We start from the raw sequence: 144,179 nt of genomic DNA on the forward strand, positions 1-144,179 counted from the left end.
TACCTGTTGTAGTTTCCGCTTTTCCTTCTTTCTTTACCTGACAGTATTATTTTTCTTCTAAATCTATAAAGATAGCAGATGGTTTTTATAATAAACTTAGCATCGTGTTTTTTAGTATGTGTTTATGTGAATAACTTAAGCCTCTTTTTTTTTTTCATTTTTTGTACTGATACTAGGGCTTGAACATTGGGGCTTGGGTGCTGTCGCTTATCTTTTTCTCTGAAGGCGGGCACTTTGCCACTTGAGCCACAGTTCCACTTTCAGCTTTCTGTTGGTTAATTGAAGATAAGGGTCTTATAGAGTTTTGGGTTGTTTGTTTGTTTGGGCTGGTTTCAAACCTCCATCTTCAAATCTCAGCCTCTTGAGTAGCTAGGATTATAGGCATGAACCACCAGTGCCTAGTTTAAGTCCTTTCTTTAGAGGACAGGGATTTTGCTTGATTTACCTAAGAACTGAGAATGTGATAAGTACTTAGTAAATATTTGAGTAGATGATGTGATGATCCTTTCTATGCTTCAACTTAACTAGGTTTTAACATTCAAAAATGTAATTTAAAAAACTCAATCCAGGTGTTGCTGTGAAAATATTTGGTATATGTAATTGCTATGGGATTGTTCGAGATGATGTTGTCGGTACTTAATGGCTAAATAACTTACTAACAAAACCCAACATCTGCAGAAGAAGTTCTGCAGCATCACCTAACTCCTGCTGGAGTATTCAGCCTACCCCAGTCCTGGAGGCCTCAGACCTGCCTAGGCTGGGGCTTGGCCTTGTCAGTCCTCACAGTTACATGGACTAACTCTTTGAAATAAATCTCTGCACATAGGTGGTTATGTTAGTGGTCATCTTTCTCCAATGAACACTGATAAAGATGGAGAGTTAACTTGAATATAATATAACCTCCATGCCTAGAATTGAGCCTGACATAAAACAGAGTTTCAATACATACTTTGTGAATTAATTAAAGAATAAAAATAACTTTATATTATGCTGGGCACCTGTGGTTCACACCTATAGACTTGGCTATTCAGGAGGCTGAGATCTGAAGATTGCACCAGCACAAGCAGATAATTTTTTTTTTTTTTTTGCCAGTCCTGAGGCTTGAACTCAGGGCCTGAGCACTGGCTCTGGTTTCTTTTTGCTTATGGATAGCACTCTACCACTTGAGCCACAGTACCATTTCCAGCTTTTTCTGTTGATGTGGTGCTGAGGAATGGAACCCAGGGCTGCATGCATGCTAGGTAAGCACTCTACCACTAAACTACATTCCCAGCCCCAAAGCAGATACATCTTTAAAAGTCTTATCTCCAATTAATCAGTAAGAAGCCAGAAGTGGAATTGTAGCTCAAGTGGTATAACACATCAGCTATCAGTGAAAAAGCCAAGTGAGAGTTAAGGCCCTTAGTTCAAGACCCACTACTGTCACAAAGAAAAAAAACACAAAAATACTCTATTTGCTGGTTATTTGTTAAGCCTTTTGAAATATTTGGTTATTTACAATTTTGAAGCATATAAGCTACTTATAACTTACAGTCTTTGGCTCACTTGTGGATGCATATGGAAGAAAGCAAAACAAAGAACAACAAAATAGGGCTTAGATGTGGCTTGGTGGTAGAGTGCTTGCCTTGCATGCACGAAGCCCTGGGTTCGATTTCTCAGCACCACATATACAGAAAAAGCCAGAAGTAGCTTTGTGGCTCAAGAGGTAGAGTGCTAGCCTTGAGAAAAAAGAGGCCAGGAACAGTGCCCAGGCCCTGAGTTCAAGCCCCAGGACTGGGAAAGGAAGGAAGGAAGGAAGGAAGGAAGGAAGGAAGGAAGGAAGGAAGGAAGGAAGGAAGGAAGGAAGGAAGGAAGGAAGGAAGGGAGGGAGGGAAGAAGGGAGGGAGGAAGGGAAAGAAGGAAGGAAGGAAGGGAAGGAAGGAAGGAAGGGAGGAAGGAAGGGAGGGAGGGAGGGAGGGAGGGAGGGAGGGAGGGAGAGAAGGAAGGAAGAAAGGAAGGAAGGAAGGAAGGAAGGAAGGAAGGAAGGAAGGAAGGAAGGAAGGAAGGAAGGGGGACAACAAAATAAAAAATATTACTCAGCACTCTGTTCCTTTAACAAGTCATACTGCTCTTCCTACATCATCTTCCTCTGTAAAATTAAAGTCTTGGTGTTATCAGATTTAGGGTTCCTTCCTCTCTTGTTTGATACATATAATTTTAGCTTAGCACTTACTTTGGTTATTGTATGTTGAATATTACTTATTACATGCTGCATATTTCTTTACTGATCAGACTATCATCAATTACTAGGTTTAGAAAGTTTCTTCTTAAAATGCTCACCTGCAGCTTTGATTTCTAGAACCAGACTTTCTCCATGGCTTTGTCATAAAGCAATATAGTCTACTTAAATAATTTTATGAAATTATAATCCCTTGTGCCCCAATGTTTTATAAGCCTGGTTTGTTTGCCTATCAAACATGTACTTTTAGGGCCAGAAAAGTATTTCATGATTGATTTTAAAGTATCCTGTCAACATTTTTCTGCTCTCTTCCTATGGGAAGAAAAGTATCTGAAGGTTACCATACCTCCTGGGCCCAGCGAGTCTCTATGGCCCAGAGGCCATATATCCAGGCCCGAGGGCTAAACTGCTGAGTGAATTTTAATAGCTGGCTGTCTTCATTTTCAACCAGCAGAACAGGAGAGGCAATAACACAAGATGTGCCAAGGAGGAGGCCTCAAAGCACTTATAGATCCTCTTCTTTTCGATTTCAGACTAATTCAGAGTAAAGATTCTAGCTACTCAGGAGGTTGAGATCTGAGGATAACAGTTCTAAGTCAGTAGGGTAGGAAAGTCTGTAAGACTCTTATCTCCAATTAACCACCAAAAAGCTGGAAGCGGAGATGTGGCTCAAGTGGTAGAGCGCCAGCCTTGAGTAGGAAGCCTAAGGAATAGTGCTTAGGCTGTGAGTTCAAACACACACACACACACACACACACACACACACACACACACACGGTGCAAGGATGGACCAGGGGAAAATAAACAAAATGCTTTAGAATTTCGAGGGCGCAAGATTGCTTATTTGTCTTTTCATTTTAGAGCTACAGTGTCCGAATGTCATGCTGGAGAGATGACAACTTGTTCTGCTCAATTTACGGAGTAGGAAAAGGAGATTCAGAGAAGAGAAGCCTGATTGTCTTATCACAGAACCAATGAATGGCCAAGACAAGAACAGCATGGAAGTTTCCTGACTTCTTTTGTTTCAATTTGTTGATTCATATTGTACATCTCAGGCCATACTACCTTTCAAAACATTTAAGACAAATTTTAATAAAATGTAACATACTCATAAAATGATCAGAATTAGACTTACAACTATAACTTCTATTCTTAATTTCCTCCTTTGTTTTTGATATCCCTCTTTCTTTCTACCACTAAACCACCCAAGAAATATTGAGAGAAATAAAGCACAGGAGACTTGAAAGTGGCTTGGTTTGTTGGTTCTGTTTGGAAAGGACTAATAGATGTCTCTGATTAGAAGCATGGTCCATACAGTGTATTTATTGCTGTGTAATAATGTTTTCAGGGGGTAAAAGAATGTCAGCATTTTCTCAAATTCCTCTTGCCAGGTTTCACAATGTGGAATTTAAAATGAGTTTTGGACTAGAACTCACCACACCAGATCTTAGATGAGAGGAAACAGCCTTATTCAGATATTCATATACTGCACTGGGCCTTGGTGGGCATGGGAGCAGGCCAAGATTTTCAATAAACTTGCTACTGTGCAGAGGTTAGTAACTCCTTTTTGACAAGGTCTGGGAAACAACATAGATATCACTATGACTCCCATGTCAGTACTATACATCTGCTTTAAAAGAAAAAGCTTCCATCATAAAGCCTATGAATAAATTAATGTGGAAAAGAACAAACCTTTCTTATCTCTTTCCTGAGAGTGAGCTTTGAACCAGACTTGGGGGATGGGCTATGTACCTGATATTATTATTATTATTGTTGTTGTTGTTGTTACTATTACTACTTTTTCTTCCTCTTCTTCTCCTCCTTGAACTCATGGCCTGGGCAACATGCCTAAGTTTTTCTTTTCACTCAAAGGCTGGCACTCTACCCCTTGAGCTATCGTTCTACTTCTGACATCTTCCTGGTTTAAGTGGATAACAATTTCCTGGACTTTTCTGCCTGGCCTGCCTTTGAACTATGATCCGCAGAATAGCTAGAACTACAGGCTTGAGTCATCAGCACCTGGCTAGAACTTCTTTTTACAAGGCAGAAGGAAAGAATTAGCATTGAGTAATAAGAAAGTCATACAAGGAAATATATATATTTGGATCCTCTCCTCTCAAAAAAGAAAGATACAATTGCTGGTCTTGGGTCTTGCCTAAAATAGATGTAAAATATTTTGTATTTGGCACAGAACAGAGATGTGTCCTGGGGGTAGATCCTTATGAAAACTAGTTCTCTCTTGTTCTGTGTGCTTTAGATAGATACTAGAGTTGGAGCTTCTCAGATCCAAAAGGCACTCCAGTCAGAGGTCCTTCCCAACCAGCAACCTACCCCATCGTGCCCTGGTGGATGCCTAGCACAGCTCCACCTCCTGCAATAGGAAGTTTACTAGTTCATAGGGCAGCATATTCACTGCAGAGCAGCTATTATTGTTAAAAAAAATGCTTCAGTATCCTGTGCTTCATTTCTAAAGCCTCTATTTTTGTACCTACTTCCCATTTGTCCTGGTTCTGGCCTATGAGCCACACAGAAAAAAAAAAGTCTAAAATAATTTCCCCTTAATGAATTAATTGATTATATCAAAACAGGCCACTTTCCCCATGACACATGATTCAGTGTCTAAGATAAAACAGGATATAGTACAGTATGGAGGACATGGGCTGGGTCTTCAGTAAGTTTAGAAGTTAGAAGAAGATGGAACAGTTGACAAGGGACTGGTTGATTATAAAGGCCTCAGTTTCTACTATGGGAAGATAGAGCAAAGACATTCATCTCCTGATTGCATGTGTAGAGATAGTTATAACTGCCTGCAGTTAATCACTTTGTCTTTACTTCTCTTATGGTAGCAATAGAGCTAAATGGCTTCTTGCTCCTCTTCTTTCATTCTCTCTCTCTCTCTCGTGTGTGTGTGTGTGTGTGTGTGTGTGTGTGTGTGTGTGTGTGTGTGTGTGTATGTACTGGGCCTGGCTTTGTGATCCTCAAATCTTAGCCTTCTGAGTAGCTAGAATTACCAGTGTGAGCTGCCAACACCGGTTTAACTGGGTTCTTCTGAGAAAAGAAAGAACTGAACCTTGGGATTTTAAAAAAGTTATTTGTCATAAGCTTGATTAAACCCATGACCTGTGCTTAGATTTTAAGGTAGGGAAAAGAGGAGTAAAAGCTTTGTTTGCAATGATGGAGTCTGAATCAAGCTTTAAGATCAGATAGTACTTGTAACTTGCTAGGTCCAGTGTTCTGAAACTCTGAACTACAAGAGATTATATTGATGATTTCCTGCATGCTTGGTGTTTGCTAGCTGAGCCAGTGATGTTTGATGGGAAGAACATGGATCATACATCAGAAGATTTGTATTAGGGGGACTGAATCTTCCACCTTGTTCCTTCATCTACTTTTTCATATATCACATATCGGTCCACATCCTGAGATAGAAACTAGTGATACAATTGTGATCAAGACAGTTACCGCTCACATGAAGTGAAGCACACCTCTATGAGGGAGGCAGGTAAGAGGTCAGGCAGCTCCAGAGAAGATAAAGAAAATAGGGATAAAAGTCCAAAGGCAGTGAGTGTAGAGGAGTTTATAGTGACCTGACTTGGAAGTCTGGACATGGAGAAAGGCCAGGAAAAGTCACTTGCAGGAACTAGCTGATGGATGATAATTACTGCCTGGTGACCTCACCAAAATCACCATCCCTTTAGGCCTTGGTTTCTTATCTCTAAAATGGGAATCATATTAATACTCTGGAATGACCTACTTTAGCTGGAGGGTGTGAGGAACTGATTAATGAATTTTTATTCAACAGTGCTTTATGGAGCTGAAAAGTGCTTTATCGTTGTAAGGGATGTTAATAAGTGTTATCAGATATTGTTATCTCCCTCACTAGGGTTCATTTTCTTTTTTTCTATATGTATAGATCCCATTCCCCCACCCCCCACCCCATTATTGCAGGAACAGAGATTGTGGTGGAAAGAACTATACTGCAGTAGTTTTCTTCATGACTAGTCTCTCCCGGCCCTTAGAGTAATAAAGCTAGAGGGCTGGAGGACAGGATGACACAAGGTCTGAATTCAGACCATGGGCACATCTTGGTGTGAGTGTAGTTTACTGGAAGCCCACCTTGTTAGAAGCAGATAGTCTGAGTGCAAAAACTTATCTACACTGTTGAGGAGAAAGGACTTTATTTCATCATAGGCAAAACTGCCCAACTGGGCCTAAACAGAGTCATATCTGAGGATTCTGCTTGTTCAGTCAAGAGATTAAGCCAGGCACCAGTGTGGCTCATTCCTGTAATCCCAGCTACTCTGAGGATTACAGGTCTAAGATAACTTAGGCAGGAAAGTCCATGAAATTCTTATCTGCAGATAACTGCCAAAAAGCCAGAAGCAGAGCTGTAGTTCAAGCAGTAGGGCATGGTTCTTGAGTGAAAATGCTTAAGGGAGAGTATGAGGCCCTGAATTCAAGCAGTAGTGCCAGAAACAGACAGAGAAACAGAGACAAAGAAACAGGGAGACGAGAGAGAGAGAGAGAGAGAGAGAGAGAGAGAGAGAGAGAGAGAGAGAGAGAGAGAGAGAGAGATGATTTAGAGGTAGACCTAATCATCAATCTATTGCCTGTAAAAAGGAATCAGTCATCCAAATGCCAGCAATTCTGGTTTGCACTACAGGTGGAGACTGACATTTCAAATGTGGTAAGTGTATTTGCTTAAAGGGCCACTCTTCCTTTCTGGTTTGTTTGTTTTTAGGCAGGTCTTGGGGTTTGAACTCAGGGACTGGACTGTTCCTGAGCTTCCTTTGCTCAAGGCTAGTGCTCTACTAGCTCTGAATTTTTGGTTTGTTGGAGATAAGAGTCTCACAGACTTTCCCGCCTGAGCTGGCTTTGAACTGTGTTCCTTAGATCCCAATTTCCTGAGTAGCTAGGATTACAAGTGTGAGCCACCTGTGTTCAGCTTTCTTTCTTACTTTAAATAATAATTCTGGTATGACTCCTTGATGTGTTCCATGTTCCTCTGGCAATATGGAACACAATAAACACTGGCTAAATTTGAAGTTAGTACAAAAGTAGAAACAGTGCCACCCCTACTAACCATTTAGGCAAGCCTCCTTTCCCTTTCTGTGCTCTAATCTACTCTCTATAAGATAAAGTAATATCACTAATCAAGAAACATTGTACTCATAAACAGATGTGTTGACTTGAGCCTCCTTTGCACAACTATTAAAACAAAAGAAAAAGAAAAGAAAGATGGTAGGTAGAATTTATCTTCCCAAATTCTCCTACCACCAACATCCTAAGTCTGTGGTGTTCGTTTCTCTGTCAAATGGGCATGTATTACATTATACAGTACAAACTTCATTATGACATTTCCATACATGCACAAATGTACTCTGATCATATTATCCCTTAAGAAAACCCAAACTATAACCCATTCAGAATGGTTATCATCAGGAAAACAAGCAACAAATGCTAGTGAGCATGAGTATAGGAGTCATCTCTTATTAACTGAAGGTAGATATGTAAATTAACCCAGCCACAATGAAAAACAGAATGCCGGTTCCTCAGAAAAGTTAAGAATAAAGCTCATATATGCTCCAGCTATAACACTTGTGAGTGTATACCCCAAGAATCTGTCAGATTACTAGAGTGATAACTATATACCCAGGTTAATATAGGTATTATACAAAAGAGCCAAATTACAGAATCAGCCTAGGTATCCACATAGATAAAGACAGTGTGTCATACTCACCTCAGAAAGAGAATTAAATTATGTTTTTAATGCTGCTGTTTTGCTGGAAAACTGATGGAAGCGTAGATCATCATGGTAAGTGAAATAAACCAATCCCACAAAGACAAATATCTCATTTGTGGAACTAGGGGCAAACAAAAACCCAAACCAAATCAAGCCAAGGGCATGCCTGACTGTTTCCAGCCTACATTTTCAAATCATTAGAAATGCAAGCTGCTTGAATTACTTACACTTTTATTGAAATTCCAGCTGTCCAAGGAGACCAGATTTTATAGCTTGGGTTGCTATTTACATCTTTGTTAGGCCAGAGAAACTTTGTTTAAAATTATATTTTGTTAGTCCATCATGTGGGTATGGAGTTTGCTATTTTTAATTCATGCTCTGCACAGCCCAGTTATTTGTGGCAGAGAGCTTGCTATGGAATTTCAGAGCTGTATTTATAAACAAACAACGACAGAGAAGCAAGATGGAGATTTTTTCACATGATGCTCATAAAATCTAGGAGTGGAGATCAGGTGAGCAAGTTCAACTTCCTTCTGCATGGTAGAGGAGTTCCACTGGTCAGTTTTGCTGCCAAAGGAGTAAGTTATTGAAAGGTTCAAACACTCTTTTTTTTGGGGGGGGGGGCAGTCCTGGGACTTGGACTCAGGGCCTGAGCACTGTCCCTGGCTTCTTCCTGCTCAAGGCTAGCACTCTGCCACCTGAGCCACAGCGCCCCTTCTGGCCGTTTTCCATATATGTGGTGCTGGGGAATTGAACGGAGAGCTTCATGTGTAGGAGGCAAGCGCTCTTGCCACTAAGCCATATTCCCAGCCCTCAAACACTCTTTTTTTTTTTTTTTTTTTTTTTGGCCAGTCCTGGGCCTTGGACTCAGGGCCTGAGCACTGTCCCTGGCTTCTTCCCGCTCAAGGCTAGCACTCTGCCACTTGAGCCACAGCGCCGCTTCTGGCCGTTTTCTGTATATGTGGTGCTGGGGAATCGAACCTAGGGCCTCGTGTATCCGAGGCAGGCACTCTTGCCACTAGGCTATATCCCCAGCCCTCAAACACTCTTGAACATCTAATAATTGTTGTCTTTCCATATATAGGAGAGTTTGTGTGGGGGAGATATATGCGCATAGAACCATGTAATTAGACTTAAGCAGAAACATCTGCATTATAACAACTCTGAAGTGATGTTGGAAAACCCTAGGTAACTTTTCCTGAGACGTGGAACTGTAAAAAAACAACAACAAAAAAAACTCAGCTAAAGGTTCACTTTTTGGACCTTGTGATAGGGTATTCATTCATCCATTCATTTATTCAAACCTACTAATGAAAGTCATGAGATTGGCCAGAAACTCTATAAATATGGTATTTACAATGATGATAGAATTCCATAGTCTTTTAGAGTCCAGAGGTTTAAAAGTCTTCTAAAAGATGACAGGTGCATTCACACCTGTAATCCTAGCTACTCACAAAGCTGCGATCTGAGGATCCCAGTTTAAAGCTAGCCCAGTTAAGGAAGTATGTGAGATTCTTATCTTCAATTAACTAGCAAAATGCCAGAAGTGGAGCTGTTGGGTCAAATGGTAGAGCACTAGCCTTGATTGAAAAAGCTAAGGGACAGTACCCAGATCCTGAGTTCAAACCCTAGTGCATGTGTGCACATATTCACACACACACACACACACACACACACACACAAGATTAATCAGGGAATGTGATTCCTGATTCTCTTTTCCTGTTTCTCCAATTTAACAAGGAATATTTACACCATCTTATTACAGTTCTCTAAGAGCCTACAATAGGTGTTTACTGTTCAGCTGCATTCTGTAAATAAATAGGCTCATTGAGGGTCAGTGATTCACAGAATTCTGATCTGGCTGACATAGAACAGACAAAGAGAAACAACAGATACCATTCACTGACTCAGCCATTCAAAACCATGGGGTGCGGTGGGGGGAGGGACCCAGAGCTAAGCCAGAATCAGAGGAATTTTTGCTACTTGTTGTATCTCAAGGACTCCAAATATCACAGAAAAAGGCAGAAATGAGAGAGAGAAATGTTTCATCCATATTTTGGAAATGACAGAATGTTTTGTTTTTTCTTTTCTTTTTTTTGTGTGGTGCTTGGGATAGAACCCAGAGATTCACTATGTTATTTGACTGCTCCAGCCCCAACCTAAAGTATTATTTCTGTCTGAACTTCATAGTTTGGAGGTAGATTAGAAAATCATTCTGGTTTCTGGAGTAACTTTGGTTTAGCTGCTTAGCCTCAGATGCCTGCCTGATTGTGATATTGATGTTACTCAGACACCTCTATGACATTGATTCATGGGAGCTGACAGGTAGGTGCTGGAGTTCCACCCACTCTCATGGCTCCTGCTACACCAGCTTATGTGAAGCTACAGCATTGCAGCAAGGCTGCAAAAGCCCTGGCCCCTTCAGTCCACCAATATCCATCTCGTCAAGTATTTTCATAGTAAGTGGGTGAGAAAACATTTTCCCCTCCCTCTCCTGTTTTCTTTTTGTTGTTGTTGTTTTGCCAGTCCTGGGGCTTGAACTCAGAGCCTGAACACTGTCCTGGCTTCTTTTTGCTCAAGGCTAGCACTCCACCACTTGAGCCACAGCGCCACTTCTGGCTTTTTCTATATACGTGGTGCTGAGGAATCGAACCCAGGGCTTCATGTATACGAGGCGAGCAGTTTACCACTAGGCCATATTCCCAGCCCTCTCCTGGGGTTTTGAACTCAGGACCTTGTTGCTAGGCAAGCACTCTGCACTCTACCACTTGAAAGCTATACTCTAGTTTTTTGTTTTTTTCTTCCCAAATAGGTTCTCGTCATTCTTTGTACCTGGATGGGCCACAGACTACCATCCTTGTTTCTACTGCCCGTGTAGAACCTCTGGGACCTGAGTTTAAATCCTAGGACAAGATGTAGATCTCATTCTCAAGAATCTCATAGTCTGAGACTTGAATTAACAATGACCCAGTGAGAGCCAGGTGCCTGCTGCTCACACAAGTAATTCGAGCTACATAGTAGGCTGGGATCTGAGAATCATAGTTCAAAGCCTTTCTGGGCAGAAAAGTCCATGGCTCTCTTATCTCCAATTAACCAGAAAAAAAAAAAACTGGAGGTGGAACACTAGCCTTTAGTGGAAAAAGTAGTAGAGCACCAGCCTTGAGCAGAAAAAGCCCTGAGTTCAAGCTCCAATACACCCATACTTAAAAAATGACAGATTGAGGTCCAAATTTACCTGTGTCACATGAAATTTTCTGGGTGGAGGTTGCAACCTGTTGGCTTAGAGAAGCTTTGAGAAGAAAAGACAGGTATGGAATTGGCTTTGGTGTGAAGTGGAGAGTAAAGAAGAAAGAAATTCCAAGGGGGGATGGTGGCTGTGAGGGATCACCCAGGCAACTCAGTGGAGAAAGCATTAAGTTCATAACAACAATAGAAGCTAATACAGTTAACCTATGTGAAGTACTTAGCATGCCACTTCTGATGCTGTTTGCTTGACAAGCTTTTTTTTCCTCATGTAATTCTTGAAACAACCCAGAGATAGTTATTATGAGTGTTCTGATTTTCCAAGAGCCTAGCTGTCCTTGCAGGTCTAACAAAACAACATGTGCATTTGGCTATGAGAACCCAGGTAAGAAAATTAAAAGGCCTTGGATTCAAATAAAGGATTATGGGAGAGAGAAGAGAATCATTTTGGAGAAAGGAAGATGCTAACCTTTTTTTATAAGAGCCATTTGTGGTGGCTTAAGTGTCCAAGTCACACAAACACGAAACCCACCTTGGAGATACTATGGGTTTAGAGGACTAGTGCTGCAGTTGAATTTGCATGCCTTGCCAGGAAAGCCTCATTCCATTTCAGGAGCCACATCCTTTGGTTGATGGCATTCTACCAGGAATCTGCCATTCTCTCTGGCCAACAGTGATTGCTCAAATTCTGTTAGTGGAATGAGGGAATTCTCCTGTCTCCATTCGACCTTATTGGGACCTGGGGACAATTCTTTCCCCTCCCCCACTCCATGGCGTCAGTTTCCCTGTCAGGTTGGACCACACCAACTCATTCTATGTTAACTCTAATGTCATTATCCAGGAAATTAACTACATGGGGCAAAGGAAGGGATACTTTATAAGCTAAAGGGGGCGTTATAGGAAGCATTGGATGGGCACCCCTTTCGGATACGCTGGATACTATCATTCTTGGCAAGCTATGCCTAAAAGAGCAGATGTTGCTTCTTGTTCCAGAAGGCAGTTCTCTTCCGAATCCCGAAGACATCAGAGTTCTTGGGATGAGGGTGAAAACGCGCCCTCGCCTGAGACACCGCCCTGAAGATCCGCCTGGGAAGACTCCTTTCTCCTTGGAGGCGCTTGCAAGCCCTGCCTGCGCCCCCCCACCCCGCCCCCGAAAGGCGGGGAGGTGGTGAGGTGAGTGTGGAGGTGGAGAAGGAGTACGTCTGCGCCTAGCGCTTCAGCCCCGCCACAGATTGGCAAGTGATAAGGCTGGTACAGGCGCACAGACCCCTGTCATTGATTTATTTTTCCTTTCCACCGGGTGTGCTGTCCCTTTAAATGCGGACGCTGGGCGCTAGCTCCGTAACCCGGGAGCCGGCAGCTTGTTGATTTCAGAGCTGGTGTATTTCACATTGTTTCCACTTCACTTTCCTTGCCCCGGGGGAGGCTCCGGTCGGGCCCAGACGGTCGCGGTCGCCTCTGCCCAGCGGGGGCGCGCGGGGAGGACCCCGACCCGCAGCCTCCGGGCGGGCGCGGGGCCGGGAGGAGCGGGTGTCGGGGCCACACGCGCACCGTCGCCGCAGTCGGGCTCCCAGCCGGAGCCCCGAGCGCCCGGGGCGCGCGCGGGGCCGGGATCGCGCGTCTGCCCGGACGCCAGGCGCCCGCCCACGGGCCGGGGCCGAGCCCGAGCCCCGGCGCCGGTGGGTGGAGGAGGCCCGGGGGGCGGGGTGGGGGGCGGGGGTGGGTGCCGCCGCCGCCGCCGCCGCCGCGGAGCTGCTGCTCGGCGCGTTTTGCATGAAGATGGCGGCTCCCACCGCCAGCAAGGCAGCCTCCCTGGGCTGTAACAACAAGCCTGCCTTCCCGGAGCTGGATTTCAGGTCGGGAGCTCGGGTGGAGGAATTGAACAAACTCATCCAAGAATTCACCAAACACGATCAGCGGGAATACGACGATCAGAGAGCGCTGGAGATCCACACAGCCAAGGATTTCATCTTTTCCATGCTGGGTAAGGAGCATTTAAAAAAAAAATTTAAAAAGGGGGGGAGGGGGAGGTGTTGCCTGCGTGCGTGTGCCGGGTCCGGGGTGATGGGGAGCGGAGTGGACGCGCCGGCCGCCCGCCCTCCCGCGCCGACCGCTCTCCTCCGCGGCTGCTCCGCCAGCGCCGGGCGCCTCGGGGCGTTACGGCTCGGTTCCGCCCTGTCCCTTCTTTTTCCGCGGCCAGCCCCTTCTACATACCCTTCCCTGCCCAGCACTTTGCGCCGGGCTCCCCTCTCCTTTCCCCTTCGCTCGCTCTTTTGTTAAATCTCCCCACCTCCAACCCGACTGGCAGGTGGGGTGGTGGCGGGGCGGAGGGGGGGCATGTCTTGACTGTTGCGGGGAGCCCCAGGGCCAGGTGAGGAGACCCGCGGGCGCCTCTCCGTTGAAGGATGTGAAAAGCTCCCGAGGTTCAGACCTGTACCCCTGTCTGGGGAGAGATAGATGGGGGTGGGGGTGGGGGTGGACTCCTTCCTTTTCCTGAGCTTCTGAGACCCAGGCAGTCAGCTTCAAGGGACTCAGTCTGGGCACTGGAAGCGACTAGTTGCTTCTCCGCTTCCTGCGGCGCGGCGCTGTCACGCCGAGCCCCCGGTGGCCAAACTTGTGGGGTGTTCCTGGAGTAACCCGCCCAAGTAGTCAGGGCGCCGCGAGTTCCTGCAACTTTGATTTGCCAAATGGACTTCCCTTTGAAGCATTTCCGGTGCTTCTCCCGGGGAGGGGGGGGGGCCGCGGGAGGTTGTGGCCACTGAGGTCCGAATTTCTAAGTCCCTGCCCAGGGAGGATCCGACGTGGGGCTGTGGACGCCCCGGGGCACCAGCCCCTTTTCGCTTTGTGATTGTCCCAGTTTCGGGCCCGCAGAGGTGCTCACTGTTCCCAGTCCCGGGGCGCTGGGTTTAGAAACGGTGTTCCCCTAACTCGTATCTTCCAGCCCCTCACCTCCTGGTCCTGAGCGATCAATGAATGCCAGGGCAAGACAGAGGACACAGAATCCTTCTTACGGTCCTGCGGTTGGGGGTTAGGGCCACTGAGTTGTAGAACGGGCGTCCACTTCTGTTTGCCCCCCCCCCCCCACCCCACGATGAGGGTTTCTGCTTCACGGGGAGCGGGGGATCGTGGCTGCCCTGAGGTCCGTGCCCCCCCCCCCCCGCGGCTTACATTCTGCGGGGATCGGGACTGGAGGGTAGCGGCACTCTGGCGCGTGGGTCTGAGGATGCTCTGCACACAACAGAGCCTCGGCCAATTTTCCAGGTAGTGGAAATTTTGATTGGCAAAAGCTTTTAGACCATAGAGGAAGGAAGACAGAGCCTTTGCTTTTTGCTCCCCGCCACCCCCCTTTCCATCTACTTGGCTTGCAGAAGCCAGCTGTCTGTGGCTGGTTCTCTCCCGGGTCCCCCCCCCCCCCGCCCCCGCTTTAGTCTCTCTAGGTTTTCCTCAGCCCCACAGCCCAAGTGAGGAGTTAATACATATTGAATGTGCTCCACTGGTAGTGTTAAGGACTTGGTAAGTTGGATGGAACCCGTTAAAACTCAGGGCAGGTTTTAATCTTTGATATACAGCCCCCAAGTGTTTTCTAGATTTTGTATGGAGTGGAAGACATTTTTTTAAAAATACGAGATATTTGGCTTTTGGACTACTTAGATGAATATTATATTTGGTTTAAATTCATAACCTGGTGGAGTGAGCTTTTACAGGGGAAGCTTAAAATGCTTGCAAAGCTTCTGCTTCTGAAAACCAACCAGTGATTGTAAGGAAGGTGGAGGCACAGGAGGAAAGCTCAAGGCAGTTATTTAAGTTGCTTAACCATGGCCTTTTTCTTTGGCATAAATAACAGAAGTCTGTCATTGTGTTATTTACTGGACATCCCCCCTCCCCATTTTCATATCTTGTCCTAGGTCCTTCAGGAGAAGTGGTGGGTGGATCACAACCCTTCAGCGTAGTCAAGAATTAGATAATGGGAAATGATGGGAAGAAAGAAATTCCTGGCCCATTAGGGACTTCTACACTCATCCTTCCTCTGACAAACTGAATTTGCAAAGTCTTTTATCCGATTAAAAAGGGAGACTTATCCTAGGGTCCTTAATTTATGCCTGTGTTTAATGTTATGAGTGACATTTTGTTGATAGGTAAGTTAGTGTTCCTTCCCTTCTTTTTAATTCAGCTGACCTTGCTAGGGAAGTCTTTCTTCCTCCAGGGAATTGTGCATTTCCACCTGCAGAAGAGAAAATTCAGGAGTGTCATTTAAGCTCTTTGCCCCTGTGGACACTAGAAGGCAGATGGCAGAATGAGCTTGCCTGTGTGTGGTGCTGCATGCATTTCCGAGTCCCTTTTGCTTTCCTTTAATGAGGTTCTGGCTGCACCAGACAAGTGAAGGCTTGAGGACAGCAGTAGTCCCTGTGTGGATTTACTTTCGCTAAAGCAGATTTATGTTTGGCTTAAGAAACAAAGTCTCGCGCGCGCGCGCGTGTGTGTGTGTGTGTGTGTGTGTGTGTGTGTACTTTGTATCACTAGCCACGGTCTTGAATAGTTCATGAATATGCAAATGAGGTACCTTAATGACCCTCAGCTTGTTAAGGTGTCACTTGGGAGGCTGCAGACTCCCATTTTTAGGAGTTGAGAGAGTATAGCTCTCTTGGCTTTGTTTTCTGCCTCTGAGTGAACCTGAGGATTGTCAGTAGCTTAAAAACATTATCCCCATCTCAAAGCACAAAATGGCCAAGGAATTTGGTACAGGACTCTTTAATGTGCTGTCTCAGGCAGTTGAGAGATGTAAGCCACTATCTGTCAAAGATTGTTAGGCCTTCATTTTCTCAGATCTCTTCATTTTATCCAGTTTGATGCAGTGTCACAAAGAAGAGCAAAGCAATGGTAGACAGTTGTCAGTGACCAAGACACCCCGCTGTTCTGTCAAAGCAGGACTCTGCATGACTGGATGGTTGATCTCAGTCTGCTAGTGGTCAGTGGGTCTCTGTAATCTGGCTCCATGCTCTCTCTGTATGTACACTTTGGTTCCTTTGGAAGCAAGTGTTAGCTGGGAATCATCTAGACTGACTCCTTATTTTTACACCTTGGTCTTTTGGGAGAATGATTGCTTTTATTATCTAGTTAATATTTGAGGGCCCAGATTGTGTGAGAGGCTCTCACTGCATAATAAACATCATTTATCAAAATTCAGGGAAATTGCCAGAGTTCATTAATGTTTTAATAATATTTGGTATTTGCATAATGCCTCTACCTGCTCTTTTGTTGTCTTCATTCTCTGGTGAGGTTGGTTGGAGACTGGTTGTGCTGCTGTTGAACATAATGCAGAGGGAGGGGTCAACAGGAGCTGGAAGGGCAGGAAAAAGAAAAGCAGCCACCTAATGCACTACCACATGGTTGGAGTAGTCATCATTTGCTGACCACCTTATCTAAGTGAGAGACTTCACATAGACTTTTTTCTGTGTCTGTCTGTCTATCTTAGTTCTGGTCATGGGCATTTAACTTGGGGCCTTGGCACTATCACAAAGCTTCTTTGGCTTCAGGATAACATTCTATTTCAGCTATAGCTCTAATTCCAGCCTTTTCTGGTTAATTGGAGATAGGAGTCTCACAGACTTTTCCCCAGGCTGGCTTTGAACCATAATCCTCAGCTCTCAGCCTCCTGAGTAGCTAGGATGCCAGGTGTAAGCCACAGGCACCTGGAAGATTTTGGTTACTCTATGTTACAATAGTTTTATTAGCTTTGTATTGCTTTTCTGTTACATAGATGAAGATGCTGACAATTAAAGGAGCTAAGAAAACCAGGTTAAATAGCTGATAAATGCTAGCAGTATTACTAAAACTCAAGTCTACCATACTCTAAGTAAGACATGTTCCTGTTCTATACAAGACTATTGAGAATTCATACATAAAATCCAGAGAAAGATTTTTTCTCACATCCTCCTCCCCCTCCCCCTCCCCCTCCCCCTCCCCCTCCCCCTCCTCCTCCTCCTCCTCCTCCTCCTCCTCCTCCTCCTCCTCCTCCTCCTCCTCCTCTTCCTCCTCCTCCTCCTCCTCTTCCTCCTCCTCCTCCTCCTTCTTAATTACACCTATCAAGATTTCTTTCTGATTTTGGCTAGTAGTGGCATCTGAAGTGATTTCTGACATAAGGGCAGGTCAAGTGTTTCATTCCATAATAAGATCACCTATTTCAAATATTTGGTTGAGAAACTCATGATCATTGTAATGTAGTGTTGAATTCTGTAGTTCTAGTCCTAGACTGCCTTGTGTTGAGAGTATGGTCTTAGTTATTTTTGTGTGTGTGTATGTGTGTGTGTTTTTGGCTTTTTAATCTGTTAAATATGGATAACAATAATTCATCATTTCACGGTTATAACTGGAAGTGAAATTATTCTGCTAACCCAAAAGGAATGCATACATCATTTTATTATTTATGTAGGGAAATGTGCTTTATTAGAAAACCTAGTGAACTTCAGCTGGAATTTTCTCTGCAGCCTGACATCTGAAAGAACTGTGGAATACAATTAGCAGCCATCTATAAGGATTTTGGCTGTGGCTGTAGAGGTCATGATTAAGTCCTACATGCAGTGCCATTTGTTGTTAAGCTCATACTATGTGTGATTGTGTGCTAGCTGCTTGACACAAAACCAGTAGCCTATGTAATCATCTGCCAACTTTAAGTCTGTGTATAAGCCAACCTATTTGGAAGATGAACTGGCTATCCTTTTAAAGAAGCAAGCAAGCTTCATAGAGGTCAAGTATTTATACGTAGATCATACAAAGCAGGAGTTTAGACTCAGGAGTTTTTGACTCATGTAAACTCAAGCATTTATAACTTAAAAGTTCATCTCCCTTTCAGTGCCTACTATCAGTTTCTATGAGTCTCAATTCACTTGAGAGGCCCTACTCTCTGGGAACTACTCCATTCCTAGTCTGAGATCAGAGGTAGGATTTCTTGGCCTGTCTCTGCTCTTCTGTCTCTTTTTCCTCCTGTACTCAACAGATGCTTGATGAATGTAATAGTGCTTGACAAGCAGTATGGAGAATTCCAAGGATTAAACAGTTAGCAGGCACTTTGAGAAATTCCCATAGATATTTGGACAGCCTTCCACTCTTATTCAATCATCAAGAGAATGATTTATTGGCTAATGCCTTTCCCCAGGTTAATTAATAAACAGCATCTCACTTCAAAGTTCGAAGCTTCTGTGGTATTTTACGATGCTCCTGGTTTAACCATGTTTATAGGTGTTTTCTACATCTCTAGATTAGACCATTTTGGTATGTGGTTGTAAGTGTGTGTGTGTGTGCATGTGCGTTCACACACACCTTACTGGTGCTTAAACTCAGGAATAGGGTGCTTTCCTTTAGCTTTTTCACTCAACTCTGGTGTTCTACTGCTTGAGCCACACCTCTACTCTTGCTTTTTGGTAGTTAATTTGAGATAAGTGTCTCAGATTTTGGACCTAGATCCTCAGATCTCAGCCTCCTGAGTATTTAGGAGTAATAGCAGTAGTCGGGCATGAGCCATAGGCCCTGTAGGCCATTTTGAAGCCTTGACTTTTGCATGATTGCGTGCTATGTTTTCTTAATGAACTCATTCAGTGATATTTATGGTGAATTTTTGCTTTGTAGGCTTCCAACTGCTTGTTGGGTTCTGTAGAGTTTTACTCATTGCACTTGTATAAATTCTAAAATGATATCTGAAGTTTGTTTCTTCACTGAATACATTCATTATGTACCTGCAAAGCGTGTGTGGGGTAACCCCTGAACATTTGTTTTTGCACCAACAATTCTCCCTCCCTGGTTCTGAGTAGATGCTGGCCCTTCGTCCTTAACAGCAGAGCTGGGAGACTGGCACTAGTCTGTGTCTTCTCACGATTCTTTGTGGTGCCACTCTCCTACATAATGGGGTGCTTGTGATTAAACCCCTTTCATATTCAGACATGTTAAATTTCCTCTTGTCAAACTGAGAACCTGTGGCTGAATGTGGGCCCTTTTGATTCTCCTGAGAGCTTTGGAACAATTCAGAATCTCTGATCGCATTTCTTACCTATTGATTCAGAATCCCTAGAGATCCCTGAACTAGCTGTTCAATACTCCAGGCTGCGTGTTTGAGGCCTGCTGCTGTGCCCTCCCTGTACATCCAGTAGATCCGCTTCCGAGCACCATGCATGTGATCCTGACTGACCTTTGAGACTGGAACTACTAAAATAGTACTCAAGTTCTTCACCTGAGTCGGAGACCAGGACAAGAGTGTGATTGAGATAGGAGTCTTCACTCTGTCAGAGGATGTGATATCAAGGTTTTACTTCATTGTATCTTATAATCATTACTTATAACCCTTGGCGGTTAAGAATTGTGGGGAATCGTATGATTGGAAACATCTGAGAATTTGTACAAGTTTACTAGCAACGAGATATCATAGCTGAAATCTAACAAGATTGGGCCAATGAAAAACCCTTGCTTTCAACAAGAACAATATTCTTTGCTCAGAAGCATCGGGACATAGATTCTAGCTTTGACTTCTCTAGTTACTTGCTGTGTGGCTTTGGATAAGCCACTTGAAAGACTGAGCCTCACAACTATTAAAAAAAATAACAACAACAGTATAAAAGACTTAGCCTCAGTGTTTTAATCAATAAAAATATAGAAATTGGTGTTAATAGTTATACTTACATTTTGTGTTTAAGGCTATTCAGTTCTGAATGTCCTCTGAACTGTTTTGTTCAGGATGAGTATATGTGTGTGTGTGTGTGGGGGGGTATTTCTGAAATCGGCTTTTTATATCTCTTTTGTATTATCTAGTATATGTATAAACCCGAATAAGTCTCCTAACCCTGGTTGGACTTCTTGTAGCCTGTTATGCAGTGTCTGAAAAATACCAGGCAAAAGTAAAATCCCTCCTCTATTTTAATCACTTAATATTTGGATGCTATGATTATATACCTGCTTACACCCAGTACACTTACACCCATACTGTTGTGTCACACACAGGTCCTGTGGCAGATGGACTATTTTCATATATTGATCAATGTGCTGTCATTTGTTACATTTGAAAAACAGAGCTCTAACTTTGCACCTGTGGATTGATGAAATTCTTACCTGCTTTTGTACTCATTTCATTTTATTCCCAAAGCAGGAACCATTCTGAAACCTAGACCACATTATATGAATTCATATTTAGGGTGATTTGGGGCTCTTACATGGGTGACTTTGAGGGTTTTGCCTGCCTTTCACTGTCATCCTCTTTGCAGGTTGCATTTCTCCTGTTCTCCCTTGGCTTAGGCTGTTCTCTTTACGTTTCCTATCTCAGTTTCATGAAGCTAGTTAACATCAGAATTTATGAACTTCAATGGGGCAGAAGGACATTTTTACTTTTCTTAGCCTCTAAAGCATTTCCTTCCAGTATAAATGTCAATAACAAGCCATAGTGCTAATAGTTCTTATGTTTTTGTTGCCAGTAAACAAACAAACAAACATTTCCATTTTGTATTATAGTTGTTGTAGCGATTTCAAAATATCATCTGACCTGCTAGATTTTATTATTAGATAGGGTTAATAGAGAATCTTGAGTGTAACATGGTAGTTTAGACTCTATAATCCCATCTATTTGGGAGACAGAGATTGGGGAGGATTGTGATTTGAGGCCAGCCCAGAATGAGAAAGACCCCATCTCAATCAATAAGCTGCCTAGGAGATTCTAGCTAGGAAGTTCACCATCCGAGGACAGCACCTATGCAATTCAAATGTGCCTTGCAATTCAATTGTCGGGGTCTCAGCCCCCAGCGCTCTCCCGGCCTGTGAGAGAGATGGGGAAGCTGAGACCCCGACACACCTAGACAAAAACTGAGACCCTCTCCAAACAATAAGCAAGGCAAAAAGGGGGGCTGAAAGCATGGTTCAAGTAGATTGTGCCACCCATTCATCAAGCTCAAGCCCAAGTTCAAATCAGAACCAAGTTCAAATAGGATACAATCACAAATTTACTTTTAAAGCAAATTATGTATTTTAGTACTGATTTAATCCTTGAAATTCCATGTAATGTTATCTTCATTTTAGATAGATTATTCTTTGCAAGGGTTCCTAGAATAGACCAGCCTGTCAGAAAGATCCTGTCCTAGGTAGCTTCAGTTTCTACAGATGGCCTTGCCTCCCTGGCCTGTGCTTTTGTTTCTTCTCTCAGCTCAAAGGCCACTTCACTCATGAGCCCTTCCTTTGTCTCTCCAAGGGGGAAAAATATTTTACCTTCCCTCTGAATTCTCTAATATTTCGTTTCATTTTATGACCCTTAGCACTTTTTTTTAAAAAAAATGCCATAGTAGGTTAAAGAATCCTGGCTTATTTATATTTTCCACACAGAGTGGAGTCATGTAGAGAATAGACTAAGTACTCACCAAATGTGATTTGGATTTTTTTTTTTTTTTTTTGCCAGTCCTGGGGCTTGAACTCTGGGCCAGGGTGCTATTCCTAGGTTCCTTTTGCCCAAGACTAGCATTCTACCATTTGAGCCATAGTACTGCTTCCAGCTTTTTCTGTGACTAATTGGAGATAAAAGTGTAATGGACTTTTCTGCAGGGGCTGACATTGAACTGTGATCCTCAGATCTCAGCCTCCTGAGTAGCTAGGATTACAAGCGTGAGCCACCAGCACCTGGATTTGTGTCTTTCTTTAGAGATTTTCTTTGTGAACCTTTTTATTTCAGGCTGTTTTTCTCTGCAGAGAGAGAGAGAGAGAGAGAGAGAGAGAGAGAGAGAGAGAGAGAGAGAGAGAGAGAGAATGAGCATGCGCGCATGTGTGTGCTGGTTTTAGAGCTTGAACTCAGGACCTGGGAGCTATCTCATAGCTTCTTTGCCCAAGTCTGGTGCTCTGTCACTTAAACCACAGCCCCATGTCTTAGTTTTTGGTGGTTACTTGGAGGTGAGCATCTCACCAACTTTTTTGCCTGGGCTGGCTTTGAACCTTGACCGTCAGATCTCAGTCTCCTGAGTAGCATGGATTATAGGCATGAACCACTGTCACCTGGCTTTGTTTTAATGTAGTCTTCTTTTCATATGCATATTGCCATCTGACCTCCCATAGCAATTCTGGGAGGTAAATATTATTGTTGTGTCTGTTTTGGTAGAAGAGGAATTGGTACTAGAGAAGTCTAGTAATTTACTCAAGGTTGCAGATGGTTGAGGTGGCCCTTTAACATACACTCCTAATTTTTCCTATTTTACAAATTCTTTCAACTTCTTTGACCCTGTTGGAGGGAGTAGAATGAGGACCAGAGCTCTGCACTGAGTTGGGAAGGCATGAACAAGCCACTAGCTCACAGGTCTCCATGTGCCTGTGCCTGTTTCTGTATTCAACTTGTAAGCACTTCTCTATGCTGCTCCAAGATCACGCGTTTAGCAGCTGCAGCTGTTCTTAATAGCAGCTGCTTGTGCGGATTGTGTTGTGATTAATAAAGGCAGCTCAACAGTTTGTTCTTTCAACTGTGCCCTTGGTGTGCACAGCCCGCTTTTACGCAGGCTCCGTGTCTGATTTGGAGCATGAGCCTGTGGCATATGGTGCCCGAGGGGCTTGTAGCTCTGTTGTGAGAATTGGTAGCCCACCTAGATGGGCTAGGCATGTCCAAGGCCATGTGGGGACTGTCAGGTGAGGTCAGTGATGGAGTGGGTGGCTCTGAATTGCAGCTGGTCCTCAGTGGCAAATAGGTAACACAGGAATGACCCATGGGCTAGCCACTGGTCCTTAGCACCTGCCAGTTGTTTCACCACTGTAGTGATCCTCAGACTTCAGTGTGTTTCAGTCCCTGGCCTGTTAACCAGATATTCTTTTTTTTTAATTCTGTAGGTCTGAGAGGGGGCCTGGGAATTTGCATTTCTACCATGTGTTCAGATGATCCAACTGTTGCTGCTTCAAAGACCACATTTTGCGAACCAGTACTGATTCCAGGGCTGGAAGAATTAGAAATATTTTGGATTTTAATGAGAAATTTCCAGCTTTGTAGACATCATAAAGAAACATAGAGTTTGAAACATTAGTTTAGATATCACCGTGATTGTCAGAGTAATCACCTCTGATTTGAACAGTGTAGAGAAATCCTTGTGCTGTTTGTTCTGAAAACAGGCTCAGAGAAGGTCAGAGAGAGGTTCATCTAAGAGCATCCAGTCAGTTTGGGGCAGAACCATAACTAGATCCTGTGTGTGTGTGTGTGTGTGTGTGTGTGTGTGTGCGCGCTCCCATATGTCCTAGCCATATTATTTTTCAAATAAACTTTTGCAAAGAAAAACTAGCTGTGTAACATTTAAACTAATGATTACCACACTAAATATTTCATGTGGTGCAGGAACTATTTCATACCTTACCTTTTTTTAATTTAAATTAGTTCCTAACAACACCATGTAGAAGATAATGCTATCCTAATTATGTAGATGAGAAAAAAAGAATCACAGTGGTTAAAATTTTTCCAGAAGTCACAGAGCTACTAGCAACATGGGGATTTGAATCTAAGAAATCTTAACTTCCAGTAGGAAATAGCAAGTGAGTCTATATTAAGTAATTAAAGCTAGGCATAGTGGCTTACAATTGTAATCCCAGTTAGTTGATAGTCAATTGAGGCTGCCTGAAATTCCAGCTCATCCAATACGTGGGCATTGTCATATGAATCATTCAGTCCCACTATTCAGGATGTGTAAATAGGAGGCTCATAGTCTAGGCTGTCTGGGAAGTAATGAGAGACCCTGCCCCCAAAATTATGCAGACAAGAAGGGCTGGTAAATGCTCAAGTAATAGAGTAACTGTTTAGCAAGCATGATTCCTTGGTTTAAACCTCAATAGCATCCCTCTAAAAATAATTAAAAACCATTTTCCTATATAAGATGGAAATCACAGATGGACTCCTGCAACTTTAATAATCCTAAGAAACTTCAAAATTGATTGCCTGACTTCCTTCTTTGTCCATTTCATTTTTTGCCAGTCCTGGGGCTTGAACTCAGGGCCTGAGCATTGCGCCTAGCTTTATTTTGCTCAAGGCTAGCACTCTACCACTTGAGTCACAGTGCCACTTGCAGCATTTTCTGTATATGGGATGCTGAGGAATCAAACCCAGGGCTTCATGCATGCTAGGCAAACACTCTACCACTAGGCCACATTCCCAGCCCCCTTCCTTCTCCATTTTGCAGACATAGAAACCTAGGCCTAGAAAGGAGAAGTGACTCAATCTTGCAAGGCCCCCTGTCACTTTGGGGCAGCATGGAGTTAAGTAAATGTTGGGCAATAGGTGTTTGTTTCCACCTGAGGAGGTTGACTTCATAGCATTCACTCCCCAGGGAAGATGCTGGCTGGCTTTGAAGAGGAATGGTCTCTGTGAAAGGGCTATGCTTCAAGGTAGGGAACATCTTCCCTGCTTCAAAGCTGCCTTGTAGTTTGAAGTTCTCTTAATTGCTGTTAGAGGAAGGATGCTAAAGAGCTAACCTCATGGGCAGAGTGTAGTTTTTTTTTGGTCTGTCATGTTTGCTTTGCTCCTTTGATTGTTCCTTGTCTCTTCCTCTCTGTTTTTTTTTTTTTTTTTCTGAAGTGTGTCCTTTTTGTATACACTTGTACTGTTTGCAGCTTCGGGCATCATGATGGATGTTTTGATCTCTGAGCAATCAGTACCTGGAATAAGAAAAATGGGCTGGTTATACACATATACACACGCACGCGCACACACACACACACGTGATTGGAGATATGATGCTCTCTCCCTGGGCTCACCTACCTCCCTGGAGCTGCCAATATTATCTTCATTCCTTGTTGTTGTTCTTGGAGCTCAGAGCCTTGGAGGATTTCAAGTGGAATAAGATTGAAAGAATTAGAAAGGAGTTTAGCCAGTGGCCATGTTCTGGAAGACAGATTTGCCCAACCACATAGTGCTACTGATGAGGAAACTTCCCCTTCACAGGGGTCTTGCCTAAGGTCAGACAGCAGTGATAAAAATGGTGAAACTGAGAAAGTCCATGTTTGTCAGGCATTATTGTGTTGCCTTCTGATCAGTAACCTATTTAATCCTCACCACAGTCCTCTCTATTACCATGCCTTTGTCATAAAGACAGTAAAGTCCTAAAATCACTTGTTCAAGCTAATACTGGAGACTAGATTCTTATCGATGCTTATCTAGGGGTATGAATTGCTTTGCTCTACTCATTAAAAAAATCAAAAGGCAGGGAAGAGTATAAAGTAGACAGAGCAAGTTTATTTGAAAGTGAAAGGAAAGCAGGGAGACTCTTCATTCAAAGAGGGGTCCATAGAGGAGTCCAACCAGTGATGTTATTGTAGTGCAGGCTCCTCCCATATCTCTTCCCTTGGGCTTTGTGCTGATTGCTTGGATACTTGTATGTTTACTGCTCAGGCTTTTTTCATTGGTTGAGTGGGCACTCGGCATTATGGGAAGAACTACTTAAGCATGAACCCAAGGCACTATGGGAGCAAGAAATGCCATGATGGATGTCACATGTTATCTGCCATATGTTATATCACTTTTTATCCCTAGCTACCTAACTGTTCACCTTTCCCTCACTACTGAGGTAGTCTGGCTCCTTCATTCCTTCTTTGCATCATCAGGAAACAATCTCAGGTGACATGTGGTTGATGATGGACAACATAGTTGGCACCAAACCCCTAGAGGAATGGCAGTGAGGGGTCGTGGGCAGTGTAAAGAAGGGGAGGAGAGTGGTTTTGCTCTCTGGGACATCAATTTCTCATATGTTTCTGGCTCTGGGTGTAGAGTTTTTCCTTCTGTCATTTGGCTTTCCTTGGCAGCCTTCATGACCAACATTCTTTTGATGCTTGTGGTTTTTATGTATCAAATAATTCTTTGTAAGAGTCTCATTCTATAACAGCCTTCTCCTTTTGAAACTAAGAAAGTGGATCCCCACTAATTGATTGGTTTAAGCCCTGCTGAAGTCAACTGGACCCTTGATACTGAGTAAATGAGGGCAGTTTTGATGAGGATGCAGGCCTTTCCTGCTTCCTCCTTCTCCTTACCTCAGTAGATTTCAATACAGATTTAGGACATTTAATTAGGACATAGTTAATATAGTCTATTATTGTGGGGATAATGGGAAGCTGATTATTTTTCCAGTGAAAGGCAGATGTTAATGTAGTTTTAAAGAAATTCATTTTGTAATCAAAATTTATGAATTGAGGCTGGGTGCTGAGGATTCCTGCCTGTAATCGGAGCTACTCTGGTGGCTGAGATCAGGCAGAAAAGTCAGTGAGACTCTTATCTTCAATTAACCAGCAAAATGCTGGAAGTGGAGCTGTGGTTCACATGGTAGAGCACCATATGGTTGATGGTAGACAATATAGTTGGCACCAAACCCCTAGAGGAATGATAGCCAGGAGTGGGCAGACACACAATTTGAATTTGAATGTGAGCTAAGGGATCAGGTGTTTGAGTGTTGTGACTATGTTCTTGAAAAGTGACTGATGATTCTTGAAGTACTTAATCCTGCCCAATATCTCCACATTATACTGGCAGATTTTGGGATATGGACTTGCCTTAAGGCCCTGAACACATTGTCATATGCTTCAAAGTTAGCTGTGGCTGCAATAGTTCTTGAGATCTTGATGTTCGTGATGAAGAAAGCTAGAATTGGAATCTGTGGAGAAACTTGATTCTAACCTACTATTTCATCTTTTTCCAGCAATAAAAGTCAAGGAAGGATGTATCCTTTGGCAGTGAGATTATCTTGGGCAATGTAGAAATACATGGGATGATATGTTTTGCTTGTGAGAGGTTTATTTGAGACAGTCTCTCCATATGGCCTCAGTTGGTAATTTGACTCACCCTTCTCTAGCATCAGCCTCTTTGAGCTCAAGAGTTGCCATCATGGCTGGCTTGGGCAGAATTAATTTTTAAATAAATTTTTGTACATCTGTCGTGAGATAGGCATTGCTAAGGTATTGACGTTGCATTGTATGTTAAGGTGGAAACACCAATATTATTACCACAGTTAACCACTTCAAAGCTCAGATGACTCCAGTCTCAGATGACTACAGTTCAGCCACATGGCCATAAAATTCTGATCATCACTGATGTTCTCTTCCTTGTGCCAGCCGTGGGGCTTGAAGTCAGGCTTGAACTCAGGATCTAAGGCATTGTCCCTGAGCTTTTTTGCTCAAGGCTCTAGCACTTGAATCACAGGTCTACTTGTGGCTTTTTGGTGGTTTATTAGAGAGAAGAGTTTCATGGACTTTGCTGCTTGTGCTGGCTTTGAACTGCGATCCTCAGATCTCAGCTTCCTGTGTAAAGCTAGGGTTACCAGCGTGATCATCATCACTTCTTAAGAAGGCCTTTGAAGCTAGCTCTAAACAGACCCAATTCTCCTCAGCTAGCATCAAGCTTCATAGGTATTTTTTGGTTGCATTAGTTAATTGTGCATTTGCAATTGTTTGTGATTTATGTGTGGTATTTCCTACTGACACAGAGTCTCAACAATGGCCTTTTATATATTTGTTTTGGTCTGTTTTTATTTTTTTAGCTTACCTGAAATATGGTTCAACAAATATTTGTGTTAGGACAAGTTCAATAAATACTACTGGTTCTAGGAGTAGATAGCTGTTCAATGATGTGTGTGTGTGTGTGTGTGTGTGTGTGTGTGTGTGTCTGGGGAGTGGGGGTTGTCCCCCTTGTTAGAATGCCAGTTCCTGATGCTCAGGTGGATTAAGTTCTAGGTGAAGGATGAGGGCTTCTCAGAATGGAGAAAGGTTGGGGGTGGACCTTTTGTGTTTTCAGAACTATACGTCATGTGGCGTAGGCAAAAAGTCTATAAAATTTTGGCAGCTTAAAAATATTCCCTGGCTTTATTACTGCCATTGAAACTAGATTTTTTAGATCCCAGGCCCAAAGTTGGTCTGGCTACTTATCCCCATATGCCAAATCAAAAGACACGATGGAGGTACATCCTTGGGTTCAATTCCTGGACCCACAAAAGACATGATGAGAGATCAAAATAGTAGTTATGTTCTTGCTACCATTCACTAGGAAGAGAATGAATAGTTATTGAGGTTGTTATAACTTTAGTTAACCATGTAAGTAAGTTACTTTGGATTTTATCTTGACAGCATCTACGTATATTTGGAAAACAGCAGTGTATGTGTGTATGTGTACGTGTGTGTGTGTGTGTGTGTGTGTGTGTGTGTGTATGCTTGGTGGCCATCTCGATTTTTTAGTATCAATAACCCGATGTCTCTGAACTCCCTCAGGAACTAGATTTTATGTTGGTTTTTATTTTATTGTTTTAGATTTGGGGCTGCTTGCCTGTGGACTCAGTTTCTCCCAAGTTAGTGTTTGATTAGATTAGCATTTTTTAAAACGAACGTCCAAAAGTTGAAGGTTTTTCACAAAATCAGACTTCCACCTCTTGTTGAAAAATTAGAATGAGGCCGTATTTCGTGTATGGCCATAGTCCTCAGGTGCTGAACAGGGGCTGCCTGTCTTAGAAGGCCACACTCCTTGCTTATCCCAGGCTCTTTATTTTGTGGTATTGCCACAAAAATGGTAGAATGGGCCCCACACTAGTGATCAGCCCATGAGTTGAGGAGGTCGCCTGTCACTCTCCAAAGAGACTTGTCCACATAAAGAATTCTGAGCATGGAGAGAGGAAACCTGAGCTCTTGTCTCCCAGTGGTTAATGATCAGGTTGGTGACCTTGATCTAAGCTATATAACCCTTGCTAATCTGTCACTCCTTACAATCTGTACCTTCTGGATCCTAGAGTGGTTCGTTCTACTGAGGAAAAATGGTTTACTCTAATGCAATTGTTATTCATTCCCTGTCTTTTCTTTCCTTCAGTTTCTTCTCTTTCTCTCTTGGAGGAATGTGTCACAGCTCACTGGTTTATTTTTGAAATTCTAGCAGGGACCTAGTGTGTGTGTGTGTGTGTGTGTGTTTCCTCACCATTTCCCTTACCATATCTTATCATATCTTCCTGCAGGCACCTCCACCCCTTCCTTCTAGGTCCTCCTTTCTCCCTACAGGTTCCAGAACCCGCACTTGCAGCTGGTTATTGCTGTTGAGGTAGAATCTATTACTGAGGGACTGTGGGCTTACTAGCATCTGTGAGAGGCTAATAAGATAGTGGGCTGGCATGGATTCTGGTTCTAGCATCCATGTTCCCGCAGGCAAATTTGGTGGTTGTATGTTACATTTTATTGTTTGGAGTGAACAAAACCATTGCTGTGCCTTGTGGATTTAGAAGAGAGGGTAAGCATCTCCACAGAAGAGGAAAGGAGAGGGAATGGAGTTTAAAGGTGTAGGGGTAAGAAGATTGTGGACTTTGGGTGAGGTTAGCTGTCTCTTACATGACCTTGGGCAAAAGGTAAAGTACTAGTGTTCTTATCAAGAAAACCAAGAGTAAAAGAATATGTTTTGTCTTCATAGCCTGTTTTCATTTTCCTTTTAAATTTATTTCTTTTTTGTCAAAGTGATATATAAAGTGGTTACACTTTCATATATAAGGTAGTGCGTATATTTCTTATCCAACTTGTTACCTCCTCTCTCATTCCCTGCCCCCCCATGAGTTGTACAGCGGGTTTTATGCTATAAACCAACTACCTTCCTGTTTGTTTTTTAATTAAGATTGGGAAGGAAATGCCAACTGCATAGAATTGTTTTAAGGATTATCTTAGTATACGTATCCGTCTTAAATGAGTAGCACAAATCTGGGCACTGGTGGCTTGTGCCTGTAATCCTAGCTACTCAGGAGGCTGAGATCTGAGGATCATAGCTCATAGCTAGCCCAGGCCTTGAATTAACCACCCCAAAGCCAGAAATGATGTGGTTGAAGTGGTGGAATACCAGCCCTAAGCAAAAATGCTGAGAGCACCCTAGCTCTGAGTTCAAGCCCTAGTATAAACACACACACACACACACACACACACACACACACACACGCAGCATAATACATGAAACTGCTCTTCCTGTTCATGTTTAAGCCCCCAGTCTCACTTTTCCCTTCTCCCAAACTAAGGTTAATGTGTCAGCCTGAGGACAGAAGTCAAATAAAGTCTTCTGGATTCTAAACCAGAAGCATGTGGCTTACTTTACTTTTTTTTTTTTTTTTTTTTGTCAGTCCTGGGGCTTGGACTCAGGGCCTGAGCACTGTCCCTGGCTTTTTTTTCCTCAAGGCTAGCACTCTGCCACTTGAGCCACAGCGCCACTTCTGGCCATTTTCTGTATATGTGGTGCTGGGGAATCAAACCCAGGGCCTCATGTATGTGAGGCAGGCACTCTTGCCACTAGGCCATATCCCCAGCCCCTTAATTTACTTTTGAGTAGATAAGGTAGAATTTTTTTCAAGTTTTATAAATAAACAAAAGCTTGATTTTTTTTTCCAGGAAACTTAAAGGAACTTCTTTTGCCTTTAATAGTTTCCTGGGCCTTTCAAAAAGTATGGGATGGGACAAACAGGATGTTTATTCTGGCCACTCCAATCCCAGCCCCAGAGATCTGTGAGGGAGGAACAGAGCCCCTCACTTCCCTGTGATTATCTGGGTGGATTGAAGACTTCTTGCTGATTGGATTAGAGGAACTGAAATTAGACTGACAGTTTAAGTGTAACACTTCTGTCGTAGTTTTTCCCTAGCAAAGGAGAGGTGGGGATAAGTTAGGATCGCTCTGCCTTGTAAATGACTGGGTGTGTGTTTGGGTGTAGGGGACTTGGAGCTCCTACTCAGAAGCACACATGTACAGTTCAGGGTTGCACTAACTCTCAAGGTTGAACACCAGCTGATGAAATGAATGTGGGCGCCAAGGGAATAGAGATGTCTGCTCTTCCAGGTCACTTGGCCTGAAGACAAGTGAGGACCTGTCACAGTGCCAAGCAGGTCTCCGCTCACAGACCCTTTATTTCCTGTTCCGTAGGCCAGGCTGGATATATGGTGAGGGTTGGCAAGCCAGGTATTGAGGAATTGCAAAAGGCAATCTTCTGAGAAATGCTTAGGAAGGTGCTGGGAGATGTTAAAGGGAGAATTTTATATCACTGAGTATTTATCTCTTAACCTTTGTATGTGTGATTAGGTTAGAAAAGGCCCTAGGGAGTCTTTGCTTCTAGGAGTAGTTAGCTGTTCAATGATGTGTGTGTGTGTGTGTGTGTGTGTGTGTGTGTGTGTGTGTGTGTCTGGGGAGTGGGGGTTGTCCCCCTTGTTAGAATGCCAGTTCCTGATGCTCAGGTGGATTAAGTTCTAGGTGAAGGATGAGGGCTTCTCAGAATGGAGAAAGGTTGGGGGTGGACCTTTTGTTTTCAGAACTATACGTTATGTGGCATAGGCAAAAAGTCTATAAAATTTTGGCAGCTTAAAAATATTCCCTGGCTTTGTTACTGCCATTGAAACTAGATTTTTTAGATCCCAGGCCCAAAGTTGGTCTGGCTACTTATCCCCATATGCCAAATCAAAAGACACGATGGAGGTACGTGATGGAGGTCAGGGCAGCCCTGGGAAGACAGTGCTACATTACTTTTTTAGAGGTATGGACATGGCTTCAGGTTAAAATAGGAAGGACTGGGGGAAGTGAGAAAGGTATGCATAGGTACAACAGTCCCAGGTCTCAGATACTGCCTGCTGACCTTTATTTAGCTCAGTCTGTCTCCAGAGGAGTTCCTAAGAAGTTACCAGTTTATTACTGGAATAGAACTGGAACAAGGTGGTTTCCTGAGTTTATGTTTGCTTTAAGATGATACAAAGACTTTGCCTATTTGAGGGGCAGTTTATCTTCCACACAAGATTGATACCTATGAATCCAGTCTTAGAGTCCAAGGTGATTGAAAAGAGACTGCAGGAAAGAATAGCTCAGATCAAAGGGCACAGGTATAAAGCCGGAAGAGTTTTAATTAATTCACAGGACCAAGCAAAAACATTTTTAAGGTTGCCTCTTACACTGTTTTTTTTTTTTTTTGCTGGTCTTAGGGCTTGAACTCAGGGCCTGGTGCTGTCTCTGAGCCTCTTTGTGTTTAAGGGTAGCATTCTACCAATTGAGCCACAGTGCCATTTCTGAGTAATTTATTGGTGATAAGAGTCTCATAGGGCTGGGGATATAGCCTAGTGGCAAGAGTGCCTGCCTCGGATACACGAGGCCCTAGGTTCGATTCCCCAGCACCACATATACAGAAAACGGCCAGAAGCGGCGCTGTGGCTCAAGTGGCGGAGTGGTAGCCTTGAGCAGGAAGAAGCCAGGGACAGTGCTCAGGCCCTGAGTCCAAGGCCCAGGACTGGCCAAAAAAAAAAAAAAAAAAAGAGTCTCATAGACTTTCTTGCCCCGTCTGGCTTTGAACCATGCTCCTCAGATCTCAGATTCCTGAGTAGCTAGGATTACAGGTGAGAGCCATTGGTGCCTGGCACCATTACTTTTTAATTGTAAGGAGAGATAGACCCTTCAAAGCCAACATAGCTGTGTGCCTGTCTTAAGGGGAGAAACCAATTACACAGCAGAAAGCCGAAGAGACCATGTCATATTCAAAATTCATTCTGGAGAGAAGAGGATGCATGCATTGGAGGAAAGGGAGGGGGAAGTGTTTGTGCTTAGGGTAGCCTAGGATGGATGCTGAGAATTTGTCTCTACCCTGCTGGGAATTGTTCCGGATGTTTACCAGATGTTCTAGGAAATGAAGCCTTTCTCAAGAAATCTATGTCTTCTACCACACATTTCATTTCCTCCTTCCTTAGCCTATGTTCTCAGTGCATGATTTTAGGACTACATAAGTAGAGTGGCCTTTCCTCCAGTGAAAGGAAAATATTTGTTACATTGGCACACTGCAGAAGCTCAGGTTATGTATAGAGATTGAGGTAGTGGTACTTTGAGGGCAGTGACTTACTTTCTAAGAGAATTTCTGCAGAGCTGTTTCTGTTCTCTTATGGGAAAGTCATGAGTCACATGACCCATGGGGAAGCCCAGATCCTCTTCTGTGTTCTCCGAAGGGCTCCATGGGTGTTCAGATGTCTGGAAGGAAGTAGGTACTGGTTGTGCTGAGCTGAGTATATAACTGGGGTGGGAGGTACCTGGAAGGCTCTGAGTGGCTTACATTTGATAGCCAAATATTGTCATGCAAATTAAGAGGACACCAAATGAGAAATTCATCATAATCTTCTTTAAACACTTGCTGCTAATTTTCCAAGATTCTAAGTAATACAATTTCAATGGGTCAGAGGTGTCTAATACAATTTCCCCCCCACCCCCGTACATAATTCTGTGCCCATTGTGTAACTGTATTAGAAACATTAATTGGAGAGCCATGTTCTGCCTTTGGATTGCTGTACTATTAGCCCCGAGTCTGCCGACTGACCATCTTAACAAGCAATGACTGTGAATTGAAAGAATTTATCGGACTACTAAATTAAGATGCCTGCCAGAATTCTTTCTCTCCAGAGTTTATGAGTAAACATGGGCAGCCAGGTGCACTGTATGGATGGGCTTCAGTTAACAGTTAAGAAAGCTAGTTTCTGAATCCTCTTCTGCAGAAGAGAAACAGAACAATTTGAAATCACAGCCATGGTGGCAGACAGGATCAGTGAAACTGTGTGGGGTGAACACACTGGGAGCAAATGGGCCTTGCAACTATGAGCCACAGGCCTGCTGCAATGGGCACAGCTCCTAGTGTGGGTGTTGGGGCACTGTTGCTTTTGGTATGTCTTCATGGGTGTGTTTTGTTGAACATAGTATTTGTGCTAATAACTTATATCAGGCATATATGGTATACAAAATGCTTTTGTAAGAAGTGACCCGAAAGATGCTTTTGCTGGGCCCTGTGAATTAATTGAAAGCCCCTCCCCCCCCCACTTTGTATCTGTGAGTTTTGATCTGAGCTATTATTCTCTGCTGCAGTCACTTTACAATCACCTTGGGCTCCAGGAAAGATAGGATTCACAGATAAGCATCTTTGTGACCAGGGCAAATTGCCTCATAAAAAAGCAATGCTTGTTTACTTTGTCATCTTTAGGTTACTTAGAGTAGCTAATGCAGATATAAATAATTACACTCTGTGTTGTTGAGGGAATAGTGACAAGAAGAAAAGCAACCTGTACATGAGCAGTATATTTTTTTCAAACATTTTTTATTTTGGTTGGTGGAATCCTTGGATATAAGTTACACAGTCAGTATGGCAGGCCTACTTGAGCTTCTCCTGCCCTAACAGCAATAATAACAATGACAGAAGAATGAATAGTTCTTGATTGTATACTAGGTGCCAGGCATTCTGCTGGTGTCCCATTATCCCTGCCCAAGCAAGCTCCCAGGATGCTCAGCAGATGGGGAGCCCATCCCCATCTCACTGGGGTTCACACATCCATCTCCCTGCCCCTGCTTCCCTTCTGTTACTGATTTGGTAATAGTAGAGTCCAGTATTTCTTATGTTTTTCTAGCTTTCCTTCAACTCTATCTCTTATTTGATTCCAGATGTTAAAAATCGAGATGGGTGCAGGTGGCTCATGCTTGTCATCGTAGCTACTCAGGAGGTTGAGATTTGAGGATTGGGGTTCAAACTTAGCCTGTGCAAGGAAGTCCATGAGACTCTTGTTATCAAATAACTATTAAAAAGCCAGAAGTGGAGCTGTGGCTCAAGTGGTAGAATACTAGCATGAGTTCAAGGACAGCACCCAGGCCCTGAGTTCAAGCCCCAGGGATCTCACACACACACACACACACACACACACACACACACACACACACAGAGGCACATGTGCATATTCACATACAGACACACACACATTGGCTCATTGCAGATTCACTTGCAAAATTCCTTTGTTTGGCCCTCATTATAACGAACAAGCACAGGACCAAATTAGATCCAACATTGAAAACAATCAACTGACTGTATGAAAACTTGAATTTAAGTTTTATCAGCAACAGTTAGGACAGCGTGGGTTCCTCTTACTGATATACCAGCACCCCACTGCAAACTGGAAAAGATCTGTCTATTTTTCCCACCTAAGCCCTAGTCCCAAGGAAAGTCACTTTAGTAGGATCGAAAAACAAACCTTGACACAGAAAAGAGATTCATTCAATGTATGCCTGACATGAATCAAAGTTCATGACCTATGAAACAGGCTCAGTTGGGAAGAGGATATTTGCTGTTTCGGAGCTGGCTTGCTCTTGTGGTGTTTTTGTACCAGTGGGCATTGTGGGCCTCACCTGTGATTCAGGAGAGAGTTCTGCGCTTGGTATCTGAAGTTGTGTGACAGGCTTAGAACTTCTTGCGACCAAATTATTTTCATTGATTACCCAGCATTAGGGGACAGGAAGAAATAACATGTTTTCCTAAAAGAAGCTATAGATGTAATGAGTTAAATGAGGTAATGTATAGGCAAACACTTGGTGTGTGGTTGGGTATTGAGTCAGTAAGTTAATGCAAATGTTTGGGGACCAGTTAAGTACTGGAGGTGTGTGTCACTTGTATTGTTGCAAGCTTTCTTTTGGTGTTTTGAACTTTTGTTCTCTCTGCTGCTTTGTACCTGACTTAACACAACACTTAACTCTTTGAGCCTTTTCTATATAACATATTATGTGTGTGTGTGTGTGTGTGTGTGTGTGTGTGTGTGTGTAATGTTCCTCCCAACATCCTGTACTGAAACTGAAATAGAACAGATGTTCTACATTTATGTTTTATTTATGAAAGAGTAAATAAATATGGAGGTGTTTTTTTTAAGTCTTCATTGAGTTAGTGTATGTAAAACATTAAGCACACAGTTGTCTAGGTTGTTTTTGGTTTTAAGCTTTGTAGTGCTAGGTCTTAAACCCACGGTCTCACCCGCATGCATTGCAATATAGCCCAGGCTCTAGTCTGAAGTTTTAGTAATAGACTATTTTCTAAAACTTTCTTCTGAACCCTTGCTTGGGGCGAATTCTCTTGACTCAGGATTGGCAAGGGTGCCAACAGATCACAGGGGCCATATGGGAATCTCTGGATTGTGGAGAAAGGCAAAGATCTGGCTTCCTCATACAAAGTCAAAGCTGCCCTCATCATGCTTTCCTTCCAGTTTCTGACCTCTGCACTTTCCAGGTCCTGCAAGGCAGCGGCACATGGTTAGGTGGAGCAGGCTGAGGTCAGAAATATGGAACGCTGCAATCTGGAGATTAAAACTATTGGGAAACCTACAGTGTTCAATCTAGAAGGGCTCTTAGCAATTGCCAGACTCAATGCTAGAGATGAAGGAAGAATGTAGAGATGAAGGAAGAACAAAATTTAGAACAAAATTTAAGACCATAGGAATTAGAAAGTCCTTGGTCTGAATCCCTGCTCTACTTATTCTTATCTGTCTGTTACCATAGTCTTAACATCCTTGACATGAGGCAGTTCACTGGACATTTTGTAAGGCTTACATGAAGCATAAAACATCCTTAGCCATGCTGTGTGTCAGTGGCTCACTCCTGTAGTCTTGGCTCTTCAGGAGGCTGAGATCTGAGGATCATAGTTATAAGCCAGCTTGGGTAGAAAAGTCTGGCATGAGACTTATTTCCAACCCACCAGCAAAAAGCTGGAAGTGGAAGTGTGGCTCAAGTGATAAAGTACCAGCCCTGACAATGTTCAGGTCCTGAGTTCAAACCCTAATATCAACACCAAAAAGCAAACACAAAATATTCTGGCCTAATGCCTGACACATACTAGGTTACTTTTAAAAGTTGCAGGCATATTATTGTTAGAAACAAGATATGGAATCCCAGAGATGGGAGTGGCAGGCCAAAGTTACCTAGTGTGAGTAGAGCTGGTATTGCCTCCAGACCTCCTGACATCAGCCTGTGTGGAGAGGAGAGGGTGGGAAGATGGAGAATGAATATTTGCTTTATCTGAGACTGAATAGCCTCTTCTGGGGAGTGACCTAACATACTGAGTTTAAGAGTATCAGAGTAAGACCTTGCCTATCTATTTGAGATACAGTGACTCACCCAATTAATTTGAACAGGATGCTTCCAGTGGAACTTTATGCAGGCTGAAAGATGATATTATTTGTATTAAAAAAAAATCTTTGGTCCAGTCTTCTGAATGGAATCCCTCTTTCTGTGTGCTATGCTGTTGAGAAATGATGAAGATGACCCCTAAAGATACAACAACTTTAGAATGGAACACAAGATTCTATCATCATTTCTCCCCTCTCTCAAGACAGTCTTTGCATTTTATTATGAATATTAAAAAAATCATTTTCTTTTCTTTCTGTTCCCATTGCTGTGCCTGGACTTGATCTTTAAGGCTTCCTGAGAGGCACTTGTGTCTGTGATGAATGTGAGAATGGCTGTTGTGACTCGAAGCCTTAATCTCACAGTATATATCATTTTTTATTGAAATTCACTTGTTTCAAAGGTTTTTACAAGCATGAATCGCTTGGCTTTCTGGCTTCCAGAATTTATGAGTTTGCACCCATGTAGTTCGGTAGAGGTGTAGTGTGACAACTGTTAAGTTTATAGGTCAATATTTATTTATTTTTCTGTAATCATCTTTTCGAGAACAGATTATATCAGAGTGTGATTTTTAATGCCCAGAAAATTATCATGCAGGAACTCAGGTTTGCCTCTACTCAGCAGGCCCCATCAGACATTAAAAACACTGAGCCTGAGGTCTTATAAAAGGTAGCTTTTTTTAAAGGACAAATACACTTGTTTTTCTGGTATCCTGAATTTCCAGCATTTACCCATTTCACGATTTCCCTCAGTATGAAGAGCTGAAAACATCGAAACATTTTCCTACTCCCTTATTCCTGTTGGGATTCCGCCTGGTGTCTGTGATCTGTGAAAATGGCACCATTCATGCCAAGGTGGGAATACTCGGGTTTCCACATCACTCTATGATTAACAAATGACTTTTCTGTACTATTTGACCCTCAGGTCTGTCCTATGAGGCAGGCAGGACCAGACTTAAGTTATTTATTTCAACAAGTGAATGTTCCAGAAACAGAAGGATGTCAAAATAAAGATTGTTCTTTCTGTGTATTCTGGGAATAAATAAAAGTGACTAGCTGTAGAAAAATCACATTAGACCTTTCTTATATGGGGAAGTCTCTTCTTCTTGGAGAAGACATATCTAAATTCTACCCTTGCATTTTTCCCCCTCAGGAGGTGATGGTATCTTATTCACTGAACAGTATTTGTATTACTTTATTTCAGGAATGTGTTGATTTTCTGGATGTGTGCATTCAGGATCTTAATTCTTTTTGTTGGAGGTGTTTGGACTGGGTTATAGGAATGATAAGGGAGTTTTTCTAAGTATAGATAGAAACTTCTATCATATTTTACTGTTGTGTTTCATGCTTTGCACATAATCAACCAAACACCTTTCATGTCTTTGTGCTGTGAATGAATGAATCATTTTTTTGCTCCCTTATTCCTCCACAGATATTTGGGTGACAGTGTTGGCTTGTGCTTGAGGCACCTTGGCACACCCCTCTGCAAGTTGTGTCTGGATATGTTTCTGTATCAACCTGTGATAAACTCCAGGGTCAGGGCAGGTGTCTTAAATTTCTTGCAAGGTTGTCCCTCAGAAAAACACTTCTGGGGCTTGTCACATTGAGGGTTTTTTTTTTTGCTTGTTTTTGTGCTTTTTTTTTTTTTTTTAAAGGTACACTACCTGTTAAGTAAAAATTAAGTGCAAAGTTTGAGCTTCTGAGCCAACCAAGCTCCCAGAATGAGCAATTGCACCAACAGCTTTTCTCCTAGGAGCTCCAGTGGTCCGCATCTTTACATTCCAGTCATTCCAGCCTACTTACTGGTGCTGACTCTCTCATGCTTCAGTGCCTTAGCTCATGTTTTCTCAGAGAAGTACTTGTTTTGCAAGGCCCAAGCCAACCGTTTTAATAGAGACCTCTCTAAACCTTTTGTCAGGATTCCGTGTGTGTGTGTGTGTGTGTGTGTGTGTGTGTGTGACGCAGACACACACAGATATTTAAAAGACACATTGTATGGTTTTGTTGACTTAGTAAACAATAAATGTCTTTAATTTTTCTACCTGGTGGCTTTCCCCTCATTTTCCATGCTTGATGAAGGCAGGGCCTTGAGTCCATTTGCCCCCCACTTCTCTCTGAAGCTGTGTCAACTTGGAGGGGTGGGGTTTGAACTTCTCTCCTGGACTTTGGATAGCTTTGGTCTCTCCTTCCTAGGGTGGGGGGACCAGCACCTTCTACTTTGTATCCTCAGCTGAAAACAAGCAAGACTTAACATTTTAGGAAAAATATTCACAAAAAGGAGAGATTTAAAGAGTAAAAAGGATGTACCTTAAGTGAAATAATTCATATAAGCTAGGTGCTTGCCTCTTAGTGGGCTGGCTAGATGGAGGCTGGATGCTCACCCAGTGATGGCTTCAGAATCCTACCTGTGTCCCCATTTCCAATATAAATAGAACAGTGTTTTTTGAGCTCAGAAGACTGGTAAAGTCAATTTGGTATGCATAAAACCTTTGAGGAAGTCATTGTATTTTGTGGACAAGAGTTTGTCTGAGTAGAAATTCTTTTCTTTTTGGCCCTTCACAGATGTTGCATATTCATTCTTTCCGTTTTTGAAAATATAATTGTATTACTATTATTTTTTTGTTTATATGGTACTGAGGAATTGAACCCAGGTCATGCATGTGAGGCAAGTACTCTACCACTAAGCCATGTTTCCAGCCATGTACATTCATTCTTTTTTTTTTTTCTTTGCCAGTTCTGGGGCTTGAACTCAGGCCCTGAGCACTGTTCCTGAGCTTCTTTTTCCTTAAGGCTAGAACTCTACTACTTAAGACACAGTGCCACTTCCAGCTTTATCTGTTTATGTGGTACTGAGGAAGCGAATCCAGTGCTTCATGCATGCTAGGCAAGAATTCCACCGCTAAGCCACATTCCCAGCCTTATGCACATTCATTCTTAAACGAAAGTTATTACTTTAATACATAGAATCTTTAGTGTGATTTCAGTGCATGATGAGCTAGAGGCAAGGCTGAGTCATTATGATAGAAGGACAAGGAAGCGGAAAGCTATTATTCACTTTGTGATTGGCAGGAAGCAGAGACACCAAAAAGGACCATAAATAATAAGGCCTATCTCTCTAACTAGGCCCACCTCCTAAATCTCCATTCCTCCTAATAATGCCAAGAAGTTATGTCTCCATCAATGAGTAAGTCCATTGATGAAGTCAGAACCCTCATGATCAAATCACTTCCACAGAGAAAGCCATATCAGTTGGTAAAAAGCCTTTAGGGGACATTTAGATTCAAACCAGAACTTGTTGCCAAGATATTTTGCTCTTTGAACTGTCTTATAGTTTGTTAATGATTCTCAAGTCATACTTGGGTCTCTGAACTTTGACTTCTGCACATCTTTCTTGGATTAGCCATTGCTGAACATCTGGAAACAGAATCTGATAAGACAGTCATTTTTCATTGTTACTTAATGAGTTTAAATGTATGAAGTTGGTCCAAAAGAAAAAAACTGAGGGCGAGGAATATGGCCTAGTGGTAGAGTGCTTGCCTTGCATATATGAAACCCTGGGTTCAATTCCTCAGCATCACGTATATAGAAAAAGGCAGAAGTGGTGCTGTGGCTCAAGTGGTAGAGTGCTAGCCTTGAGCAAAAAGAAGCCAGGGACAATGCTGAGGCCCTGAGTCCAAAGCCCAGGACTCGCAGAAAAAGAAAAAAAAAAAAAAAGAAACTGGATTGTTAGGATTGTTCGGTTTCTTTTATGTTCTCCGTTTAGCCAGTTTCCATTAAGTGATGTTTAGGGGTGGGATGAAGGGATAAAAAGCCTTTCTCCACAATGCAGCAACCACCTGGGTGCCCTGATAATGTCCAGATAAGCAATATAAATAAAGCTTTCTGGCTTGTCCCCTTGTAAACACTTGCTTGCTGCCTTTAGGGCCTAATTGCCTTGGACCAATAAGTTTACCTGGTTCCCTGTGACCCTTGGACCAGCAAGCTTTACTTGGGAGATTGTTAGAAATGCAGAATTTTAGGCCTTTCATTTGAGCAAGCTCCCAAGATGAATCAAATGTACATAGAATTTGAGAAGCTAGTTCCATTCTGGTACTATAGCAAGCACAGCAGATCTTAGAAGTCTCAGGCTTAAAAAGCTTGCTTCCTTCCTTCCTTCCTTCCTTCCTTCCTTCCTTCCTTCCTTCCTTCCTTCCTTCCTTCCTTCCTTCCTTCCTTCCTTCTTTCCTTCCTCCCTCCCTCCCTCCCTCCCTCCCTCCCTCCCTCCCTCCCTCCCTCCCTCCCTCCCTCCTTCCCTCCTTTCCTCCTTCCCTCCCTCCTTCCCACCTTCCCTCCCTCCCTCCCCTCCTTTTTCTGTCAGTTGTTGGGCCTGGGCACTGTCGCTGAGCCTCTTTGTTCTCAAGGCTAACACTCTACCACTTGAGCCACTTCCCCTTCCCTTTTCTTCCTCCCTTCCTTTCTGTATTTTTCATCTATCTATCTGTCTGTCTGTCTGTCTAATCTATCTCTTGTTGCAGAGGTTGGATTCAAGATTTTGAACTCTCCTGGCTTTCTTGCTCATAGCTCATAGCTAGTACTCTGCCATTAAAAAATTAAAGCATTTATCAATTCTGGCATCTATTTTGCTTGTTAATGGGAGATAGAGTGTTACAGACTTTTCTGCCCAGACTGGCTTTGAACCATGATCCTCCAGGTCTTAGCTTCTTGAGTATCTAATATTACAGATGTGAGTTACACACACTGGCTTTGCCTTTTACTTAGACTTAGAAGCCAAACAACAACAACAACAAAATCTCTGGGTGTGGTTGAGAGAGAAGGGGTGACACTGATCAAGATGTATTGTGCTCCTTGCACTATTGCAATCCTCCCCTGCATATACCATACTTCAGTCAATATGTTTGTGTATATGTGCATATGACCCCTCTGTATGTTTTCATTAAATATATATTTATATAATTTGGCTATTTCTAATTCTAATATAGTTCCTACATCTGAGAAAAAACATGTGCCTTTAGTCTTTCGTAGCCTGATCCTTTTTCTTCATAACATGACTTTAATGTATTTACTATGAATGTCTGGTCTGTGTTCAGATTTCCCTGAGTAGAGTTTGGTTTAAGAAAGCAAGGCTTTGAGCCCAGCTTCTTGCTCCTGAGACCGAGTGGCCCTGTTTGTGCAGTGAAGAGTCAGAGAGCCACAGCTTTCCCTCATCTGCAGCCGGAGAGGTTTTTGTGTAAAGGCATTGTCATTGCCAGTCTTTTTCTAATTCTAGAAATCAGAGTTTTGTAGAAGAAAGAACCTGCACTGTTGAATGAGAACTAAGTCTGAGTTAGTTGTTGCCTGGTTAAATTGGAGCAGGTATTTATTCTTTCATTTAATGCACCCAGTTTCCATGAAAGTGAAGTTAAATGGGAATACCCTACAGCCAGTAGAATGTTACTGTTATATTCCTAGTCCATGTCTACCTCAAGAGTGCAAACTTTAGAAAAGTATATTGCAAAATGATCTGTACCACACACACCAAGAGCAGTAGAAATTGCTTATGCATATGTAGTAAAAGTATGGAAATGTGTTTGAGAGCGACAGCCATGCCTTTCAGGATGTGTCATCCTGTTTGATGACAGGAAGGGAGTAGAATAAGGATATGTGTAGATTTTAATTTTTAAGAAACTTGAGGGAAATATAGTTATGTCTAGATGTGCTAAAGCTGGCTGATGCAAAAATGAGAATTTGTGATTTCTGTTAGGTATACATATGAAGACTGATGAATTTGTTTCTGTTTACTTCTTTTTGAACCTGGAGACTTGTCTATGTTAAGCGCACACTCTGCCTCTGAGCTATATACATCCCTTCTCTCTCTCTTTTTATAAATTCAAGTACTGAAAAATGTAATTGTGAGCTGGATACTAGTGGATCATGTCTGTATTCTCAGGAGGCTGAGATCTGAGGATTAAGGTTTAAAGCCATCCTGGGCCAAACATCCAATTAACCAGCAAAATCTGGAAGTAGAGGGGTGGCTCAAGTGGTAAAGTGCTAGCTTTGAGTAAAAAAATGTCAAGGAAGAGCCCAGTATATACAATAAATGAGAAGATCTCTTTTTAAAAATGCCCTACCTCACCCCCATATTTAGACATTGTATAAAAGTTTTGAAAAGTCATGTAGTAGGTAAGGTTTCTTGCAGAAGATGATGAATCAGAGGCCCTTGTGAATTGGGTAGGATTGTCCAAACCTTGAGTTAGTCTTCTAATCTCCCAGTACCCCAGTTTACCTAGCATTGAGACTCAGGTAGAGCCTAGAGGTTCTCATGCTGACCAGCACCTTTTGTTTGTATTAAAATTTATAGCTCTGCAGCCTCAAGGAAGATTTGCAGCTGCATTGTCCCAGCTAGCCGTGGCCTTATGGCCTTTAAAGCATCTCACTCTCAGAGCTCTGCACTGCCTTGTCATCCCTTGTTTTCCCATCTCTAGAGAATACTACTTGTGAGGTGGACGCTTGTGTTTGAATGATCAGTAGGCAGGGGAATCTTGCGGCTCCCTTGTAGGACTTCTGCAGACTTAATTACCTTTCCCTTTACGGAGGCCTTCCTTTCGCTCAGTCCTCCTGCTGAGTCGGCCCAGGCTTCCCATCAGTGTTCTCATTACAATAATCCTTGCCTAGAGGATGCCATAAAGGTCACTTGTCTTATATTTATTCATGAGAGTGGAACTAAAACCAGTCATTGGATGCTCTTTTAGGCAATGGGGAAGACTTGGGCTTTTTAAAACAAAGTGCACGTGCTGGGATGAAGAACAGAAATCTTTGGAATTACGCTATGGAGACAAAAATGATAGTGTGTCGTGACTAGTTTTCAAACAATGCATTATTTGGCCTTAAGATTTCTTGGTGTGGAGCTGTGTGCTGGTTGGCTCATGCTTCTAATGCTAGCCACTGAGGAGGATAAGATATATGGATTGCAGTTCAAAACCAACCTGGGCAAGAAAGTCTGAGGGACCCTTATCTTCGGTTAATCAACAACAAGCAAGAAGTGAAGCTGTAGCTCAAGTGGTATAGCACCAGCCTTGAGTGGCAAAGCTTAAGAGAGAACCCAGGCCATGAGGTCAATTCCTAAGACCAGTGCCTGTGTGTGTGTGTACGTGTGTGCGTGTACACGTGTATGTGCATGCACACATACACATACACACACATACACGAAGATCTCTTAGTGGGGATGTTTTGTCATTAGTAGTGGGATCCAGCTTAAAACCATAGCCATATGGTGTATCTAAAGACATCCCTAAGGAATGCCTCTAGTCTAACTTAACTCTTGCCTCCTTGGATTTTATTTTCCTCACAGAATGAATTTTTGTCCTCTCAGTCATATTTATTGCTCTTATCTCAACTGTCAAATCTCTCCATCTTCTAGAAACATATGTAATTATTGTTTAAGGGTCTGAAGCATTATTGGCTTTTGCGTGGCATTAAATCTTTTTGTTGTTTTTTTGTTTGTTTGTTTTTTTGTTTTTTTTGGCCAGTCCTGGGCCTGGGACTCAGGGCCTGAGCACTGTCCCTGGCTTCTTTTTTGCTCAAGGCTAGCACTCTGCCACTTGAGCCACAGCGCCACTTCTGGCCATTTTCTGTATATGTGGTGCTGGGGAATCGAACCCAGGGCCTCATGTATATGAGGCAGGCACTCTTGCCACTAGGCCATATCCCCAGCCCGGCATTAAATCTTTTTATGTCAGGTTTTACCTCTTGGAATAGGAGTGGTCATCTGCCCTTTCTTATCTCTGAGAGGCTCAAGGGTTTGTCATCTCTTGCCTACTGGGTTCTTAAAATTTGGAGGATTCTGTGGTGCTTGGGGCTGGTTGTGGTGTGTGCCACTTATGCATGTACAGAGAGAGAAAGGGAGAAGGAGGTTTAATTATTCTCAATTATTGTTTGACTTTGATCAGAATGAACAAAAAACCCCATGTTTCTATAATTACCTCAGCCCCCTACACTTACAGTTTGTTTTAACTGTAATAATTGCATATGGTTAAAAGGGAGTGAGGTTGGGTATAGGTAACTCATGCCTGTAATCCTAGCTACTCGGGAGGCTGAGAGCTGAGAATCACTGTTCAAAGCCAGCCCTGGCATAAAAGTCCATGAAACTCTTACCTCCAATTAACTTCTCCCCTCTCCCCCTACCCCCCACAGTTGGAAGTGGAGCTATTGCTCAAGTGGTAGAGCGCAAACCTTGAACACAAAAACTTGGACATTGCCCAGGACCAGAGTTCAAGCCTCAGGATCAAAAATAAAAAGAGTGAGGGTTAGTACAAAATCAAAGAAAGATATGAATTTTGGGACACTTAAGGAACGGTTGGCTTTGAATACAACCAGTAATAATGAAGGAAATGTAGACTCTGTTTCTGTTTCTGAAATAGAGTAAAAAACTAGCCTAGGCTAGCCTCAATCTCCTGGATTCGAGAGATCCCCCTCCTGAGCAGGACTATAGAGTATCTGTGACTGCAGGAGGGCACTACCATGCCTATTCTTCATAATGTCCGTGCACTCTGACTTTGAAAGGCTGGCAAGGAAACTTCTGTCTGATACCTTCCCACCCAGGGACTTTGCACCTGGTTTTGTCATGTGATCACCTATGTCCTGTGAGTAAGTGGTTTTGGCTTCAGGTTAGGGCCTTTGTCATGACTATGAGTCTCAGATGTCCAGATTGTCTTGGGAACAGAGCAAGCCTAAAAGAATTGTGACATTTCATCCAGATTTAATTGTTTCCTTCAGGCAGCAGCCCTGCCATTTATAAAACCACCTGTGCCTCCCCTCCTTTTTTTTTGGTTTTGTACTGGGGCTTGAATTCAGGGCCTGGGTGTTGCTATCCCTTAGCTTTTCACTCAAGGCTAGAATTCTGCCACTTGAGACACAGCTCCACTTCTGACTTTTTAGTGGCTAATAGGAGATCAGAGTCTCTTGGACTTTCCAGCCTGGGCTAGCTTTGAACTGAGATCTTCAGATCTCATCTTCCTGAGTAGCCAGGATTGCAAACATAAGCCATTGTCACTTGGGCTAATAATGATAGTACTTTGGAGATGAAAACCAGCATTCAAACAGAAATGACTCCTAGCATTTTATAAAGGCACTTTCTAGACTGGAATTTTCAGTCTTCTGACACCACTGAACTGTAGTGGAGCAACAACCTCTGCTAGGGTTTCTGAGTAACTTTGAAGAGATCACTACTTCTTTTCTTCCTTTTCTTTTAAGAAGTGATCAAGAATTTGTATTCTAGATAGTGAACACCAAAACTCTGTATGAACTGTCTGGAAGACATCTCTTTAAGTCCCTGCACATCAGTAGCTCTTTATATCTATTTCCCACACTACCTTTTCTAATCTACAACAGAAGTGCTTATTTACTTGTTATAATCTCATGCTAGCCTTCCAATTAGATCTTCTTTTCATACAGTTTTTTCTTGTCAGTCTACAGTTTTGTACCGTTATCAACAACACTCTTATGTCAGTGTAAAGTGGACACAGGTCAAAGATTTAATTCATTAGCAAGAAAACCATTTGCAAGATGAAACTGGTCCCAAGAGTGTTTGGGGATCTGTGTAATGACGGGCCCTCGAGACACGTTGAACACTTAGATACAAAGCTGGCTCATGTCCTATAGGGCATCAAAACAAATAAAATGTGGTACCATTTCTACCATCCAAACAAATCATGTATATCTACAAAGGAGGAAAAAAATCTCCAACTTGACTTCATATCTGCAGAAAGTCTGAACTCTAATCAGTGCCTACTAGAAAGAAAAAAAAATTACAGGGCTATTTAGAGACTCCAGTCTTCCTTGGATGGCTTCCTAGGTTATACTGTAGTGCAGTGTTGAAAGGATATACTGTCTGCCTTTTGCCGTATTTCCAAGTGTTGTGTAATATGTTTGGTATCCTTAGTGTCCATCGACTTAGCCTAGGAATGAACACAGCCTTTCATCAGCCATTCATGGGTTCATCTTGTTGATTAGCTATTTCAAACCTGGATCTCCAGCTCGCCTGCCTGAGTAGCTAGGATTATAGGTGTGAGCCACCAGTGCCCAGCGAACCTTTTAATCTTTTTGGAGTTAATCATAAATATAAAGACAGGTTGTGTCTTTGGTGGTGAATGACTGCAAAAATGCCTTCTTGAGGGAGAGGCCTTGCGGGTGGTTGAAGTTAGTGCAGTCTCTTGCTGGTTGTCAGGCCCATGATGGTCGGCTGCAGGGAGCTACTTGCCCAGGCCAGGCTCTTCCTGGGGAATACACATCTAGAGCCACCAGGTGACAAGATTGAGCTAGAAAGGGTCACCCCTCCCGGGCTTTGTTGGTGTGCTTCCTCTGATCTGTTTCTCTTCCTTCCCTTAGCAGGGTAGATCCCCCTAATAAATATCTTCAACTCCACCCCAAACCCCAACCACATTCATCTTCAATCCCAACGACTTAGACATTGAGTCTGATGCAGGGGTAGTTTTGCTGTTTGTGCAGCGATTTCACTAGCAGTGGTAGGCAGAAGGTCATGTTGCCTCCTCTAGCTGCAGAAACCCAGGTGCTTATGGAATCTGGGTCCCAAGGGGCTCCCAGTCCATTCCTCTTTTCTCCTGAGATGTCCTTCTTTTCCTCCTCTACCCTTGTCAGAAGTTGGGCATTTGAAGAATTTGGCCATGGGCCAGATGCCCAATAGGACTGCTTTGTGGTTTCAAGGGAAAGTTTAAAAGGCTTTCTTGCTATGGGTATGCTTAGCAACAGAAACCACTTGAATTGTTGATGACATTAATCAATTAAAGATTTATCTGCTTTGGGAGACATTTCTCTAGAATATGAAAAGCTCCTGCCTAAGAATTGATGCAACATTTTTATTTTTTTCTTTCTAATATTCTTCTTTGCTCTTCACCATTCCTAACTGCATGATGACTGACATCTGCTCTGAGGATCTCTACTGGCACAGCCTGCTCAATCAGTTTTAAAAAATTCCCAGCAGAAATGGTACCCTCACTACCGGACTGGGCAGGGCCGTGGAGGTGGGTGAGGGAAGGAGGCAGTGAAAGTCTTTCTGAGGCTGGTGGGGGCGGGGGGAACGACCCTTGTTTTAGTCACTGTGATTAGTCAAATGCCTCATTGTCCAGGCCAGTGATAAGAACATTACTGGGCCCTGTCCCCACCATCCTCTCAGAGTCTCCCTGGAGACCTTCACTTTAAGCTATCTGTGCTCAGTCAGCTCTAGTGGTGGCATCTGTCATCCAGAGAGTCATACATGCTTGGGGACCCTCAGAGCACTCCCTTGTCTTTATTAAGAACCCTGGAGACACACAGAGACCTGATCTCCTACCCTCTCTGGCTTAGTTTACTTTGACTACTTTGACACGTGTGTGTGTGTGTGTGTGTGTGTGTGTGTGTGTGTGTGTGTGTGTGTCGGTACTGGAGTTTGAACTCAGAACTTTACTCTTTTGCTTAAGGCTGGTTCTCTACTAGAAACACACCTCCCACCTGCACTTCTGACATTTTGCTGGTTAATTGGAGATAGGAGTTTCTCTGACTTGGAACTGTGGCCCTCAGATCTTCTGAGTAGCTAGGATTAGAGCTGTGAGCCCCAGGCACCCAGGTGTAGCTTTAACTTTCAGCCTAACCTATCACAGCAATGCAGACTTAGGGACCTACGGAAAAAACTAGAAGGTTTGACCATTGCTCCTTTAGCACCCTGTTCTGTCATTTTAGGGGACAGGAGGCAGCTTACATGTATGCTGACACAATGATCTGTTCTCTAGCACATGAGGCCCAGCATGAAGCCAGCAGCATGGAACTGAGTCTAAAGAGTGAACCAGAGACCTTCACAGAAATGGCTGTGATGCGTCCCTCCTCCTCTTCTTCAAAGATGTGTTCTAAAGCTATAAAAGAAAGCTAGTTTTTCCTAAAAGGCAGCCTAGACCAGGAGCTGCAGCTGAATGGGTCTTCATTCTTTAGAATTCTCTAGAAGGTAATAGGCAAAGACTTGATAGCGAAGAAATTGTTAAGCTTTTTATTTCTTGCCAATTTTCTCTATAGGGGGAAAAAGGTCTACAAAGGCGCTCATCTGTGTCCACTTTTTAAATGCAGTCCTGCCACTGAATTAGCCTGGGGGAAGAAGATAATACACTGAAGAATCCAAAAGCTTTCTGAAGTCATTTAGTTCTTGGAGTTCATTTTGGATGTTGGGAGGAGGGAAGAAGAGAGGAACTGCTTGAGGACATTTTTACACACTCTTCCTGCCTAGCCCATGTGTCTGGTTTTGTTTGTTCTTAGTGTGAAAAGGAGATCCAGCTTTCTATTAGTGTGACAAAATACCAAAACAACCAGTTTATGAGGAAGAAAGGTTTGTTGTGGCTCACAATCTCAGAGGTTTCAGTCCACAGTTGACATGGCCCTGTGGCTTTAGGCCTCATGGTGTGAGCAGGTGGTGTTAGCACTGGCACCTGGCCTGCTGGCCTTATGGTGCACAGAAGCAGAGTAAGATGAGTTCAGGGATCTAATATTCCCTTGAAGGGCACACCCCCAATAACCCATCTCCTTCCACTAGGCCAATCCTCTTAAAGGTTCCACCACCTCCCAGTAGTGACAAGAGTCAAGGCCAGTCCTTTAAATACAGGAGGTTCTGAGGGACATTTCCTGTCTAAACCACAGTAGGAGACAGTGTTTTATATGAGAGCCCTGAATTGCTAATAACTTGTGTCTTGGCCATTTCAAGTTGGGATAATAAAAATGCTCATTAGAATTTAGACATGATATATTTGGGAGAGAAAAAAAAAGTGCAACACACACACTCAGCAAACTGGAATACTTGCTCATGAGTTTAGTAGATTCTTATTCCCTAGTCTGAGCAACAGTGATGTAACAGGCTCAGCTGTTGGTGTCTCTTCCTTAAGGTACATAGAGTTGGAGGGTAAGGCAGGTTTATCGGGTAACTACAAGTAACTACATATAAGTGCTGTTAGTGTGAATGTGCGTGGACACAGCATGTACTGACACATCACAGTGTGCATGTTATAGATGAGCAATGCAGAACATGGGGGAGAACCTCTACAGTGACATAGCTTCAGTTGTGCCTGGGAAGGAATTATTTGAGTTGAGCAGAGCTCAGCATGAATGGAAATGGCAGGAGAAGGTGGCAGTTGTTAGGGAGACGTTCATGTGATCCATTTGGTGACTAGTCAAAGTGGTCATTCGGAGTGACCACAGTCAGATTTCATTACATTGAAAGTTTATTTATATTTTTTTCTTGTAAGATATTGGAGTTTGAACTCAATTGCTAGACAGGCACTGTACAACTTGAGGCAATTCACCAGCCCTATTTTGCATTAGCTGTTTTTTCAAATAGGGTTTGTGTTTTTTGTTGGAGAGCTGCCTTGTGACACAGTCCTCTTATCTACAGCCTCTTGAGTAGTTGGGGTTGTAATAATGAAATCACTACTTTTAATATTGTTTGCTTGCTATGTTTTTACCTGAGCTGGCTTCAAACTTTAACTTACCCAATTTCCACTTTTCAATTAATTGGAATTACATGTGTGTACTTTACCATCTTTTTTTTTTTTTTTTTGCTTTTAGTATTACCTAAATAATTATGGATATTCCTTTAAAGAAGCTTTTAGAACCTTCTGGGATGATTTGAAGATGGTCAGGTTAAGTGCAAAATAGTAAGTGTGATGATCTCTGAGAATTTATTTCTCTTCTAAATAAGAATACTAAAAAAAATTACAATTAACTAATCTGAAGCCTTTATGGTATCCTTGGAGATTTACCTAATGCAAACTTTGTGTTAGTATAAGGGTGTGTGTGTGTGTGTGTGTGTGTGTGTGTGTATGTCTGACATTTGAATTCTTGCTTTAGGATCTTGCTTTTCATCCTTCTTCCCTCTTCTTTTCTTAATGTGCTCATCCACTCACTCACTGTGGTCATTAAACTGCATCCTGGAATTGCGAAGAACAATCTCCTGTCCTCAAGTCTTATGCAGAAGAGTATTCGAATTTGGAGTGGAAAATATTGTGTGGTATGAGGGCACTCAGTAAGAGCGTCTATCCCTATTTAGGATCCTTAAGAAAGCTAGAGCCTGAAAGACCAATGGAGGGGGCAGCCAGACCAAGAAAGGAATGGTTTGATAATCAAAAGTCTGTACACCAACAGTAGCATCTGGCACCTTGTCTTGAGGGCAAAGGAGTGGCATTCTCTTTGGGGAGAACTCTGTGACAGCCATGTGGGAACACTTTGAGTATACCAACCAGGAAGGCCAGTTAAGAATATGTTGTAACAACCCAGGAGAGAGATTACAGGAGTCTGCATTGGGGCAAGCACAGCAATTATGGAGAATATAGAAGAGATCCAAGACATAATTAGAAGGGAACTGGAACAGAGTTGGTATTTTGATGTGTGGGGGTCCAAGGAGAGGCAGAAATCCCAGAAAATGGTCAGGTTTCTGCCTTAAGCACAAGCCTGCGTCATGGAATCATTCTCAGAGCAAAGAGAAACAGGCAGGTCTCAGAAAGAGAGAGTTCTGGCATTGGTCTTGTTGAGTTGGCAGTGCTTGGAGATAACATCCAAGGAATAATGGTGACATTATACCTCCACCATCAGGTATTATGCCACCAGAGGCAATGAGCACAGAGTATCAGTGTTGAAGGGCTTGGCAAGGGGTCTCTAATTTTATACATGAAGAAAGAAGCATGTGGAAAGATGGAGCACCTCCTAAGGGTCACATGGCTACTCCCTGGTGAGCTGAGACTAGGACTAGATCACCAGTATATCTCTTATGGCACTAATCTTGTTGTTGATTAGCAACCTCTGAACAACGAGTAGAAATAAGTCAGTGGAGCTGTACTGCCCCTTTCTTGGGTTATACAATCCCTTACTGCTGGCAGGGTGGGGACAATGCCCCATCACATCTCATTTGAGTCCAAATGAGATATTTGGAATATCTGCCTGCTGTAACTTGGCTATGGTGAATGCTGTTAGACAAGTGGTTGCTTAACATAGTGGGAAGTCCAAATTACTCTTTAATAGCTCTCTGCAGAGGGAAAGTCAGTTTTAATGCTCCATCATTTGGCCGTCTCTTGAACAAAGTTGATTTCAGTATTCCATTTGTATATCCATAAAGTAAATAAATGCACATTGGTTCCATTGCTATTTTCATTTCAGATTTCAATGATACAAAAATATTTTCTTTTTAAGTGTTATTGCTATATAAACATAGAAAAGTTAATGAAAAATCTAAATTTAAAAATCCACCCACAGTCTTTCCATAACAACAACAATAACAACTCAAGCTTTATGTTCTTATATTCCCTTCCTCTTTACATCCATATGGTAATCCTAATTTACATTTCCTCTGTTAATTTATTTATTTCATCAGATACTTTTTGCCATATTCATCTATCCATCAAATCTTCTTTCCATTCCGGTATGCATGCATCCATCCCATCCATATATCCATCTATCCAACACCTTTTCCCCCTGTTTTGCGGGGGCTGGGTGCTACTGGTAGTTGAACTCAGAGCCTTCACACTGTCTTTTAGCTCCTTCAAGCTCAAGGCTGGTGCTCTACCACTTTCACCACAGCTCTACTTCTGGCTTTTTTTTGGTGTTTAGTTGGAGCTGTGAGCTTCACTTTTTTTGTCTGAGCTGACCTCGATCTTGAGATCTAATCTTCCTGAGTAAGCTACTCAGGACTATAGGCGTGAGCATTGGCACCCCACATCTTCCATCCAACCTCTGATGTTCTGCGTTTCTGCAGGACATTCAGGTTTATCTGCAGAACATTCAGGTTTACGGTCCAGGCAGTGCTTACAGAGCTGATGTTTGCAGAGAGGGTAGCAAGTGCAATAGAAAAGAATTTGTTGCAATGAAGGTCATCAACATTGTTGACACATGTTCTTTCTACTTTGTCAATGGAAGGTAATTACTTTCTTGTGGTATTTGTAAGGTTCTCTGTAGGAAATAGGTGGTATATCCAAACAAAGATCAGTGGAGGAAGAATTTACATGGGAGTTGTTAGAGAGGGATAGTCAGGGTACAAGGAAAGCCAGAGGGAGCCAGAAACCCTCTCTAGTGTATTGGCTCTAGTGTATTGGCTGTCAAACACCACTACTGAAACTGAAGCAAATCTCTGAAACTCTGAAACAAATTGATTGGTAGAGATGGACCCTTAAGTAGTTAGTTGAGGACAACAGCCATCCCAGAGCTTATGTTCTCTTTCTCTTATTTTTTTAGCTATTTATTTTTCTGGAATCTTTCCTGGCTGGACTCTACTTAGAAGCCAACAGACAAGAGTGTCTGGATGCTGTCCATAAAAGTCAGCATTCAGGGCACAGAGCAAAGAAAAAGTAGGCTAAGAGGTGTAATGTAAGTTTGTTTTCTTAGTTGGGGGCAACCACTTGACCAGCTGGTGTGATATTGCTTAGCTACAGCTTTGAATCTGTTTTTCACTGCTTATTTTTGGAGTAGGGTCTTTCTTCCAGCCCCAGTGTGCTTTTGAGCTGTGCTCTTTCCTGCATTAGGCTTTCTGTCATTTCTGGAATCATAGGCACACACTGCTATGTCTAGCCGCCCTCTGAGTCTCATGGACTTTCCTGTCTGGTCTTATTCAAACCATGATCCTTTTAATCTTAGCCTTCCACATAAGTAAAGGGGACAGGCATGTGCCATGACATCCAGCTATGGGTTGAAAAAGGGGCTTCATAAGCTTTTCTGCCCTGGCTAGCCTCCTCGAATCACAATCTTCTCAATCTCAACCTCCTAAATAGCTAAGATTGCAAATGTATATAGCCACGAGAACTGTCTATACAGAGTTATTTTTTAAGAGTGATAGACATTATTAATATTACCACTAGTACTATTATTGATGGTACTAGTGTTTGAACTTGGACCTTGCACAGCAAGGCTTTAACCATTTGAACCACACTCCTAGCCCTTATTTTTAAGTGTTTAGACAGAAAGCATTAGATAGACCATTTTACAAGGTAGTGTAATAAAGAAAGTGGTTAGGTTAGAGGGCTCAAATTGAGTTAACTAGGAGTTCATGGGATAGTTGTTTGGGTAAACTTTGATGTTTCAGGGTGCATGTTTTGTTTTTGTCTGAAACTGGGACTCGAACTCATATCTGGCACTTTTACTCATTGGCTGATACTTTACTATCTGAGCCACACTTCCAACCCTTGTTGTTTAGTTTTAAACATAAGTCAGTGTGAAGTCATTAGTCATTAAGTCATTAGTTCATTAGCTTATGTCTTATTGTGTTCCAATAGTAGGCTTGGACTCTCATCCAATGGAATGGACCATTACTGAGCTCTGGCTCCAATTCATTCGTTCATCCATCCAGCTACACAGAATTTTTTTTTCTCTCTTCTATTGAAGTACAACTCCTGAGCTATACACAAGAGGTGTCATGAGTTTTCATATAGTATACACTGGTGTCACACCATAGAGAAACTTGTAGTACTGCAGGAAGTTCCTTGTGTCTCTTCCTATTTCCTTCTTCATGCTAAGCACTCTGGGACTTTGGCTTTGAGTTTTATCTGACTGGAGGCTATATAAACATAACTGTATTGTTTATATGAATATGTTTATTTGTGTCTGGTTCCTTTTCTTCATCATCATATCTAGAAGAATCTTTGGTGTTTGCATATAACAACACATCATTCCTTTTCTTTGCTAGTGTTTTCACAGAGGAATTCCTTCCTGACATTTCTTGGAAAATTTGTTTTTCTGACTTCTGAAAACACTTGGTTAATAAGTAGGGAGAATATTCTGATTATCTTGTGATAAAAGAGAGAATATACTGATTTCCCTTTGAGAATTATAGCTTGTTATTCAAAGTACAGGCATTGCTGGTTGGGAGGAACCCACTGCTGTTCAAGGAGGGGGTATTTTAGAGCTAGAGGACATTAGATGGACAGTTTGTAAGGAGGGCTGGGTGCCCCAGGAGAAGGTAGGGTGCACAGGGTGAAACAAGTCTTGTTTCACAGTGAAACTAGAGCTTTTTCACTGGCCAGTCCTACCGAGGGCTTTTGCCTGGTCAAATGTTTGTTTGCTTTTGGTCCTCTCTGCTGCTGATACTGGGTTAGGTTTGCAAATACAACAACTACTGTTACAACTATTACACATTTAACAAATTGTCTGAATGGTGGGCCATTCAGGCTATCTACCTCTTGAGCTCTGCCCCCAGAATTTTTTTTTTTTGCTTTAGTGTGTGTGTGTGTGTGTGTGTGTGTGTGTGTGTATGCCAGGCAAACACTCAACTACAGAACTATCCTCTTAGCCCTTTGCTTTTTGTGTGTGTGTATGTGAGTATGTGTGTGTGTGTGTGTGTGTGTGTGTGTGTGTTGATCTTGGGGCTTGAACTCAAGGCCTGTGCACTGTTCATGAGCTGATTTGCTCAAAGTTAGTCCTCTACCATCTGAGCCACAGCTCCACTTCCAGCCTTTTGATAATTAATTGGATAATTCATTGGTAATGAATCCCATGGATTTCCTGCAAATCTCAATCCTAAGATCTCAGCCTCCTGAGTAGCTAGGATTACTGATGTGAGCCAGCCCTTTGCTGTATTTTAGCACAGAAAGGGTAGCCAAATGTGACTGGCATCTAGTTAGGGTAAGTCGTGGAATATAGGACTCTGGATAGTTTGTGCTTGGACTCTGTGGTAGAGATTAGAGAGAGAGTATCGTGAGAGCATCAGATCTCAGCTGAGGCCAATGCTAGGTTCAGGTACCAGACTGTGTTCACTCCTTTCACTGCCCTATCTGTCCACAGGAATCCTCCCCACTGCCCTTTTGTTTATTGGTCATGGGGCTTGAACTCAGGACATAGGCACTGTTCCTTAGCATTTTGCTCAAGGCTAATGCTCTTCCACTCGAGCTGCAGTGCCATTTCCAGTTTTTAAGTGGTTAATTGGAGATAAGAGTCTCTAGGCCTTTTCTGCCTGAGCTGGCTTTGAGCCGTGATCTTCAGTTCTCAACTTCCTGGGTAGCTTGGATTACAGGCAGGAGCCACCGGATACTTCCATTTCTTAATTCATTACCAAATACAACATATTTAGTTTATCAACTAGGCCATAGCTTACCTAATCACTCAGTGTTTCCTTTCATGGATGTAGTTTCAGTTTGTAGCATAGTTCCCAGACTTACCATTTCATTGGCTGCATCATTTCACACTGTGTGTTAGATGGTAGTTTGCTTACGTAGCTACCAGTGCCAACCACCATGGTTCCCTCCAGTTTCCCACAATTATAAGTAATCTTGAGTATCATTTAAAGACTTGTGCTTGTGGAATCTTAGAGATTTTGTTATCCTTCTTTTTCTGGACATTACATAGACCATTGCTTTCATTCTTTAGATTAGAAAGTGAAGCCTTTGGAATGGAAAAAAAAAATCAAGGACCAGTGACATTTATTTTTGTTAAATTAACTGCCAGATAGAAGTTTCAGTAGCAGCACACTTCTAGAAAACTCAGTACAAATTTGTTTGAGGAAGTATCAGTATATTGAGGTATAATTGAGAACTCATGGGTAGAACTGGCTGGATCAGAGTCCAGTGGTGTCCATTATCCTCATTTCCTTCCTTTCTTGGCCCTAGTCCCCACTGCATGAACTCCATTTCCAGAGAAGTTGTCCCTCCTGCTCCAACTGCCTCTTCTTTGCTTCACATCTAAAGGGCGGGTGGATGCTGGGAAAGACAATGAGGGTCCCGTGGAAGCATTCGTCTAGCCCACTAACTTCTGAGTTCTGAATTTGCTATCCCTGGTGGGATGGGGTCAGAAGTGGAAGGACCACAGGGTTGCCTGAAGAGCACAGCATCACAGTTGTTTGAGCCAGAATTCACTGACACAAAATACCTGACATACACCTTTCCTTTCCAAGGATGTTTGTTTGGGCCAGGAGTTTCAGAAGCCTCTGTCCATTGTTGCATGGCCCTATTGCTTGGGAGTTGTGGTAAGGCAGAGCCTCATGGCAGAAGTACATGAGAGAGAAAACTGCTCAACTTAGGGTCGCTGGGGAACCAAGAGGAGACTGGAGTGAAGAGAGGAGAGAGGAGTGGCTGGGATTGCCTTATCTCTTTCAAGGACCCCTCCTCCTCTATCTTTCTTCCATTAGGCTCCACCCAAAGATTTCATCAGTTCCCAATAGTGCTATCATTGGGGACCAAAACAACTCATTAACCTTTGGGGATAATTAAAATCCAAATGGAGTGAGAGGCGTGGTTTAGTGCTAGAGCACCTGCCTAGCAAAAATGAGGTCCTGAGTTCAAATCTCAGTTTCTCTCTCTCTCACAGACACAGACACACAGACACACACACACACACACACACACACACACACGTCTAAGACTTAATAAAAGACTCATGAAAGTCCTATTTACTAATCACTGCATTAAAAACTAGCTTAGAACAGAGTGACTTAAAATAGTGTATCTGATGATTCTTTGAGTCAGGAATTCAAAAAGGCATAGAGGGACAACCTGTAATTGTCCTGCAGTTCTAGCCCTCAGATGGGAACTGGCTAGATGTCTCTATTCTTCATTTCCATCTCCCTCTCTCCCTCTTTACTTCTCTCCCTCTCTCCCTCTCTCCCTCCCTCCCTCCCTCCCTCCCTCCCTCCTTCCCTCCCTCCCTCCCTCCCTCCTTTCCTACTTCCTACTCTTCTGTATGACTAGCATGGCTTTTCTTATGGCATAACAACTTTGGCCAGACTCCTTACTTTGGTCAGACTCCTTACATAGATCATCAGAGCTCCCAGAGAGATTGGTCCAAGAAATAAAATAGAAAAGCCACCAATTTCTTAGAGCTTGAACCTACAACCTGGCAGTTCACTCCCATGTTACTCTGTTGGCCAAGTGGTCACCAAGTTTACTGCCATTGTAGGCCCTAGAATTTAGCCCCCTCCCTCTTGATGGGAGGGTGTCAAGCGATGTGCAGCTGGCTTTACATTGCCCGTGTCACCTGATCATCTAGGCTTCCGGTTCACAGATGACACATGGAAGGCCCTGCACAGAGTAATGATTGGTTTCATTTCTTGGACCCTCTTTTCTGACAGCACATGGAAACAGAGTCACCAAGACAAACCCGGTGGCACAGTAGCTGCCTTCACAGCCCCTTGGCTACTGATCCCTCTTGCCCCATAGCACTGAGCCATGCCTTGTCCCCCTGCCCTGCATGGCAGTTTGGAGGGAGCTGCTGTTCACCAGGCTCAGGCTATGTGGCTCTACAGGGATCCTTTCCTTCACTCAGGGCAGAGAAGGAGAACTGATTTGGACCTGTAGTGTGGCGTCCCTGGCTTGTTGCATTGATACTCCTGGGAAGAAGCCGGGTACCTGCTGCTTGTTGTTTAAACTGCCTCTTCCTCCTCTTATCCAGCTTTGCTCCCCATCATTAACAGGCTGTCGGGACACATTTGTATTTGAAAGCCAGTCAGTGTCACAGTATTTCTGGTTTGTTATTTCCCTGCAACCTGTGGCTGTGCACCATCTGGTGTGCATGAGAGGCAGAGGAGGGAGAGAGAGGGAAACAGTGTTCTCCATCCCCTCCCTCCCTTCCCCTCTGGGAGGATGGTAAATTTGCAACCTCCTCCACATAGACTTGATGTCTGTTTCTAAGTGTGTGTGGCAGGAGGAGAGAGGTGAGCAGCAAACATGGTTGTACAGAAAACCAATTAACTCTCCTCTTCCAAGATGAGAGCTTGTCTCTCTCTGGAGTTAGCTAATACCCGATGGGAAGACAGATTGTTTTTCTATGCTCATGTTCATGTGATCTCATGTGATTCAAACGCAAACACTGGCCTCATGGACAAGCAAGACAATTAAGTTAATTTACAATTCATTGATGACCTAGCATTTCTAGAGAGGACTACATTATAGTTCAGAGTGAAGCGTGCATGTGTTCTCTGTATAGATATGTGCATATGCATAGGAACATGTGTGTCTATATGTGCAATACACCTGTACATGCATATCCATGTGCACATGAGCATGTGTGCATATGCACATATTTGCATGTGTGTGCATGTATATGTGGGAATGAGTACATACTAGTGCATGTGTGTACATGTGTATATGTGTGCATGTATGTGTATTGGAATGAATATATATGCATACATGCATTGTGTATGAGTGCATATGCATGAGTGCAAATGTGTGTGTGTATGGGTATATACATCTATGTGAGTGCATGTGTGGGTATGAGTGCATGTGTATATGTATATGTATGCATTTTATATGTGCATTTGTGTGTGAATATAAACATATAGGGATGTGCATGTGTTTGTGGTTTGTGTGAATGCAGTCATATGTGTAGGAATATGTATGTGTTTATATGTTTGAGCATGCACACATATGTGTATACACATGAGTAAGTATGTGCATGTGTGCATGTCTGCGTATATGAGAGTGTGAGACTATATGAGTATGTATGTGCATGAGTATGTCTGCACATTCATACTGATATGCAGTATGTGTCCACCACTGGAGATGAGGCAGAAGGAAATCTCTAAAACACATACTAGGTTGAGTGTATATGTATATATGTATGTGTGTGTGAGTATACACCTATATATATGTATGTGTGTTTGTGCCTTTTCAACTGGGGATCATCAAGAAGTACACCCCTGAATTGCATGCTCAGTTGAGTAGCAGGTTGAGGTGGGAGATGAACTTTTTTTTATTCTTTGTGTCAATTATTCTCTGAATCAGAGAAAGAGAACTCTCCTAACTCGAAGATATAGTCGAATTGATATTCCTTTTGTTTGTTTGTTTTTTACTCAGAATCTCACTATGTAGCCCAATCTGATCTCAAACTATAGATTCTTCTGTCTCTACCTCTAAGTGCTAGAATTATAGGGATGTTCCATCAGACTTGGCTTAATTAATACTCTTCCTTTAAATTCCAGCAAATTAATTAGATTGGACAGTGATGTTCTCAGTTATTTCAGAAAGAATGTGAGTCTTGTTTTTGTGCACATATTGTAATGTTGGTGTATATTTGAAGCCTTCAAGTATGTGTGTGTGTGTGTGTGTGTGTGTGTGTGTGTGTTTGTGTGTATGTGCCTGTCCTGGGGCTTGAACTCAGGGCTTGTATGTTATCCCTGAGCTTTTGTGCTCAAGGCTAGTGTTGTACCACTTGAACCATAGTTCCCTTTCTGGATTTTTTGGTGTTTAACTGGAGATGAGAATTTCACAGACTTTCCTACCTGTGCTGGCTTCAAATCACAATCTCAGGTCTCATCCTCCTGAGTAGCTGGGATTATAGGCATGAGCCAACTGTGCCTGAGTTACAGTTGCTTTCTGACCTGAGCTTTTATGAGAAATCCAGAGTCCCAGACAACTATAAGCTTAACATAAGACTTAAGGAAAAATCTGTTGGTGTAAAGGCCAACAGCTTGTCCATTTCTGATGAGCTAATTTCATGGTTGCCCTTGGTATCAGTCACTTTTTAAGGGCAGTGGGTAGAGACAGTCCTATAGCAAGTACAGAGAAAGGGTGGGGTTGGAGGTCAGGAGGAAAACGGCTTTCCTAGTATACCTGTGTTACTTCCTGAGCTCCAGCCTGGCTCCGTGCACTCCATAAATTTAATTCTTACCTTGATCTAGACTCTTTGCTTAGTTTAAAGCTCCTGCATTCAGCACTCAGAGGCACAGTTCTCTTGGTCACTTGCATGGAGTGTCTCTTATTTTAAATAAAGGGAAAAGCTGGCCACTGGTGGCTTACATGTATAATCCTAGCTACTCAGGAAACTGAGATGAAGATCGAGGTTCAAAGAAGCCAGCTCAGGCAGAAAAGTCTATGAGACTTTTATATTTATTTAACCAGAAAAAAGCTGGAAGGAGAGCTCTTGCTTTGAGTGAAAAATCTGGGGACAGAGCCCTAGTTTCATCCCTGTTATTAACATTAGATAAATAAATAAAATGTTAATTTATTAAATGAAAGAAAGCATGGGTGGCTCTTTTTGTCTTTCCAATAGAATGTCTTCTGTATAACCTGACTTTTTTCACTCCCTCAAACCCACATTCCTGGTATCAGATCCTAGATCAAATATATTTATATGTTTCAAAAGAAAATCCAGCAGAGCTATGAAGAGGGAATAGCACCCTGGGTCCTGGTACTGAAGTGTGATTCTAGATCAGACTCTAACTTGCAGTCTCCCATAACTCCTGGGCCTCCTTCCAGCTTCATTGATGTTGATCAGCTCCTATGGCTGCTGTGGGAATGAAATCCAGGACTCATGAGAGCCCTTTGGGCAGGGCAGGAGGCAAAGGTTATGTAAGTGTATCTAGGAATGTGCGCAGCTGTCGAGTAAGACACATTGACATCCTCTTTGCCCCTCCACTGCGGGGAAGCAGCTGCTGCTTTCATTTCTGTCTCTCTCTCTCCTTCTCCATATGCCAGAATGAGGCAAAATGAATGGATAAAATATCTGGTGGGGATGTGGAAAACCATCCAATATATCTTCTGCCTAGTTTCTCACTGGTGAGTATTTTCAGCAATGCTCTCTGTATTGACATTGTCCAGGTGGTTAGATACCAGGACAGAAGGAGGAATATGACAATCTAGTCAGTTTAAATTGAAACCATGGAAACAGCACAGTGCTCTGGGGAGGACAGAAAGCCATTGAATAAAAGACTAAAACGTTGAAGTTAGGGTTATCCCAACACTCATACAGGTTTCCTCAACTATGTAGCTTCCTGGTTTGTGTAGCTTTTGAGCTTTGTGACCTTTCCCTCTTTATGCTCTACCTCTATTCATACTTGGAAGAATTAAGCCAACTCTTGCACATGGTTGGATATGACTAGTAAAGACTTCTCTAACTTGTTCAACTGGAGATGCTTCCTTTCTAAAAACCTAGTGGACTCAACTTTTGCAATATCTTTTTGGTGATGCCTCCTATCCCAGAAGGTCCTTCTTTTGTTTCTTCCCTCTGTTTTAAATGTCCCTCGTTTAGTAGCTACAGTGACATAGAGACATCAGTCAAGTTACATCTTTATTTTTTGTGTGGATGGTGTATTTATCCTCATAGGCTACTATCATGAAGTACCATAGAGGGCATCACCTGTCAACAACAGAGACTTATTTCTCACATTTCTGGAGGCTGGAAGTCTAAGACGACCAAGGCATCCATTCACAGACATAGTGTTTGATGAGGACTACTTCCAGCTCAGATTGGGAGTTTTTACTGTGTTCTTGGGAAGCAGAAGCCACTGGATGCTGAGGCCACTTTTCCAAGAGCACTAATCCCATTCATGACACAGTCACCTTCCACCCTTACAAGGCTCCATTCCTAATACCATCCATCACCTTCAAGATTGTCTCAATTGCAGGAATCGGGATGGAGACACCAATACTGATCTATCACTGAGATGTATCAGATCATAAGCTTTTGGGAGACAGGAATTGTGTCTCCTTAGGGGTTAGCAGAATGATAAAAAAAAAAAGTGTGTGGGATTTAGTACATAACTGTGTGAATTATTTACAAAAACAACAAAAACTAAACTATATCCTAATGTTCTGTCTTACTCAAGAATTAATGTATCTTATCCCAGTTCTCTCCACTTGGAGAGCATTTGTTAGTTCTTAAGACACTGAATGTCTTAAAATTTGTGGAGTAGTTTCCCAGGGCAGAGGAATGTCCATTAATTAAAGGGTTTGAAACTAATGTATTTTCTCACAATCATGGAATCTACAAGTCCGAAATCAAGGATCTGGTAGGCTCACGCTTTCTCTTCCTGATGGAATTAGGCAAGAATTCCTCTTCTTTGATTCTGGTAGCTTCATCCTTCATTTCCCTCTTCAGCCTCTCTAGTCCCCCATATACAGGAGTGTGAGTGTTAAGAGATGGGCCTTTTAGTGGACATTAGATCCTGAAGGCTCCATGCATTTATTTGTCTGTCTCTGTTTGTGTCTGTCTGTCTGACTGTCTGTCTGTCTGTCTGTCTGTATCTATCTATCTATCTATCTATCTATCTATCTATCTATCTATCTATCTATCTATCTATCTGTTGGTTGGTTGGTTTGATTTAGTGCAGATCCTGGGGTTTGAACTCTGCCTGGAAATTGTCCCTGAACTTTTTGTTCAAGGCTAGTATTCTACCACTTGAGCCACAGTTCTACTTCTGGCTTTTTAGTGGTTGATTGGAGATAAGTGTCATGTGAATTTTCCTGCCCAGGCTGGCTTCTGGCTAGCTTTGAACTGCAATCTTCATATCTCAGCCTCCTTAGTAGCTAGGATGATGAGTGTGAACCACCGACTTGGCTGTGGGATCCATTCTTTTGAATAGGACTTAGGTCTTTATGAGAATGGCTTGGGGGAGTTTGTTCAGTCTTCCATCATGTGAAAAACCAGCAACAGGGCGCTGTGGTTAAAGCTAGTGCCTTGACTTTGGGCTTTATAGCCTTTGGGGGTATAAGTAATCAATTTCTGTTGTTTATTTTGTTGTTATTCTGAAGTATTTTGTTGTAGTTTTCAAATGGACTAAGAGACATGTGTGTGTGTGTGTTTCTATTGGGGGCTAATTTTACTGTTTTTATAAGCATGCTTGTCATTGGATTTATGGCTCTCCCTGAAACCCTATCCAAAAATAATTTAAAACAAAAAAGTTATGGAAATCAGGCAGATCTGTGTTCTTGTCTCTATCTCTTGTTCTGTTTTTGGAAAAACTACTTTGCAAAATGAGGTTAATAACAAACTCAAGAGTTGGAGTTGAAATAGTGATGTCCATTTAAGGTTAACTAAGATGCATTAGGAGGGAAAGCAGAGGCTCAAAGAAGTAAAAAATTTGCCCAGAGCTACCCCATGCCCACCCAACCCCGGGGCCAAGGAAATATATTCAGCCTTTTGGTCTCTAGGCTAATGTTCTTTTCTCTAAATCATCTTGCACTTTAGGAATCATTAGTTTGCATTATTTGTTTACCAATCTGCTTTTGTTAACAGAGTCAAGGAAGGCATATAAGTAAAATTTCTCTATAAAATGTTTCTCATAAGAGTATCAATTGAGTTCCTCTGTGGTGTCTATGGGTTTATTTCCAGGGTATCTGGATCGCCTGGCAGCATGTTCGCTTCCCTCTGAGACAGGGACATGGGCGAAGAAGTTATCCCAGACCTTGCATCCTCCCAGAACCCAGTTGTCTCTCATGTCTGCTGGGTGGCTCTGAGCAGCTTGGCGCCACAGGTGCTGTCCAAGCTGAGTCACGACAGTTTGCATCCTGAGGCCACGCTTTCACCGTTGAGTGCCATGTGACTCCTTCAATTGGTGAATTGGATGGTGCCTTGTGACAGCTTTTCCTAAATTGCCACAATCAATAGTCAGCTGCCTTTATTTTTATACATGTAAATGACTTCTTTCCTTTTGAAATGTGTAAAAATTACTAAAAGAGAGAGAGAAATCCTTCCTCATGAGGGTGAGTTTCTGCCCAGAGTTTTGTGGCATTGAGAGAGAGGCAAAGGGGAAAGATGAGGTAGACAGGGCTCGATAGTGATCTTGTGGAAATGACTCTTCCTCCTCCTGCTCCTTCTCCTCTTCCTCCTTCTGCTCTTTTGTGGGACCCTGGGGGTTGGAGATTACACCCTTCCTCTTCCAGAAGACCTACACAAAGGATAGGCTTCTCTTTCTTTGGTATAAGAGGAATAGTAATCCAATCAGATGCCAGAGCAACTGAGACTCATCCTAAAGTGTTATGAGAGCCCTCACAGCCTACATTGGGCTAAGATTTCTGGGCCCTACTTCTAGCTTTTTTGCACCAAGAAATCTCTCCCCTTCTCCCACCCACTCTCTTTCCCCTCCTGGACCTTGCAGGTAGATAAAACTTCCTGTGGCATAAGATGGCCCTCTGGGTTGGGGGCTTATACCAACCTGCCAGTAGAGAGGCTTTTCTTCAGTCCCCCCCCCCACCCCCAACCGGCATCTTCCTCTTATTTTTAAATAAATGTTGTTTCTGCTCCCACTTCCTCTACTTCCTAATTTTTTATTTGGAGAGAGAGAGAACTTGAGAACCCTAAATGGTATGATCAGGAATTGAAGATGGAAAGCAGCACTAGGGAATGACGAGGGCTTGGAGTTTGAGATCAGTGAACCACTGGGCTCTGGGAGGAACAGGCTAAAGGGCTGTGTTCTGCACTCACTGAGGGCCAGGAAGCACCCACACCTCCAGCTGAGCTGCTTTCTAAGAGGGCTATGAGTTTGGTGGCCACAAAGACTGTCTCTCTTGAGTTGATAATGGCCCTCCACTCCCATTTATACCCTGTTTTGTCCTTGCATTTTGAGCTCTTCCCCTTCCCCTTTTGTTTTCTCTTCCCCTTTCCCTTCTTCCTTTCCTTGTGCTACTGGGGCTTGAATTCAGGGCCTAGAGGTCTTGCTTAGCCCTTTCCACTCACGGCTAGTGCTCTACCACTTGGGCCACACCTCTGCTTCTGGCTTTTTGGGTGGTTAATTGTAGATAACAAACTCTGCCCAGACTAGCTATAAACCTCAGTTCTCAGCTTTCAGCCTTCTGAGTAGCTGGGAATACAGGCGTGATCCATTGGGGCCTGCCTCTCTTTCTCTCTCTGTTTTCATTTCATTTCAGACAGAGGAACCCTTTATGGGTATTATTACACTGTCCCCCCTTCAATACTTTCCCATCACCTCTGTTTCTTCTACCTTTGGTGTCACAACTCTGATCCTATTCCTTATCTATTGTTCATCTATTGTTGTTTGTTTTTTCTGGATAAAGTCACTTAAGGAAGACTCAAATATTGTCTACTTAAAGCTTTCTCTGGTTTCTGTTTTAATTCATTCTTTTCAATAAGCATTTTATTCTGTCTAGCTATGCCTGGGGCTCTGTGCTTGGGGGTATGGACAAAGCATTACAAAACAAAAAACCAGACTCAGCTCACTGCCCTTGCCCTTTCCCTTTCTACTCTGGGGAGAGAAGGGAAAGTATATATAAAGGATGTCAGACCTTGGAGTGAGGATGCATTTGTGATTTTAAACAAAAAGGTGCAGAGACAGGCTGTCTAATATTTTGTCTCATTATGGGAGGGAATGACTTGGGAGTGAATATTGTTACCCAGGCTGGATTTATTGCCACTCCCATTGAGGTGAAACTAGATTTATTCTGAATTATACAGTATTGTTCAAAGGTAAATGGGAATCCCTCAGGGACTGTGGTGTTTGTGGTGCTGACCCTGGGATTGACCAACATGGCTTTGCAATAGAACTTGCCTTGTGAGCCCAACATACAGCCTCTTATGCACATTTAGCTTTCTCAACCTTAAAATAAGGGAATTGAAGAGCTGACTCCCATTGATTCCCCTTGCTGTGAAGTTCTTCTAGTCTGTATTGCAATCCTCACAGTGTATAGGAATTCTGTGCTCAGGATTTCACTCACAGATGGCTTGCTGATTGTGCTAATGGTCTGTACTCTGCAAATAGCACCTGCAGGTGTAATGTCTTCCACATTTTGTGTTCTGGGAGAAATACCCTCTGACTAGACTGTGGGGAGTATTAAGACATAACTGGAAATGTATCTTGTCCCCTTAATAACTTAAAGTTGAAAACTATGCAGAGCTACTTGATTCAGAGCTCCATTCCTCTCTCTGTTGTTTATCAAACATCTATAAAGTATGATGGGCTGTGTGTTGGACCACAGAAATACTATGGAGAAGGAAGTGAGTTTGACTTCTAGGAATTTATTTCACTTCAGAGGCATATTTATCCTTTGTTGTTTCAGCAGTGCTTATGTGTCCATGATGATTTTAGACATCCCTTAACACTGAGATGGGACTTTGCAAGTTCTATTTTGTGCCACTTACATTGTTGGGATTGTGTCTTGGGAAAGATCAGAGAGATGAGAACAAATTCCAGTGTGCTGTGATGTGGAGTTTGGTGCTCATGAGGCTCTTCTCTCTCCTTTCTGAGGGCCTCTTGTCATCTCTGCATGAACATGCAAACACAGTCCCTTTCTACCCTGTGATTGTGCTAAATCCAGTCACCAAAGAACTTAATCCCCAGAATGACGTTGAACTGGATTTTCAGACCCCAGCCCAAAGTCCAGGAGTTCTAAATTAGGTCAGGCCAATTATCCCCATATGTCAAATAGAAAGACACTGTGGGCAGAAGAAGAAAGGAAGTTTATTATATGGCAGCTATAGAAAGCTAATGTTTCAGGATATCTTCAGCAGTCTTGAGGCCAGGTGTTTGGCTTCAGGTTAAATGGAGAGAGTTGAGGGTAGGGGGTGAGAAAGGTATGTATAGTTTAATAGTCCCAGGTCACAGGTATGTGGCCTCTGGTTGACTATTAGCTCAGTTTTTGTTCCTGGAAGACTTCCAGGAAATTGTTTTCATGTTATTATTGTATCAGAACAGGAATAAGGTAGGCTCTTGAGTTTGGGAGCTGTGTTTTCCTAAGATCATAAGAAGAAGACATTGCTGGCTTGGGGACAGTTTGCTTGCCACACAAGATGGTTATTTGAATCGCCTCTTTCCTCCCCAACCAAGGTGATTGCAAAGGGACTGCAGCAAAGAATAGCTCAGCCCAAAGATAGAAGCTTGGGGGGACATTTAATCCATTCATAGGAACCAGCCAAAGCATCTTTTAAGTTGTCTTTTAATGTCTTCCCAATTCTAACCCACATCACAGATGTGAAGCTGGTCCCCAAGGGAGGAAAATTTCTCCTTCTCTCAATGAAAGAGGATTGATATAGCCTGACTTCCTTATCTATAACCAAGGCTTTGTCCTCTGCATGAGCTGTGTGTAGAGAGCAGTGATACCTAAGGGAGCCACTGAGTCCAGAAGCTGGGTAAGATGTGCACACTGGAAGGGTTAATTAAATAGTAACTTCCCTTGAAGTCTCCAGCAGCTCTGGGCAGCCTCAGGCTCCTTCTGGCTTGGGTGAGAAACGACTGTTCTGTTCGGAAATCTGTAGCTGCCTTTCCTCTGGCATCTAATGAATTCTGACTAGCTTTGAACGTTCCTCCACTTGATGGCAGTTCTTTAAAGGCTATCTTCCCTGTCGAATTGGCAGGGAATTTAATTGTTTGGGAGCCAGATAAAAATGCTTTGTTCTGACATTATGCCATTTCAAGGGGAAAAAAAAGCCAAATCTTTTCTATCAGAAATTGCTGAGATGGTTCAATTTGGGCTTTCAATTGCTTCTCTTGGGTAGATCTTTCCATTTATATTGCAAAGCCTGTTCTTTTGGATTAGATGTTTAGGATATCAGATTTCTTAATCCAGTCATTGGTATTTCCTTTTGCCTTTCTCTCTTTTCACTTAAGACTGTCTCCCATTGTGGCAAGTATACAGCAGTGACAGCTGTCTGTGGTTAGGAATAAAGTCGAGTGGTGGTCCACTTTGAAGATGTTGACCTGGAGTGGAAAATTACCTATAGCTTGCTTGCATAGTCACAGAATTCATGCATTGGAAAGATGGTAGATAAACAGGACAAATTAGCAGGGGACCCATTAGCAAGAAGGGACTTTGGTAAAATGAGAAAAAATGGGTAAACTATGTACATACTACAAATCCTGTATCACCCCAATCCATCTATGCACAAAAGAATAGGGTTTTGAGACTGTTAAAAACTCACTTCTGGGCTGGGGATATAGCCTAGTGGCAAGAGTGCCTGCCTCGGATACACGAGGTCCTAGGTTTGATTCCCCAGCACCACATATACAGAAAAAACGGCCAGAAGCGGCGCTGTGGCTCAAGTGGCAGAGTGCTAGCCTTGAGCGGGAAGAAGCCAGGGACAGTGCTCAGGCCCTGAGTCCAAGGCCCAGGACTGGCCAAAAAAAAAAAAAAAAAAAAAAAAACTCACTTCTGAAAGAGGTGCATGGAAAAGAATGTGAATCCAATAGTTCTTGGACCAATGAGGTATTGGAGACAGGGATCCTGTAAAATTGCTTGTTGTAATCTCAGAGTGGGCCTGCCATCTTCAGATACCCAATATAGCAACCCTACCATTAAACATTCAAATCTCTCTTTTACTGAACTTCTTGTCTTGGAATCCATCCTTTTTTGGTCCGTCATGTGCCTTGAACTCAGGACCTGGACACTGTCCCTGAACTTTTATTTTGATCAAGGCTATTGCCCTATCACTTAGAGCCACAGCTCCATTTCTGGTTTTCTAGTGGTTAATTAGAGATAATAGTCTCACAGGTGTTCCTACCCAGGCTGGTTTCAAACCACAAACCTCAGATCTCAGCCTTCTGAGTAGGTAGGATTACAGATGTGAGCCACAAGCGCCTGGCTCCAGAGTCCGTCTTTGAGATGGAAGGTTGAGTGTGTTTCTCCTACTTGTTATATAGTATACCACTTATTATGATGATGGCTCACTTATGGCTTAGGATAATGATAGTAATGTATCATCCATCTTATTATTTCTCTTTTTCAATCAGTTTTGATACTTAGCTCTCAGATGGAACGTTATTATTAGACAAGAGAAACATAGCTAGGAAACTGTGGTCCAGATGAGAAAGTGTGTGCTGAAGGGCAGTGGCAGGTGCAAGATAGAGCCAGGATGAAGATAACGGTGCCTCTGCTGTCCTGGTGCTTTTGTCCAGGCTTCCTGGGTTTCCTCATTTCTCCTCAGAATAATCCTGTGAAATGAACCTGGTGGTTCTCATTTAACCCCTGAGGAAAGTCAGGCTGATTGTTGAAAGGATATATATGGTTTAAGAGCATTGGAATTGTGTTTAAAGCCCAAGTGTGAGAACTCTAGGTCAATAATTACTTTTTAAAAGTAATTTTTTCTCTTTTAATTTTATTTCTTTTATGTGGTGCTGAAGATTTGAACCCAAGGCTTCATGCACACCCGGCAAGCACTCTATCAACTAAGCCACATTCCCATCCCCTATAATTGGTTTTTGGATAAAGGAAAGAGGTCCTGTGATACTACCTCATAATCAGCCATTCCTCTAAGAATGTCAGCCTCTTGGTGACTTAGTATATTCAGCTGGAGTGTGGCTGGGTGGAAGAGTGTTTCTCTAGCTTACTTCATTGTGAATCGTGGAAAGATTACATAAGTCACTTGGATTTCCTCTGGTTGGCCTTGTCTATCCCTGCCACTTCTCTGAAGCTTCATTTTCTATCCCTTCAATGGAGAGGGTAGAAGAGAAGTGGGCAAGAGAAAGTTAGTATGGAAGCCAATGGATTGTAGAGTCAACAGATCTGGGAGTCCATCCTAGCATTGCGGTTTTCCCTCTGTGATCTAGAAACTCAACTCTGTTTCCTTATTTTGTAAAATGGAGATGGCAGCACATACCCAATAGGTCAATTGAGGATAAAAAAATAATGATAACCCAGGAATGTACATTAAGCAGTTAGCATGGTGCAATCCAAGTATCTTTGGGTATTATATTTCTGGATTTTTGAGTGGAGTGATTTGGAACTGCAGAGAGAATGCTACAGGCAGAGGGTAGTGGACTTTATGATAACCATCCCTGGGGGCTGAACACTGGTGCTTCATATCAATAATCCTTGTGACTCAGGAGGCTGAGATCTGAAGACTGTGGTTTGAAGTCAGCCTGGGCAGACAAATCAATGAGACTCTTATTTTCAATTAAGCAGCAAAAGCCAGAACTGGAGTTATGTCTCATGTGGTAAAGCATCAGTCATGAATGAAAAAGCTGAGCAAGAGCTTCAGCCCTGAGTTCAAGCCCCAGAACCAACCAATCCCATCCCCCCGAACACACAGTGATTAGAAAAGCTGTTCCATGGGTATATGGTGGGGACCACATCTGGAAAATTCTAAAGTACTATTTGAGGACTTTTCTCTGAGCCTTACCAGCTCTTCAGAGTTATCCATCTCCTAATTATGTCCTCTGTACTAACAAATGGGAATTGACTTTTCCTTCATTCTCATTCTTCTAAATATTTGTATTAATAGCTTTTAGATTCAGAAAATGTGAGAAAGAAAATGTAGGGTTTCACCCCTTCTCCACCTTCAAAAGAAGAGCTTTTCTTTTCTCTGATAACTATTCCTCATCTTTCCTTCTTCTACTGTCCCCTGCTTTAAATATTTCTGCAGAAAAAAGAAATGTCCCCTAGAACATGCATATGGAGGAGATCTCAAGGATGGTTCAGCTGAGTGCTGCTGAGTGCCAGAAGGTACTTAAGAATTCTTTAGTGACTGCCACTTCATGCAGCGGAGAAACTTGCTTTGAAATAAGAGCCCATTTGTTCCTATGGCACTAGCCCTGCATTCCCTCCTTTCCAGCCCATTCATTTTTGTAGCCAGTGCATCGATTGCTAAGGGTCTGCATAAATAGGTACTCCGCTTTGAAATGGATGTTGTGCAGTGATTACTATCTCCTATTATGAACTGCAGTGAGGGGATGAAGTCGGTCTCTGGTCTCTTCCCTCCCCTGAGTTTCTCTCCTAAAACCGGTTCATCGTTGTTCCACTTTGATCAAATCCTCTGTTGGCAGAGCCTGCCCCTGACCCTCAGCCACACTGAATCAGTGTTTGCTGGTACGGCTCCAAATGCTTGAGGGATAAAACGTTGCCCACATTGGCCAGTCATTCCTCGAAGCTGCTCAGTTGTTGGAGCCTTTGTTGATATTTCCTAGAAAAAAATATTGGCTCTCCACATTTGCCATTGGTTACTTCGGGGCTTTTTTTTTTTTTTTTTTTTTTTTCATCTAGCTTCTCTTGTTTTTTGTTGGGCAAGATGGGCAGAGCTGGGGTAGCTCATAGGAGAGGAATAATACCTTTTTCTGTTAACTTTTAATTAAGTGGTATTACTATTATTGTCATTGTTTTTGTATTGTGCTGATCATGGGGCTTGAATTCGGGGCCTAGGTTATGTCCTTAGCTTTTTTGCTACTACTTGAACCATAGCTCCACTTCTGGTATTTTGCTGGTTCATTGGAGATAAGAGCCTCATGGACTTTCCTGCTTGGACTGCCTTTGAACTACCTTCCCCTGATCCTAGTCTCTTGATTAGGTAGGATGACAGGTGCCAGCCACCAGTGCACAGCTTATTTAGTGGTTTTAGTATAGTCACACCATTGTTCAAGCATCATTATGATCTAATTCCAAAATATTTTCATTGCACCTGGGAGAAACCCTATTCCTGTTATAGTCACGTTCCATATTTCCTCCCTTTCCCAATAAAGGTTGCCAATAGCCCTTGTCACTCACGAGTCTGCTTTCTGAAAGTATGAATTTGTCTATTGCTACATTCCCATATAAGTGGAATCAGAGAACACATGGCATATCTGGCTTGCTTCTTTCACTCAGCATAAGGTTCTCAAGTTTCATCCATGTAACAGAACCTTTCCTTTTGTGTAGACACACCATATTTTTTAATTAATTAATTAATTAATTAATTTTTCATTAATTGAACATAAATTTTTTTACAAGGTGTTGTGCAAAGAGGGTGCAGTTACATAGTAGGGCAGTGTGTACATTTCTTGTGATATCTTACAACCTGTTTTTCCATCCCTTGTCTAGGTCAGGTAGACACATATGCAATATACAATGTATCAAGCACATATACAGTATTCACAGACTTGGTCTCTACTGTCTCTCCGTCTCCCTTTGTTAACAGTCATATATCAGGGAGACCATGCCCCTTTGTTTTCTGTGTTCTAGGCTTGTCTCACTCAACATTATTTGTTCGAGTTCTGAGCATTTCCCTGCGAATAACAATATTTCACCATTCCTAATCGCTATGTAGTATTCCACTGTGTATAAGTACCATATTTTTTGGATCCATTCGTCTGTGGAGGGGCATCTGGGTTGTTTCCATATTTTGGCTATTGTGAATTGTGCCGCGATAAACATGGAAGTACAAATGCCTTTTTGATATCTTGGATTTTGCTGTTTAGGATAGATGCCTAGGAGTGGTATGGCTGGGTCATAGGGTAGGTCTATATTGAGCTTTTTGAGAAACCTCCATACTGTTCTCCAAAGTGGTTGTACTAATTTGCACTCCCACCAACAATGGAGAAGGGTTCCTCTTTCCCCACAGCCCCTCCAGCATTTGTTGTTTCCTGAGTTCAGGCCATTCTAACTGGGGTGAGGTGGTATCTCAGGGTTGTTTTTATTTGCATTTCCTTTGCTAGCAGGGATGTTGAGCATTTCCTCATGTGTTTCTTTGCCATTTTTATATCTTCTCTTGTGAAGTCTCTTTTTAGCTCTTTTGCCCATTTCCTAATAGGTTTATTGGGCTTGGAGGGGCTTAGTTTTTTGAGTTCTCTGTAGATGACCGATATCAGGCCTTTGTCTGTTGCTGTGCTGGTAAATATCCTTTCCCATATCGTTGGCTGTCTTTCTATTTTGGTGGCTATGACCTTAGCTGTGCAGAAACTTTTTAATTTGTAGTAGTCCCATTTGTTGAGTCTTTCCCCTATTTGTTGTGCCCCTGGGACTCTATTCAGGAAGTTCCTTCCTGTGCCTATAAGTTCTAGTGTCTTTCCTACTCTGTCCTTCAGTAGTTTCAAGGATTCAGGTCTGATGTTGAGGTCCTTGATCCATTTTGAGTTGATCTTGGTGCATGGTGATAGGCTTGGGTCTACTTTGAGTTTTCTGCATATGGCTGCCCAGTTCTCCCAGCACCAGTAGTTGAAGAGGCTATGTTTATTCCATTGTATGTCTTTAGCTCCTTTGTCGAATATCAGTTGGCTGTAAGAGTGCGGTTTTATTTCTGGGCCTTCAATTCTAATCCACGACACACCATATTTTGTTTGAAGGAGTAATGTTTTGTTTTTTCCTTGTCCATTGGCTCCATACAACTTGCCTAAAATTCATTTGTCTTCACAGTTAGCCTAGTATGAGGTAAGGAAGAAGATATATATATATATATATATATATGTATGTATGTATATATATGTATATATATACACATATATATGTACAATGACTTAATAAAAATAAATAAATGAAATATATATTATACACAGTCAATAATTGGCAGCACAAGTTTTCATAGCTACATAAACTGCTCTTATCCACCACACTCCATCTCCCACATATCAGAGGATACAAGACTTGTTTTATACTGCTGTGTGAAGAGAGTTTCATGAAGGTCTTAAACTGCCATGGGTTGAGTAGTTCAGGCCTGTGGGATGGGGTACTGTGGTGCTATACTTGGCGTTGTGCTTGGAATGATCCTTTGGATGAATCAAGCCTTTGGATTATAGTACACAGTAGATTGGAGGAGCTGGGTGGAGCTGGGTGGAGTTCTCAGGCCACCACCAAGTTGGACCTCAGTACATGCCAGAGTCAGCAGGGCAGGGCTGAGCCTGAGGCCTGAGGTTTCCAGACATTTTGTGTACCTGGGTGGGGCTGGGCAGGCAGAGACTTGAGAGCAAGAGGCTCTTTTCTCTGGATTGCAGGGGAGTCCATACAGGTTTAAGCATGGCACAGGAGGCACGTGATGGAGTGATTCAGCAATGTAGTGGGTGTCTCTTTCCTGACATTGAAGGGTCCATGCTTTGGATGGTACTCCATATGTGTGTCTGACCATTTGTGTCTACTCTGTGTAAAACTGGCAGCCAGCATTTGCTGTTCTTTCCCATGGCTCGAGCCTATCTCCAGGCCTCATCCTGGTTTAGTGGAGTCCTAGGAAGTTGTTCTGTTTATGTTTAGCCGTTCTGTTAGCCCTTCAGTAGGGAGTTGAGATGCTGAGAGTTGTTTTAGGTACTTGGGATACAATGAGTAGAAGAGAAGGCTCTCTGCTATCTTGCAACTTAGTCATTCCCCTAAGAGACAATGATCAATAGAAATAATTAATTATAGCTTTTAAAACTTTAATGTTGTGTTACAACAAAAGAAATATAAGATAGGGTGCAAGGGAATATAGAGTGGTTGAAATTATAAGTATATTAAGAATGAGTTATCAGTGGGATACTGAGGGCTCACACTTGTAACCGTAGCTACTCAGGAAGCTGAGATCTGAAGGAAATCAGTTTGAAGCCTACCCAGGCAGAAAAGTACATGAGATTTCATCTCCAGTTAACCAGTGAAAAATCCAAATAGGAGGATGGTTCAAACAGACACTTGCAATTGAAGATGGCTCAAGAGTTAATTATGAGAATCATGGAGATAGTAATAAAGAAGCAGCCAGAGGGGCCACATTTGCACAGTTGCTTATAAATAGTCTTTCTGACTGCAGTATATCTCTCTCTCTCTCTCTCTCTCTCTCTCTCTCTCTCTCTCTCTCTCTCTCTCTCTTCCAGTCCTGGGGCCTGAAATCAGGCCCTGGCACTACCTCTGAGCTTTTGTGCTCAAGGCTAGCACTCTACCACTTGAGCCATAGCTCCATTTCCCACTTTTTGGTGGTTAATTGGAGATAATAGACTCTTGGACTTTTTTGCCTGGGCTGGCTTTGGACTACAGTCCTTGGATCTCAGCCTCCCGAGTAGCTAGGCACCCGGCAGCATTAAATGTCTAACTATGCTATTGAATCTGTACTATCTCTAATGAACTTCTTAAAGTAGACAGATAAACTATGCAAGAAGTGAAAGAACATTCCTGGCTTGTGTACAGACCTTGAGGACTTCCAGAGTCATTCTGTCAGTCTGGCAGGGGCTGTGTGGCTGTTTGTTTTCTTCTGTTCAGTTAGAACTTCAAGGAAAGGAGACACATTCCGCTTGTGGTGGAATCTTGGCTTCCCATAGTCATCGGAGACCAGGTTTCTTACTGCTGCTGGCTGGATGTGATCAGGCCTCGGGTCCTATTTGCTCTTAGAAGATTTAGAAATTAGTATTTGATCATTTACATACCTGTGTGTATGATTTGAGGAATAGAGACATATGTGTATAGTGTGTAGCTATAGGATGATAGTGCTATGAATCTATTACAAGTTGGCTTATAGCATTTGAACAAATTTCTTTTAGGTTAGAAGCCAGACCGTTGAAGCCTACTTTTAGTGCAGCAAATACTGCATCTTTGCTACCATCCCAACTTACTCCATTGGAAATAGAAAATGGGTCACTCACTCATCACATTGTCTACCATATGAATGGGCTGTCACTTATGCATAAATAATATTACAGTATAAAAATACTGCTGGCTTGATTTGGGGCTTTCTTTGTGCCAGAGTCTTTTGATGATTGCACCAGAGTTTGAAATTCATGTTCCCATTGTTGTACTCCCTTCTCCCCTCCCTATTAGAGATTTGAAAGATAGCTGTTTGGCAAAATGTCAGTGCAAACGTTTGTAGAAGTGGGTGAATGAATTCCAAAGCAGAGTAGGCATTTAACTGGCAGGCTGAGAGGAAAATGTCACTTTCCGTGGGTTAAGCAGCAGCTCACTAGCATATTTAGCAATTGACTTCTGCCAAATTTGCCTACATGAAATAACCTCTCTGTTTTCACACATGAAATATTTGAATAACTTTAAAATGTGTGTGTACTGCTGGGTACGGGACCAGATGGAAGAGCACTTGAATGTAAACAAGCTGTCACCAATGTTAATGGCTGTAGACAGACAGACATTTGGGTGGATTCTACTATTTTATTTTTGAGAGCATACAAGATTTCAAAGTTAAGCTCCAGCTGAGTTTTCTTATGTGGATAAGTTTTGCCTGCCCTTCTAGGCTAGTCATTTAGCCTCATGGGAGAGGGATGTAACTGTGTGGAAACCATGATTCCACCTGTGGCTCCCCAGGGAAAAAGTGCCGTACCAAAACAGCTTAGGATGGAGTAGCCATTTCAGTAAATTGCCAGCCAGGTGGGAGTTTACTCTGCTTTCAGTGTCTGGGCAAACTGACTCTTTTGCTCTGTGGAGTTGGGACCTGTAGCCGTTTCAGTAAATTGCCAGCCAGGTGGGAGTTTACTCTGCTTTCAGTGGCTGGGCAAACTGACTCTTTTGCTCTGTGGAGTTGGGACCTATTCATCCTGCAAGTACTTTGACTTGGGTGTTATGGTGAATTGCATTCTGAAGGAAGTTAAAGTATCTGGGAGGTGTTAAGATATATGCAGTCTCCTGCCATCTCCCTGACACCGAATGTTGAATCTTAATTGCTCATGTGAGTTGATCCCAATCCTTACCATGAGGTAAGGTAGCTGCCTCCTCCCCTACTTAATTCCAGTACAGTGGAACTCTGTCCTTTAGCTCAAGGGTAAATGCTTTACCACTTGAGCCATACCTCTACTTCTGGCTTTTTTCTGGTTAGTTGGAAATAAGAGTCAGAGTTTTCTCCATGGGCTGGTTTTGAACCTTGATCTGCATATCTTAGCCTCTTGAGTAGCTACTGACATCTGGCTAATTAGTCTTGGAAAGATACCATTTTCAAGATCCCTAACTCCTGGCCACTGGCAGGGCCAAGGCAGGGTCCCATTTCCAGTCTAATCAAACTCATGTGCTTCTCACTGTCTTTGCTTGGGAGAGACTTGTTCCTTTCTTTTGGGGAGGAAGCAAGGTGACAATTGTAGCATTTCCCCGACAACTGAGTGTGGCATGTCCAGTGTTTATTAGTCCCTGAATAATTAATCAGAAAAACCTATGTTTTCACCTGTTTATGGCATTATTTTCAATACTTAGCATAATAATGAAACCTAATGACTTTGATAATATTTTGACAAATAATTATGTGATTACCTTAGTGATTAATGAAAGGCATGGTCCTCTCCGGCTTCCTAACCCTGAGAATGGAAAGATTCAGAATGTCCCTTGCCAGGGTATTCCCAGGGCCTGTGTTTCCGTGTAGTGGCAGATTTTCCCCAAGTAGAGGGGTCTGGGGAATATTCAGGTAAAGTCACTTGAGAGATTGTGATTTGGCACCAGCCAAGGTGTTTGCAGGAATCTAGACCACACAAAGAGCCGATGGCACATGTGCCCAGGAAAAAGAGAACAGTGAAAGTGAAGGTCACAGATTCAATGTCATGATGAGGAGCAGAAATGAAAGCTAGGCCCAGGCTTTGTTTATTTTAGGAGGCTTATTAAGAGTGTATGTTTTGAATGTGGCTTGATGGAGCCATATGGTTTATGGCTTCCATCCTTCTTGTTCAGGTGGTGGAGGTGTTTCCTTGTGTGTATGTTTTCTTTTCTTCTTTTGGCGGAGAGGTTGGTACTACCAAGATTTGAACTAGGGGCCTTTTGCTTACTTAGACAAGACCTCACTTGAGCCATGCCCCGAACCCTTTTTGCTTTATTTTTTTCAGTAGGTCTTGTGTTTTTGCCTGGATCTCAACTCTCCTACTTACATTTTCCATGCATCACCACAGCAAGCTTTTTATTGGTTGAGATGGGGTCATGTGAACTTCATTTTTTAAACATGGGCTGGCCTTGAATATTGATTTTCCCAATCTCAGCCTCCGTAGTAGCTAGGTTTACAAGCATGAGCCACCAACTGAGCAAAGGCCCAACAGGTTCAGGTTATTTTGGGGGATGTTTCCAATAGGAAACAAAATTTGCGGGCTGGGAATATGGCCTAGTGGCAAGAGTGCTTGCCTCCTACACATGAAGCCCTGGGTTCGATTCCTCAGCACCACATATATAGAAAATGGCCAGAAGTTGTGCTGTGGCTCAAGTGGCATAGTGCTAGCCTTGAGCAAAAAGAAGCCAGGGACAGTGCTCAGGCCCTGAGTTCAAGGCCCAGGACTGGCCAAAAAAAAAGAAAAAGAAAACAAAATTTGCCAGAAGTCTCAAGTTTCCAGTTCCTTTAAGAGTTAATGCTATAATGAGCATTGTAGTCAGGTAGTGAGTGAGCCAGCGTTGTAGATATGTGTATCTGTTCTGGAATTAATTGAACCAAGTGGATAACATGGAGGGAGGGGCAGGGGAGAGTAGTAATTAGGTAATTAGACATAAAATAATTGACTTATATCACTGGATGGTTATGAAGATATAGATATGCATGTAGACATACATATATATGTGTTTGTACATGCATGTATGTATGTATATATGTATATACCTAAACCTAGCACAGAGTAAGTCCTCATTAAATGCTGTTTTTTTCTGTGTTTTTACCATATTACCATTGCTATATGTGTATCAGGTGTGTGTGGGAGAAAGACTTATGTGATTTCATAACATAAGTTACATAAATATCCATAACTGATAGAATTGGGTAATTTCTGTGATTAGTATGAAAACCAGATTGTTTGAAAGACTGAACATCCAATCAGAATTTTTAAAGATTTGGCTAAGCGTGTAGTTCAGAGAGTAAAATGAATGTGCTTTCTAAGTCACGAGTGGAAGGAAAAGCAAGAGAGGCTGGAATGATCGTTGGGATTTCAGGTTCTGTGTTTCAGAGAAGGCGGAAATCAACAACCTGTGAGTAAAACCAGTCGCTGAATGCTGCAGCGTGGCCTGAGAAGCCGAGGCTGTGGGTGTCCTCAGGTCTGACCCGTTGTCAGACCTGTCATTGGAGCATACAGGGGGCTGTTCTGCAAATAGGGGGTAGAGAGGAAGCAGCTTCTGAATGGCCACTGTGATACATGGGCCCAAGATGAGCTCCACCACAAAGCATGCATTGACTCTACTGGAGGGAGAACCTTTTTGGATGCTAAGCCAGTTGTCTGAGTTAGGGAAGGTTCATTGTTCCCTGTGACTAGTAACTGATGAAAGGTTTGGAGTTGCTTCCCCCAAACTCTTAATTGCCCAGGGTGGTGGTGGTGTTGGGGGGAATCCCTTACTCAGTAAATTATGTCATTTGAAGAATATAGGCTAGTTACCCTGTAATCCTTCTTTTCTTATTCATTAGGCCTTTTTTTTTCAGCACCTAGTTTGCAACTTTGAGTTTTCCCAAGGAAGCAGGACAATGAATACATATGTCTTTTAAAGCTGAGTCAAATTTACTTAGCTAAATCTATAGTGAGTGGAGGATTGCTCTTGTTTAAGAGGCTGAGAATCACCAGTTGTACACGTTCCAAGTGGTAATGAAAAGGGCAGAGCTTTAATCTTGTTGGCTTTCGTTTGGAGCAAAAGAAGGAAGGAGCCTGCCAACCAACTGCCTGGCTGAGATAGGGGAGGCTCAGCAGTGAACTTAGCCCTGAACTTCAAAGAACAGCACTGCTTATTCAGGTTTCTCTTTTTGAGGTAGAATACTCCTGTGAATGAATGATGTCCCTGGGAAGGGATAGGCTGGAATCAGGCCCTAGGGAAGGGGTTATGTTGGAGAGCAAGGGGGAAGGGTGTTGAGGTGTTTCATGTTTTGCTAGAGTCCCGAGCCCCTGGGAATACAAGAGAGAGCTTCTGTGCTGCAAAATCTCAGGCCTCCTCCTGATTTCCCTCAGGGGATTTCTCTGGGAGAAAGATATAGCCTGGGGAGGAAAATGTCAGGGGAGATGTGCTTGTAAACAGAGGTGGGCAGCAGTTTGGGGCTTGCATTTTGAGCTTTGGCATCCCAAGACATGGACCTCTGAAAGGAAGAGGGGAAGTTGATGAGTACTGCAGCAGAGAGGTCCTGGGAACCTGGCGTAGGACTCAGGGAAGGGTCCTTAATCCCGTGGAACAACCATACTGGGGTGATCATCAGTCTCCTGGTGGGAGATGAGCGGAGGAGGTAGAATTTATCTGAGCCCTCACTAACAAATTTATCTGAGCCCTCTCTAACGTTCAGGGCAGCTCATTCTTTCCAAAGAGATTGAAGACGAAGTAAAAATAACCTCAATTGTCGATGGACATTGTACATCAAGTCTTACCATCGCAGAAGTGGGAACATCAAAGAGCCTGGCTGTGCTCCATGGCCTTTTGAAATGGGGTAGTGGGGCATTCATGTACCATTTGGATGTTTCGGGGAACATTTCTGGCCAAGGAGGCAGAGCTAGAAAGAGCAGAGTTGAGCAGAAATCAAAACCTGGACAAACAGCAGCATTATTTCATTATTAGCAGGTGAAGCAAGCCGATGGGAGGTGTGGGAGTGACAGAGCTGTAACATGAACATGGCCCTCTGTGGAGAGCATTTTGTTCAGCACTCAGATGGAGCAGTCCTTTTAGGAGGCGGCTTCTTCATTGCATATGGAAGGTGCATGGAGGCTCCCAAGCCTGTGCTGGGCACTGTGGGCCCTTCTCTCTCGAAGTCTTCTGGATAGGTAGGCAAAGAAAAGTACAGGAATATTTATTTCATACTTGTTGAAACCAAGGCTCAGGAAAGTGAAATGATCCACCCCACAGGTTCCACTGTTAGTAAATTTCAAAGCCAGAACATGATATTAAGTTTTCTTTTGTCAGCCATGGGGCTTGAACTCAGGGTCTGGGTGCTGTCCCTGAGCTCTTTCCCTCAAGGCTAGTGCTCTACCACTTTGAGCCGCAGTTCCACTTCCAGGTTTTTGGTAGTTAAGTGAAGGTAAGAGTCTGGTGGAGACTGCCCAGGCTCGCTTTGAACTGTGATCCTCAAATCTCAGCCTCCGGAGTAGCTAGGATTACAGGCTTGAGCCACCAGCACTTGCTGATAATTAAGTTTTCTTTCAGTTTTTAGCATGAGAGTGGCATGGTGGAGGTAGCTCTTTCTTTCCTTACAGTTTTCTTGTTGTTGACATGTATATTCTACATATACTTCCCTTGGCAGACTTCACTGTTTCCCAAATAAAGATATGTTTATTTACTTTGAGTTTATCACATCCAATTTTCATGAGCAAATGTCCCTACCTCCATTGCGTTTGAATCTCACAGGATGCTTAGTTTCTCAGTGGTTCCAGCACAATATTCGGAAGGCAGAGCTGTGATGTAAGTTCCCAGTCTGGTTGGGGCATGCGTGGAGGAAGAAGCATGGGTTACTATGTCAGGTTCTTAGCAGCATTCTCTCAGTGGAAGGTTGATCATAATACTGTTGTAACATGTCCTGAAGGAGCTTGCTCTCACCAATATCTTTTGTAGCACCATGGATAAGAGACTAAGGGAGAGTTTATAGCAAGCTGCAGATGTGGCTCATTGAGTCTCTCCTTGTCTAGGGCTGAATCCTGTTAGTCTCTTAGAAAATGTGGATGCCTGTCCTGATCGAATCTCGTGACTGTGTGATCTGGGCTATATAATTTTTCTAACCTCAGCTGCCATGACTATAAGACAAGCGTGGACAAAATGACTTCTTAGGTAGCTAGACCAGATAGGCAAGAAGACGAAGAAGGCCATGTGCTTTCTTTTCACTGTGGTGGCATATTGCCTTTTCTCTTCAAATCTCTGATGTCTTCTTGGTCAAAGACATTGGCCAAAGTGTGCTGAAGGGCAAGGTTTTGTTCATTTTCTCCCTCAATTTTCACTCTAAGGAAACAAATTGCACTTTACATGGGCAGCTGATTATATAGACATTGAGAAACCAGGGGTATCTACTTCCAAAGACCCCCCCCCCCCCCAGAGATCCTTTGGGATCTTTGCTGATACTGTCATGGCATTTCTCCCCATTCTATAGAATGACTTGAGATTGATGCATCCAATATTGTTGCCTTCTTAGACCTGTCACTGTTGAAACAGATGGCTTTCTGCACTTTCTCTGTATTGCTTGCATAGTGTGTCCTCTATGTATTATTATGATGATTGTTATTATTTGACTTTGTTTTATTAAGCATAGCAGTGTAACTTGGACTCTGTTCTTGCAGTCAAGGTGATTTAAGGAGAAGCAAAGCTTACACATTTACTATAATTTTGTGTCTCTAACCTCCACGATATTTATGGCATTAATTTTGGAGTGCAGTACATCGGGCACAGAAACAGCACATTCCGCACATGATGGTGGTGCTAGGACTAAAGAATGTGTCCCGTGGTGGTAGCTTTATCCTCAGGCTGGTAACTGAATATGCACACAGATTAAATGGCCAAATGAGCTTCAGAACCTCAGGCTGTAGCAATCAGCGGTGGGAGGCAGGTGGGAGGTATCATGGCCATGTTCATGCTGTTCCTTTCCTTTAACCCCTCTCCCCATCCTACTTTAGCTATGCTCCATTTCAATTACTTCTTTCCTCTGGTGTGACCTTGCCTATGGAAGGGGAAATCTCAGGTCAGTTGCTGCCCTACCATCCCCATGCTCTGAGGCCCTCAATGTTCTTCATCACCTGAGGCAATGCAGACTGTTCAGAACCCGGGACTCATTACATACTGCCCATGGATGGTCTCCTCCCTGGCTTCCTCTCCACCTGGCTCTCTCTTAGGCCATGCTACCTTTCTACCACCTCACAAACTCATCCTTTCCCACACCTGTCTTCCCTGACAGAGAATCCGTAGCAGGCAAGCATATCATCTTATTCTAAGTCTCTTGCAACTTTTGGCCCAGCATAAGGAATTAGTTACCTATTGCTGCGTAAAATGATTGCTCTGCAATAGTAAAACAAACCTGTGCCAATACCACAGTCAAGGGTGGGGAGAAATGGCTTGGTTGGTGGTTCTGGCTCAGGTTGCCCGTGAGGATTTAGTCAAGCTATCTCTTGGGGCTTTCATTTTCTGCTGGCTTGACTGGGACTGGAGCCACATTTAAGCTCATTGGGAAGCTCCCAGGTATGTCAGTTGTCCTCTCTTGGTCCCCTTCACACTTTACAGCTGATGAGCCACAGCTGTTATATGCCTGAGGGTCTTGAGTAGTGTCATTTCTCCACCAAAATAAAGAATTGGGGGGCAGGAAAGTCTACTTATTAATTGTGAGGCAGAAGAAAAGTGTGTTTGAAAGCAAGAGTAAGGCTCTGGGGAAGGTGAGGATAGCATCTTGACTCCTGGCATGTTGGTGTAAACCCCTAACTAGGACTTGAAGCTGGGATGGCCACTTGATGCCATATGAAGTCTTGTCCACTGGCTTTCCAGGCAAGAAGGAGATGGAGGAAAAGGAGGAAGAATAGTAGGAAGAAGAGGGTACAGATTACTCATTGCAAGAGTGCGAAGGGAGCCTAGAACTGAGTAGCTTGGTGTAGCATGTTATCCCACTTTGTTATCTCTTTGGGGCAAATGTCAGCTGTTCTGACATCTGGTTGGGTTGCTGTCTGCTTCATTCCAAGGAGAGGGGGCACCTGTCTCCTGAGGGAGTCTGCTCCAGGGTCATCAGAGGTGTGGGCCCCACCAGTGTTGTCACTATCTTCCAGGACCTTTAGGAAGAAGAAGGAATGTTGTCTCTTGTCAGGTTGCTGTCTTTCCCGATTTGTCTAGTTTTCTTACTTTTTGTTCTGACTCTCCCTCAAGAGAAACAGACAAGACTAAGATGGAATAGCAATGCCTTTTATAATGAATCTTGGAAGTAACAACATCACCTGTTTGTCACATTGGTCATGATAATACCTTGATACCATGATAATACCTTGAGAGGTGACTACTCAAGGGGTGTGACTACTAGAAGGTGGGTCTCAGAGCCATGCTGGCAGCTGGCCAGTGTTCCTGCCTTGTCTTTTGCATGCATGTGTTTTGTATTCCAGCTCACCTGGGAGCTGCTAGAGACTAGAGGCTGGTTTCACTTACTGTGTAGCTCCCTGACTCCACGGAAATTGCAGTTTGTGAAGACACTTAGTTTTTCTTCACAGTGTAGTGGGTTGATCTGTTTATTTTATGTTTTAATGGATAGGAAAGCCTAAGGATTGGAAGGACTGGTGATTTAAACCATTTAGATGCTATGTGACAGAACATGAATTTACCTCTACTTCTTTCTGATCCCAAACCTTTGTTCTTTCGGATATAAGTGGTATGTAGATTTCCTGTAAAATACTTTCTGTAACCTGCTTCTGATCTATCAGTTTTGCTGATAAACAGAAGGAACAATTTAGTGGTACCCAGTGAGTGCCATACTATTGAGCCCTAGAATGTAAGAGCTCTAGACAGGAAACATTTCTAAGAAGTTGGTCTAAACAACTAAATAACTTCATATTCCTGACCATGATGTATTCAGCAGTTGCCTGTCCAGAGCCTGTGGTTTGGATGAATGTCCTACTGCACTGAGGAGCCTAGGAGGCCCATGCTGGTACCATGGTAAATAAAGGCCTTTACTTAACTTCTGGGGTTTTAGGGAGATGCAGCTTGTCCTCTCTCACTGTGAGCTTCTTCCCACCACAAGACTGCCTATCTTATCAAAGCTCTTAGAAGAAGGTTCTGGATTGTCTGTGCTCCATGGAATTACCTGTCAGGAAACTTTACCAATAAACAGTGAGTTAGCTTTAGAAAGATACCCTAGGAAAACAGAAATAAAAAGGAGTGGAGGGGGTCCTTGCTTCTCTCCCAAGCACAAAGTTCATGCTCCCTGGGATTGAATAAAGAAGCTTTGAATTTCCTTTTCATTTGGAACAAACTTCTGGCCTTTTACTTGACTTTGAGAATGTGTGATGGATGAAGGTGTTTCTAATTTCAGTCATTCTCCCATTCTTCTCTGCAAAAGGGGGCACTGCAGGTGTCTTCCTAAAACTCGAACACTCTGACTTTTTGTGCTTCTTTCATAATTGCCTTTTATGTCAGCAGGGGACTTTTCAACTTGTTAGTAAAGCTTCTTGGAATTTTACTTATTGGCTCAAGATACATTTGCTTGAAGTATTTTCTACTCAAGTATGTCTTCTAATCTCCCCATAATTAACTGTTATGGAATATTGTTCTTATTCTGCATGGATATGTATGTATGTATGTATGTGTAATTGTGTGTGTGTGTGTGTGTGTGTGTGTGATTTAATTTACAGTACCCATGAGGTAGTTCTAGGTTATATGTCATAACTTGGCAATGCTAGCTCCACTCACCATGCCTTCCTAAATTTCCAACTTATAAAGATTGAAAGATAAGAAATATTTGTCTGGGCACTGATGCCTCATGTTTATAAGCCTAGCCAAAGACTGAGATCTGAGGATTATGTTTGAAATCAGCGTAGGAAGCAGAGACCCATCTCCAAAATAATGAGCAAAAAGCCAGACCAGAGGCATAACCCAAGTGGCAGAGCTCCAGCTAGGAGTATGCAAGCCAAATGAGCATGAGAGGCCCTGAATTCAAGTTATAGTAATAGCAAGCATAAATAAATAAATATGTAAATAAGTTGTTATTAAATAACTAACTTTGGTGGTAGCCTGTAATCTTATTATATAGATAACTAATATAAAATAGCTCAATACAATTTCAAAGAGCAGCAGGTGCTGATAGTTCTGTCAGTCAATGCTAATGATTCAATGAAATGAACCATGATTTGTAGATATCAGATACCTCAGTTGTTTTTTCAGCTCTGAAAAATGTACAGCAGGTTTATATGCTTTCCACATTAGATAATTACCCATGGATCATTTTAAGAACTGAAGCTAAAATCTCACACCAGGTACATAAAATGAAACATCCTAAGATGGGCTAAAAAAAAAAAAATCTCTCGAGATGATTCAGATTCACACACCATAAACTTATCCACGATTTGCTGTTGTTGGGGAATCACTGAACCTAGAATGCTTTCCTTTAGCATACTAAATTCTGTTAAAAGAGATTTGTCATGAGGTACTTGCATTTTTTTTGCAGGGTGGTGGTGGCAGGGGCTCATCTTAATGTCTTTCATGGTAGGAGGGAGGGTCCTGCAGTAACGAATCATTACTAGGTCTTCTGCACTTTGAACCTCTTGGTGTGCTTGGCCTGGAGCCCGTTTCACACACACCAAAGGTTCAGGTATTGAGTGAGACCAGATCATACCGATGTTGAGGCTGATAACGTATTATTCTTAAAAAGAGGCATGATTAGGTAAAATAGCTTTTCTTATAAGGGCCATTTTGAAAAGGAAAAGAATTCAGGGGAGAGTAAATAGTTACAGAGAGCATTCTCAAGAAGAAACTTGTAGAAGAAGATATCCTGTTACTTTCTGGTTAATAGGTACAGATAGAGTTTGGGGTATAAATAAGGCATATATTTCAAAGATGCATTTAGTTCTTTAATGAAATGTTATAATCTTGTGGAAACCAAGTGAAAGGTGTAGGGAACCCTCTTTTCTAAGTCCCCAGAAACAGCAGGCTTAGGCGAGGTAGTGGGCCTGGGGAAGGACAAACCTAAGCCTAATAACAGGAGCCAAAAGCAGCTTGACCTAGAGCTCTTGATCTTTGCAAAAGAAAGGAGAGAGGAAGACCACTCAGTTTGCATGTTTTAGTTTAGGGGAAGTTCCAGAAAGAGAAAGATCTGAGGTTAATTAAACGAAATAAACACACGTCACACCCCGAACCAAGAATTGTATTGCTTTGTTTACCAGAGTTTACCAGAATTGTAATCACTAACAACAATTCTGCTTCCATATGTCTGCTTGCTTTCTTTGCCTAACTTGCCAGACCACCTGCGTGTGCTACATGTGATTTTTACCTTTAAAAACCCAGCCCTACTGAGGCCCAGTGTTGTTTGTCGCCATCCTGGTGGTGGCTATCAGTCACTGTATACAGCTAAGTAAAAGACTCCTAGCCTGATTGACTGAGTGCTGGTGACTTTGTTGTGGGTTCGAGGCCCACTTGGGTATCTGGTATACAACAATGTGAATTCAGAATGGATTCTTCAAACATTATAACTGCACTGGGTATGGTCTTTCATGGTTCTGAATGGTAATGCCAAGCGTTTCTACATACAGACACACACACACGTGCATGCACCTGGGCAAGATGATTGTTCCAAGTCCTCATCTAGATAGACAAGTCTGTTTAGTACTGTATTAATTCGAAGTGTTATCATAAAGCATCCCATAGACAGGGTGGCTTTAATGACAGCTTGTGAATTTTGTCATAGTTCTATAGGCCAGAAATCTTAAACCAAGCTCTTGGTAAAATTACTTTTATTTGAGGCCCCTCCCTAGCTTGAAGATGGTCTCTTTTTTTGGTAGGGGTGAGCAGGAGACTGGAGATTGAAACCTGGTCTTCCTATTTTCTCTTGTCACTTGAGGCATTTCCCTCATCCTTTTTTCCCCCTGATAGGGTCTCTTACTTTTGCCTGGGACCTTGATCTACCTACTTCAGGCTCCTGAGTAGCAGGTGTGATTCACCATGCCCTTTCCCAAGTGGCCTCTTTCTTCCTTTGTTTCACATGCTCTTGTCCCTGTGCTCTTACCCCTAGTGTCTTTCTGTGCATTCAGATTTCCTGTTATGAGGAAACCAGTCGGATTGGATGGGGGCCATATCAACAGCCTTACTCTAGTACATCTTTTAAAGGCCCTCTTTCCAAAATTGTCTTCTGTAGACTATTGGGGTTAGGCCTTCAATGGAAGGCTAGGGGCATACAATGTAACCCATTATTATAAGCATCCAGATTTCCCTTGGGTGTTAGCTATGTAAAGCATGAGTTGGAGTGAGTGCCAGGCACCCTTGGGTCTGTGACAGCATTGAAACAGGGTGAACCTCAAAGACAGTGAATTCTTCCCCTGCTGTTTTAGAAATAAGCAATGTTACAAGGAGTCACAGCAATTAATGATGAAGAGGACTTGGAGAGATTTCCTTTATTTAATGTTAGAGTAAGGTGAGGGCTAGGGAGTGGGTCGAGCTATGTTGTAATTGGGTTTCTTGGTTTATAACTCAATTCCATTTACTCAAGACAAATCAGGTCATAAAACCAAGTGCTCTGACCTCGCTCTTGCCTTATTCCAATACCTTGGAAATTTCCCAGTCTGAGAGTGATATGGTGCTGATTTCAAGTTCTAAGGAGGGAGACTGTGATGGGTACTTGGTGGGGAATGTAGGGACATCCTAAAAATAGTCATATCCTGTAATCAAAAGCAGTTTGTCTACAAGGAGACTTTTTATCAACGCCTTCCTCTGCTTTCTTTCCCCAAAGAATGTTGGATTTCTCACTGTGAATTGTAGAATCGAGGCTGGTAAATTGGCTGACTTTGTTATATTTAAACAGATGTGGTATAGACAATAGTAGAAATGATCCAATTATTTCCCTAGTTTAATTAAGAGTTAGGACTGGAACTGTTTCTTGATGGCTAATTAATTTTAGATCTAACAGATTGTTGACATGTTTTAAGAAATTACATCAAATTGTCATCATATTTCTCTGAAATCCACCAAGGACTAGGAAATCAGTGATGAGATCTAGTACTTTTTGTGAGTTATGTAGAATTAATTTTGCAGATGTAGTAGTGTGCTTTTAAGAAGTTAAAAAAAATTTAAGACTAATAGGCAACTCAAGTGCAGAGTTCTCTCAAATATCTAGACCTACGGCAGAAGGCAATTGCCTACACAATTAGGCCAATGGACATTTCAGTCTGTAATGGAAAGGAAATTTTCCAGCATCACTAATGTTCCTAGTTCATGATACAGCAGTGGCCTGGCACTTCTTCATTGTGAAATCACTAACAGGGAAAGAGGCTGCTCAGAATTTTCCTAAGTCTGAAGCTTAGACATGGCATTCTCAATACTATGTAGGCATTATTTATAAAGTAAATTATCTGAATGCAAAAAATAGAGCTGTCTTTTAATATATAAGAACAATTTGCCACTTTTATTATATCTATGCTATTCATAAGATGGAATATTTGTACCTCAGGCCAATTCCCTGTTTCCTAAATGATTTATTCAGTCAACAAAAACCAAGATAGGTTTCCTGTGCCAAGCCAGAAGACTCTAGCAGTGAATACAATAGCAAAGATAATAGTCTCTTCTGTCAGGAGGTTTATATCTTCGTAAGAAAAATAGGCTTTAATAAAATAATTTCCGTATTGAATGCATGCAAGTTGGGACAAATTCTCCAAAGGTAGGAATACGAATCTAGGAAGTAATAGATGTAGCTAAGGAGGTGTCCTGCCCCAGCCTTCCTGAGAGCTGAGTCTTAGACGTAAAGGATGAGGAAGAGGTTAAGTAGTGTGTGTGGGCTGGAAAGACAGTGACAGAAGACTGTGATCCCAGAGAAAAAGTGAAATGTGGAAAGTGGTGGGATACTGGAAAAGCAGTTGGGCATGACAGAATTTGGATTTTTTTTTAACTTAAAAAAATAGGAAAAATCAGTTTATTTCCTTAGACTTGGGTGCTTATTTGTATTGTACCTGAATTTGAATTGGACAATGGGAAAGACCTCAGTCATTCAGACAAATGGATAGAGTGCTTACATCAGCAGGGCAACATGCTGGGTAGTGGTAACTGCCAGATGAACGATCTGGGTTGTTGACCTCTAAGCAATGGTCTCTAGCAGCCACCGTGAGGATTTGTGAGACCACTAATATAGTGGCATGTTGTGAGTGCCCTGGAAATCCAAATGAGGATAGGATTGGCTTCTTTGGAGGAGAGGGCAAGTTAGAGGGCTTCAGGGAGGAAGAGCCCTCAATCACCAGGAGGTGATGAGTGAAGTTAGCTTTGGGCATCTAGGCTTCTAGGGGACACATTTGTAGAGATTGAAAATGTCCACTGGGGCAGCGATGAGTAGTAGGGTTGCCTAGTCGACAGCAGGGACAGATTAGTTATGTCTTTTTGTGACTCTAGCAGGCCCCCAGTCTCCAGGGTAGATCTGAAAGGTAGATTATGGGCAAATCCTGGCTGTCGGTGCTGTCAGGATGAAGGATAGACTTTCTCTCCTTGTTCTGGCAGAGTTTTTAGAAGATGCCCTTTTCACAGCAAGATTCTGGTGGCTCCATTATTTTTTCTGTGGTGTTTAGCTGTTCAGGTCAAAGCTGAATTTCTTTTATTAAAACCAAAGTCAAGTGAATGAGGTGTTTAAAAATTAAGGGGCCAGGAGGTGCCTGCCAGTGGCTCAAGCCTGAAATCCCAGCTACTGAAGAGGTTGTGATTGGGAGGATCACAGCTCTAGGTCGGTTCTGGACAAAAATGTCCATGAAACTCCACCACATCAGAAAAAGCTGCACATGGTGGTGCAGACTTAGCATCCCATCTACTTAGGAAACAATCATATGGTTGCAGTTGAAGCTAGCCAGGGTGGAAAAAAGGAAGACCTTCTGTCAAAAATAAGCAGAGCAAAAAGAGCTGAATTCAAGGAATACATCTGCTTAGCAAGTGCAAAGCCCTGAGTTTAGACCCTAGAACTGTGTGTGTGTGTGTGTGTGTGTGTGTGTGTGTGTGTCTCAAGGGAGAATCTTTTTTTTTCTCTTTGCAAATAATGATGTTAATAGCCTAAATATCCTTTCATAGTTGGGTCAGATCTAAGGAAACTATGCTACTACAGTTACATTTTGTTTGTTCTCTTAATTCCTTGCCTTGAATGAGACACCATTTCCTTGCCAAGACTACATTAGCATCCTTGTGCTGTTTTACCGGAGGCTGAGATCCTGGCATGGGACAAGGTAACCCACAAAGTTTGAAGAATTACACTAGAAATTGGATTCCCTAAATTTAATAAGAAATCAACACCAAACTGACATTATTGATTTTAAAATCTGCTCCCTGTTTACATCTGAACAGAAGTTCTTAAGAAAAAATATTGGTAACACGGGAAAAATTCCTAAGATCTCACAAGCAGGCTTATTTGTGCAGCATTTAATAGGTTTTATTTGACCCAGCAGATGACTGTTGGTAATCTTATTGTCATTTGGGGACATGAATTTTCAATGTAAGATCCCTGGTCCCTCCAGCACCCAAATGTTGTCTAACAATTTTTATTGACTGAGGGAGAAGAAACAGGTCAACTTTTTGAGAGATCTATTTAACACACCTACTATACTGATATACCATCAATATTGAATAGTGTGATTTCGTACAACTACTAAGTTTTTCTGCTAACAGTAAACTTCTTGGTAAGATACGACTTTTCTTTTTGCATTGATTTTCAGTAACACCTCACATTCAAAGGCATTTTCTTTTCAACATAGAGCTAAGGAATCCAGGTGTGTAGGTTTCTATGGTGACTCGATGTAAGGAAATATGTCAGTGAATGGATGGATATTATGTTACTTAGATTAGTGTTTTTAAAGCTGCTGTGTTCATAAGAACTGTGTGAAGCCCTTGTTAAAATACAGATTCCAGTGTTCCCCTCAATGTGCGGGATCAAGGATTCTAGGTAGAGTTTGGGTATATATTTAACAATTGCTGTCAGTGATTTCTTTATGCTCAATTTTAGGTTTCCCCTGATGTTTTTCCTCTCAGTGGGGTTTTGGAGCAGTCATATTGAATGTAAATGGAGATAGATGCTTGAGCCATAGCATTAAAAGAGATGAAACCCAGCAGGGCCTGTTGGATTTGCTGGCCTGGACAGTCCTAAGGCCATTTCCCATTCCCAATCTGTAATGTGTCAGGTTTATCATTCTTCCAGAGCTGTCTCACTTGTGATTTCATTGGTCCTTATAGAATCCCAGTGGAGTGAGCAGAATGACTATAATAATATTATCTTGATTTTTAAGATGCAGATTTCCCCAGCATTCTGCATCTCTGACACCGGTATGCATCTTAGAATTGCTGAGGCCTGAGTTTGAATTTTTTCATCCTGTCCGAGTATGTCCTAGTGTCATGGTCCATCTGATCTTCAGTAAGTGTCAAAGATCTGATGAACCATGCTTGTTCTTTCTATAGCCCAGCCAGCAGACACACTAGGGTTGAGCTGACCAGGGAAATGTGGAATTGGGAGGAACAGAGTTCTAGATTCAGCTCACTGACTTTGTACTCATTATTGACTGCTGAGTAGTCAATTACTCCTAAACACAGTGGATTTAGACACCATTTCTTGGGGATGGGCCTTCAGAGTGGCTTAGCCAAGTGTCGTACTTTGGAGTTGCTTATGTGGTATCAGTGAGGATGCTGTCTAGGACTGCTGTCCTCTGAAAGCTGGGCTAGTGCTTCAGGGTCCTCTTATCTGCCAGCTCACTCACGTGGCTGAGGGGTTATGGGCCTGTAGGTGGGAGGTCTCCATTTACTCCAGTTAGCTACATGGTGACTGGACTCCTCTCCCCACCTCCACTGAATTAGTGATCCATGAGGGCCAAGAGAAGGGAAGAGTTGAGCTTCAAAAGTCTCACACCATCACTTCCACTTGATTTACCACAGACCCACCTCACACCAAGTGGCAGGGCATTACACACATTACAAAGCACAAAGCACATAGGTAAGTGGCAGGGGTGAAGGTGGTTGAAGGCCAGCTGCTTCCTTCACACCACCCTGCCTTTCCAGCATAATTGTTGTTAGAACTCACATCAGTGGTGGTCCATTTTCAAGACAAGAGTGGAAAATTACCCATAGCTTGCTTGCTTGCTTAGGAACTTGGGGACGTGACAGAATTCACGAATTGTCCATGGGCAAACAGGACAGGGCAGAGGGGGCTGATTAGAAAGGGGAATCCCCAGGAAAGCTTTCCTGCCACAAGAGAACAAAGGAGGGGTGGAGACAGCCAAAAGCCCCTTCTAAAATTCAATTAGACTCAAGAGGTGCATGCTATTCCAGTTATGCAGTAGAAAATAGTGTACTAGAGGCAATGTTTGGAAGAGAACAAGCAGATGAGGAACTTAGGATTTGGGATTGTCACATGCTTAGGGACAGAATTGCTTGTTGTAATCTTGGAAAGCCTTCCCTCCATCAGACAAAATCTTGTAAGACCTCCATGAAAGTCTCACTTGTGCTGCACTTCTTGCCACCAAGGTGAACCATTGAGTGTGCATGGGTGAGTGTGTTTCTTATAGCTTTGTTTTGATTAAATTGACCTTTTCAGAATGTTAAGCCAGTTCTTCTTTTAAAAATAGTTATTTTTAAGGTGTTGTACAGAAGAGTTACCATTGTATAAGTCAGGTCGTGAGGACATTTCTTTTTGAACACTGTCACATAAGCCAATTTTTAAATGGAATGAATGAATGAGTAGAAACTCTTTGTGACTAATACGCTGTTCTAGCGTTTCTGAAACCGTATGAGCCCACAGATCCTCTGGGTCCTCCCATTAAAACACAGAGTCTGACTCAGTAGGTCTCAAATTCTACCGAGATTCTGCCTTCTTACAGCTCCCTGGTGGTGCAAGCCCTGCTCCTTATGCAGTACCTACCACGCTTGCTTTGAGAACATTGAAAAGCTAGCAGTTTTCCCACAGCGCCATCTCTAGGACTGTACTGTAACAACAACTCCTTTCTCCTGACCTCTTTTTACCTGGCAGAGAGGCCACTGGTTTGGGAGAAGGGGACTGGGAGGCAGAGTGGTTGTTTTGTGGAGTCCATGTATGATGAGTGGGCAGCTTGCTCCAGCTGGGAGCCTCTTCACAGAGAAAGGTAGCTTTCAGACAGCAACAGCTGGATGTCGGAGCTGGGGAGTTAAATTGGCATGCAGGAGTAGGGGCGCGATGGAACCCAAACAGTGCTTAAAATGTAACGTGTCAGCACGTTTTTAAGAGATGAGTTGCCCACCAGAGTACATCCATTCCCACTTCTCCCCTCTCCTGCTTACATGTGTCACCTTTGAAGTATTCGCTGTAGAATCAGGCAATATTTCCCTAAATGACATGGAAATTATAGCTGAACAAGTCGCCTAAGTGCTGCCACACTTGACGCTGCTCAGCTAGAAGCCAGTGTGCTGTCCTTGGTGCCCTGCCTTTTCTTTTTGCTCCTGGCAAAACTTTTATCCTATATGCTCCTGCACATGTGCTCAAAGGAACCTCTGAGACTGCAAACTCCACAAGAAGGGAGCAATGTCCCTTTAGAAGAGATTGATGTCTGTTTCTCTGTCTCTAACTGTTTTTATCTCTGTCCTTTTCTCTCTCTCTGTATTTCTGTTTCTCTCTCCATTCACCTTATAAATATGTTATGAGTAAAATAACAAACAAAGCAACAGGCTGTGTGGCAAGGGCTCTTAAACTTCAGGAATCCAGCGGGACATGGTGAATTCTTTGCATCTGAATTTAGTTAACTCCATTTTTCAGTCTGATGTTTTGGGAGAAGGCACTGAAGCTGAAATGGCTGTCAATATGGAGTGCATGTGCTTACCTTATGTCCTCTGTGCTGTATTCTGTTCCAGAAGTTTCAACAGGTGGAGCATTTATTTATCAATAAAAAACATTTATTTATCAATAATAAACATGTCATTATCAAACATGGCTGATGGGGATACAAAATGTCTCAGCCTCTTTGAAAAATAACTAGTCACCATGTTAAAAATGTTTAGCATATATTACACACTGAAATACACATCTAGTACACTCTTAAATTTCTGCCTGAGAGAAATAATGAGAATTGATGGTTATCCAAAGGCCGATATACAAATGTATGCACCAGTTTTATTCACATTAGCAACAAACTAGAAAATGGTGATGGATAGATCCATCCATCCATCCATCCATCTATTGGAATGTCACTGAACAATAAAAACAAGCTATTGATGAACCAGCTGACAAGATTCATGAATCTTGAAGGTATCATGCTACGTGTTGGACACCAGCATATATATATATATATATATATATATATATATATATATATATATTTTTTTTTTTTTTTTTCAGGAAACAGCAAATTTAAGGACAAGTCAGATCAAAGTTTGCCTGGGGCCTGCAAAGGTCATTGACTGTAAAGAGATGTATAAAAAAACTTTTTGGGTAATGAAACCGCCCATGTGTTAATTATGGTGGTGAATACATATATATAATATATATATATCTGTCAAACTCATCACACTACACACAGTGAAGCTTTAAAAGGAGATGAACTTTGTTGTATGAAAGCTTTACATCAGTGAACATGACTTTTGAAAATGTATCAACTAGCCAGGTGCCAGTGGTTCTTGCCTGCAATCCTAGCTAATCAGAAGGCTGAGATCTGAGGATCACAGTTTGAAGCCAGCCCTGGCAGGAAAGTCTGTAGGACTCTTATTTCCAATTAACCACCAAAAAGCCAGAAGTGAAGCTGTGGCTTAAGTGGTAGAACAGCATCCTTGAATGCAACAGGTAATGCAGTATGCCTAAGCCCTGAGTTCAAGCTCCAGGAACAGTACCACCCCCCACTCCACATCAACTAGTCTTCCATTTTCCAAATGAGGAAGCAGGCACTAGATGGAGAAATGTCTTTATACAGCGGTTGTAATATCAACACCCTAGTTTCATCTCAGAAGTGAACCTGAGTCTTGCCCTTTGCCCATGCTCTGTCTTAGTTCATACTAGAGCCCAGGTGCGACTCAGGCTCCTATCCTCATGTAACACTGTGTGTGAATTTTTAAAAACACTACCATGCCACCCAGCAGGCTCCTGACCTGCAATTGGCCAGAAGTTTCCTTAGTTGAAAATGAAGCAACATTGCTTCCAGCCAGGACCCCAAAAATGCAAAGCGCCAATAATGAACTTCTATGTACACATTGCCGCCTTCTTTTATGTTGGGTGAGGGACAAAAGTAAAGCTATCCGTAGTGTAGGCAGAAGCGTGCCAGGTAGGGTGCTGGCATTTGGTCACGAAAGAACATAATGTCCTAGAAACTCAAATCAGCTTCTTTTGGCAAAGGGCAGATGAGATTTAACATGAACCAGACCTGGTTTCATTTCCTCCTTGAGTTTACAAAATACTGACTGTAATTTCTACTTTTGAGGGTGTCTGGGAGATTTGACGAGAGCTAAGGAAGTAGAGCATCCAGCCCAGGAGCAACAGACTGCCCAATGGGCTCAGAATTCCACCTGCCTCATCTTCAGCTGTAATAATTCTCACCCCATTGAGATTTTCAAGGCCTAGGAGGCTGACCAGCAACCATGCCACAAATCAGAACCATTGGGCTGCATGTAGATTTTCCTAAATGATCATGACTCCCAGTCAAGCCCTATTTATAAAATAATTAGTTAGGGAAAGTTAGGAAGGAATGAGACTCTGCTTATGAGAGAGAGAGAGAGAGAGAGAGAGAGAGAGAGAGAGAGAGAGAGAGATTCCATGGTTTATGTATTTATATGTTTATTTATTTATTTAATTTTTAAGAAAGAAAGGTGAACCCAGTGCCATAGCTCCCACCTGTAGTCAACTATACAAGAGGTCAAAAGTAGGAGGATTATAGCCTCATGCTGGCTATGGGAAAATGTCAGACTCTATCAGAGAGTATGTATGTCAGGGGGCCTGAAGGAAAAGATAGTGCTGGAGGTGTGACTCAGATAGTAAGTATATGCCTAGTGAGTGCAAGGCCCTGAGTTCAAATCCCAGTACAGCCAAAAGATGAACACACGCACACACACACACGCGCGCGCACGCACACACACACACACACACACGCGCGCGCGCACACACACCCACGCACAGGAGGCCTCAGATTGGGGTTTGCCAAACTCCCAGTTAAAAAGAAGCTGCTCACAACAATCTCCCCTCTAGTCAGTCCCTGATGGGTGTGCTGTGCCATTGTGAATTCTACCTTCTGAGATTTAGAAATGAAATGATGAGGGTCACCTACAATTAGGATGGACTTTTTTTTAAAAAAACTTACTTACTGCCTCCTCTTTATAATTGTGATAATTCAACAAGGAAGCTTTCCATCATCCGTTGAAAATTTCTCCTTCCATCACTCAAGTCTGTGATTGACAAATACGTCTAGATTGACAAATTAACTTGTTTTAATAGTCTATGATAACTGGCAAAACTTTACTTACATAATAGAATTGATAAGTCTATGTCACTCCCGTGTGTGTGTGCGTGTGCACGCGCACTGTGACACTTTGCCTTTCTTAGCCATTGTTATCCAAGCATTAGTACTCAGAATTTTACTTATGGATTCTATTCATCTCATCAAATACTTTCTTCTTTCTCTTTCTCCTCCTCTTCCTCCCCCCTCGTGCTCCTCCTCCTCCTTCTCCTCTTCTTTTTTCTTGTTCCTCCCCCCCCCAAAGATTTTGCTCTAAAAAGGCCTAATTTGGACTGAAAGTCAGCATGCTAGATTCCAATATACAGGGAATGTGATCATGTTAAATGCTGCGTGGTGGAGAGAAGGCCCAGTAGTTTGGGTGCTACAGATTTCCCTACTTCCAGGGGAGGCTTTTCATCCTCTTGGATACTTAGGGGCCTGAGGACCAGAAAAAGCAGAGTCAAGGTTAACAGTCAAAGGAGGGGACCATAAACACCAGCTCAGCATGTCTGCTATTCCACACCACACTCCCTTTGTGTAGGTTATTTAATAAATTCATTTCACAACCCATAGAGCACAGTAGGAAACAATGCAATTACTGAACCATAGGGACGCAGCTGCCAACATCTTGTTGATTCAGAATTGTCCAAACACTTCCATGTGGGGGCGGGACGGATACAATTTGCTGGTTCAACAGTTGACATTGATAAATTGGAGTTTCATTTCCTCTGCCTTCTGTTGGAGGTGCTAATGAGCATTGAAAGGCTAGAGCAACACAGGAGGGAGAGAGGGAGGGAAGGAGGGAGGGAGGGAGGGACTCTTTCCTGATCCACCAAGTAAGTAATTGGGCCTGGACACCACTAGGAAATAGGTGGATGGGCTTGAAAGCTCTAATAAAGGCCAAATAAAATGAGCAGTGTGAAGGTTTTAATTATTTAAATTCCACTTGCTGATTGTGTAGGCTGGAATCTTCATTTATTGAAAGAGAGTATTAGGTTTTCCTAGTATGTTTCCCAAGATGTTCTTTTATTTTAGTGGGGGCGTTGTGCCAGGATTTTTGGCTTCTGGAAAATGTGCAGGTTGGACCACCAGCTGGTACCTGAGGTCTCTTCTGTGCTTCCTTTTTTGTTTGTTTGTACTAGTACTTGGCCTTGAACTCAGGGCCCTAGGTTCTGTACCTTAACTTTTTCACTCAAGGCTAGTATTACCAACTTCAGCCACAGCTTCACTTTTGACGTGTGTGTGTTTGTGTGTGTGTGTGTGTGTGTGTGTGTGTATGTGTGTGAGATATGTCTCATAGAGTTTACTGTCCAAGCTAGCTTTGAACCGTGATCTTCAGATCTCAGCCTTTTGATCTCAGCCTTTTGAGCTAGGATTACAGGGGTGGGCCTGTAATCAAAGCCTGGCTTTGTACTGATTTTTTAAAAAACTTGTTCTGGCATGGGAATTTACCTGAAATAGATTGTCTTTTCCTACACATATCTATCCTGCTCTCTCTGTGCTAAAACATTCCTTTCCTCCTTCCTTTTACAGGCTTGCTATGTACCAGTTTCCTTGTCAGGAGCCAGAAAGGAAGTTGGTGGTAGACCTGAGTAGGAGCAGGCCTCTCAGAATCAATACTGCCATTGGGAGATAGGTAAGCAGAGTGTAGCCAGGATGTACTAAACAGGAGAACAGGACAGAGTGGATGCCCATCAAGAATGGTCATTTGTAACATGTCTCACCGCAAAGAGATTCCTAAAGTAGGAAGGAAAAGACTGGAAAGTACAAGTGTTTGGATGGCATCAGGAAGAAGAATAGTATTATGTCATGGGCAGGGAAATGGATGGACCTGGAAAAAAATCATATTGAGTGAAGGCAAGTCAGGCTCTGAGACGTGTGCTTCGAGACGTGTTTTCCCCCTGTAAGTGGAAATTGGAACTGAGAACTACCTATATACACAGCCCCACTAACTAAAGAATGTGTGTGCAGCAGCCAGTTTCCATGGTTGAGCAACTAACAGTTTAACAAAATGAGTATCAGGAAGCTGAGACGAGTCTTGATGTGAAAATTATGAGAACCTTGTACACGTGGATTTTCTTTACATGACAACATACAATGAAGAGAGAAGGAGAAATTTTTGGAGAATGGAAGGCACAGTGTTGTCACTCAAACCATTAACATTATGTATATGTGTGTATATATGTGTGTGTACATATATTTATATATATGTATATTTGTTATTTTTCCCTCTTTAAATCAAGGTAGTGGGGTCACCACTGAAGTTAAACACATCTTCATGAAATCAGCTGTATGATTCAAATAATAAAAGTTGAAAAATGCTTTACAAGCTCTCGATGTGTTTAATTCACATGTGAGATAATGTGCTCAGAGAAGTTAATTACTTTTTTTGTGAGTCAGACAATTAGGGCTGAGGTGTATATAGCTCTGTGGTAGAGTGCTTGCTTAGTATGTACAAGGTTCTGGCTTCTTCTGAAGCAATGGGGCTGGCAGGGAGTAGGGAAGGATGAAGGGAAAAAGGGAGGAATGGAGGGAAGGAAGGAAGAAAGGAATAAGGAAGGAAGGAAGAAAAGGAAAGGAAGGAAGGAAGGAACGAACGAACGAAGGAAGGAAGGGGAAGGGAAAGGAAGGGAAAGGGAAAGAGAAGGAAGGGACGGACCAGTTTAATGGACAAGTTTACTACAGAATTCTTTTTATTTCTTAAAGTACCTTTTTTCTCCAAAGACCAACTCAAAATTTTGGAACTTAAGCAGGGCACAGGTGGTTTATGACTGTAATCTTAGCTACTTAGAAGGCTGAGCTCTGAGGATCACCATTTGAAGCCAGCCCAGATTTTTAAAAAGCCTGTGAGACTCTTATCTCCAATTAGCCAATGAAAACTAGAAGTAGAGCTGTTCCTGAAGAGGTAGGGCATCAGCTTGGAGCAAAAAAAGCTGAGAAGCAGAGTCCAAACCCTAGTACTGGCACAAAATTAATAGAAACTAAAAAGAAAAATGTGCCATTTTGAGGGGGAGAACTCAGCACCTCATGCTTGCTAGGTAGGAGCTCAATCACTTGAGCCACAACTCCAGCTCATTTTTTTTTCCATTGGTTATTTTTGAGATAGGGTCTAGATTTATGCTCTGGGCAGCCTGGATTACAGTTTTCCTGCTGTGCTTTTCCATATCATTGTCAGCCAGCACAGGAAAATCCTTGAGACTCTTATCTCCAATTAAGTACCAAAAAAAAAAAAAAAAAAAAGGTGGAGCTGTGGGTAAAGTGGTAGAGTGCTAGCTTCCAGTACAAAAGTTCAGGGACAGTGTCTAGGCCTTGAGATCAAACCCCAGAACTGACACTAAAAAGAAATAAACAAAAGAAATAAATAAAATAAAGATGGTTGGAGTTCTTTAGTGGGCATGGCTTTATTCTTTATGTCCAAACTTCTCAGATGTGTCACCCACACAAGTCTGGTGCTTTTTGTCACTGAGCTCTCCCAGGACCGACTCTGGCTGCACACAGACCCTAGGAGACAGGAGCTGCAGTGATTTTGGTCCTTCGCCTGAAAGGCCATTGGGTGCTTGGTCTGAGGATGGCCTGCTTTGGGGGGTGAGAGGGAAAATAAGATTTTGTTTGTACAGGAGCCAACTTGTAGTTCCATGATGGATACATTTATTTTATCTGTCAATTTCATTCAAAAACAATATGAATTCCCTTGGAATACGAAACAAGTGCATGAGAACAGCATGTTAAAGGCTGACTATTTCACACAAATGCATCTCAAAGTCCAAGCCAGTCTCCAGTGCTTTCTTTCCCTGCAATTAAAGTCTCAGTCGGAAGGGTGGGCTTGGAGAAATGCATTTTGTTAAACTGTGAGTCGCTGCAGTTAGCTATGAAGTTATTCACCCAATTGCTTTCTTTTATGTTATACTTACTAGTTTTCTCAACCATGCTTCCCAAACTGGTCTCTCTTCTAAGCATAATTTCTTTGCAGGGAAATGACTGTGTGTGTGTGTGTGTGTGTGTGTGTGTGTGTGTGTGTGTGTGTGTGTGTGTGCGTGCTTACATGTACCCAGGGCCTGGGTGCAGCCCATGGGCTTTTATGCTCAAGGCTGGTGCTTTACCAAACTTGAGCTACAGCTCACAGCTCAACTTCCTGCTTTTTGGTGGTTATTTGGCAATAAGAGTCTCGTGGACTTTTCTGCCCAAACTGCTTTGAACCTTGAGCCTCAGATCTCAGCCTCTTAAGTACCTAGGATCATAGATGTGAGCCACCAGTGCCTGGCAAACTTGACTTTAAATGTGTTAGAAGTCATTCAGCTCTCATCAAATAAGGCAGAACTCAGAGTATTTTATTTGAAGTCAGACATACTTAAAAAGTATAGATATAATTTTGTTTGGGATACTCTACGGCCCTATACATGTGTTAGATATGATTTCTGTCATAGTCTATCTTATTGACTGTATGTCGCCAGTGTCGAGTGTCATAGTCAGATTGTCTAGCCAGCAATTTGGGTCAGTACATTACAGTCCATCTTATGGCCTCAACACTAGACTGATCCAGAGTATCAGAGACATGGCCACAGTCTAATCTTGTCCCTGACACTTCCTGACTTTGTGGCCTTTCATTCCTAGAGAGCCTCTGTGGCATGCAGTGTGCAGAGCAGTGTTTCTGAGGACTGGTGCGGCTGTGAGATGCATGAATGTGGATGATGGAAAGCAACTTTCAGTTCTGTACCGTAAGAAACAAAAGCCATGAACCATACAGTGACCACCCACAACCACAGGGAAAGCCACCAGCTCAGCAGCAATGTGCCGGCCAGAGCCCTTCACACGTTTGGTTCTCTCTTTCTCGTTGGCTTCTCATCAGCTAACTGTACCTACCTGGTATTGGACTGCATCATGGCCAAGTCTATTCTTAGTTCTTTCTGTCTGTTAGGATATCTCCTGGGTGGGCAGGAGGTGAATACAGTTAGTTGGCAAGTTTCCATGCAAACTGTTGAGTGCCTAGAAGGGCTGAAACATAGGACCTTTGCTGTGGAATGCTATTTTGCAGGACAAGCCAGTAATTTAGAGCAGAACTGCATAAATGACTTGCTCATGGTAACAGGGCCTCTTCGCAGAAATGTAGGCAGACTCTCTTCCCCCCACTGTCATTTTTCTTTGGACCAGTACTGTGACACCCATCACTTGCTGCGGTGTGACTTGCTGTGAGTAATTTCTCCAGTGGCCTCACACTCAGAAACACAGTGAGAGTAAATTTGATTTTTAGGATCAGATTGCATATTTACATGTTAACTCTTTCCTAACAGTGCCTAGGCTCACAGTACCATTTGAACTCACTTTGCCACTGTGCCCTACTACTTATATAATTGGTCTGGGTTTAGGGGAATTAGAAACTATCTAAGAGGAAAGGAAAAGATGAGAAGGAGGAAGCTGAGCAGTTATGAACACAAGCATTCCCCTGGTGCCTGCTGTGTCATGCTGCCTGTGTGTTGAGGGCACTTCTGCCTTCCCCCCGCCCCCCTCCCCCCATGTTCTGTCATCAGGGTGCATTGTCACTTTGTCAGCCTCCAATTCAAACTCCCAGGAGGGCAGATGGGACTTGCTGCCGCTGAGGAATGTCACATCCTCAACAGAACACATTTTGGGGAGTCATTGGTCATTAGCAGGGTAGCATTGGTAACTTCCGGAAGGCAATTTCCATTTTCTTTCCCTTCACTGTGTAAGTGAACTTAATTAGGAGAATTTTAGGCTAGATGAAAGGGGACAAGGACAGCCACGTTCAAGTTTGAGGGTCTGTCTGCAGCCTCCTAGCTCTTTGCTTGCTCTTGGGTTTTCTAGCACCTTCCGTTTCAGGACCCCTTGAGGCATGAATGCTTGGGTGACCTAAATGTCTTGCAGGGTGAGTGTGGCATGGTAAAGACAAGGGAAGGCTGCAGGAGACACAAAGTCCACAGGGCTTACCTAGACCCAGATGTTTGCACTCTGTTCTCAATTACGTGCTTGGCTTCAAATCTCAGCCCCAGTGAGTGTGAACATTCAGGAGTCTGGACTTCTCACATCCCCTGGGCTGACCTGAAGACAAATGAGAATCAGGCAAAGGCAAAGAATCCATTTGGCCCCAAGTAGCTGCTCAGTACATGGGTGACAGCACTAAGAGTTAGAGCCGGGAGCTCTTGGCTCACCCCTGTCATCCTAGCTACTCGGGAGGCTGAGATCTGAGGATTGTGATCTGAAGCTAGCCTGGGAAGGAAAGTCTGTGAGTCTTTTATCTCCAATTAACTACTAGAAAAAAAAAAGAATCTCAAAAACACAAAACAACAACCAGCAACGAAGCTATGTCTTTAGTAGTAGAGTGCAAGCTTTGAGCAAAAAAGCTACACACACACACACACACACTCACACTTGCACAGAGTTCGGACAGGGTCATTTGACAGTGACATTGACAATATCACGACAATGGCAGAATCTTTCGTGTGTTGTTGTTTAGGGAACATGGGGTACGATCTGCTGTGTAAGTGGGTTTGTGGGGGTGGCAAACAGGTGTGGAGATGGGAGTGCCCCTCCCCCCAGATGTGCATAGAGGAAGCCCACAGAGATGCCTTGTTGGGGATGGGCTGTGCAGTTGGGGATGGGCTGGGCGGGGATCCTGGGGCAGGCTGCTGGCTGGAGGTGTCAGCCTAGCTCTGCAGGCCAGGAGACAGGCCTGCTTTCATCAACAGTCCTGTGTCGTGTGTCTGAGGCCGGAATCAATACTAGAAGGAGAATGTGATAAATCATTCATGGCCCGGAGACTGGCTGTAAATCCAGTGCCTGTTATTTTCTTTCTAACCACTTTAAAGGAACTTCCACAGGCATCCTTCCTTTGTGACACAGGGCCTCTTCCCTGGAAGCCGGAGCCCTGAGAAGATCAGAGATGGCCTCTGTGTTGCTAGGAGTTGTTGTCTTGGGGAAATTAAAAGCCTGCTCTGTTCCCAGTCTGCTTGTGCTATATGTACATTCATAATGTCTTGAAAAAAAAAAAGTCTATGACTTAGTACTTGTGAACTTTAGAAGTAAACTGTCAAAAGGGTCTACAGCCAGGCCTTGATGGCTCAGGCCTGTAATCCTAGCTACACAGGGGGCTGAGATCTGAGAATTGCAGTTCTAAGCCACCTTTGGCAGGAAAGTCCATGAAAGTCTTATCTCCAGTAAGCTCCCAGAAAACCAGTAATGGTGCTGTGGCTCAAAGTGGAAGAGCACTAGCCTTGAGCAAAAGAACTCAGGGACTGTTGGGCTTTAAATTGCCGGGCTTCGCTCTACCCCTCCCAATCCACGTGGGGAGGGGTCCTGGGCTTATCTACCTCTTCTGTGTGGGATCCATACTCACTCTCTCACGTCTCCCCCCTCTCCCCCCCCCCCCCCGGGCCGGTAGGGATCAGACAAGGGAGCGGGGTCCCGGGTGTGTCGGTTCACGTGTGGGTGCGAGAACCCCTTACCCGCCAGCCCAAGGAAGACACGGGCGCGTGGAGTCTCGGAGACCGTCTCTGGGACGATTCTATTTTTATTCAAATGAGGAGGCATAGATATACCCCAAAGGTGGGCACAAGGGAGGGAGAACAGATTGGCCATGAGAACTGTCCATCAAGTGTTGTCAGGGGACCTCCCTTGTGGGTGGAGGCCCAGCCCCCCAAGGATTGGGTTTCTGGGGTGCCCTCCGCCATTGCACACGTGCTCGCCCCAGGAGCAGGGGCTTCTCTTCCTGTCAAAGGAGGAAGAGGAGGGGAAGAGACAGGCCAAGGCCAGCTGTGGCCTCTTAAAGGCACAGCTGACCCCAACAAGGGACAGTGCCCAGGCCCTGAGTTCAAGCCCCTCAACTGACCCCACCCCCACCCCCAAAAGGTCTACAGTTTCTCTGTGAAGCACAGCTTTTGACAAACCATAATACATCTGACTTGCTAAAAACCAAACCAAAACACCCGTTCCTTTCCTCCCTCCCTCCCTTCCTTCCCTTCCATATTTATTCTGTCATTCGGGCTTGAACTCAGGGCAAAGACATTATTTCTGAGCTTTTTTGTTCAAGGCTAGCACTCTACCACTTGAACTACAGCTCCATTTCCATTCTTTCTTTCTTTCTTTTGGTGGTGGTGGTTAATTGGAGATTACAGACTTTCCCTACCAGGCTGTCTTTGAACCATGATCCTTAGAGCTCAGCCTTCTGAAAAGTGAGGATTACAGATGTGGAGCCACTGATGCTCGGTTAAAAATCACTTTTAAATTGAGCATCTCCTTTCTTTTTTCCCCTAAACATATACATGAATACTTTTTTTTTTAAGGACTCCTTAAAGTCAGAACGTTAAAGACCATTGGATCCAAGCAGCCAGCAGGCCTCCAAGAAAGCAGAGGTCTGTGGAGGAGGAAGAGACTCCTCTTGAAGGACAGGGCCTGGTCCTGAGAGCCTCAGACAACAGCCACAGGGCTGAGTCATCAGTGCCTCATTTCTACGTAGGGGTGTGAGCTGCCTCTCGATCACCTGGGCTGCCTTGGAATGCCTGCAAATGGGTAGAAGCATTTGAACACACATGAGTAAAGTTGGCAAACAGTAAAGTGTTTTCAGAGAGCTTTGGAATGATTAGAGTTGGGAATTGGGGATCCTCCCTCCCCCCCACCCCCCAGCATTCTGCATAGAAGTAGGCCTTTGGTAAGCACTGGTTTATTTCTTTTTCTGCTGAAGGCCAGCCTCAGGCAGAATTGGAAACTAGGCAGCTTGATAGGATGCAATGACTTCCAGACTTGTTCTTTGTTTAATGCTGTGTTTCCAACGGTGGGGCTCTTAACTTCAAATGGAAGCTGAAGAGGAAGCCCCGATGTGCCAAGCAGATAAAAGTGGTTAAGATGGGGAGGCAGGAGGGGCGGAGCCATTTGGCTCCCCATCCCTTCTGCTCACTCAGTCTAGTCCTCTCCATCCACCCTCTGCTCCCTCATTACTGGGCTCCATGGGTGATCTAACTCAGGGGTGCTCAGACCGGAAACCAAGCCTATGTTTATTATCATCTTAGGCAAACCCCCTTGCCCAGGAGCCTGCTTTCTCTTTGTGACCATGAAGGATAAAACAGAAAAGATGTCTGCATGTTCATATTCAACACATTGAATATACAGCACACACAGGTCAGAGCAGGAGCCCTGAATATGCTATTCCCACTTCTTTATCTTTCCTCCCGCCTCCCTTTTCTTTTTGTTCGCCCCCCCCCCCCCGCCTTACACAGACATCTTCTCCCACTTTAAGAGCTCTGGGGCCGCTGGCTCTGACTCCTTTAAACCATTCTCAGCTCCCCAGGTATGCCCAGGCACTTATCTGCCAGGGTTGGACATTTTAGCAGAGCTCAGTCCCCTGCCTCTACTGGCCCAAACAATCCCCATGTCTGGCTGCTGCTTTGAGGGACCCAGCCATGTGATGATGGTTTGAAGTCATTCAGAGTAGACAAGTCTACAGGACTTCATCTCCAAGTAAACAGCAAAAATCTGAGCTGGAGATAGGGCTCAAGTGGTAGGATGGAGCCATACGTGAGTGGAACATCCTGAGTTCAAGACTCAGTACTGGCAAAGCAACATTTTTTTAATGCTAAGGAATAGTATCTGTCTGTCTGTTGTTGAACTGGGGTTTGAACTGAAGATTTAACACTTTCTAGGTAGTCATTCTACCACTTCAGCCAAGCCCCCAGGCCTCTCTGCTCTTGTTATTTTTCAGATAGGGTCTTAGGCTTTTTCCCTAGGTAGGCCGTGGACTCTGAGTCTCCTATCTCCACCTTCCAAGTAGATGGACCCACCATACCCAGCTTAGACTTTACCTTTTGAAAAAGGCTGACAGTAACACAGGAAAGCAGGATGTAGGAAAAAGATTAAGTTGTTCAAGTGTGACAAGTACAAACTGCAGTGACATCACAGAAAAGGCCAGCCTTTCCACTGACAGGCCACACACCAATTTGAGCCAAGGAGAACCTCTGCATCACTGTGTGTTGCTAAGACCTGCTGCAGTAGTGTACATTTTGTTTACCTACTATTCTCTCTACTTGCATAAAATATTAACGTTCTGGGGAAATTGCATAGGCAACGGACACTCCATTAATTATGCAGATTCAATCCCCCTCTCTATCAGTCCTATCCAGGTTGGTTACAATGACACATTCTGTAATAGGACAGGCGGTTTCTGCATCACAGTGGCCAACATCCAAAGAGCAGAGGGATGCCAGCTAACGAAGGCTCCCCATGCCCGTCCTCAGGGGGAACTCAGAATGCTGCCTGAGACAAGAAAATGAACTCAGAGAGTGGCAATACACTTTCACCATGCACCTCATAAAATATCAGGTTAATCAGAATGCTGTAAAGAAAGAAAAGGCATGCCGTGTGCACTTGTGGAGGGTTCGGAGCAAAGCTTTCACGGTAGATAGACTTGGTAGGATTTCAACAAGGCAAGTTTGGCAGGCAAAAAGAGAGTGAAGGAAGGGAATGGGAAAGCCCAGGGCTTGTTTGGGGGGGCCAGTGTGTATGTGTGTGGATGAGGGGGAGTGTGGCCTTATGGGGACTGAAACATAGAAAGACACCCAGAGAGGGTGGAGGCCCTGACCACAGGGGTGGGGATACCATTAGAGGATTTCAGGCAGGTGATGCTATGACTGGAGCTCCTTTAGCAGCTGCTGCTGGTGATGCTGATTGGTCGAGTCCATCTCGGTGTTGCTTTGGTTCTCTGTCAGATGGTAAGTTCTGAGGTGGCCATGCTAACTTAGTGTTGCTCAAAGGGCAGGGCTGGACCAGCAGTCCCTGCATCACCTGAGAACTCATGAGGAATGCAGACTCTTACCCTTACCCCCTCGGAAGCTGATGCTGGAAGGAGGGCTGAGGCCCAGCAAGCTGTAGTTCTTCAGAAAAGTCCGTGGGGCCAGGGGTCAATGGCTCACTACTCTTTTGCCATTTGGAAGGCTGTGAATAGTAGGATTACTGTTTGAGGCCAGCCCAGGCAGACCACTTTTCAAGATCTCTTCTCAACCCATAGCTAGGCACAGTGATGAGCCCCTGTCTTTCCTAGCTATGTGGGAAGCTGAGGTTGGCGAGTATGTTAGGCCAGCCTGGGCAGAAACATCTACAAGATCCCATCTCTATCAAAGGCAAGTTAGACATAGTGATCTGGAATCACCTGTGTGATTCTAGCAATGACTGGAAGCCTGTAGTGGGTAGATCAAGGCATTTTTGGTACATATCTGGGTGGGAAGTGAGGCTATATTAAAAATAATCAGCAGAGGAACAGGACTGAAAGCATGGCTTAGTGGTGTTAACCAGCTTAGTAAGCGAGAGGCTCTGAGGTCAAATCCCCAATATCAACAACACAAAAGCCAGTTAGACCATAGCCAGCATCTCTTCGGTATTCTGGGTTTCTTCACATTTTGTTTGTATGTCAAATTCATCAGAGGGCTAAAAGATAGGATTAAAATAAAAACAACCCATAACATCAGTATCTGTCTCCCTCTTTCCACTTCATTTCTCCCTCCTTCAATCCAGGCACTTCGTGCTAACTTTTCATTAAAAGCGTTTTCTGACTGCACAAAGCTGACAAGGTTGTCAGGAGATTTTATTTGTTAAGCCCTCAGTACCTGCCAATTTCAAAGCACAGATACAATAGGAATGTGGCAAACTGCATGTGGGCGTTGGAGGTTCATCGGCAAGAAGCACTATATTCTGACTCATTTTGAAAGCATATCAGTAAAATCAGGTGTGAATTTTAAACATTCATATTATATTCATCCTTACCGTTTTCCTCCCTTTACTTGGGAGTGGAGGCTGGTACAGCTGTGAAGAAAAACTGGGAAGGTTCACCATCTAGTGGTCACACTGAGGATCACACATGGCTTAATTGGAGCCCCCCTTTAGCTGTGACATTTTTTTTTTGTAATTGTTTCAAAATTGGATTTGCACGTTTCACACAAACACATGTCCCTTTCTTTTTCTGTTGTGTATCAAATCTAACTGGATTTTTGGAAGCTACACCATGTGATTGTGAGTGTCTGTATTTATCTGTTGTGTCTAAATTCAACTCCAGGACAATTGATACCCTTGGAAATTGTACACCTGTATTGAGACCATTCAAACAATGTGGCCTTTGGTTTCAAGAGCTGAGCTGTCATTATGCCATCACCCCTGGGTTACAGCTCTGCTGCCAGCCTGCCCAGCAGCCAGCCCTCCTGACCCACATACAGGCTCCAAGGAAGAGGCTGGTTGCCCTTAAAGGTTCTCCGCTGACAGTACTATTTGTCCATACTCAATGTAGGGTGAAGGACAAAAATTAGCCCTCTATGATGAATGAAAGGAGGTGTGTGAAAAAACATCTGGGAAAAAATCATAGCAAAATGATACCCTCCCCTTTTTTTTTTCTCAAAGGAGAATGAACAAATACCAAATATCCATGGGAACGAATCCCCTGAAGACTAAGAGGTGCTGCGCCTTTCCTGAATGTCATTTATTGTCATGATTCCAGAAAGTGCCACCATCAATATTGTGTCTTGCCTGACTTGAGAGTTGGGTCTCAACTCTTCAAGATTATAGAATTGCTTGGAGAGTGTGCAAGCAGACTTGCTGCATGCTTACAAATAAAAGGTGAGCTAGTGGCTCACACCTGTCATCCCAGCTACTCAGGAGTCTGACACCTGAGGATCGTGGTTCATAGCCTGCTCTGGCAAGAAAATCTGTGAGACTTACCCCAGTTAACCACCAAAAAGCCTGAAGTGAAATGAGCCTTGAGTGAAAAAGACAAGTGCCAGTGCTCAGGTGGTGAGTTCAAGTCCCAGGGCTAGCACGCGCACACACACACACACACACACACACACACACACACACACACACACACACACACAGATGTCTGTTTTGCTTCAGAACTGTGAAGGAAATATTGAAGGGTATTTTCAGGTAGACAATTCGCTCTTAGGACGAGATTCTGCTTTTTCTGCATGTCAGGCTTTGGGGGCTTTTCCCCCTCCCTACTACTATTATTCTTGACAACTTGGTCTTTCTTCTTTACACTGGAGGTGGAGGTGTAGATAGGGACTCTCCCAGCCTTACACACTGGGAAGTCTTGTGAAATGTTAAGGAGTCATTGACTTCAAAAGCAGATGTGTAGGAAGCTGCAGCTTTGTTTGGAAACTAGATCAGGATATTAATATTAGAATAGAATTATTTAAGGAAAGACAGTATAGGCATAGAGTTTATTATTTCCATGCAATTTACTATTATTAATAAGATGATATAGTTCCTTAACAGTCAACAGGGAAAGTCAATTGATAGCTATTAAGTATTTGATTATTAACATTTGAAGCCAAGGTATTTTCACTTAAATAAAATTCAAATTTCACTTAAATAATTTTATTTTAGTGAAAATAAAGACAGTAGAGGCACCAAGTTTATTGCTTTCATAGAATTGATTTATTATGAATATCAAAATGATGCCATTTATTAACAATCTCGGGAGTCAACTGATAGCTATTTAGTATCTGATTCTTATCACTTAAAGATGAGGTATTTTCCAGCAGTGATTTGTGTTTCTCCTGGTTCTAGCCAGGGTATGGAGTATGGAGACAGTATTAGTAACCAGGGCAGTTCAGGTGTAGCTAAGCCCCCAAGTGTCCCATCTGGGGATGCTCCCGTAGAGCAAGCCTTACATCTGAGCCTCTACTCTCCATTTCTGTGCATGTTGCAAGAAACAGATGGACAGCTTGGTAAAGCCAAATGATACATGCTTCATTCCTTCCTTCAAAATGCGTGCATGGTCACATTCAATTATCATCTACTTGAGGATAGAATGCTAGGTGACCCTTTCGTGCATTTGCCTGCACTAGTTGCGGAGCTGACAAGATTGTCAGTTCCACACCTGTTCTGTGAAGAATGGGTACAGAATCACTGTTAAAACCCATGGGGAAAGGATCTTGACAGTTGTCTGGGATCTGCATGAGGCCATGTAATGTACAGCTGTGTTCTGATTTTTTTTAATTGAAGCCAGGTTAAAAATCAACTTCTCTTTTTATTAGTCATCTGTGCTTCCAAAACTTACTTTTTTTAATGGTACTCGGGTTTGAACTCAAGACTTTGGCATTTGTCATGCTGGTACTCTACTACTTAATCACACCTCCATCCTTTTTCGCTCCTGCCATATTTTGAATATGGCATTGCATTATGCCAAAGCCAGCCTGCACCATCCCACATAGGATGACAGACACACACCACCCACCGTCCCCAGCTTTTTATTCACTGACGTGGGGGGGGGGGGGCGGTGCCTTCTTTTTGTTGGTTAATATTGGAGATCTTGAGAATTTTTTCCCCTGGCCTAGCCTTGAATTTTGATTTTTTCAGTCTAGATTTCAGGCCTGAGCCATCCTGTCCAGTTTTTTTTTTTTTTAATATTTTGGAGGGTGGGGGTGCTGGTCCTGGGGCTTGAACTCAAGGTTTTGTCCCTGGTCTTTTTCACTTAAGGCTAGTACTCTAACACTTGAGTCACATCTCCATTTCCAGCTTTTTTTTGTTCATTCATTGGAAATAAGACTCACAGACTTTCCTGCCCAGGTTGGTTTCAAACCATGATCCTCAGATCTCAGCCTTCTGAGAAGCTAGGATTATAGGCATTAGCCACCAGTGTATGATTTAAAGAAATGTTTTAATGCATCTGCCTATTTTCAGACACAGTACAACCACAAAATAAGGAATGATGCTGTAACCTGGCCAGTGGAGACTGTTTCTCCTGTGTCTAGGGATCTACATTATCCTGACGTCTGAAACTTTATTCTTTTTTTTCAGATCTCAAACACAAGCTGGAACTCTGAGCCTTGCACCAAGGCTTTCTGTTCACCTTTCCTATCACATCTCCTGCCCAAACAAATAATCTCTCAGCCTAGGCTCAACATAGATGAGATCGTACTGCCTCCAAAGTTCCGAGGCTTTTCTCTGGGGGAAACTAAAAGGCAAATTGTGAATCACTAGGTGCCACTGTAGAGACAAATAGGTCCAGGTGGTAGTTTCAGTATGTCTTCCCCTGAAATGACTTCTGTTTTCCCATTCTTAGGAGGTGATGACTTTGGAGCCCAGATAGAAACATAGTAAACAAGTGGAATGTGGTGCCATCTCCTGGTCATCACTAGGAATTACTTCGTAATGGAGGAATCCCCATGTGGGTTGTCTTACTTGTAGATCTTTAAAAAAAGTTACAATCTTCCTCTTCTTTTTTAAACATCAGATAATGGATTTAAATCTTAGATCACACTGTAATTAGGTATTACTTTTATTCTTCATTCCTTGATAAGGTTTTTCGACTAAAAATTGGTGCTTTGGAGACTGTCCTAGAGCTAAGGTTTTTCATTTTACTTGCAGTTTAATTTCCATTTTAACTTGCACAAGTTTAAAATCGAAATTACCCCAAGGAGATGCCCCTGTGAAGTTGTGGTTTATAGTTCACAGTCAGCTGGGCACCAGGGCTCTAGCTTCTCTGCTCTGTCTCCTCCAAATGGGATATGTATTTTGTTGCCCAGTGATAAAGGTCTTTAATTTCTTTTTGTTTTTTTTTTTGTTTTTTTTTTGGCCAGTCCTGGGCCTTGGACTAAGGGCCTGAGCACTGTCCCTGGCTTCTTCCCGCTCAAGGCTAGCACTCTGCCACTTGAGCCACAGCGCCACTTCTGGCCGTTTTCTGTATATGTGGTGCTGGGGAATCGAACCTAGGGCCTCGTGTATCCGAGGCAGGCACTCTTGCCACTAGGCCATATCCCCAGCCCCGGTCTTTAATTTCTTAAGCCTGCAAATGATAGTGTGAGATTGACAGTTATTTCAAGTGGACAGCTGACAATTTCATCCTCTGTGGAATGTATTCCAGGCTATTTCGTCCATTTATTCATTCAACATATAACTGCTGTGTGAGGTTAGCTGATGCACAAGGCATTAAACAGAGAAAACCAACAGGTAAGAAAGTCCTGTGAGCTAAAGGTCATTAGCCAGGGAGATTAAATATGTCATTTGGACTCTTTTCTGTGTGTGTTAGCAAAATGGAGGACTGTCCTCAAACAGAGAGTGAAAGAGAAATGTTCTGGTCTTTGAATTTGGCTTGAGACTCTAATACATGAGTAAGGTATTTGAACACGGCTCTTCTCTGAATGTTGGTCCTAGAAGGGAACTGAGAAGAGGCTTCCTACTTTTATCATTTACACCATGTCAAACCATATCATTTACACCCTGACCCCACAATGAAGGAAGAAAGGCACACACCTCTCTCGTTCCTGGGCACCAGGTGTTTTGAACTGTCCTTGCTTAGTGAGGAATATCAACAGTGTAATGTATAAATAGGAAACATACTCACTATCACCACGCCAGGAGAGAAGCCTTCAGATGGGACAGGGCTGGTGAACTCTTCAGGAGAGCTCTCAGAGCTAGTCTTATAAGACACAGTAGGAAACTAACATGACTGAGTGACTGTAGAAAGTCACAACTGATGCATTTTCACTGGCTTACACTGTTATACTTATGGCCAAATGTATACTTGGGGGTGTCAGAGGTATGCAATTCCTGATGAGGAGTGGAGTGGGGTCTGTAGCGCTGGAGGGGGAAAGCACCCAGGGAGCTAGCTGTCATGTCTGCATGGGGGATTGGGGAGAGGGCATCTACAAAGTCTCTTACATCTATACACACACACACACACACACACACACACACACACACACACACACACACACCACCTGTTGCCATAACACTATTCTATGTTTGTTTTTCAAAAAAATAAAAATAAAAGGAGGAAGAAAAGACAGAGACAGAGGAGAGTGAGCCAGAATGGAAGGGAAAGGATTTGAATTTGACAATTTTTATTGCCTGGGACATAAAGGACACAACTCTTTTCTATTTTATGTTCCAAAGATAATCAATGAATACCTAAAGGGATGTCATAGATGGTGAGCTCCCAGCATCTCCATGAAAACCGAAATACTCTGGTTCAATAGAAACTATGAAATACATTGAAACCAAGAAGTTGAGAATTCTACCATGACAATTTTACTTCAGAATTTTTTTAAAGAGCAAAACCATATGGCAGAGCTTTCCTGAAATGAATAAGAGCACCTGGGGTGGGGAGATAAGTTCTTTCTGCATCTCTCCATGCCTGTGCATTAACAAGCTGGGAGGGGGTGTGTGTTTTCTTCCTCTCCCACTTCCGGCTTTAGAGAATGTGACAAAGAGCTAAATGGCCAGAGTCACATTACCTTTCCCTTGAATCCGGGCAGTGATGGCACTTGTTGGAACTGGTCCCTACAGCCCAAGTGTTACAGTAGAGATTTCCTCGCTTTTGTCTGCTCTCCCAGGCCCTGGCTCCTTGTTGCTTGGCAACCCATCTGCCACAATAGCTTCCGTCACCTCATTTTCTCTTCAGCACGGCTTAGAAGAATTTCAAGGGGGACGACGTATGGGCTTGCAGAGTGCTGGAGAAGGCTCTAGTTTATATTGCCGCATCATTTGTCCAACTGCAAATTCATGGACTCAAAGTGTTTAGATGAAAACGTAGATAACACAAGGGAAAAGCTCCTAGCATAGTGTGGTCTTAGAAATTTTGTTTCTAGCTTCCAGGAACTTACAAAGTGAACCTCAGTAGTATTTTCCTCGATGTGAAATTCTTCCTACCCTAAAGGGAATAAAAAGTGTCTAAAATTACCCTTAACTCTAGGTGCTGGAATTTAAATGCTTTCATGTTGGCTCTTGGAAAGAAAGGGTTAACATGGTTGCTAGTTGCATAAGCAGCAGAGTAGATTTCATCATTGGCAGTGATGTTCTCCTGCCAATGATAAAATATTCTATTATGATAAAATACTCTATTTTCAGTTCATGTATAGATCAACGGAAAATAGGTTTGTTTTCATGTGTTTCTTCTTTAGTCCAGCAGAGGGCAGAAGGGAGTTGACTATTTCTCACCAAAGTTGTGCCCATCCAAGGCAAAATTCAGTGACTTTTTTTTGGGGGGTGGGGGGGTAGAAAAAATTACCTCTGATTGCTAATGGATATATTATATACATTGTATTGTATACACAATCCCTTGATGGTATGCTCAGGAACCATTTGCTCTTAGCTAGGATAAAAGAAAAAAAGAATTCTGAGTTATACTCAAGACCCAAGAGAGCACAAAAAGTGGTACTCAGAATACAATATCACTCTGATTGTTTGCGATCTTATTGACTAACCACAGCATGGAAGTTCACATTTTAATGTGTATTTGTGGAACGAATGCAGGAGTGATAGAATATTTAAAATAGTGTAGCTTAAGATTTCATTGTTAAGTAGAACTCTCTGAAAATAACTGAACCTTCATGTGGGAGTCCATTTGTAATTTCCAATTGTAATTTCCACTTGGGCAAGGGACAAACCACTTAAAAGACAGAACACAGTAGTATCATCTGGGCATGTGTGGCAGCATGAGGTCTGATGTGTGTGTGTGTGTGTGTGTGTGTGTGTGTGTTAGAGAGAGAGAGAGAGAGAGAGAATTTCCATTTGGGCAGGGGAAAAGGTCAGAATGTATTATCTAGATGTGTGTGGAAGCTCCAGATTTGATACATATATTTATATTATATACATATAAGTGGATCATAATTTCTACTTGGGTGCTTACCATGAACACGTGCCACAGTGTGAGTTCTGACTTCATACGGTAGAAAGTTTTGGTTCTTGGAAGTTCAGAGCATTCTAGAATGCCACCAGTACTTGCATCCATGCGTTGCTTCCTATAACGGCGATGCCTTTTTTTTTTTCTTTTCTATCTAGGAATGGTGCAGAAGCTGGACCAAAAGCTCCCGGTGGCTAATGAGTATCTGTTGCTGTCCGGAGGCGTGCGGGAAGGTGTAGTGGACCTGGATTTAGATGAGCTGGACGTCTACGCCAGGGGCACTGACTATGACATGGACTTTACCCTGCTGGTGCCAGCCCTGAAACTCCATGACCGAAACCAACCTGTGACGCTCGACATGCGCCACTCGGCCTTGTGCCACTCCTGGCTGAGCCTGCGTCTCTTCGATGAGGGCACCATCAGCAAATGGAAAGACTGCTGCACCATCGTGGACCACATCAACGGCGCCACCAACTACTTCTTCTCTCCTACCAAAGTGGCTGACTGGTTCTACGACTCCATCAGCATCGTCCTAGCCGAGATCCAGAAGAAACCCCAGCGGGGGATGCCAAAGGTGGAAAAGGTAGAGAAAAACGGGACCATCCTCTCCATCATTCTGGGCGTGGGGAGCAGCCGCATGCTGTACGACATCGTCCCTGTGGTATCGTTCAAGGGCTGGCCGGCAGTGGCGCAGAGCTGGCTCATGGAGAACCATTTTTGGGACGGGAAGATCACGGAGGAAGAGGTCATTAGTGGGTTTTACTTGGTGCCTGCCTGCTCTTACAAGGGCAAAAAGGACAACGAGTGGCGGCTGTCCTTTGCCAGGAGCGAGGTGCAGTTGAAGAAATGCATCTCCAGCAGTCTCATGCAGGCTTACCAGGCCTGCAAAGCCATCATCATTAAACTCCTGTCGCGGCCCAAGGCCATCAGCCCCTATCACCTGCGGAGCATGATGCTCTGGGCCTGTGACAGACTTCCCGCCAACTACCTGGCTCAAGAAGACTATGCGGCCCATTTTTTGCTGGGCCTCATCGATGATCTGCAGCACTGTCTGGTCAACAAGATGTGCCCCAATTATTTCATCCCCCAGTGCAACATGCTAGAGCACCTGTCGGAGGAGACCGTTATGCTGCATGCTCGCAAGCTGTCCTCCGTGCGCTCCGATCCGGCCGAGCACTTGCGCACTGCCATCGAGCACGTCAAGGCCGCCAACCGACTGACGCTGGAGCTGCAGAGGCGGGGCAGCACCTCCAGTACCCCCTCCCCGCAGTCCGACGGGGGGGACCCCAACCAGCCTGATGACCGCCTGGCCAAAAAACTGCAACAACTGGTGACTGAGAATCCGGGGAAATCCATTTCTGTCTTTATTAACCCCGACGATGTCACACGGCCTCATTTCAGAATCGATGATAAATTTTTCTGAGTATTTTCTTTCTGTTGTTGTTGTTACTTTGGCTGTTTTTGTCCTCCTGGTTCTAAAACTCTCTGTCTCCTGTAGCGTGTGTGTACTAGGTGGTTCTGTCCTTCCAGTTTTTTGTTTGTTTGTTACATATCCAGCTTCGATTGGATTTGTTAAGGACAAACAGTTCAAAGTTTCCTGGTTCTGCAGGATGGTGCAGGCTCTGAAACAGTATATTACTATTTCATGTTCTGCCTCCTGGTTTTGTGGCTTGCGTTTTCTTAGTTGTCGTTATAGCCTTTTTCTTTGTTGATTTGTTGTTCGTTTGTTCGACTTTTTAAGGAGAACTTGAGCCATAGATGAACAAACACGCCCATAAACCCTCTCATGTTTTGTTTTTTACTTTGTGCGTATTTTCAAGTGGGTCCCAGGAAGCAAACTTCTTTCTGACACTTACGGATTCTATACCTTTGGTTGGGTTTTTGCCTTTATATTTCTAATGAGTTTTCATCACTGTGGATACCGGAGAAACTGGACCTGGGGACAGTCTGGCGGGTTGGCTGGATTTATTTCTTCTGCCAGAGTGCTTTCCCCAGCACGCAATGTAAACTTTGGAGGTAATAATGCAACCGATTGCAGAAACTTCGTTGAATGTAATTGTCCTCGAGTCAGTGAACATTGGAGGGTTTGGAGGGTACGTTTCATAGCTTTCCAAGCAGAATTAAGGTTTCCAAATGTCATTTTTAGCGTGTGTAATTATTTGAAGCCTTATTTAAACCCTATTAAAGGACATACCATTATAATTGTTATTTGCACTAATGAAACCTTTGCCATTGTCCAAGTTGCAATGTGCGTTTCAATACAAGTTGACACCTACTGTTGATGACATACAGTCATGGTTTTCATTTAGCCTATTTCTCTCAGTCAAATGACCCTTTACATTTGGTTCAGTTCTCCTTTAATTGTAGGGTGTCCTTTTGCCCCCTGTGGAGTTCCTGGTTCCTGTCTTACTGAGAGAAAATTTTTAAAGTTTTATACCTGTTCTTTGATTCTGTCTAAAGCCAAGGAAGAAATATACTTGATAAAGTAGAGGTTTCTGTATTTATTTCTCTTGGAGTACTAGAGAGAAGCTCTTTTATGAAGAGAGATTTTTGAAGAAAACTGGCAGGAAGAATTTTTAGCCCCAAATTGAAGATACCATGTTCAAAAGCAGCTTTGGTGGTGGAGCAGGAACCAGGAAGTATCTGTGGGAGTGAAATGGACATGTCCTAGCTTCACGAATGAAATGACTTGCCAGCTTTAGGTGCTGTGGGGCATTGGTTCCCTGTGTGCTGTGGATTTGTGGTACCCTATGGTGTCCAAGGGGGTTGATGGGGTTTGCTAATTCTCCCAAAGGACCGCCATGGTGTCTACTACTGGGAAAGTGGAAGAGCTGGTTGGTTTGGATCTTTAACATCCAGACCTGAAGGTTGGAGTTTGGCCAATTGGAATTAGGAATATGTGGTCTTGGGTTTTTGCATGGGAATTAATGTAATGCTTATGAATGGAATTGTTCAAATATCTTAAGTTAAACACAAGAACAATAATAATAATAATAAAAAAGAAACATACTGGCCTTGGAATTTTGTTGTTGTTATTGCTTTGTAACCTGGAAATTCTGTTCTTATTAGTAATTTTGAGTCAATATAGTCAGGGTCTTCCAAACAGAAGCCCATGTAGTTACTATCAAGATTCATTTTTCCTTTGCTTTTTTTGTTTGCTTTTGTTAGTCCTGGGCCTTGAACTCAGGGCCTGAGCACTGTCCCGGAGTCTCTTTGTGCTCTCTAGGCTAGTGCTCTAACACCTGAGCCACAGTGCCACTTCTGGCTTTCTCTAAGTATTGGAGGTAAGTCTCACACACTTTCCTTCTCTGGCTGGCTTTAAACCATGGTCCACAGATCTCAGCCTCCTGAATAGTTAGGATTACAGGCATGAGCTATTGCTGCCTTGTTCTCTTCCTGGTTTGCCTGTGAGAGCTTACTTACCTTTCAGATAATGTCTGGCCTTCTCAGTACACCACTGGGTCCCCAGCTCCAACTTCCTTCTTGATTGAAAGTGCCAGTCGACACAAACCATCATATTTCCCTGACTGCAAACATTAATGAAGGATTTATGATGTCAGCTGCTCCAGCTGGGGAAAAGCACAACATTCTGGGTTAGAATGCTGGAGCAGAATCATGCAAACTTCCTGGGTACAGAGAGGAAGCATTTGGTGTCTGCTGTTACTCAACAGTCAGTCATTCCTAGAGCCAACCTTGGGGTGAACTTGATGTCACATGGTTCTTTGGAAAGGTAAGAATGAAAAGCATGAGTCATCAAACTGCTCAAAGCCTGAGTCTTTTGTCCACTGGTCTTTCTAGGCACACTTGGTCATTTGCTACAGAATTACTTTATTTGACTTGAGTTCAAGAAATCGATGTGTTTAAACTGGCATGCGATTCTAGACCTTGACGTGGCTGCTTTTCATTCTAGAACAAAGCCTTGACGATATCCACATCTTTTATCTAAGAGTTAGCAGATAATTTCTGAAACAATCCCAAAGAGTCTACCATGGCCTCTATCATAACCATACATGCTTGAATATGTACTTTGACCACTGTGACATACTTTGTAGGTTCAACCAAATGTTTTAAGCCCTACTGATGGATATAGCAAGTGTATTCAAACAGCTATTTTTGCCCCAGAGTCAACCATAAACTGCTATAAGATGCTTAGAATTGGTGTATCAACCACAATTTGTAATATTTGCCATATTTTACATGTTGCATTTTTTCCAGTGGAATTTCATTACAGAAACATTAGGAGGGAACACATGGAAGCTTCTGGCACAGTTCTCTCACCCACTGTAGTCATAGTGAAGAGGACAAACTCGTGACTGAACTTTACAAAATAGGTCCAAAAGCTTCTAGGATATCATTGTTAAAACCTAGTTTGTTGTTGTTTGTTTTTATTGCTGGGAATTTGCTATCAAACTATTTGCTATTAAACTATTTGCTATTAGGGAGCAGAGGGAGGAGAGCTGGGGTGCTAGTTTGTATACCAGCCTGTCCCCAAACCCAGAGAATTGACTGAAATCACATGTGTATCAAAATAATATAAAATGCCTTTAGATTGGAATCATAGTTGCAGCATTATGTATGGCTAATATTTTTGAATAGGGGTATTCACAAGTTAGCACTGGAGCAAAGTCTTCTGTCCTTTGGTGAGACCTGGTTTTACTTATTTCAAGAATTGTTTGTCTTCTAGCACTTTGGTTTCCTCTTTTGAGATAGAAGTATAGTTGGTTTCAGAGTAGATGGAGAAAATCAAGCTAGACAGTTAAAAACTTTTGAAATCCCTAAAGCTACTGAGAATTATCTAAGAAGAAATGAGAGACAGGCATTATATGTCTAATTTTACTCTTAAAATGAGGTGTGAAACTTGGGTGGATTCTGGAGCTAATTTAAGAGTCTTACGTCTGCAATGCTACACACACACACACACACACACACACACACACACACACACACTTCCTTGTAATCAATTGGAAGTTTCATTCCAGTGACTTAAAATTACCAAGAGAATTTAGTATTTAGTATACTGGCCATGACTAGATGTTGTCAGTTTTAGATCAAATTATTACTCTGTTAAGGAAGACTTTCTGACTTGGAGTTCAGCTTTGGGTTGAGTAGTTGGAAAGTTGTTGCTTATCAGCTGCTGGTGGACTCCTGGGATTTGTTGCCCCTTGTGGCAATGCCGTATCTCTAAAGAAGGTACCTGCTGTTGTTAGGATGTATGTGGTTTGCTCCTCAGGGATCTATGTGCTAGAGGCCTGGTCTCCCAGGAGTTGGGATTGACAATTGATGTCACCTTTAAGAGATGGAGCCTTGCCTCCTGGGAGGCAATTAGGTCTTTGGGAGTGAAGCCATTGGAAAGGATTAATGCTGGACAGCAGGAGTTCTGGCAAGAGTGAGTTGTTGGAAGATAAAACAAAAGAAGACATCCTTTCCTGGTCTCAGGTTTCCTGTTGTACCATGGGATTTCTCCCTCTCCCTCATGCTCCTGCTGGCATCCCACCCTGTGGTGTACACAACCATGAAAGCCAAGAGCCAAACAGTTGAAGCTGTAAGAGAGTGAACATTCAACCTCTGAAACTGAATGCTAAACAAATCAATTTATAAAGAGCCCACTGGTGGGCATTTTGTTATAGCAGCAGAAAAGTGACTAATGCAGTGTCTCAACTTTTATCTTGATACATGTTTTCCTGAACCTCTTCCCTTGAATCACCCAATGTTGACTCATTTCCATCTGATCCTTTGTGGGGGTCAAGAGGAGCTTATGCCGCACTCTGCATAGTCAGATCAGAACAGTAAACAAGTCACTAAATAGTGCACTGTCCTCTGATGTTTAATTGATAGCAGATATGCGTGAATGAATTTCTAAGTAATTAAACTGATGTAATCAATTATATCTCTGAATAAAATGGCAAATATTTGCAGTGGACCACGTATGCTATAATTTCTTCAATAGATAAAAAATACATGATATAAAACATTCACCAATGCATAATTGTTTTATCTGTTTCCAATATTTAGCTGGAAAATAGTTTGGAAGACAATAGCTTGTGCAAAATTTTAACAGTTTTAGTACAGTAGTTGTGTTTTCTGTCCTCATTTATAATGATATCTTGTTTGCAATAAACTCAGAAGCAATATTTTATAAGCCACCAATTCCTGTATAATTCAGATGCTTATATGGGATTAGTGTGAACTGAATTTTCTGAATTTCAGGGATTTTCATGCACAACTGGGCTCCAACAGTCAGGAAGTATCAGGTAGATCACAAGTCTGGGTCTGCGTGAATAAAAATTGGCAAGCAATTTCAAAAGAAAAAAGTGTCAAACACCACATGAAATACTGTTGTTCCAAGATCTTTCTAAACATACTTATCTTCAATTTTGTAAGGCAGTTCAAGTGAGACTGTCTGCATTACTTATCCTTTCTTTCCTGGGAAAGATGAATCTTAATGAGGCCTTGGTCAGAGACCAGTGCTGTCGTTTTCTCTTGAAATACCCTGGTCTCATCAGTTAATCACAGAGGATAAAGGAGTTAAAGTTGAGTAAAGGAAAAACCTGGAAGCTTGATTTTTTTTTTTTTCTGATCTGTAAAAGGCAGCATAAAAATAAATTCTTGCCCTCTCTTCCTTTCACTGTTGAAGATGGCCTTAGTCTCCAAAACAACTTTTTAATCTATAAATAGATATACTTATGCACTTGCAGTCTTCATTTTAATGGAACATAATAATATTTCCATATTTGTATTCACATCCATTAAGTGGTAGGTTAAGGGGGTTTGTTTTCATACAGTTTCTTATTAAAAATTATCTTAAGGAGTTGCCACTTAACAAAAGTCTATGAATGCAATATATCTTGGTCAATGTCACTCTTTTGAACATTCTCACCCATCCCTCCCCTACTCACTCCTTCTCTCCCTCTTTTTAATTTTATAGGCTGTATATTGGATTCTTGACTGCATTCTCCCCCTCTCCTCCCTTTCATTTATCTCCTCCTTTCCTGTTGACTCTACCCCACCCCTTTTGAGTACCTGCTTTCTGGTGTTTTATTTTGTGGAACTGTGGCTTTACCTTTCTAAGGAATTATGCCTTTTGAGTTCTCCCTTTCAGTTAACAAATTTGTATATATTTGCATACCACCTAAGGTATTTGCATATACATTTACAAGCTAAATCTAGCTCTCCCTAGGCCTGACATACTGCACTTAACAATTTCATCCAGGTCTTTTCATTCTTCTTTCAACTTAGAACAAAAAGCTCATGTAATACCTGAAACCATGACAATATTACAGAAAGGAACAGGGGAAATGCTAGGGCTCCTGGACATAGGTGGAACTTTTGTGAGTAAAGATCTAGAAGCACAGCAAATGAAAGAAAGACTTGATAAATAGGGCCGGACATAGCCAACAAGCTAAAAAGATAGCCTAGGAGAAGACTTTCTGCCAGACAATGGCATAATATTCAGAATATACAGAGAACTTAAAAAATTAAACCCTCAAAAAAACCAACACCTCAGTTAATGGGCTAATAAGCTAGAGAGAGTCTCATCAGATGAGAAAGTAAAAATAGCCATTAGGAACATGAGAGGTTCAATATCTCTGGCCATAAAGGAAATGCAAATCAAAACAGCACTGAGATTCCACTTCACCCCAGTTAGAATGGCTATTATCAAGAAAAAAAATCAATAACAGGTCCTGGCAATGATAAAGCCAAAGAGAGCCAACCCTAATATACTGTGATTACTTTGGAAAGCAGTGTGGAGGTTTCTCAAAAAATTAACCATAGAACTACCATATGATTGGGCAATTTGGTCATTTACCCAAAAGACTAAAAACCAGGATACAATAAAGACACCAGCACAGCCATGTATATTGCAGCACCAAATCACCATAGCCAAGTGGGTGAATGGATCAAGAAAATGTGGTATAGATATACAAAAGGGTTTCATGTTAACCTATCCATTTGTGTATGTAGTGGACCTTGGTTAGATTCCATCACCTCCTCCACTATTCTTCCTCCTCCTCCTCTCCACTCCAACACCAATGTCCTCAGGCTTTGTGATTCCTTTTTTTGTGGGGGGGGGAATATTCTTTTTTTATTTTCAATGTGAAGATAAGTCTAGTTATTCCAAGTTCCTTCTTTTTGTGATTCCATTTTTACACATGTACATAAAATACCTTGACCACAATTACCCCTCTTCAATCTCTCAATTCCCTGTCCCCCTCCCTCTAGAAATCTCTCCCTACAGAACCTACTTTACATTCCTGTCATTCATTTTTAAAGTATATGCTAATTGTTCCAGGTCATTTTGCTCTGGTGTTTCAGATGCATATACAGTGCATTAATCAAATTGATCCCCTTATTCATTTTTTAATCTTATTAAAAATTGACTGGTATGTAAAATGAGCAAAGAAAACACTAATTGTTCCCCCAGTAACACAGATCTTCCTGTTTGATTCTTTACATTCACAAATCTACTTAAGTATCACAAAACTAAACGTAGCAAATCTAAACTTCAAGACACACAAAGTAAATAACATAGCTAATCAAAGTGGCAGGGCAAGGTCAGGGTTGGAACTCATTTGTTTACAAATAAAAAGCTATTTTCTACTATTTAGTGGCTTGTAGTCAGCATACATAAACCCAGAAAGCTTTTCCATCTGTAACATTGATGGAACGTTATAGGAAGTTATTCTAGCACTAAGAGATTCTTTACTTTTGGCAAAATCTGTTCAAATAGGGAAATATTCCAAATGTAGAATTAGCTATAAAGGAAAGGTAATGGATCATTCAGGTGATGTTAATGTAAAAATGAAACATACATGAGTACACAAACTGGTATTTGAAAAATTGTTGTATTTGTAATTATGACTTTAAAATATGATGGCTTAGAATAATTCTGAACATTAAAAATTGGTATAATTATTATGTAATATCACCCTTTACATTTAATAAATTCACATTTATACTTTTTTGGGGGGTACCAGTGATGGGAATTGAACTCAGGGCCTGCGTGCTATTTCTGAGCTTTTTTTCTCAAGGCTAGTGCTCTACCACAGGAGCTACAGTTTCTCTTTCAGCTCTTTGGTGGTTTATTGGAGATAAGAGTCTCATGGACTTTGCTGCCTAGGAGGGCTTTGAGCTCTGATCCTCAGATCTCAGCCTACTGAGTCAACTAGGATTAAAGTCAGGAGGAGCTACTGGTGCCCACCTTATAAATTTTTTTTTAGTAGAATTGTAATCTGAAAACAACTTCCATAGACCATCACCGAATTGAAGGCTGTGAAGTATCATTTTAATGTTGACATAAGGGATTTATTTACCCAAGAAAGGAGATGACTTTTTTTTTTTGTAAAAATTAGGATCATTAACCATCTGGAAATAAATACAATTTTCTGAATTTTCCATCCTCAACACATTCTAAACTTTGAGGACCAAAGCAAGTATGTCATTCTGACCCCAAACTCTTTGTTGTTCATGGGGATGCACAAATGCAAAGAAGCTCTCCATTTCACAAAGTAAACTAAGATTTTATCCTGGGACTTTTGTGATCCTTCCATGATGTCCTTTGAAATTTCCCAAATGACTGTTCTCTAAAGAGGAATCTGTGATGGCACACTTCTTAGAGATCAGAATGAGACAACAGTTGGGTGCAGGAGAATGGAAGCTGAGCCACCCTGATTTCATCATCCTCTCTGCCATATCTATGTATGTGACTTTGGGAAAATCTCTCTTTTCTCTGTGACTTGCTTGCTGTCCTTGGTAAACTAGGGGAGAGCTTTATGATCTGGAAGATAGCTTCACAATCAGCTGTTGGCTAAAAAGGGAAAATAAATGCCTTGACCCAGGAACAGTGGAAGTGGGGTGTGCACACAGACTTGAGCAGACAGGGACTCCAGAGAAATTAAAGTGAGGGAAGTTGCAAGAGTTCTAAAACAGGTGGATATAACTGTGTTCTTTCCCCATTCTGTGTGTGTGTGTGTGTGTGTGCATGTGTGCTGGTCCTGGGATATGAATTTAGGGCCTGGACAATGTTCCTGATCTTTTGTGCTCTTGGCTATTGTTCTACCCCTTGAACCACTTCTGGCTCTTCGCGGGTTAAATTGGAGATAAGAGTCTCATGGACTTTCCTGTCTGGTCTGGCTTCAAACCTCGATCCTCAGACACCAGCACTCAACCAGTTCTTTACCCTGCGAAGGGAATCTTATTGCTCACACTACAGGTCACAAATTCTTCTATGCCTCTGAGCAGCTATGGTTGTGGCATTTTATAAAGCTTTTACTTATAAAAGGGTTATACATATACTCATTACCTAATTCACGTAACTGTAACCCCTCTGTACATCACCACTACAACAACAATAAAAATAAAATAAAAATTTTTTTTTGAAAAAAGGTTTTACTGGAGAATTGAAACCTCTGTGCCTCTCAGGTTGTTAAATATAGCTCAGGAATTGACCTTGGCTAACTGGCATCAGCTCTGGTCAGCTTTTCCCTTTTTATAAAACCTAGGAATACTGAAGGAAGGCAAGCCATTTGGGATGGTCCTGTGATAAGGTAGTATGAGGAGAATGTGTATACAATCTGTTTAAATTTGATCTCTGCCTCCTCCTTGTTCACCTTGAGGTGGGAACCTTTGGGGACAATGTCTCCCATCCTAACCCGTGACTCTGACAGGATCCTCAGCGTGACTCTAGCCAGGAGCCTCTTTCCTGGCTGTCATTGACCTTCCAATCCACTTGTGCTTCCCTATGCAAATGGTGGAGAGAAAAATCTAACAAGGTAAAACAGTAAACACAATGTAGCAGAAAGGCTAAGAGCTGCTTCCTCAACAAGGAAGGTTCTAGCCTATATCTCTCACTAGACTCCTCAACCTTCTATAATGAACAACCTGAAAGACATAGAAGTTCAATTGTTCCAGGTAGAGAGAAACTCTGCCTGGCTTGTTTAGTAAGACACAAGTCTTGCTAACTTTTTTCTTGGGCTAGCCAGGAACCATGATCCTCTCAATCTCTACTTTTCAGTAGCTGAAGTCTCAAATGTGTACCACCTCACCCAGAGAAGAAACATTTTCTCAACATTCCCATCCTAGCTGAAAATATTTGGGCAAACTTTTTGAGGTTTATATTGAAAATTGTAGGTATTCGGGGGCTAAAAATGTATTAAGAGGCTACCTTTTTTTTAGACACCGTAGACTCTTAGTGTAACAGGTATCCAAAAGCTGCTTGTGCTGAGGAACACTGGCTCCTCCCTGAGGACCATAAGTGAACTAAAATCAGGATGAAGGCTGGGTATCCAAGTCTCCACTTGGTATTTATGTCCTTTGTCTTGAGCCATTCTCTTTGTGGTCACTTTTGCAGACATCTTGAAATCCAGGAAGCACCAGACAACTTGCAAAGCCTAGTGACGTCTTCACCCTAGCTAGGCTGCTCTCCTCCAATGTAGACAGCGTCTCCTGAACTGGTCTCAAGAAAGGACTAAGACAAGGACCACTGGGCCACACCTGGGATGTGACTATTTATCTATACTTTTTCTTCTCTGCCCCTGGCTCTTTGTCTATTTTAATCTTTTAAATATGCACCCAGCAAACATTTATTTTATTTTTTTATTGGCAAACTGATATACAGGGTGGTTACAGTTTCATACTTTAGGCATTGGATACATTTCTTGTACTGTTTGTTACCTCCTCCCTCATTCCCTCCTCCCCCCTCCCCCTTGCCCTTTCCCTCCATGAGTTGTTCAGTAGATTTACACTAAACAGTTTTGCAAGTATTGCTTTTGTAATCGTTTGTCTTTTTTACCCTGTGTCTCTTGATTTTGGTATTCCCTTACAGTTTCCTAGTACTAATACCTGTATACACGGTTTCCAATGTACTCAGATTAAGATACAGAGATAGGTGAAGGTATGACCACAGGAAGGGCATACAAGAGGATCATCAATAATAGAAGCTACGGTTTCACATCGCATGTTGAAAGTAATTACAACAGTGATATAACAGTTGTTTCCATGGAGTTCATTTCACTTAGCATCATCTTTTGTGTTCATAAGGGTATAGCTGTTGGGCTCTTGTGATCCTCTGCTGTGACTAGCCTAAACCTGTGCTAATTATTTCCTATGTGGGAGACCATAGAGTCCATGTTTCTTTGGGTCTGGCTCACTTCACTTAGTATAATTTTTTGCAAGTCCTTCCATTTCCTTACAAATGGGGCAATGTCATTCTTTCTGATAGAGGTATAGTATGAGGAGAATGTGTATACAGTCTGTTTAAATTTGATCTCTGCCTCCTCCTTGTTCACCTTGAGGTGGGAACCTTTGGGGACAATGTCTCCCATCCTAACCCGTGACTCTGACAGGATCCTCAGCGTACCACATTTTCCTGATCCATTTGTCTACTGAGGGGCATCTGGGTTGGTCCCAAATTCTAGCTATGACAAATTGTGCTGCAATGAACATTGTTGTGCTGGTGGCTTTAGTGTTTTCTTGTTTGTGGTCTTTTGGGTAGATGCCCAAAAGTGGGGCTGCTGGGTCATAGGGGAGCTATATGTTTAGCCTTCTGAGGAACCTCCATACCACTTTCCAGAGTGGCTGAACCAGTTTACATTCCCACCAACAATGAAGTAGGGTTCCCTTTTGGACACATCCCCTCCAACATTTGTCATTGTTAGTTTTCTTGATATAGGACATTCTTACTGGGGTGAGATGGAATCTCAATGTTGTTTTGATTTGCATTTCTTTTATGGCCAGTGATGTAGAGCACTTTTTCATATGTCTCTTGGTCATTCTCATTTCCTCATCAGAGAAGTATCTTTTTAAGTCTTTAGCCCACTTTTTGATGGGGCTATTGGTTCTTTGCAGGTTTGTTTTGGAGGGATGTAATTTTTTTAGTTCTGCATATATTTTAGATATATGGCCTTTGTCCATTGTATGGCCGGTAGAGATCTTTTCCCAATCTGTGGGCTTTCTGCTTATCTTGCGAGCTATGTCCTTTGCCCTGCAGAAGCTCTGCAGTTTGATGCAGTCCCATTTGTCCATCCTTTCTTTGCTTTGTTGCATTTCTGGGTCTTTGTTAAGGAAGTTCCATCCTGTGCCAAGGAGCCCAAGTTTCTCTCTTACTCCTTCCTTTAGTGTTTTCAGGGTATCTGTTTTTATTTTGAGGGCTTTGATCCATTTGGAATTGATTTTGGTGCAGGGTGATATATAAGGATCTAGTTTTAGTTTGTTGCATGTGTTGAACCAGTTTTGCCAGCACCATTTGTTAGAGGCTGTCTTTCTTTCATCCTATTTTTTAGATTCTTATCAAAGACTAAGTAGGCATAGTTCTGTGGGATCATTTCTGGGTCTTCAATTCTGTTCCATTGGTCTTCAGGCCTGTTCTTGTGGAATACCAAGCTGTTTTTATTACTATAGCTTTATAATACAGCTTGAAGTTGGGTATTATAATTCCTCCAGCACTGTTCTTTCTGCTTAGGATTGTTTTTGCTATTCTGGGTCTTTTATTGTTCCATATAAATTTCTGGATTGCTTCCTCTATTTCATTAAAAATTGTGTTGGGATATTAATGGGTATTGCATTGAATTTGTAGATAGCCTTTGGCAATATTGCCATTTTGATTATTTATTAATCCTCCCAATCCAGGAGCATGGGAGATTTTTCCATTTCCTTAGTTCTGCCTTAATTTCGTTTTTCATGTTTTTAAAGTTCTCATCATAGAGGTATTTCACTTCTTTCGTTAAGGTTATTCCAAGGTATTTTATGTTTTTTGAGGCTATTGCAAAAGGAGTTGCTTTCCTTGTTTCAGCCTCGGCATTCGGGTCATTAGCATGATTTTTGAGGGTTTATTTTATATCCTGCAACTTTGCCAAAGTTTTGGATCAACTCTAGTAGCTTGGGAGTAGAGTCAATGGGGTTCTTTAGGTATAGGATCATGTCATCTACAAAGAGAAAAAGTTTAACTTCATCTTTTCCTATTTGGATCTCCTTTATATTTTCTTCTTGCCTAATTGCTCTGGCTAGGAATTCTAGTACTGTGTTGAAGAGAAGGGGAGAGAGCGGACATCCCTGTCTTGCTCCTGATTTTAAAGGGAATGGCTTTAGTTTTTCACCATTTAGAATTATACTTGCAGTTAGTTTGTCATAGACTGCCTTTATTATATTCAGGAGTGTTCCCTGGAATCCCAGTTTTTCCAGGGCTTTTAGCATAAGTGGGTGCTGGATTTTATCGAATGCCTTTTCCGCATCCAGAGATATAGCCATGTGGTTCTTTACCTTGCTCCGGTTGATGTGGTAGATTATATTAATTGACTTGTGTATATTGAACCAACTTTGCATCCCTGAAATAAATCCAGTTTGATAAGTGTGTATGATTTTTTTTTTGATGACCTGTTGAAGTCGATTGGCCAGAATTTTGTTGAGAATTTTTGCATCTATGTTCATCAGGGAAATCGGTCTATAGTTCTCTTTCTGTGATGAGTCCTTGCCTGGTTTTGGGATGAGGGTTATACTTGCTTCATAGAATGTGTCTGGTAGTGAACTTTCTCTTTCAATTTCATTGAAGAGTTTGAGAAATATTGGTGTGAGTTCTGTTTTGAGGGCCTTGTAGAATTCTGCTGTGAATCTGTCTGGACCTGGGCTTTTCTTGGATGGGAGATCACTTATTGCCATTTCTATTTCAATGCTGGATATGGGTCTGTTCAGAAGGTTTAAATCTTCATGGTTGAGTTTGGGGATATCAATTTTTTCTAGGAAATCATCCATTTCTTCCAGGTTCTCGAATTTGTTGGCCTAAAGGTTTGCAAAATAGTCCCTTATTGTGTTCTGAATTTTGGTTGTTTCTGTGGTGATGTTACCTGTTTTATCTCTGATCTTGTTTATCTGGGTTTGCTGCTTTCGTTTTTTGGTCAGGTTTGCTAAGGGTCTATCTATCTTGTTAATTTTTTCGAAGAACCAACTCTTTGTTTTGTTGATTCCTTCAATGCTTCTTTTTGTCTCTAATTCATTTAATTCTGATTTGATTTTAATTATTTGCTTCTGTCTATTGACTTGGGGTTTGGCTTGTTGTTCTCTTTTGAGGAGATTAAGGTGCTTCCTTAAGTTGTTGAGTTGCTGTTTCTCCAGTTTGTTGATGTAGGCACTCAGAGATGTAAATTTCCCTCTGAGTACTGCCTTCCCAGCAAACATTCATTGAGCACCTAATTCAACACACTTTCTGAGGTCTCAGAGAAGAGCCTGATGTCCAGCCTCCTAGAGATTTTAGTATAGTGACATGGAAGTGAATGATAAGGAGACCATCAATCCTTGATTAAGATTAAACAACAACAGAAAAACTGAGTCATGTGACAATTTCAAAGACAAAAACAATGAACTATTTCCCCAGATATCTTCCTACACTAAACCAGTAAGTTAGTATGTCTCCACTCCAAACACTATTATTGGCATTTGAGGCAGGTTCTTCACTATGAAAGACTTACTGTATACTGTAGAAGTTCTCTATCTCATCCCTTGCTTCATTCATTGCCTACCAGTAGCATCTTCTCCTCCTACTTTTTCTTTCTTTTTTTTTTGTTTCAGTCTAAGGGCTTGAACTCAAGGCCTGGGCTGTCTCTGAGCTATTCAGGCTCAAGGCTGGTACTCTGACACTTGAACCACAACCTTCCAGATTTTTCTGAGTAGTTTACTGGAGATGAGTCTCATAGACTTTCCTTCCAGGCTGACTCTGAATTGTGATTCTCAGATCTCAGCCTCCTGAACAACTAGGATTAAAGGTGTGAGCTACCCAGCCCAGTTCTCCTCCCACTTTTTTTTAAAATTAAATTTTATTGACAGGGTGTTGTGCAAAGGGGGTACAGTTACATAATAAGGCAGTAAGTACATTTCTTGTGATATCTTACACTCTCTTTTTTTCTTTCCCTTCCCTAGATCAGGTAGGCATATATACAATATTCAGTGTACCAAAATTTTATACGGTAACCACGGTACGCCAAAGGAAATTCACCTAGAATTTTAACGTAAGGTCAACAATAGAATCCTCCTGTGTCCTTCTGTTGGAGTTGTTTGGGTTATCCTCCTCTTATATGATCATGTGTACATAGCTGTTGAGCTATTGTGATCCACTGATAGGTCTCTTCTCCTCCCACTTTTTACCAACAAAAATAGCCCCAGGCATTTCCAGTTGTTCCCTAAATAGTAAAATAACCTCTTAGTTGAGAACCACAGTAGTAAACAATTTTAACTTGTGTGTTATTTTTGAAGGTAGAGATAACTTCAGATTGATTTCTATATCTAGTCATATATAAATGAATATGTAGTAAATGTTGATTGAATTATATTTATGAGGGCTGAAGTGCTGCTGAGTCTTTCCTTGGTTTTCCATTAATTGGTTTTGTGTTGAATCTATAAAAATGCTCATTTCAACAGCTGATCAACCAACATTTTGTGGTGATGGAGGTATTCCTGACAAGGGCTGTGACCTCTACTCATCAAGATGGAGTTTACTTTTCCTCAAGGAACTTATAGTGTGAAGGGGAGATATACAGGAAGAATCAAAGGAAATGACAATAATAATTACTACTGGAGTTGAACTCAGGAAGAGAATTGGAATTTGGGGAGTAGTTTTGCTGGTTAACAGGACAAAATTGTGGAACTGGTGGGGAAAAAATCACAGAATGAGCAGAATTCTTATAGAAAGCCCAAAGAGGCCACACAAGAAAGTGAAAAAAAGTATGAAATATTGGTGATCTCTTTTTTCATGCACTGGGTCTGAAAGGAGCTGCTACAGCAATTTGGACTTTGGAAACAGAGCTGCAGCAAATCTGCGGAAATGGAATCTCACTTCTTGTGTTAACTTTTGACAGCATGGGAAATATATGAAACAGCTTGACAGTAGTTGAGATTCAAATGAGAGTTGTCATTGAGATGACTTTCCTGTTGAATAAGTTTCACATATGAGCACAGTCTTTGCTTTGTTATTTTTGGTTGAATTCATTAAGACACATTATCCAGTCTGTAGCAGAAGCCCAAAGCCATCCAAGGTCTAATAATAGTTTTTGAGGCATCTCGTTACAAAAGATTTCAGTCTCAGCCCTGTACAGAAAAACATCACACACAGAAATTTCTTTACAACTGCTTTTGTTGACCTTCAGTGTATTTGGGAAACTAAGGATGTTTAACTTCTGTTTAGCAACAGAAGTACTCAAACTTGCTAATGGTAAAGTCCATAAGAACATTTAAATTCACTGTAGTTATGGTTGGTTTATTAATCTTGGCCAAATAAAATCTTCAGAGTACCTACTAGTCTGTAGAATGAATAATGATAGAGTTAAGTGTTGCATTTTTCAAAGTTTTGTAGATGCATTCAATTAAGATCTTACTCTACTCCATGTGTATTTTTGTCATTATCATATATAACACATCTTGGCAGATTCTACTTCAGATTCCACAAAATTCATATTTTTCTCAATTTCCTTGAAAACATTCTCATCGATAGTTGTTCCTCATGAACTCCTAGTGGCTAATGTTTCTGACACATCAAAGTTACTACATCTGTTACTAAAGCTAAGGGAATCCTTTTAAAGTCATTTGTCCTGATTTTAAATCATTATTCATTTTGTTCCTGATATTATTTTTCCTTGAGTTGTATCCTCCTGTTTTTTGTTTTTCTCTTTAAATTAAAATTCCACATTAGGACAGGTTTAAGTATCAACCATTCACAAACTACTTAGGCAGCTACCTGAATTTCACTTCAGTATAGACAGACTTATGTTGTTTTTCCTTCCTTCCTTCCTTCCTTCCTTCCTTCCTTCCTTCCTTCCTTCCTTCCTTCCTTCCTTCCTTTTTTCTTTCCTTCCTTCCTTCCTTCCTTCCTTCCTTCCTTCCTTCCTTCCTTCCCGTTTTTCTTTCTGATTATTTTTTGTTTTGTTTTATTATGGGACTTGAACTCAGGACTTTGGCATTGTCCCTGAGCATTTTTGTTCAATACTAGAATTCTACCACTTGAGCCACAGCTCCACTTCTAGCTTTCTGTAGTTAACTGGAGACGGGAGTTTCACTGACTTTCCTGCCTAGGCTGGCTTTGAATTGTGATCCTCAGACTCCAGCCTTCTGAGTAGACAGGATTACAGTCATGAGTCACTGGTGCTTCACTTTTATATTAATGCTTTCATTGCTTTTTTTCCTTGTACTCTATTCTTGTTCACATTTTATTTACTTTGCCAGAAAGACTTTTATTCCTGGCATTGTCTTTAAAATCTTTTCTTTTTGGAATTTTTCTATTTTAATCATTGCATTTTTTGGTTAAAATTAAAGGAAAAAAACACACCCTTGGCATTGATATGTGGTTACTTAGACTCCATTCACATTTTTCTTAATAATGCTCTTTAGAACAAAAAACATTCTTTACTCTAGGCATTCACAATACATAGTGAGACTAAGGAAGGACACCCTTAGGGGAAGAACCCAAAGGCACAATGTCTCTGTACTTCAGATCATATCAAATAATATATATTGAAATAAAAACATTCTTTAACTTTTAGTCCTTTGAAACTTTTGAAAATTGCTAGGTAGATAATTTGTAGACTCTTCCTTAATTTAGGCTTCTTAGTTCTTTCTACATGTCTAGAATTACTTTTTGCATCCTTATTAGTAAATACTTAGAACCTTTGCTAGTTTCTTTTTTTAAAGCATTCCATACAGTAGCTCATATTTAGATCTCCTTCTTGGTTTAGAAGATTGGTTTCCACGTATTACCATGGTGAAGTTTTTGCCTTTTCAGATATTTTATGAGGCAATACTTTCAATACTGTATTCTTAATCATGCCATAATGTAATTCATGTAAAGTCAGTATGAATATGTATATTTTTAAATGGAATCTCTTCGAGTCCATCATCACCATTATCATCATCATTTTTTTTTTGACCATCAAGTTGTGCCAGATTTGGCCATTGGGAATTCCTGAAAGTTGGCTTCTGCAATCTCTCAAGTTGACCCATCCACCTTTTCCTCATAGCTATGCACAATAAGATACTTCAGGTTCACACTGTACTTTTTGATTGGAATCAGATCTGGAATCTTGCCTCAGATCAAGAGTCACTGATTCTGCCAAAGAATTCTGGTTCCTTTTAGTAGAGAATGGTATTTATAAACTAAGACTGAATGTTGGTATGCTAATTTCTAATGATGTGTCACTTCTTCCAGCCCCCCTTCTCTCTCTCTCTCTCACACACACACACACTCTCTCTCTTTCACACACACACACACACACACACACACACACACAGAGGTCTATATTTCTATATTTATTTTCAAACCATAAGGTTTTATTCCCAATTCCAATGTACATCAAAGATTTCAATTTAATTTCTTTCCTTTTCACTATTCATAGCATGTCTTCACTCTCTGGGTAGCCTGACCTTGACATTTTTATGTACTGGATCCATTTCTCTACATGTGACTGATCTCCTGACTCTTCTATGGCATCTTTTTCACCCTCTATCCCAGTACGAATGACCTCCTCATTCTACCTGTGCTCTGGATCTGTCTTGAGGACAGCGCCTCTCCCTACCCCTCATCTGCGAGGCTCCATCTTCCGGCAACACACACAAGTACTCCACATCGATGCCCACAGCACATTCTGATAGTTTTAGACTGAACTGTATGAAGAGAGGGAATTTTTTTTAATTAATTATTTCCAAAGATACCTTAGTTCTTGTTTCATGTCCTCTATGTAATTCTTATTTACCATCTGAGCTTTTCTATTTCTAAAATATGTGCAATAAGCATTCTCATTTTGTAATCTTAGTCTTTATCTGATGATTGTGTGTGTGTGTGTGTGTTTATAGTAAAAATATTTTAAGGTTATTTTCTATATTTTGCCCTGTAGTTTGTATTGTATAGAATTAAATTATATTCCTGGATTTTTGTTGTAGTTTGCTGTATTTAAATAGGCTGAGCTTTCCTGGGGTATTAAAAAGAGATTCCTATTCGGTGGGGGTGGTGGTAGTATGATGAAGGAACTTTCCAAGCCAAAGACTTCAGTGACTCCTACCTCTGTATTATCATGAAAAATTTAAAACATGGGCTCTGCCACACATTGGGGGCTCATACCTTGTTTTTTTTTTTTTTGGCCAGTCCTGGGCCTTGGACTCAGGGCCTGAGCACTGTCCCTGGCTTCTTCCCGCTCAAGGCTAGCACTCTGCCACCTAAGCCACAGCGCCACTTCTGGCCGTTTTCCATATATGTGGTGCTGGGGATTCGAACCGAGAGCTTCATGTGTTGGAGGCAAGCACTCTTGCCACTAGGCCATATTCCCAGCCCCTCATACCTTGTTATTCTAGCTACTCAGAAGGCTGAGATCTGAGGGTTATGAGGAAGGGAAGTCATGAGTCAATTAACTGCCCAAAAGCCAGAATTGAAACTTTGGCTCAAGTGGGAGCGTACTAGCTTTGACTGAGAAAGCTGACATAGTACAAGACCCCAGAGTCAAGCCCCAGGATCACTGTATACACACACACACACACACACACACACACACACACACACACACACACACACAGAATATATATTCTGGAAAAAAGTATATATGCTCTGTGTGATGTCAGAAATCAGGCTGGAGTCTGGCATCCAAACTGAACAGGATCTGAGATTCTCAGATGCTGCTTCCTCATCTCCAAAAAAGAAAGGTCATTTCAATTGCCCTTCTTGGTGTGATTCATAATTTTAGTCAGCTGTAGTCAGCTGCTTCTACTTGAGGTTTGTAGTGAGCCCTTTCCCTTCACATCCCACCTGGCCCAACTTTCACCACTGCCCTTGACAGCTTTTCTTTGAATATGCATATCTGGAAGGCATGCATTTCCTAGTTTGGTCTCAGAAAGGATTTCTGTTTTTTTCTTCCATCCATTTGCTGTCACCTGAGCCCTAAAAAAATTGAGATGAGGTGTCTTGGTTATCTTACAATTCTCTAGATATTGTCTGCTTTTTATAAAAGGCTTTTCATCAACATAAATATGGATTTATGCTTCCCCTACATCTACCAATGATGATTACTGATTTCATACTTATTATTAGAAAGACATAATTGAAGTGTACTCACATATTTTCTTTTTTTTAATTAGTATGTTTAAAAAATTCCTACTGGAGTTTTTGTATATAGTTTAAATATATTTCTAATTGCTTATTTTTTTATGAATGGCCATTCTCTTTCTTCTCTATCAATTGCCTTAATCTGCTATTTTCCCACTGATATAATGCCCCCCCCTTTGTCTCTCTCTCTGTCTCTCTCCCTCCTTTTTTGATGTTGGGGATCAAACCCAAGATGTTACATTTGCTAGGCAAGTGCTTTGCCACTGAGCTACATCCTAGCCCCCCTCCTCATACAGACCTATACTTGTGAAAACAGAACACATGAACTCTGAGGTAGACATGTAACTCAATGTGATGTTCTGTGTAATCATTTGTTACTTTGTTTTCAGCATAGTGTTGTTTTAATTGTATCTTGAATGAAAGAAGTTTATCTCCTTTTTTTGTTCTTCCCAAACTCAATTCAACTATTTCAGAAATTTGTGAGATATTCTATTGAATGAGTTCATTGCTGTTCTTATACTTTGAGGTCCTTCTCAAAAACACAGAGACTATAACCTGCCAGTACTTCCATCACTACTTCAGTTTTTGTAACTGAAAGTGTACTTTCCATCCTTTTACCACTTTGTATTTTCTGGTAGTTATTGCAACTGTAGAGAATAATGTGATAGAAGATAAATCTGGCCCATGGAATTAATTGGAAAGACGACTATTAAAAATTCATCTAAAGGGTTTAAATATTAAGAATTGTCTGTTCCTTCAGTACTAACAGACATTTCCATGAAAGCCAACAGGACCAGTGCCATAGTGTGCGCGGGCTACATTTGCATTTTTAGAAAATGGTTTTAATAGGTTGTTTTTAGAGCATAAAGATAAATCTATCCTTTCAATTCAGTTAATAAACGGCACATGCCAACTCTGTGAAATGTTTGGAATACTAAGATGAGATGTGTTCATTGTGTTTTAAGCTCCTCAGTAAGCCTGTCAAAACTTCTGTTATCAAATAATGATCAACTGGCCAAATAACCTGAATTTAAATGCTTTTTTTCCCCACTTGATTTGGATATGATCAGTGTTGAAAGGAATCCTGGGAAACCCAATGCTATAAATTTCTAGTGGGATCTTCCCTGTGAAGAAACCTTACCTTGCACAGTCTACCCAAGAATATTCTGCAACACTGTTCATGTCCGTGGTTCATCATGAGGTTCAGGCTTGAGTACTGTAGTGGGAAGGAGCTTTCTTCTGGTTTCTGTGTCCCCGTTCCCCACTGGTGAAGTCACCTTTCTGAATCTTATAAGGGTCACTTAAATTCACTTAATGTGGGGAATGCTTCAGGGGAGCCAGCGGCTATCAGCGTAGAGCCACGTATGCCTAGAACTCTGCTGCAAACAGCAGAGTCACTACATGCTCTTAGGCAAACCCAAAGGGTCATTAAGGCATGAGTTGGCTCCACCCCAAGGCTGCACCTCCTGGAAAGTCCCTATTCAAAAGTCCCTAAGTACAAGTGTGGGTTACCTATTGGCTGTTGATTACCTCATATACCGAGTGATTCGTCTACATAGTCTTCGAAACTGCGCGATAAACTAGATCTGCTCCTTGAGTCTGGTCTCTGGAGTCTGTCTCGCCCAGGCCCCCTCTTCTTCCGTGACTCCTTTTCCACTTGCCCCACAAGCCGCTGGCCAGCAGCGACTGCAGCAACTGCAGTAACTTAAATATGTTTGCTTTGTGTAAGATCAATTCACATTGTGTCTTTCATATGCACTTCAGAGTATCCAATACTATTGTTTGGGCAAAGATGATTCATGCCCATTATCTCTGAAAAACTGTGCAGCTTGAACAGAATGACCTATTCCAGGCTCTTTGCTCTAAATGTCAGATACCCTCCACTGAACTAAACGAAGGGCAATGCCACTCTAAATCTTTTAGGGACTTCAAAGAAAGTAGTTTTTAATGTACCTTGCTTCTTCTGTATGGAGTGCTGATCTGTCTATTGACCTAAGGGACCTAAATTCCTTTTCTGAGTTTCCTTGGAACTGCATAGTTCTTTTCTTCTGCTTGGCTCTATCCTTCGTTTCAAAAGTTCACCAGAAAAGAGCCATTAAGTCCTCCTCCCAAATGGATCTTTGTGTCCTGACAGAAATGAAAGAAATTGCTTCATGATGACATCTTGTCTTAACTTCGCTCACCTTTTAGCCTTAGCCTTGTCCAGTTTTATCCCAATTTGATATTCAAAATCCAACTCGTGTGTGTGTGTGTGTGTGTAAGAGAGAAAACATGAACTACATGAGAATAGTAGGCAGAAATAATTGAGATAGAATTTTCTGTTCTATTTTTATAATGAAAAGTGAACTAAAAAATCATTTATACCTGTGAGATTACAGTCTTTAAATGGGTTAGATAACTCTTCCAGTAGCAAGCAAATGATTATGAAAAAAATCATGAAAATATAGTCATAGAAAAAATGTCACACATTTTCACATGCCATGCACATGCTGTTCAGGATAGCTATTGTCACACCAGTAGTTCTAGCAACTCAAGAGCTGAGGTCAGAGGAATGAGCTTTGAAACCAACCCAGGCAGAAAAACCTAGGAGATTCTTATCTCCAATAAATCAGCAAAAGTGATAGAGAGCCAGCCTTGAGCAAATAAAGTTAAGCAAGAATGGAGTCCCCAGTATTGGTGAGTACACAAACAGTCACAGTACAAACACAAACATACATGGAAGGAACAAAAGGATACAATGTAAACAGTGTATCTTTCATTAATTTGCATAAAAGAATATTTATTTAGCCTTCACACAGGACCAGATGTGCAATATTCTCAGAGCCCCCCCAAAACCTCAATCCTTTTGTTTAATAAATGCAACTATGCTAAATGTGATCATAGCTTTTTAGCTTTTCATGACAGTTTTTCCATGGAGGTCTGAATCTTCAGATGATAAAGGTCACTTTATGTTTTCATATTTCATACAAGTGGAGTCTGGTTTCTTTGATTCAACATGGTGTTTGTAGTTTATCTACATTGTTTCAGGAGGCTATATTTTGTTCCTTTTCAATGTTGTCTTATACTCAATTCCACGGATATACCACTGTTTACTCATTCACTGTTGGTGGGTTTTAGGCCTATTTATAGTGTTGTTGCAATGAATTACTCTCATTTGCTGTGGCATGGATGTGGGTTGTTTGCCAAAGTGGCAGCGTTGGCAGTGTTAGCATGGTGGAATTTTCAAGTTGGGTCAGAGGTAGATGTGGTGGTGTACACCTGTAATCCAAGCTTCATGAGAGGTAGAGACAGTAAGACTACAAGTTCAAGACTACCCTGGGAAAAGTTAGTGAGACTCTACCTGCCTCCCTCCCACCCCCAAAAAGGCTACAGTAACAGAAGATAGGAAGATGGCTCAACACACTTGTCTAAAGTCTTGTGGCAGTTTACTTTTCAGCCAGCAATGTATGAAATTTCTAGTTCGAAATCTACCACATTCTTCCTCAGGTTAACCATATAACAATTTCATTAGAGCTTTATTTAAAATTTTCTCGTAGGCAATTCTTTTCAATATTTTTTGCTCTTTTTTTGAAATTTGAGTTCTCTCTCTCTCTTTCTCTCTCTCTCTTCTCTTTCTTTCCCTTCCAGTCCTGTCCCATCCCTTCTCTCCCTCCCTTCCTTCTTTTTCCTGGTCCTAGGTCTTGAACTCAGGGCCGAGTGCTGCTGTCCTTGAGCTTTTTTGCTCAAGGCTAGCAATCTACCTCTTGAGTCACAGCTCTACTTCCAGGTTTTGGGGTTGTTAATTGGCAATGGAAGTCTCATGGGCTTTCCTGCTCAAGTTGGCTTCAAAACAAGATCTTAGTCTTTGTTCTTTATTATTTTTTAATTGACATGTGTGTTAATTTTAATTAACATGTATGTTAATGTATGTTTCACACACAATTTCTTTCTTTCTTTCTTTCTTTCTTTTTTTTTTTTCTTGGCCAGTCCTGGGCCTTGGACTCAGGGCCTGAGCACTGTCCCTGGCTTCTTCCCACTCCACAGCGCCCCTTCTGGCCGTTTTGCATGCTGGGGAATCGAACTGAGAGTTTCATGTGTTGGAGGCAAGCACTCTTGCCACTAGGCCATATTCCCAGCCCACACACAATTTCTTTATCTGTAGGTATATTTTAAACATTTTCTCAGTCTCTATCGTATAATAATCTCTTTGATGAAAGGGAGTTCATAACTATAGCAAAATCTAATTTCTGAAGCTATTTTTTTTCTTTTATGACAATTTGTTTTACTGGTGGAAAAGTCACAATGCTATTCTGTTTTCATTCTAAAAATATTTTATTCTAAAAAATCTTATCTTTTGGTATTTATACTACTCTATTCCAGATTAAATATTATTTTGGGTAAAAAATGTTTTTTTCTTTGTTTTGATTTTGTATTTGCTACTCAATTGACACAGCACAAGTAATTAAAAGATCATTCTGACCTTCTATGGAGTGTAGGTATATATTTGTTGACAACCATGTGGTCACACACATGTACACACAGACATAAGTGTGCACACATGTGCACATACATGTATGTACATGTACACAAGAACACAAGACACACAAATGTATATGTACATGTACAGATGTATATAGAAACATGTACATATGTACATACTGCACAGATACATACAAGACACATAGAGACACATGCATGTACACGTTTGTGTGTGTGTGCGGGCACATAACTATGAATTCTTTCTTGGATATGATGGATTTCTCCCATATTCCAGTGTTGTACTGTCTTAATTTCTGTGGTTACAAAGTCTGAAATTCTAGAGATGTTAAGTCCTCCTTTAAGATGGTTTTAGCTATTCTTCTTTTTCTCACATTTCTCCATGCAAGTTTTAGGTTCAATTACCAATTTGTGCATATACGTAAAGCTTGAACAAATTGAGAAGAAAAACTTTTGGAGGTGAGGAGAATTGTAATAATTTGTAGGAAAGATGCAACTAAAAATATAATGTCTTCCAATATGCAAACAACATTTTTTATTTATGCTCCTTTTAATTTCTTCCAGCTGTGTTTTATAGTTTTCACTTAGAAATGTTGCACAAATATTTATTTATTCATATTAGAACTTTTTATATGATATTGTAAAAATATTTTTTTGAAAAACGCAACTGTCCAATTGCAATTTTACTATTATGTTTCTCATTAAGGTGATTATTCCCTTGGGAACTTGTGGCATCTGCTGGAGGTGACTTGGCTATTTCCAGTATTTCCTAGATTTCATGCACTTTTGTTTCACAGGTTCACTGTTTCTTTATTTCTACTGTGTTTTAAAGTTTCTGATTCAAAATGCTCCTTCATATCCAAATATTCTTTGTTTGTGTGCCAGTACTGGGCTTGAACTTGGGATGTCAGACTCTCTCTTGGCTTGCTTGCTTTATTTATTTATTTATTTATTTATTTATTTATTCATTCATTCATTCATTCATTCATTTCCTCAATGTTGACATTCTACCAGTTGATCCACAACTCCACTGTTGTTGTTTTTTGTTTGTTTGTTTTACTGGTTAATTAGAGAAAAGAGTCCTATAGACTTTTCTGCTACTCAATTCTCAGATCTTAACATCTTGAGACTAGGATTACAGGCTTGAGCCACTAGCTCCTAGCTCCAAAGATTCTGATTTACTTATTTTGAATTCACATTAGAGTGTTTTGTTAATAGTTCCTCTGCTTTTTGATTGTTGTTTTGGTGAGACTTTTCATTTGCTAAGTATTGGAGTATTCCCTTCTTTTTTAATTCTTAGATTAGCTTTGTTTTAATGCGTTGTAACAAACAGTGTTTGGCATTTTTCAATGTTTTGGCTTTTCTTTACCCAGACATGACATATATTAATATGAAGGAAATGTATGAGGTATTTAAAGGCAAACTATGTTTCTTACTTCAATTTGTCTTCCTTTTTCAGTTTGGTAAGATATGCTTTTAATAAGATGTTGTATCCTTCGGGAACAAGAGGTGTATTAGGATGATGTTTGATTTTTGTGGCAATATAATTTTATGAGGATAAAACACAATCATGGATTTGACATGTGATTTACGAATATATACTTCCTGTATGTACTGTTTTTTGAGTGATTGTTGTCCACACGGATTCAAAATTTAAATGACATCCAATTTAAGAGTAAAAATATTTTCAGTTATAGGATGTTAATAGGATAAAGGTCTATGCAAGTCATGTCCATGAGATCTTACTGTGAATCTCCAGTGACATGTTTCTACTTCGTATTCCTTTCCTTGGCTTCTGATGTTTGTGCAACACTTACTGGAAAGTGTTTATGTAAAACTTAATCTCCATGATAACAATATACAACATAATTTGCATCAATATAGCTGTTTGTTACATATGTTCAGAGCTTGTTACCCACATTATCTGGTAGAGAATATCATCAGAAAGTGTCTATCAATTGCAGTTAAGCTTCTTCTATGCAATGTATCCTTTTCCTGGATCAAAGGAGAAGAAAATATAATGTCTTAGGAAGGCAGAAGTCTAAGCCATTTCTTTTTTTAAAGAAAGGCCAACCAGGGCTGGGGATATAGCCTAGTGGCAAGAGTGCCTGCCTCGGATACACGAGGCCCTAGGTTCGATTCCCCAGCACCACATATACAGAAAACGGCCAGAAGCGGCGCTGTGGCTCAAGTGGCAAAGTGCTAGCCTTGAGCGGGAAGAAGCCAGGGACAGTGCTCAGGCCCTGAGTCCAAGGCCCAGGACTGGTTAAAAAAAAAAAAAAAAAAAAGGCCAACCAAAAGGAAACTGTCCAGAAGGTGAGAGATCATAGCTAATATCACTTTATTGTAATATCCTGTATTGAGTCTGAAAGTTCTGAGACTGACTCCATATACAGAGGATATTACAGCTCCAAGGCTCTGCCTGTTATTCTGTCCAATGCTAATAAGTATTTGTAGAGATAAGCATCATTCTGGTGTGACAGGGTCGTCTATTGCTTTGTTGCTTTCAGGTCGAGAATTCCATTACAGTGAACCACCACTAGCACAAAACCTGGCAGTGCGGGCCAATGTTCTCTAGGAGGCAGCAGAGTAGCAGTTGCCATCTGCTTGGTGTCACTGGAGGAATGTGGAGTCCTGGAGTTGAGGGAATCTCTGGCCTTATAGGAAAATTAG

At 42.1% G+C, this 144,179-nt stretch overlaps 1 protein-coding gene and 1 long non-coding RNA gene across 2 annotated transcripts; one reads left to right on the forward strand and one right to left on the reverse strand.

The window, feature by feature from the left end:
• Positions 1-12,922: 12,922 nt before the first annotated feature.
• On the forward strand, positions 12,923-118,384 carry Mb21d2 (Mab-21 domain containing 2). Its single transcript, XM_048346936.1, has 2 exons — positions 12,923-13,188; positions 116,128-118,384. The coding sequence occupies exons 1-2, from the start codon at positions 12,978-12,980 to the stop codon at positions 117,390-117,392; spliced, it is 1,476 nt and encodes a 491-aa protein (XP_048202893.1). The 5' UTR covers positions 12,923-12,977; the 3' UTR covers positions 117,393-118,384.
• Positions 19,504-21,629, reverse strand: LOC125351868. Its single transcript, XR_007211034.1, has 2 exons — positions 21,031-21,629; positions 19,504-20,928 (listed from the first exon to the last, which is right to left on the reverse strand). It is a non-coding gene; the product is annotated as an uncharacterized LOC125351868 (long non-coding RNA).
• Positions 118,385-144,179: the final 25,795 nt, after the last annotated feature.

Source organism: Perognathus longimembris, chromosome 5 (genome assembly GCF_023159225.1).
Source record: "Perognathus longimembris pacificus isolate PPM17 chromosome 5, ASM2315922v1, whole genome shotgun sequence".
Lineage (NCBI taxonomy): Eukaryota > Metazoa > Chordata > Mammalia > Rodentia > Heteromyidae > Perognathus > Perognathus longimembris.

Bases quoted from the DNA above. Each gene is read 5' to 3' on its own strand.
- Mb21d2 (XM_048346936.1), top strand. From the start codon at position 12,978: ATGAAGATGGCGGCTCCCACCGCCAGCAAGGCAGCCTCCCTGGGCTGT. The intron at 13,189-116,127 runs GTAAGGAGCATT...TTTTCTATCTAG, and splicing joins TTTCATCTTTTCCATGCTGG to GAATGGTGCAGAAGCTGGAC.